The following is a 144,179-nucleotide window of genomic DNA, read 5'->3' as shown; positions in this document are numbered from 1 at the left end:
GGGTAATCTTTACATCTGCTGGTCGGTTGTCTTGGAGGGCTGCAAACACCCGGACGAAACCTCTTCTGGGGAAGGTGGTGTGCGCCGGCAACTTTGCTCCAGAGGCTGCGATGCAGAGGGTGACGGTGCATCCCAACTTAGTATTGGACCTGGATGATCAGACGTCTATGGCCTTCTCCCCCGTGGTGTTGTCCGTGTACATGGTTCTCATATCAAACAGGACAAGGTTTGGTCCATGTTAAAGAAGAACCGCATCTGTATATCAAGACGATCGATGCTCCCAGTAACCGCATCTCGGAAGGTCTGGATCCTTGCAGCAGCATCAGCGGGGACGGTCGTTGTATTCTTGGTCACCTTCCGTAGGGACACGTGGCGTCTCTTCATCAAGCACTCCACCCAGCCTATGGATGCGTTGAAATCCCATAGCTGAGGGCGACAATGCTGAATCCCTTCTCTGACATCTTGGGCTAACTCATTCCACCAGCTTTGCCACACTACCAACGCCTTATCTTGAATGTCGAGAACGGAGACTGCGAGGCGATGCTCTCTCATCTGCTGCAGCCATTGGTAAAGCTGGTCCTCAACCTGTGGCCATAACGGATCACGGGGCTCCATCACCGTCTTCTTCCGGCCATGCCCTTCTTCTTGCTTCTGCTCGAGGTCCTCGAGATTCCACCTTCTAAACGTCTCAGGGGATGTTATAGTGGGCGGCGAACTCTCTCATACTGCGCACCGTACCGTTCACCAGTGCCTCCTTCTGGTCTCTCAGGCAGGCAAGTTTTTATGTCACGGTGTAGCTTCGGCGTCGTTTTCTCAGCAGCTCTACAGCATCCATTGTCGCACAGGTTGTCTGCAATGTGGGTACCCTCAGTGGGGCTTCATTTATAGGCCTAAGAGGCCCTAGAGTTCCTCAAGAAAACCACAAATCCTAGAAACTTCGATTCTGTTTTCTCCCACGTAGGCCTAGGGAGTCTAAATAAAAAAAAGAGGGTTGTAGAAAAACAGAGGATGAGCTCCTCGTTTTTCTTCGGAATTTCGTGACTACTAACATTGCCTGAATATCACTTTGCTTTACTAATGAAAGTATTTGTAGATTTTTCTTCAGAGTTTCAATAAGGACTTTTTTTGTTTTGGGGGGTGTGTATCAATCTAAAAGGTGCTTCAGTTTTATGAGACAACCTGTATAAACGGTCGGCGAGTGGCCTCACCATTTACGTCATTCCACATGCGCACTCATCGACCAGTAGGCCCACAACACTTCGAATCAATAGGGCTGCGGTAATAAGTGGTTTAGCGTAACCGTGACAGCTCGGCTGAGCCATCACAAGGGCCAGCGAAGTCACTCATTGGTTACCTCTGGTGAATAGACTCGAGAGAAGAGGCCGGGCCTTGAATATCCCGAAGTGGTGTTATTTTCATGAAACTACAGTAGTCTCCCTGGAGTCATAGTCCGGTAGCATTGTATTTGACCAATTAAGCAGCATGATCTATTGTACCGCTAACCCTAACCAAAACATTTAGCAATGCGGGCTATTGTTACACGGACTATCAGCCCTAGGACTACTATCCCTTGCACACCGGGAAACAAAGGATTCTATTATGCGCTTCAATCTCTGAGTTATTGACGTTTAGGGTCTCTATAGAACCATATTGCAGAATACAATAGGGCCGGAAACTTTTTCCAAGGGGGCATTTGTTACCGTTGCACCGGTCTGGCATTATCTCCCGCTACCACTCCAATGTATTGAAAAACATTTGGCAATGATTAAGCATGGTTTTGTTACATTATATCATATTCAATCCATATTCCGTTCATTTAGTCAATTCGCAGTGGTTCTAAATCTCCACTCCAGAAAGGAAAAGAAACAGGGGTCGGGAATTAGTTGGATAAGACCAGAGTTCCGTTCAAGTCAACAGCACGTAAAAATTATATACTTTACGCCCCGATGAGTCGTTCAGTAATCTTTACACGTCATGATGTTGGTAAAGCGAAAATTTTATTTTGAGAGGGAATTAAACTTTAATCTAGTCGTGTTTTGATGACATAATTGACTGTTCGGCAAAAGTAAGTTATATCGACAGTGCCCTTGCGAGCCATATACACTGATTCCGTTTGAAATCCTACAACTAAATCATTCCTTCAACACGCTGATCAACATGACACGATTTTGCCTGCGATGCCTATTGGTATACAAATCATGCGTGGTGAAGAAGGAGTAATTTTTTGGGGGTATGCATCCGTGGTACACTGTAATAACGAACATAAACAACAAGTGCTTATGGGATACTGAAAAGCACCAAGTTTTCGATTATGTGCGTTTTATTTTAGCGTACACCTAGCTAGTTTCAAGAAATAATAATCACGACAAGTTTTGTTTACATTGAAAAAACAAAATCGAAAGGAAATACGGAGGCCCGCCCAAAAATAAAAATCATTAGAAAATATTCTTATCGGTACTTTTAGCGAATTGCAAATATTAATAGGCACGGAAATTTAGCACTTTACGGCATTCGCGTTTGCTAATATACTAATTAAAATCTACTCTCCCTTACACAAGAAAAGTAGTCTCTTGACATCGGCACGATACTTTTTTCCTCCCCCGACGCAGTAAAGGTAAAATGTACTTGAGAAGTTGACATACCAGAGGTTGACAATTGTGAGATATTGAACTTTGTATCGCAAAGACCAATAATCATCGCTGAAGTCATAAAGTTGCTCTAGAGCAGGTGCGGCTAGAACCATTTCGTATAGACGATGCGGAAGTGACGTAACAACATAGGCAACGCAGATGAAAATCAACATTCGGGTCAAGTGATGCGTGTCTTTTTCCAATGTAGAGGCGACGCCCATTTTCTTCCGGTCTTCCGATGCTATTTTGAGGGTTATTATGATCCAAATGTTGCATAATACGATTATGAGGAATGGTATCAAACTACCACAGACAAGCATGTACATGTTACAAAGGATTTCAAGGGCTGGGTGACCAGGAATTATCACCTTCAGGATTCCTGCGAATTCTGAAAGGTACACCGAAAACAACTTTACAGAGAAATTCATATTCGGATTGCTAAACCTAAAGCGCCCGAAAACGAGCATTTCAATCGCTGCCATGTACCGTACTTACGCGTATTTAGGCGCATGCGCATATAAACGAAAACTGCTTGTTTTCATCCGTGTTTTACCTGGTCAAATTTGCCGTTCTCAAGCGCATGCGCCTATAAATTTTGTGGGGTCAATTCTATACTATACTGTTTTTTATACTTCGTGGTGTGCATGTGACTGCGCAGTGTCCCAGAAGTGTGGGATTCGTGTATGGCCGATGCATCTGTGCTTTACCTCGTACACTGTGCGATCCCCGCCAGGTTGTGGGATTATCATTTGATTGTTACACATACATGTGTTCGTTTTAGATTATAGACAGTTGATATTAGATTAAATATAACCAGCATTCGTGTACTTGGAACAATAAACAACACACAGGTTTTGTGAGTTATCTTCGCTTTATTTTTTCTCATTGCTGAGCGCATGCGCTAATATTCGGGATAAGCGCACCCTGAATATAAGCGCAGTGCGCCTAAATACGCATACATGCGGTACGATAGTAATCGCTTAGAGGAATGACAAAAAAATATTTTGTTTGAGAGTGAAACCAGTAATCGCTGAGCATGACCACAGGACGCAAGCGATGAGGCATTCGTGAACGATGGCAACCGCGAACGACTTATTTTTGTCGCACGCGATCATGATCGCATGTCGCAGTATCAAACATGCGAGGATGATATTGCGACGCCAAAATGATGATGATGATGATGATGAATTATAATGATGATGTTGATGATAACGATTATGGGACGATGGAGGTGCTGTTGGCGTAAAGGGGTGGGGATAGAATGGCACTTATCATCGTGTTTCGTCTTTGTTTATTAGATCTTAGTAAACGATCAACCATCCTAATTTTGAGAGTGGTATACAAGTACTCAATCGTTCCACAAGAAAGCAGGACCGAGGACGAACGATGCCTGTCATGTCTATAAATGCTAATTGTATTTCGTCTACTCCTTGGATAGCAAGCCCTAGCTAGAGACCAAGGTTATATGCTGTGATCACGTGATGCCGAAGTGATCATAATAATGGTAGGCATAGCTGATCATCTCATTCGTCCTCTGCACTGCGATCGTGTGGGACAATCAGGTACGATTCTACACAATTATTTTGAACAGACAAACTGGACCCATGTCAGGTGAAAACAAACTGCTTACCCTTATATGCGACGAAAATATGAGTGTTAATGACCATGACGGCAACGGTGCTGACCGCTACTGCTCTCCACGCATTGGATGTGGTGCATCTCTGCTTGGCCAGTAAAGGGACTCTGACGACGATGAGACGATCAATGGACATCATGGCGAGGAAAAAGCCAGACAATATGGACATTGAGTAGCCGAAGTAATAAACCCATCTGTAATAGAGCGAGGAACGATTGCCCACATCTCATTGATTAAAATCATAGCTCATCATACAAGTACCAATCTATAAGATGTGTGGGATGCTCGCAAGAAATGCATCGCAGTCTTGGTTCAATATACTTACTGCCAATGAAATTCCTTGGTTGCAGATTTAATCCAATACATTTTCATGAAACTCACGACTACTATCACCAGACTAATGGTGTCAACAATTGCGATGCCGGCCATGTAAATACAGGTTGAAAACCGCCTATTTTCCTTCTGCAAACTGATCAAAAGGCACAAGATATTGCCAGGAATCCCGAAAATAGCGGTCACCATCCAAACATAGTTTGCCAACACGTCCGAGAAGAAAAGCATCACGGCCATTCCTGGGGACTGCATCGTTTGATCCGCCGTCCTGCTAACGGATGCGATGTAAACGGTAGTAGTGTTGGTGCTTCCATCCATTTTCAAATTTACTCTAAGTCAGCGTGGTCTTTTCTAAAAACGGCTAAATGATAAATGGTTATCAAAGAACTGCACTAGTCGACACTGCATTTGAATGCTTTGGATAACTTTATAAACACCACGAACGACGAGCTTTACAATTTGTTGTGGCCTTCTTACTCGCTAGCCAAGCAACATTCGAAAACCAAAATGTAAATTCATTACCGGTGTTCAAAATTTCAAGTACCAGTTAATGTGGTTCATACCAAAGTCTCCGCTAGTCCGCTTCATGAAGTGAATAACGTCACAGTCCTTTTGTGTTACCTTGGGAAGACTACTGAGCTGATTTCTTTAAAACTGATTTTTTTTTCTTGAATCTGATTTTGAGACCCAAGATTATTTTCATATTTTAGTACCTATAGTAAATATGTTTTGTATTCCCTGGCATTGATGAAGTGCATACTTTTGTCATTTTCTCCCCTACAAGGTATTTGCGGATAAATTTTCATGAAATCTTCAATAAATTTCAATGTGCCCAAAAATGTCTATTTGAAAAAATCTAACCTATCCATACCCCTAAAATCGTCAAATGTTTCGTGTTGGGACCCGAAATAAGGTTGAAGAAAGTTTGAAAAAAATGGCCTACTGGAGTGTTCACACTGCGGCCCAAATGGACAATGATATTTAGTTGAGCAGACGGCTATGTGGCATTGCCTTTTTTAAGATACCACAACTGCTGTAAACCGCAAAAGCTTACTTATTCTCGCTGGCGTTATTACGTGAAATACGGATTTTTATTAATCAATTGGAAAAACCTATGAAGGTTGATTCTCCACCAGTGGAAATAAACACTCAACAATAAATAATCGTATTGTCTTGGAAACAATCACGATAAATTTTGCACTATTCGAACTTCACTTCTCACAACAAATAGCCGACATGCTTTACTAAACAGAATTTCACCAAAATAACACTTACCGCTACTGAAAGTATGACTGCTGCAACATTCCTAGTTGGATTTTATTTCAGCTTTCACGAATTCAAAAATTATTTTAATGAGCATTCAAGTTTTATCAGTCTGTTAGAAATGCCGAATTCGTCATAACCGAGAACACCGATGTATAGGCCTTGACACCCCTTTCCCAGCCACTATGCATTATCCTAGGAACTTGTCCAAATCACTAGGCATTTTCCAGGGCGTAGAACCCATCAAAACCACAAGGCGAAATAGCACAGCCTGATTATATGCTTTCGGTCACAGGTATGAATTAATTCATATGAATGCAGGAAGTCAAACAATCGCAGCAGTCTTAACAGTCTAGAAAAAATATACAAATGCAATTATAACACCAATGATCAAACAAACTTTAGTCGGATTTCATGTGTTGAAATATCAACCAATTTTGTGCAGGCTAAACATACACAATCAAGCTTTGTATCACCCGCAATATCATGAACAATAAGTGTGGTCTCACAATTACGAATATGAAATGTAATATATTCGGCATTCGGAAAGTTTGCAACAAATTACTTAATTCAGCTTACTAGCATATACCCATGGAGCGGGCAAAGTTGAAATGTAATACCTTAGTTAAATGGGCACGATGATTGAACTACATTAAATATCTAACGTTACTGAAGTTTTATTAAAGGTTAAACACGAAATGAACTGCATTTAGGGACTTATTGCTGCTATCTACATGCAACCCCCAATAGATTGATTGGAGTACGCTATTTTGCACAATGCATTGAGACCAGTGACAGCAGGTCCTGTTCCAAATAAGGCCCTCACATATTAGGCATATCACCTACCCACTCCGGTACCCAATGCCACTGTCGGACCAAAGCCTGGTGCATGGAGAGATGCAGAACGCAATTCAAACTGACAACATCAGTCAGTAAAGAATAAATCAAAGAGCAGGCGCTGGTCACTGTACATATTTTGTCCATCCTGTTATAACTGTTTATTGATGCCCACTGCATGTTCCGGCAGGCCACTCTGCAGAATTTGCCTTATCACTCAGGTCAGTGTTTCTCGAATAGAACTAAAATAGAACAGGCTAATTATTAATCTCCCTGCTAATAACCTGCACCATGGACCAGGTCGTATAGCACTACATACGTGCTGGAAGCTAATACTGATGTGGCAGGGAGAATATGCGTGAAGTTTGTGTATGCTTTTGAGAATGAGCGGAGCTCTCCAGTCGACGTGCTCTCTGAAAAGTTGTTATTTATTCCAAAACCATCAAGATATTCGACGTATGACACCCTCAGTGACACTCTTACTTATGACCCACACCTACGAAGCCAAAAGTTGCAAGAATTCGACGCATTTTCGAGGCCCAATTTTGAAACAAAAATCGCCTCCTATTTAGCGGCCACAACGCGCATTATAGTATAGATTGTTCCGATACTTCGTATTCATCAGGTTATTCAGTCAAAACGTTTCGAATTTTAAAATCGAATACCTTTAAGTCTTATTTATACGGGGTGTCTCCAAAAAAGTATACCCACCTTGAATCATTGAATATACTGTCCTCGCGCAGTTACCTCGTCATCGAATGAGTTCCCTAACAGCCCTGATGGGGTGAACTGAAGTCACGACTCATTGGGGCTGAAATCGTGTGGGCATGGCTTAAAACAAAAAGGGCCGATTTAGTGGAATGTCGCTCTCCATTCCTTTTGTGAAATACAAAGTTTCAGTACCATAATAATTTGCATAGACAAGGGTCGTAGGTCTACATGTATGCAATTTTTTGAGTAAATGAACCATTGGAAAAATTTACATTCGTTCGTTTCGAGGAGTGTTCGGGCCTATTTTGACAATATCCAATACAGTTAACTGAAGGTATTGTCGCTCGATCAATAATAGAGAGTTAGAGATAGTCCCGATGACACTAACGTCGACGCTAACGAAATTTTTACAAGCAAGTACCGGTACTGCAAAAGGATAGGCCTAATGTTTTAACGTAAGTGGTAGTGTTTTCGGGATTCTTTCTTGAATATCTAGTACCAGGACAGTCTCTTAACATCTCTATTGCCAGAAGATGTATAGGCCTACACCGAGTCTGATGATCATCAAATAGACATTTAATAGTGTAAAACAAAAGAACGTAAGAAGTCAAATTCGTTTCAATAATAATTCCGTTTATTCACATTTAGATATCAGTTTCATCTAACTCAGGCTCATCCTGGATTCTCTTCGTCACCACGGAGATCATGAACTCAAGAAGAGGTTCTTCACCGGCTTGTACCACCCTAATAAGTCCAGCTGCTCGAAATGCACGGTCAGGAGCTTCAGCCGAAACATCCGCCCATGCTTCGATGACAATAGCAAGTGTCATTTCAGGGGTGACACTGCGCCCAAGGCCTCGTAAACTTGGTAGTTAGCAGAAAGAAACTAACTCCAAGAATAAATTTCAAGCATGTATAGCATGTGCTATATTTTATCAAGAGACTTTTTAACATACTTCACAGTAGTGATTCATACTACAGACAGGTGGCTGCACCGTACCGTCAGGGGAATAAGGGGCCATCTCAGAGGTACAATACATCAACCCCCCCCCCCCCCTCCACCCAAGCGTATCAAAGCTCATGCTATACGCGGAGCATCAAAGGTAAACATAAGATATTACAGAATTGAACCTTACTAGGTCTATATATAAAGAAAAATTAAAAGTATGTACGGTACGGTACATAAAACAGGCAAATATGTCGAAGGGAGTTCAAACACGACGAGTGCGAGCAAGTCGCTCAATCAACTGAGTCGCTTCTATCAATTTCAAAATAATGATAAACAGCATACTTTGGCCTACCTGGATGATGAAGAGCACAGGTGAATACAAATGCAATCGTAAAGAAAACAAAATTATCACGTTACCCGTGTACCCTGGTCCAAAAGCAAAAATAGGCCGATACACTTATATAAAAAATACAGAAGATATAACCGGTAATATAACATACCGTAAATGCAAGTTAAAATGCCAGTTGAAAATACAGTTCAACGTTCAAATTCTACACGGTCGAAAAAACAAAGTCCAATTCACGGCTGGCTGAACAATCCAGTCGAGATTTGCACGCACAGGAAAAGTAGGTCATGGCCGGCAAAGCAATCCGGTCGACCTCGAAATTTCCTTGAATAAAGAGTCATTGCTAGAGAGGTCACGAATGTTCATATGATCCTCGAAATATCCACACTCAGAATTGCACCATGGATAAAAAAGGACACCGAACTGGCATGAAGAGAGGAAATACAGTTGTGGTTAACTACAAAACCAGAGGTACAAATATTAAAAGCCTCCAATGACATAAAGGGATGGCACAAAAAGGTTGTAACATTTGACAGAAATATCAAAAATTCTCCAAAAATATAAACCGAGTTAGGCCTACACCACCCAACCACCAATGCCTTACCATAACACTATCCTGTACTAGTGAATGCACATTGACCTACCACTAATAATATATGGAACAGAAAAGATTCAAAACAGATGAGGCTTCCGGATTACCTCAACCTGATTCACACACCATTCACACTCACATGAAATCAAATGCGCAGTCAGTAAGCAAACACATACACAATGTTAAAAGCCAAACAGAGCACTCATAAATGGTCCATGCCATGGTAGATGACGATCCCCTTTAAATGTCTTTCTGGGATTAAAGTACCAAACGAAGTCACCCGGCGGCTTGATAGACTTATAGATAAAAAAAACAGATGGCTCAAATTGTTTCTTTTGGACTCTTTGAGCTAACGTGAGATGATTGCGAGCAAGAGCATAGGCTTTGTGAAAGCGGTTCTCCAACTGCCTGATGTAAGCTGGCACAGAGGCCTAAGACTCGGATGGTTTGAGGTACAGGAGATCCAGTGGAACTTTCATTTCTCTCGCCGTCAACATATAATGTGGCGTTTCTCCAGTGCTATTATGTACAGAGGATCTATAGGCCATTATAAATAAAGGTAGCATCGCAATTCATATACTATAATGCATACTTGGTCTTTCTCACGCAATGTACATGATGTACTCACAGTCACACACGGGGCCATGGCGATTTAGCGGATTCTGCGGAATCTGGTCTGCAGTGGATTGGTATCCGGTCGTTTCGCTCCATGACGTTTTCGCCCCCAGCATTTTCGCCCCCAAACTTAGCCTAATACCATTAGGCCCCACGTGGTGGCGCTGAAGGTGGCCGCTGCCGTGATGTATATATATATAACGAGTCTTGTATAGCGCAGTATCCGATCCATTAGGATCGCTCAAAGCGCTGCATCACTGCTAATGAAGGCTTCAGAAAAGAGGAAATGTTTCAAGGAACGTTTGAAAGGAACAATGTCTTGGATGTTTCTGATAGTTGCTGGAAGTTTATTCCACATTTTTGGTACACCAATAGAAAAAGCTCTAGTTCCTATTGATTGCACCTTTGCTCTGGGAGGTTGAAGGAGAGTTTCAGCTGAGGAGCGAAGGGGACGGTTAGGTGTGTAGATTGATATAAGCTCGGAGAGATAGGATGGGGCCAGACCATGGAGACATTTGAAACTAAGGAGGAGGACCTTGTAAGCGATACGCTGTTCAACAGGGAGCCAATGTAGAGACTTGAGGACTGGGGTAATATGTGACCTCTTTCGAGACTTGGTAATAAGACGAGCCGCGTTGTTTTGCACTAACTGCAGTGGACGGACAGTAGATTTAGGCAAGCCAAGAAGAAGGGAATTGCAGAAGTCAAGTCTAGAAGTGATGAGGGCTTGAATATAGAGCCTGGTGGTGATGACCGATAGATATCTGCGGATCTTTCCAATATTGCGGATATGAAAGTATGAGGCCCTAACACAAGCACTGATGTGCTGTTTGAAAGTGAAATCACTGTCAAAAACTACACCAAGGTTTCTCGCTGAAAGAGAAGCATACACATCAGCGTCAATGATGCGGACTGATTGCAGCCTAAGCACGTCGATGTGCTTCTTGGGACCAATGAACAATAGATCTGTCTTTTCACCATTACACTTGAGAAAGTTTCTTACCAACCATTTGTTGAGGTCGAAAACACCGGTTGACATCAAGTCACATGTGGGGCCGAGCTCAGGCAGTGTGAAAACCAGGTATAACTGACTGTCATCGGCATAAAAGTGGTAAGAAATGCTATGTGCCATGATGATAGCACCGATAGGTGTAGTATAGATGGAAAATAACAGGGGACCAAGTATGGAACCCTGAGGTACCCCACACTTGATCATACTTGGCTTTGAAAGTTTACCCTCAACGCACACCTCCTGACACCTGCCACTAAGATAGGACGTGAACCATTTCAATGCCACCCCTGAGACTCCCATTGCACCAAGGCGATTTATCAGCTTCACATGATCCACAGTATCGAAAGCAGCGCTCATGTCCAAAAGTACTAAGAGGACACATTTATTTTCATCGAGCGCACGAATGACATCATTATGGACACGAGTAAGCCCAGTTTCAACGCTGTGCATAGGACGATAGGCTGATTGAAAAGGTTCACGCAGATCGTTGCTATCCAAGTGTACTGATAATTGATTGGCAACTACCCTCTCAAGCACCTTTGAGAGAAAGCATAGATTGGACACCGGGCGATAGTTTTTAAGTACATCGGCATCCAATGATGGTTTCTTAATAAGTGGATTAAGAATAGCCCTCTTGAAACTATCAGGGACAACACCACAACTGAGAGAGGAGTTGATGATTGCAATCATAAGCTCAACTATACCCGGTGTACACTTTTTCAGCAAAGGTGTTGGAATGGGGTCAAGTGAACAGCTAGTAGCTCTCATTTGACCGAGGAGTTTAACAAACTCAGTGGAAGTAACAGGCTTAAACTCATCAAGCTTGGAGGAGCACCGATACTGTTCATGCACTTGCTCATCACCGTCCTGGTCAGGGAAAGACTCCCTAATCAGTTGAACCTTATTTGCAAAATATGCACTGAACCTTTCTGCAAGTTCATTGGCGCACTCATGACTCGGCAAAACAGTGTTCTTCTTGCCATAGAGTAAAGAGTTCACTGTTCTGAAAGTGTCAACAGTTGATGATCCCTCAGCCTGCACAGCAAAATGGTCCTCCTTGGCTGTCTCAATAATGTAATGTAATCAAGCCAAATCAAGAGAGTGTCTGAGAGTCACTCTACCCAAAAATTAGTCGTTTCGCCTCCTGGGACTTGGGGTGGTTTAAGGATCGTTGCCAGGATCTCGGGCTTGTCACCTGTCATCGCATGATCTTGCTGGCTGTTTGGTCATCAAGAGTGGGATGATTGACTCGGGTGGACGTTTTAGAAAAATCTTTTATTTGTTATCATGAGAGTGGGAAATTCTCTGTTTAAACTGATTTGTCATCTGGGAGTCCTGGACATCATCAGTCATCATGTGACTTGAATATCTTAATGATGGATCATCAAGGCAATCGTTGCTCGTGCACAATTTTGCGATTGTAAAATAAAGAGAGACGTGTCAACCAGGCCAGTGTAGAAGTTTAAATTGTCCCCTGGAAAAAGTGTCCGTCGCTATTGTATTCTGCACGATATTAACAAATTAACGAATGAGCGAAAATGACGTGTGTTTTTCGGGTGCGTAACGACTCACACGATTACGGGCCAACTCGGCCTGGGTTATAGATCACGGTCAATGGTCTCATTAGGGAGGTTTTATTTATTCATGCGCGCCCCCCCCCCCTCACCGTAGTTCCTAAAATCATTGATTTCTCGGTCCTTACAGTATGTCAGTGTTGATTCAGCAGTTGTTTTGGCAAAGACATGTTTTTTTGGAGTTTCTGAAACCTAGAGCGCTACTCAATAGGCGGCTAACAAGAAACTACGCATTTATACTGTTGTTGCCGACGTATGTGTACACTGAACTTGGGATGTGCGTCGGCCCCGTGTTGAAATACCGTCCAGTGCCAGTTGGTGCGTTTTTCGCTGATTTGTGCAAAATTCAACATATCTCAAAAGTTCAATGGTTGACCCTCGATTTTTTTTTGATTTTTGTGTAGCGTAAGTGTATAGTGCTGCGCACTATACCAGTATTTATGGAACAATCTCTTCACGTTGATCATGAACTGCTGTAAATATATTCCTTTCGTTTAAATATTGTTTCATGTCGCGAACGAGTGAAGGCTCCCAATAAGGACTTCCAGTTAAAAGACCTTCGACCTTAGTTGATGATATGGTGTTTGTACGATATGAAAGTTGTTATTGATGTTTGCTTATAGAGTCCTTCTCAGACCCCTCGCTTGTTTGCATGTCATGAAGCAGTATCATGTTGCAATGCTACCATTTAGGCCTTTCGCTTTTCGGGCTTCATTTCATCCAAGTCAAAACATTACTCACCTTAGCAGGTGCATCATTACATAAGTATAATCAACACTATTTCTATTAAAAGAACAAAATCATCGTCACAGCATATTTCATCATGCTAAGGAATGTATTCCTAGAAACCATGACTAATTCGTTGAGTAATATCTATGCAAGTTTTTAATTGAGCAATATTTAGAAATACTGATATATGTCAAAAGCAAAATAAAGCTTCGAGAAACAGTTTTATTAAGTGAGATACGTTTAGTAGCATCAACTAGTACTGTATCCAATACCACTGTATAACTTGTCATAATTTGCCGTTAAGATCGAAATATTTATCTGTTAAGAAAATACCATAAATTATGTGGTCAAATTATGTACCAATCATTGTGAAAGACAATGAGTCATGTGATGCAATCCCAGGGAGATCACCTCAAAAAGCTAGTTTAAACCAGAAATAGGTATACATCTGATGAGTAAAAGTGACCAAAATTACACATATAAATTCCTGGAAAAACAGGTAAATTCCTGAACAAAAACGGGTATATAAGGGGCAACAAGTGGCTTAAAAAAAGTAGACTACTTTAAGTCAGGAAGAGGCTGACACTTGGACGGATACTCAGAGTTAAACGGACACTGAGATCCGAAACCCCCGATTTCCCGTATTTCTCATATTTCGGATAACTAAAAATCATTCCATTTCACTTGGAGGAAATACACGTAAGTCTGCCGATTTCACCTATTTTTCTACACCATAATTATCATTCTTATGTTGATAGCTACCCAATTAGCCACCATCTTGATTACTATACGCTTTGGCTTTGAAGTGATCTCCCACGGAAAATTACTTATGATAAGAAATAATTACTATTACGTGTACGTATAATTTATACCTGCTGCTTCAACAACTAATAGCGGTATTCAGCCCAGTTGATCTTTAGGCCTTTCTGTTTCATTCCCCACCTACTATTGTAAATTCTCCTCAATAAAATTATAAAACATATTTGAATCTTAGCTTGATAATATCGTGTGCAAAACTAACAACCTTTTACATAAATTGATTCCTAGCGAAGAGGTACGATTCTTGAAGGCGCCCCTTTCTGCTACTGTAGAGCTTGTGCTTTACCTTTGAGTTAAGTCCACCCCCCATTTTGAATACGTTTAGCAGAGCCTCATACCAAGAATTACCTCGTGTTTAGGACTCAGTTTGTCTGTGTCTTCATTAATCTCAAAACAACACCACTGGTACTCTTTGGAAATATTGACTTGTCTCAATACGACCTCCTGCTGTGAATAGATTACTAATCTATCACAGGTACCAATTACACGTGTTGCTGTGTACACAGCTTCCAGTAAGCCACCAGAGCACGCTTACATCTGCTGAACTCAGGACATTGTGTGACTCCTTGAGCAAAACCCTTCTTACCATATCACAAAAGTAAGAATTATTCCCCGATCATTGTCCCTGACTTCTTGCCATTTTACAAGAGTAAGAATATCCCCACGGATCACGGTCCCCACTGCTGGAGCAAATACTTACCATTTCACAAGCGTAAGAATTACACACGCCCCAACCATCCAACTGATAAAAGGGACCAAGACCACCCCCACTTCCACCCTTCTTTTAACCTTTCTTTTAAACCCCTCTACATAAGCAACTCTCTTTCATGGGAGAATGGTCACTGTAAGAATTATTCAGGAAGAAATGTATAATATTTGGGGGTTTTCGTGATTGTCCGGCCCAATTGGCAATATTGCCATTTGGGATGGTGAACAGAGCTAGGAGCAAATGTGACGCTTATGATTTATTTAAAGAAATAAAATGCCCGATTTAACATCCTGCAGAATCAGGGGAATCGGGCGTTTCCAGTGATATACGACACAAATGGGTTGTCCTCATGCATTCACTTTGGAAACGCATTTTAAAATAGATGTTACGTCCTGTTAATGGGGTACGTCATCATCGCGTACATTTGGGAAAAACTCCCTCACGAGACCAATGTGGAAATCGTCCGATAATAGAATGCAGACATTTTTTTCATGCATGTTGGGGTTTTTCCGAAAAGCGTGATAATCTTAGCAGTTTAGACAATTTAACAGTTATGGAATATTACAAATATTTATTATAAGGATAATTTATCATAATATCGATATTCTCGAGCTGTTTTTATGCGGATTCCGCCCAGATTCCGCAGGTTCCGCAGAATCCGCAGGATCCGCTAAATCGCCATGGCCCACACACGGTGCATGCTACTGGCTACTGCCATGCACTCTCGCTGGATTTGCCGGTGCCGATTCCCGAGAAACACCTGATGTCCTCCAAAATCATGAAATAAAGTTGGTTCATGTCCTGCCAGGGTTAGCCAGATGTGTCATTTTAGGGGTGACACTGCGCCCCAGGCCTCGTAAACTTGGTAGTTAGCAGAAAGAAACTAACTCACTAAATGTCAAGCATGTATAGCATGTGCTATATTTTGTCAAGAGACTTTTTAAGCATACTTCAAAGTAGTGATTCATACTACAGACAGGCGGCAGCACCGTACCGTCAGGGAATAGGGGCCATCTCAGAGGTACAATACAACTACATCAGCTAAAGAGATGTTTGGGCACTGTCCGTCTGGTGTTGTATTTTTCCATTCCCAGTCTGCCTACTTGGCCCTTAATTATGATGCATTTGAAACCTCCAATCACTGTCAAGTCAAGTGGTTGTACCTATGACGTACATCCAGCTGGAATAGAGTCCTCCGCCATATGTGGACGAAACCGGTCGAGAATGAATAACGTGTCCCCTGGTTCCGTATCGCGAGCAATTGGCAATGCAATTTCATCCAAATAAAATTGGAGAGTGTCCCCGTTCTTCCAAGCTGTCTTAGATGACGTGACCCTAACACTGTCCGATATATTAACGAGGTCTCTAATCTGACGAATGTATCCTAATGATACTAATGAGGTATGATAACTGCGAATACGACAACCAAAGTTGTTCTCAACGTCCCTAATAATTTGTTCTTGATTGTCGTTTTAGGAAGCTAATATAGCTGTGTCGCCCCTCACCGCGACGGTAGTTCGAGCAACAGCTGTCGACTTCACCATCACCTTCATGTAAGACGGCTTCGGCATCATGACCAAGAAAAAACACACCAAGGATTAATGTTCCGGCTTTTCAGGCCGACTGTTTGGATACTCATTGCAGTGTCTATTGTTATTGTCGGTCAGTGTTTTCCAATGGTTGGTGAACCGGTCAACCCCCTTGGGTGCACAGAGAAGGAGGAGAAGGAGATGAGTTATATGACCCTCACTGAGAACACATGGATGATTTTTTGTAACTTCTTGGGCCAAGGTTAGTGTAACTTCGCGCGTGGGCTCTATTACTGCAGCGCTCTTCAATACTGTAGAACCTCTCTATTAAGAACACCCTCGGGACTGACAAGTGATGTCCTTAATAGAGAGGTGTCCTGATTAGAGAGGTCAAATTGAATGGAAACAACCAATTTGGGGCCAAAACTAGTGTCCTTAATAGAGAGGATGTCCTTACTAGAGAGGTGTCCGCTGAGGGAAGTTCCACTGTACTTTCTTCTACAGAGGTGATCAACAAAATTGACAACAATTGTTTATTTAGGGATGTTTTCCAAGATGAGACATCTTTGGTCAGTGACCGTATAGGCGATGAGCCGTGGTTTACAAGATATGAAAAGTGACTGGCACAAGATTTCGGGTACAATTACCATTTAAACTATTTAATAGGCATGCATAGTTCATTTTTTGATTAAAGATTGTTTGTCACAGACAATTGCTGATATTAACTATCTTTTGATACACTTAAAGAATTATTAGCAGTTAAGTTTTTGATTTTCTTACTTGTTTGGTTAGGATTTGATAGGCAAAATGTACTTCATCTAACGCGAACATATTCCATTACCCATTTCTATTTCAGCGTCTGTTACCTGGTAGCCTGTATCAAGTTCGGGGAGAACCCTCCTCAACCTCGCCTCCTTCTTTAGTATCATGGTGATGTCCTTCTACACGTCAGACCTCATCGCCTACCTCGCCGTACCCTCGAAACTTGACTATATCAGAAATTTAAGCGACCTCACATCCAAGACAGAAAATCGTCCGTTTGTTACGTATGGTACCAGTTATACTATGATCTTTTTTAATTTCTGATTATTCTCTCCTCTTTTTAGAAATTAAATGGGGACTAGAGAGCTTTGGGTCCTAGATATTGCTTTACGGGTGACTAGAAAAAACTGCCTAGAAAAAAACTGGGTCTGTTGGTTTGACTTTTCAGAGATCAAATTATTCGTAGTACATGTACATACGTGAATACATACATACAGTGCCGATGTATCTCTGCTATGACAGCGACGTCAATCGGTGACCAAGCGAGTCAAATACCCCCTCCTTATAGTTTCCCTTTAAAGGATGTTCTCCTATCCCGATATATGAGGTCGTGTTATTGGTAATGGCGAAATAATGTTTCGAGAAAGTGTTGTCATACAATGGGTGATTTAAAGTCAGTTTTTAGATTTAGTTATAAAGTTATATGGAGCACTAAAACCCTTGATCAAGCCAGCATTGAAATGAAGCGGGTTTTAGTTTCATCCTATTTCAAAGTCGGTGTTTGTTGGTTTTAGCATTATGTCCGGTTTTAGCTTAAAACTAAGGGATGGTTTTAGTGTCGAAAAACTAACACCGGGACTAAAACTAAAACTCTCCACAACACCAGAAATGAAATCAGCTCTAGTGTTAGTTTTGACACTCAGATTTAGCATTATCCTATTTCAAATTAGGTTTTAGTTTCACACTGAAACCAATTGGAACACCAAGGTCTGATCTTAATCCCAGCTCGGTGTTATATTTGGAAGATTTGTAGTGCATTTTGTATTACCAATAAAACTAACACCTTAGGCATTAACACCAAGTGGATTTCAAAGTTGGTGTTGGTGTTAAGAAAAAAAATCATGTTGTTCTTACCATTTCAAGAAGTAGTTGCTGGTATTTTGAACGCTGATGGGAATGATGATGGACGCGAAAGAAGACGACCAAATTTATATAGATCGGAAGCGGTTACAATAGGGAAACAACAGTAACAACGACAATAACATGCATGTTTGGTTTTTCCAATGTTTTATCTCTGTCCATCTTGGTGTTAGTTTTACCTGCAGAATAAAACTTCTTCTTAGTTTCAGCCCAGGTTTTAGGTGTTTAGATAAAACCAGGTGTTGGTGTTAAACTAAAACCTCGAATTGGTCTTATCCAGACATAGGTTTTTAGGGGTAGAAATTAAGAATAAAACTGAGACTAACACCCAACACTAAAACCAAAACCAACTTTGAAATCACCCAATGTCGCAGCATTAGATATTAGTGTTGAACCTCACGCATATCTTTCACAAAACCTAAAACCAGATCTTGCCACGTGCCTTCTGATGATCAGGCTGGATTACTGCAACAGCCTATTGTTCAATATATCCAGTGAACTCTCATCAAAACTACAAATGGTGCAAAACAACGCTGCACGTCTGGTGACTCGCACTCGCAAACGGGACCATATCACACCAGCGCTTCGAGACCTGCACTGGTCACCCATACGAGCGCGGATTGAGTTTAAAATCCCAACAGTTGTCTACAAATGTTATCGCCAACTGGCCCCGAAATATCTGGAGGAACTGTTAGTGCCGTACGCACCAAAGCGTGCACTTAGATCTGCGGACAAGAAACTTCTCGTCACCCCACGGTTCCAAAGCTCGAGTTTTGGCAGGATTGGCGGCCGCATTGGCTTGGAACTCTCTCGGCCAAGGCCTACGCCAGGAGGACACTTGGAACAGGTTCAGGAAGGTTCTAAAAACTGAGCTTTTCAGAAAACATTTCTCAAGCAACTAATAACTGTCAACTATAGTGGGGAGCGCTTTTGATCATTTTCAAATGGAAACAGCGCTTTATAAATTTAACATTATTATTATTATTATTATCAATCCTCGGCCAGGATTTGGTGAATTGTGTGTATCATATAGGCCCCATGCAAATGATGACGTCAAAATTAATGAAATCCTTTCTAAGAGGTCATTGACCAGGCCTATGACTATGCAAATCGAAGGCATGATCACTGACCTCTCTTTCATGTTAGCAGTACCGCCCGGGTACCGGTCTGACCGAGGGATGATAGATCGAAGTTTAATCAGGCATATGGCATCGACGTCCTCGGCGGCTTAAACAAGTGTCCTGTATTCCAACATTCCATTATTTGTCATAAAGTGACACCGACTGCTGACCTTCTTGCCGCAAATGCGCATCAAGAACGGACACTATACTGTACTTGACAAAGTTGGGAAAAATTCAAACACGACAAGGGCGGAATTATGCTGTATCGTTTGTTGGATATATCCTCTCCCCGTGTTCTGCCAGTCATCTCATTATAACTCACACAACGTAGTGAGTGTAATGGTTACGTGTGTATAAAGTGTAAACAAAATTCATATATCCATCATGTCCATCGAATCTGAAAAAATTTGTGCAGACCCATGACAGTTCCGGTTCCGGTACAGTTTTTTGCATTCCATAGGTCTCATTAGGGAGTTTTTTTTGTTATTCATGCGCGGCCAAACCCTAACCGTAGTTCCTAAAATCATTGATTTCTCGGTCCTTACAGTATGTCAGCGTTGATTCAGCAGTTGTTTTGGCAAAGACATGTTTTTTTGGAGTTTCTGAAACCTAGAGCGCTATTCAATAGGCGACTAACAAGAAACTACGCATTTATACTGTTGTTGCCGACGTATGTGTACACTGAACTTGGGATGTGCGTCGGCCCCGTGTTGAAATGCCGTCCATTGCCAGTTGGTGCGTTTTTCGCTGATTTGTGCAAAATTCAACATATCTCAAATTTCAATGGTTGACCCTCGATTTTTTTTTGATTTTTGTGTAGCGTAAGCAACTGTCTTTCATGGGAGAATGGTCTCTGTAAGAATTATTCAGGAAGAAATGTATAATATTTGGGGTTTTTCGTGATTGTCCGGCCCAATTGGCAATATTGCCATTTGGGATGGTGAACATAGCTAGGAGCAAATGCGACGCTTATGATTTATTTAAAGAAATAAAATGCCCGATTTAACATCCTGCAGAATCAGGGGAATCGGGCGTTTCCAGTGATATACGACACAAATGGGTTGTCCTCATGCATTCACTTTGGAAACGCATCTTAAAATAGATGTTACGCCCTGTTAATGGGGCACGTCATCATCGCGTACATTTGGGAAAAACTCCCTAACGAGACCATACGGGCCGCGCTTGCCGATCCTGCTTTCACGACGCACCGCAACCACAGTTACCATGATTCCCATTGTTTCCTTCCTCGTGACGCAATTATTTCATGACGTCATGAGCCATTGACCATTCACGCAAGTAGATTTATTCACACCGGCGCCACTTAAGTGCGGGTGTGGGACATCATGATTTTAAAAATCGTCTGCTAGGACATATGTACAGGACAACGTCGGCGGAGACAGATGTGACATTTTATTGCAGACCAAAGCAAACGTCCTCTTCTTCTCGATTTACGTACTTTACTTCAAAAAAGTCAGTTTTAACACTACTGCACAATTATAGAGTGGTCTTAAAGTTCCATTTGGATAGAGATTTGACGGACTGATTTGGAAATTCATTCCAACCATGCAACTGTTTCAGAAATGAGAAAAAGCTCCTGGGTGTCATGACATGCATGATGTGTCTTGCCTCTGCATTTTTGTACTCAGACATGTCAGAGGGTTTTCAACTTTCATATCATTGAAGAAATAATTCATTCCAATGGTATATCAATCACATCATTTATTTAAAAATCGTCTGCTAGGACATACAGGACAACGTCGGTGGAGACAGTTGTGACATTTCAATTTTCATTGCATAGAGATTTGACGGACTGATTTGGCAATTCATTCCAACCATGCAACTGTTTCAGAAATGAGAAAAAGCTCCTGGGTGTCATGACATGCATTCAATTATTATTTCACCACAAAGAGCTGCTTCTTTCAGCAGATATGAGACAGCTACCGGGGCGGGGACTATTTCTTTATGGGGCCTTATTGTTGAGCGTCTCCAAGGAATTCTATTTTTAGAGTCCAATGGGGGGGGGTTGGGGGGGGCCTTCCCCCCAATGTACTGACTAAAACCTGTCACTTTCAGAGAACGGGGAGGGGGTTTGGAGGTTATCCCCCAATGTACTGGCTATATATGTCAGAAGGACGGGGGTTTGGGGGCTCCCCCATGTCAAACAGTTGTGTGAGTTCACTAGAGATTGCTCTTTACATATTATATTAACTCACACAACGTAGTGAGTGTAATGGTTACGTATGTATATAAAGTGTAAACAAAATTCATATATCCATCATGTCCATCGAATCTGAAAAAAATTGTGCAGACCCATGACAATTCTGGTTCCGGTCGCATTCCATACGGGCCGCGCTGGCCGATCCTGCTTTCACGACGCACCGCAACCACAGTTTATACCACGTCGGACGTGATTCCCATTGTTTCCTTCCTCGTGACGCAATTATTTCATGACGTCATGAGCCATTGACCATTCACACAAGTAGATTTATTCACACCGGCGCCACTGAAGTGCGGGTGTGGGACATCATGTATTTAAAAATCGTCTGCTAGGACATACAGGACAACGTCGGCGGAGACAGTTGTGACATTTCATTGCAGACAAAGCAAACGTCCTCTTCTTCTCGATTTACGTACTTTACTTCAAAAACGTCAGTTTTAACACTAATATGTAAAGAGCAATCTCTAGTGAACTCACACAACTGTCCTTCTGACATATATAGCCAGTACATTGGGGGATGAGTCCCCCAAACCCCCTCCCCCGTTCTCTGAAAGTGACAGGTTTTAGTCAGTACATTGGGGGGAAGCCCCCCCCCCCCATTGGACTCTAAAAATAGAATTCCTTGGAGACGCTGAACAATAAGGCCCCATAAAGAAATAGTCCCCGCCCCGGTAGCTGTCTCATATCTGCTGGAAGAAGCAGCTCTTTGTGGTAAATAATAATTGAATGCATGTCATGACACCCAGGAGCTTTTTCTCATTTCTGAAACAGTTGCATGGTTGGAATGAATTTCCAAATCAGTCCGTCAAATCTTTATCCAAATGGAACTTTAAGACCACTCTATATTTGTGCAGTAGTGTTAAAACTGACTTTTTGAAGTAAAGTACGTAAATCGAGAAGAAGAGGACGTTTACTTCGTCTGCAATGAAATGTCACAACTGTCTCCGCCGACGTTGTTGTCCTGTATGTTCTAGCAGACGATTTTAGATACACTTCAAGACAGTGGCGCCGGTGTGAATAAATCTACTTGCGTGATTGGTCAATGGCTCATGACGTCATGAAATAATTGCGTCAACAACGGGAATCATGGTAACTTTGGTTGCGGTGCGTCGTGAAAGCAGGATCGGCAAGCGCGGCCCGTATGGAATGCAACAAACTGTACCGGAACCGGAATTGTCATGGGTCTGCACAAATTTTTTCAGATTCGATGAACATGATGGATATATGAATTTTGTTTACACGTTATACATACACGTAACCATTACACTCACTACGTTGTGTGAGTTACTAAATCCAGATACAGTCACGTGATTTCTAGTTACTGCCAAACTCGACCCAGTGCCGGAACTGTGAAGTAATGATGTAGGTCACGTGGTCAGTGTGCAGGAGTTCCCGTACCGCCTGGCTATCCGGTTCCGGAACGACATCAGCGCCTCTAGTGTCAAGATTGTAAATTTGCCATTCTTGATTTTGGGGCCAAACGAATATAAAAAAACGCGATAAACAATAAAGAATATATCAGCTACAAAAATTCGTTATTAACTAACTGGTGAAGAAACATACACAAATATCTGGGCTAGCAGGTGGAAAATGCTATTATTATTTCACCACAAAGAGCTGCTTCTGTCCGCAGATATGAGACAGCTACCGGGGCGGGGACTATTTCTTTATGGGGCCTTATTGTTCAGCGTCTCCAAGGAATTCTATTTTTAGAGTCCAATGGGGGGGGGGTTGGGGGCCTTCCCCCAATGTACTGACTAAAACCTGTCACTTTCAGAGAACGGGGGAGGGGGTTTGGGGGACTCATCCCCCAATGTACTGGCTCAATATGTCAGAAGACAGACGGGGGTTTGGGGGGCTCCCCCATGTCAAACAGTTGTGTGAGTTCACTAGAGCTTGCTCTTTACATATTACCGTTGGGCTTTTGAAATGAAAATTCAACAAACATAAAAACGAAACAAGGCAATATTTTAGAACACTAGGCCTACATTTACAATCAGAGACAGAAATCCAACATGAAATCCACAGTTGGCACCGATATACACTGTACGTACATGTACAAATGCTAATATATACTTTGATTATCTGAAGCCTCGGTTCGCTCTTTTCATTATCAATACAACGGAACTAAAACTAGCGGCGGGATTCCCCCGCTCTATTTATATGTGCCTCATCGCGGACATACTCGACAACGGTACATAGTTCAGTTTCGGTGAATACCGATTCGATATTGTGTGAATTTTGCAGCTACACGTACGCCTATCATTTAATAGATTGCTAACGCTCGTTTTGTACGTGTCAACTTCAATTCAAAATGAACTCCGAGAAGGAGAGATATTTCGAGAATCTCCTACAGATTTACCGTCACAAGATCGAGGAGTTATTGAACCCAAGAGATATTGTCCCTTACTTGCCGGATTGGAACCCAGGTAGGTCATGTGTAGGTCCAGCAGAGGGAGGGATTACAGTCCATATCATTATTGCATGTTATAGTTCTCTGCAATTACGCGGGGAATTCTGTTAAAATCGCCACATTTTCTTCAGCGTGCACTGGATTGTGACTCGTAAATCACGAATCGTCCGGAAAATGTGATATAATATGCATGTGAATATAGATTGGTTCCTCATCCCTACTGCGCGGCCGAGCGGAGGGAAGAGTGCAATATAGGCCTATGTATCGACACCGTATGCAAAGCCACAGCTGCTGTGGATGACACAGCATACTGCGGCCTATCGGCAGGTCTACCGTGCATGTCATGCTGTCATTATGACCACTAGCACAACGAATGCCCCGACTCAAGTGTATAATCATTCACACATTGTGTGCGTGACAGCATTCAAGAGAAAAGAAAAAGACAGAATATCTCTTTGTAAATATTATTGAATGGGAATATAAATGTGTATACATGGTGGACAAAGTGAAACAAAACATGGCGGACGACAGGGGGGACACATCGGCGAACCAGTTGAGGCAGAACGTTACTTGGAACAGGCGGGGTTCCCCGACTGCTCCTCGGGAAATACCCTACCTATATGACGTGATTATAGAGGTTGGTTTTCCCAGTTAAAGTAATGTTTTGCGGCTTGGTTACAAAAACTGCAATAACTTTGGCAATATAAGTCTTCTCTCAACGCGACAAAAAGCATTCTTTTCTGCGAGATCTATTCTACCCGAAATATATCAAGAGGTACTGTGTAGGATATTGAATAAGTTTTTACAATATCAGATTTTAAAAACTCTGCCGACTTTACCCCTATTTTGGTGTTCATAAATGCCAATATAAGTCTAGAAAACAAAATTGGAACAACATTATTCGAATGGAGGCAACTGGATATTTTTAAAGCCCCAAATTAACTGTTTTTGTTGTATAATACCGTTTATTGGTTTCTATGGTAACCGGCCATTAAATAACATTAAAGACATTTTACAAAAAAACCTATCAACTCGAAGAGGAGATAGTACCCTTCATCACAAAAGTAGAATTACATCAATTGGTCATGTTTTAAGAAATCTACATGACTTTCAATACTTTGTATCAATCTCATAAGTTTCATTAAAATTGATGTATAAAAAAGTCGTTGTTGACTGTTCGCGATGGAAACAAAAGATAAGTCGGGTTTTTTGGCCTAGTCATAATGGACCACCGTTTTGGTTTTTGCATTTTACCGCTTTCAATGAATGAAGAAAAATTCTTCAAAAAAACAGATTTTCGTCATTTTTAGACCTATGTGAATAACCCCTAAATGATAACGAATAACTTTCCTAATTACGAGGCTATGAATCCAATATTTTAATGGGTAATGGAAGAGTGCTGACCAGTGCTTTACAGGGAAGAAATAAGGATTACTAAGCATTTTCTAAAGAAAAACACAAATGAGTACTGATGTAAAATAAAGTACTTAAGTTGCTGTTTTGATGAATTATTCACTTAAAACAAATGGTAAACAATTACACATTTTCGAATTTTAAACTTGTTGTCGGAGCGCTCATAATCAGACAGAGTATCAGTCTCGAGATCGGGCACCAGCCAACATGGAGGCTACCATACTGGCTTTAAGTTTGTCGGACCCTTAGTCGCATCCTGGTAGGCTTATATAGTAAAATGTGTCCCCCCCCGCCAAAGGAAGGGCGGTGACACTGATAAGACTTTTTAAACCATCAAGCAATGATGACAAGAGTTTGCGACCAATTGCTGAAGGAATAGAAGGGATTTGTAGAAATCGATTTGGAAGCAAACTAGTGTAAAATTGCAACTAAGAAACGTAGAAAAAATACATATTTGAGGAGAAAAATATAGAAACTTATTGATTTAACGGATACCAGATTGCAACTGAAGAGCTGGCGCGCATGCGCGGACAGCCCAAAAATGGTAAAAAATAGTACAAGCCATAAGGAAAGATGGCAGCACTATCCGGTAGAGAGGTTAAGAGGAAAAAAATAGAGGGTTTAAGAAAGTACCACAATGAAATCAGTGTCGCCAACACATTGACTAAGGAAGTTCTTCAGTTACAATACAAACCTTCTTTCAGTTTTGTAGTTGCTTTGTACTCTATGTAGAGTCTGTTCATGTAGGGCCACTGTAGGCCCTATAGCCCGGTCACAATCAGTAAATCCACCAGTCCAATTATCTAGCTTTTTCGAATGCCCGCCAATCTCCTTTCAGAAATTCTTCTTATTTCAAACTCAAAGAAGTTCTTGAAAGAATTACAGGACAAGCTTCGCGAGGATGACGCACATCGTGTCTTCATTGAATTTCTAGACGCTTTGAAAGCTGCGGGTAAGTTATTTATGACACAGTGAATCTAAAATGGCGGACCTTGTGTTTCGCTAGAACCAATTGTACGATCCGAAATAGATACATTACATCTACTCATAACACCAGTTCATTCATGGCCGACTTCGATTGCTTACTCGAGTTCTCCCCGAGTGACTCGGGGAGCAATCGAACATAGCATTTTGCTCGGGTGACTACCCGAGTGACGTCATATTTGACCTACTTAGTTCCTCGAGGACTACCCTGGACCGCACAGGAGTGGGTTTTGAATTACCCGCAGAACACGTGATTAATCATGGCTGCCAGCAACTTGTAAGCACGTTTTCTGATGAAAAAAAACCCCTGTGTTTGGCCGTATTTCTTCTGTTCGTTACCAAATATCCCTAAATGAAGTAGAACTAGAACAATAGTTATCGGATTGCTAGCTGACATCGGTTGTAATGCGTTCTCAGACACTGAAAGGGCCTAAACATGCATGCATAATGTCAGAGCAGCAGCGATCATGAACGATGTTTTGCCAAGGAATTGACCGTCTGGGGGCTGGAGTAACTCGTCAAATTGGAAAAAACTTATCACAAACTCACGATTTAAGTTCGGCGCCGCCATGATTATTCGCTACTCCATTCTCGCGGGCCGTTCGATTTTTCCCCTCACTCGACATGCGCAGAGCACGCATTACCTCATCGGTGACGTCACGCTCGGGCACTCGCACTCTACCCTGAGTAAGCAATCGAAGTCGGCCCATGTTGTAGACACGGAAGTAGTTATCCTGAGACCTATCTCTACTCGTCAGATTACCAATTCACAGTTCACTTTGTTTGGGGTTGGGCCCTATTTTCGGCTAGATTGACTTGACAATCAGAGTTCAGTATTCTCAAGGGGTCAGCGTTATTGGACGGACAAATGATTATAATCAGATAATTTCAGGCTGCACGCCCCTCTTCAAACTTCTGTCTGGAGATAGCTGTCACGAATATGATAAGTTCAAGCGCTTGCTGCGAGTGCTACATGCTTATATCAAAGATAGGATAGTCATCGATGTACCACTTTTGCTTGCTCTTCGGGCACGCGATGTCATCAGTGAAGAAGAAAAGAAAGAAATACAGGAACTTGTCGATTCCGGAAGACACGACATTGAGGGTATGTAACATGCAGTAAAATGTCAAAATTACCCTTAAATTTCTAAAGCGTAACCAAGTTTCGTGCGGTGAAGGTTTGTGAATTAATTTCTAGCGTAAGGCATTGGTGATCTGCACCCTTTATCAATAGGCCCAGCATTTGTGCTTTTTATCTCCAATTACTGCGTCTTTTTCAGCAACATATGCTCTGATCAGGGCTTTACCAAGGCGAAATGAGAAATGGCCCGCCTTGGTCATCGAAGCACTCGGCGAAACAGGCAATGATAGTGTAATTGAAGTGTTGTTAACTGGTGGTGAACTCAATGAGGAAGAAGGGATCGAAATTGCAGGTAGGCAATTTGTTATTTTTTGTCTTCTACTTTAAGTGGTATGATGAGGGTCATAGCTGTCATGTGGCGGTGATGGCACTGGATTCCTTTGGTTTTCATCCAGAATGATGTCCCATTGGTGCTATGATGCCTGACAAAGCATGTATTCACTGGATGTGGTGTACTTCCCTGACAGTACCATTTACGGTATCGACAGCAGGGCAACGTGACTTTTTTACTCCCTGATTAAAAATTATTTTCCACAAAATCGGTGGAAACAGGAAACGTCGCGGCTTTCACAGGGGTTGGAATTGTTTTGATAAGTTATTGGCTCCGCAATGGTAACTAAATATGACCACAGAGCCTGTAAAATAGGCAAAACTGCGACAGTAAACCGATGTATAGTGTAAGCAGACCATTAGTATGAAAATATTCATCAATCCACTGACCTGGTATAAAAATGGAAGGATACATGACCCTCGTGGAGAAGATGAATATTTCATGAACAGGAATCGAGAGTTTCACTGATTTTCATCTCGGAAACCTTTTACAGATCAAGATAATTTGCTGAGAAAACTGGGAGATATGGCTCCGGAAGTTGAAAGAAGTAAGTGCAGCTCCATCAAATAGTTCTAGCGTTATCAAGGAAGGGCCAGCCCGTCGCATCATCGTCCCTGTGCTGGGCTGCGGGTGGGACAGGAATGTTGTACCTCTCCGATGTAAAACTGCAGACTTGACACGATGCGATATAATTTGGAGGGCTACACTACTCTATAGTCATAAATCCCAAACACAATCAGTGGACAATAGAAATTTACTATCAAAATTGGGTCTTACTTAAACTACATTATAGTGCAGATCTTTATAGTATCTGAGAAAGATACTCATGACTGAGAGTGTAAAAAATAATATTTCATTTATATTTTAACATTTGCCCCATTTCAAGCGAACCAGGGGAATCATCAAGTCGACAACCTCCATCGACGGGGATCCAAGGATACCGAGATGGCCATTAAGATGCCTGTCAATGACCTCAATTCTGGAACGGCCAATAAGATCAACAATACCATGCCTGACAATGGCCTCAATAATTCTCCCTGCGAAGGAGCTGTTGGGGGTGTCTCAGCATCACCTACGCCCCCCTTAAATATTGGCTTTCAATCATACCCTTACCATGAAGAGGAAAATCTTGGGGCAGCTGCTTCGGGAACAGGAAGAGCAGCAGGTAAATATGGTGTTTGATTGCTGTCATTCAAGTTCGCATATTACACATTGTAGCTGTTTCACCGAGACACTGATTAACAGCAGAGTTTCGGCAAATCAACAATGAAATTCCTTTTGATACACATGTATCCTGGCAAGATGCATCTGTATTGATTTAACTTATTTGAATTCCCTTTACGGCCACTGGTCATTACAGACATAAAAAAGATACATTAGGACTGGATCCAGCCCAGAATAGCATTCATTAGGCCTACTTGATATCAAATTCTGAAACACCTTCGTTACAATATTTCAAGCAACCAATACAGACAGTGAGGATCAATCCTTAAAGGCCATGCTTTTATGAATGCAAGACATGTACAAATCCTCAAAGACTGGACTTAAAGCTCCGCATTAAATCAAGTTTGATCAAAATTGAAGCATTGTATTGTATAAATTGATGCATTTGATGCAATTTTCTGTAAAAAGAATCGAATTTGAAAAATTAATTAAGTTCTATAAAATTGCCTAAATTGTCTATAAAACCTAAATTGGACCATATTTGTGGGGGTCTATGTTGTTTTTGGCATTGATTTTGTTTTCCCACTTCATGAATTAGCTCAAATAACACTTTCTAGATGCGAGATTTGGCTTCTAAAATAAATATGACCGGTTTTCCCAAAATATTTAAAAATTAGATTAGTTTATTTTTTGGAATACAATAAACTCATTTATCATGGGCAAAAGTATGCTTTCATACTTGAACATTGAAAATGTCAATGAAAAACAGACTTCATTTATCAGTTTCAAGAGCATTAATTGATATTTGTCCTCCCAAGTAGAGCAATAGCCTGATCCACATCGCAACTTTTGGTGAGCCCGCCGCCTGGCTCTAACAAGCCAGTTGCTAGCCTGATTAGGTGATCTAGTTGTTAAACACATAAATGGCTATATCTTCAAAATGGATGGTGCAGATTGCATGGGGTTTTCTGTATTGTATAAACTGTAAGGTGCACTTTTGAAATTGTCTTGCAGCAGTAAATGGCAAAATACCTGGAGTCATGGCCTTAGATAAACATTCGTTTTAATAGGTTATCTGTGATGAGTGATTTTTGTGGAGGAGTGTTCCCTAAGGCTGCGCATCCATTGGCTGTTTACCTGTGAAGTTTGTATTGGCTCCATTGCGTGTTCCCTGGTACAAGGGATGGGAACGTTCAATAAGCTAAACAGAGGTTCATTTCGTATCCTGTGCGCCACAAGGTCACAAGCGAACACGAAACAGGAATAAACTTCACAAGGGAAGAGTGAATGAACAGCAGTCTAAGTTCCCCACTAAATTACTTTGAAGCCGTTCTCAATACAATCAGCAGGTTTAGAGGAGAAAGCTGTTGAAGAACTAGGAGACAAGCTAAGATCGTACCAAACTGAACTTGCAAGGCCAGGGTTGGAGGGGAAGAATGCAATAGTCTGCGCACCGACTGGAAGTGGCAAGACCTATGTTGCCCTCGCTATTGCAAAGGTATGTCGAACAAAGGGACATCTGTTATTTGCATTAGTTGAAGAATATACTTATTTTGTGGTGCATATTATGCTTTCAAATGGTAGCCAAGTACCAACCCTTAGTTTTCCAGACCTTTGTTGGACCAATGAAAACAATAAAACATAAGTCCTGTAACAGAAACCGGATAGGCTGGAATAGCTTTACATGTGATACCATCCTGACTCTCATGCATTGGCGTCATCGCTAGTGATTTAGCGATCTCAAAACATTGCGGGTCAGGATGATGTGATACAGACCTCGGAAATGACAACTGCAGACATATTCTACTTGAATAATAGGCATCACAACCTTAATATGTCCTCAACTAGACCTCTTGCCATTGGTTGCCATTATAAAGTAGTTCATTATTTCCATTTGTTTACAGAATCATCTGGAACAAGCTAGGGAGAAGGACAGACCATGTGTCATCTATGCAGTGGATAAAGTCAACCTTATCCAACAGCAACTCGACGGGTTCAAGCCATATCTTCCTGAATGTTACAACCCTCACGGCATGAGTGGAAAACAATCTGAGAGTCTTAGTTACATAATGTCAATCAGCAAAGTCATTGTTCTGACCGCACAGGTCCTGCTGAATGCATTGGAGACCGAATCAATTCACAATGCAGACGTTTTGAAGATCTCTGACGTGTCTCTCTTGATCTTCGATGAGTGTCAGAATACTACAAAGAAACATCCTTACAATGCGATCATGAAACATTACCTCGAGGCAAAGTTGGGAGATGGTCCAAAAGTCCGGCTGCCCCAGGTAAGCAGAAAATTGACTGGAGGATTCATCCCTTTTAGTTCTACTTACTCTCTTCTTTCTCTTTTTTCAGTAATCATTGTTACATTGTTTGGTTTTGTCAATCTTGTCTATAACTTTCAGATAATTGGCCTAACTGCGTCTCTGGGCGTGGGGGGTGCCGGCTCAACAGATGGTGCTATAGATCATGTCGAGAAAATGTGCGCAAACCTCGATGCAACGGAGCTGTGTTTGGTGAAAGAAAATATAAAAGAGCTGATAAAACATGTTGCTGCGCCTGGAGTAGGTAAGGCCCCGAAAATGTGTTGATATCATTGTGCAGGCATTACTCGCAAAGAAATATCAAACACTCATAATTCATCTGCTGTACCGGTAGTGAGCCAAGACTGGCATATAGATTCGGGTCGAGCCAGCTATATTTGGCTTATATTTACCCCTTCATGGTCTGTAAGAAGTCTGTAATTGTAATATTTTTCTCATAACGAACCTTGCTTCCTCTTTTTTTATTCTGTTGAGGTATCATTGTCTGCATTTTAATAAAAATTGAAAAAAATGCTATCTTGCAGAATTGAAGTCAGTTCCAATAAGGGGAAACGATCCATGCAAAACTATGGTCTGTCAGCACATGGAAGAAATTCATCGTCGTATTAAGGAACAGCCAGGTAATATCATACCCTTAGCCTGTAGTCCCTGATCTAAGCTACATATCCAAATGGGCACCACATTCGTTTTCAAAACAGCAATACCATATCGGCTTGAAAGAATAAGGTGTTTCTCCAGACAGCCTGTGATTCTAATTTCAAGACCAACCATGTGAGATCATCACATGACTAGATTCAAGACGATCTGAACCTACCAGGTCATAAAATACATGCAAGCTTGCGGAGTTTGGGTGCTCCTTTATTCATTGAAAAGCTTTCAGATGACCCCCCCCCCCCCCGCCCCCATCCTGGGGCTACCAATTTCCAGTTACCCGGTTACCTGAACTCCCTCCAACGCCATAAAAAACAGTTGGGTTTCAGATTGGTACCCGGAACACGTACATGAAGTTTCTTGTACCTTTTCAGAACTCAATGTGTCAAGCATTGAAGTTAATGCGGCAATTCTTGCGGCACACTTCAAAGAGTTGCCCAGTGACTTCGGTAGCTTAGTTTACACAGGCTGGGTTTCGAGGCTTTTAAAAATTGTACCAAGCATAAATGATAACTGTCTACGAATGAGATCCATCACCTATGCAAGTTACCTTAAGGTAGGCAAGAGAAGCAGCATTGCACATCTTAACTGCTTTTAATACAGCTTAATTAGGTTCGATTACGGAAAAAAAAACCGGGCTGGATACAGGCCGAATATGCTCTTGCTATTGGCTGTCATGGATGGTAAAGACTTTAGATTTGTAGTTTCGATCCTTACCATACCAAGGAGGATGCAACTGTTCACTCGACGTCTTCATATTTCTTTATCTATAAAAATAGATGTACCATGAGGCTCTTAACAGAAATGCACAGGCACGAATCAAGGACGCGTTGGTGTACTTGGCTGAGGAGATGGAGGAATCGAAAAGACCGAATGGAGATGAGGTTTCGGGTTGGCTTAAAAAGAGATACGAAGGTGAGTAATACGAGTGCGTGTTGTATTCAATTAACCTTCACATCCTTTTGTTCTTGGCGTTAGATTTCTGAATAACCCTACAAAACCATGTGTGCTGTATTTGTTTAAGGACAATTACTTCTTACAGTGGTCTTACGTTGAATGCCACCTTCGCAACAAATATCCTTGCATCAAGTCCAGATTGGAATCGGGGCCTGATCGAGCGCCGAGTACATGAATCACCAATATCTCTTCTTTTTCACTCCCTCTGCACCATACACGTTACCTTATTTTTACTCCTGTGCCAATGATTACATTTCGGCAGACCCGGGTAAATTTCTTGTGGATATTGTTTTAAAAACATTTGTATGTCTGAGAGTAATCTCAGAGAGCAAGCATGACTTGGAGCATGTAGGCTACTGTGCGGTAAACTTTCTATATATGCGTTCAGTATACCAGCAACCTGAACTCTGGTATACTATAGTAACTAACACTTTTTCAGAGATAGACATGCAGCTTCGTCCGATCATGGATGCCCCAGAATATGAAAACCCATTGCTACAGCTTCTTCAAGACAAAATTTTAAGCTATTCAGCTAACAGTGCAGAGTCACTTGGGATCATATTTGTTCAGACGAGAGCAGCTACAGGAATGCTTCATGCTTGGATGGTGGAGAACCAGCAGCTGAGCTCATTTAAACCCGCCATTATCATGGGTACCCATGGTACGTTAGATTCTACTCCGTGATATTTACATGTAGGTTGATTAATTCCAACATGCAATAGTAGTCTGATGTGGGCTCTGGGCCCACTTTTGACTGGCTTCCTGTACTTTTTTTACACTTTTAGGGTGGCTTGGGATCAAAAATCAGTTGGGGAATTTGATATTAGGCAGCTATTTAAAGCAGAAACTAATGACACTGTAGAAGCACTTTAAAAAGAGTTTTTATTGATGAGAGACAGAAGAGACTACAGCATAAATGACAGAAATTAATTAATAGAGTTAATTACCTGGCTGACCGGTTCATAAACAAACTACTGTGTTAAATTGGACCTTTACTATACCCGACATAGCACCAACGTGTTGGCGCTGCACGAAAAATCGTTGTTGATTAATTACAAAAAATATTTTCAAAAGCAATTATCTATATTAGAAGTAGAATAGGTAATGCTTTATCTCAGATCTGACCCAATGCACCAATCTCTGGCTAAAGATATTTCCATTAGGAACACTGTTTTACCTTCGACGTTTCTATTGCTAAGGCGGGATGATTATACTATATAAAAAGTACTAAATTTATTTCAGAAATGACACAGGCGAAACAAGTCGATATTTTAGAGAAGTTCCGCAAGGGAGAACACAGATGTCTTATCGCAACGTCCGTGGCAGAGGCTGGCTTGGACATACAGATGTGTAACTGGGTGATAAAATACAACCACACCACAAACGAAATTGCACTGGTGCAAGCAAAAGGTGGGTCTGGATTTTATGCGCCACTGTTCAAATGTCGTTTTTTAATCGAATCAGCAGGCTGTCTCTAGAAGTGATGAAGAATTTGCTCTGGGGGGGGGGGGGTTTCTACAGAAACTTTATCGTTATCATGTCCAACAAGTACACATACTTGTTGGGCAACTTGAATCCATACGTCCAAATCTCATTGCAGGACGGGCCAGACAATTAGACAGTCGATATGCTGTGGTTGCAACGGAAGGGTCGGGTAAGGTTCGTAAAGAACAGATTAATCAGGTCCGCGAAATCATGATGAACAGCGCCGCTCTCGAAGTCTCCCAGATGCCGAGGGATGTCCTGAAGGAGCGAATCCTGAAGATTCAAGAGGCCGAACTCGCCAAACACAGGAGAGAAGCAGAGGACCTTCGCAAACGTCCATTCGTGACGGATGAGTACGATCTGCTCTGCAAGGCGTGTCGTGTATTCGTTACGAACTCCGCAGACTTGCGAGTTCGTAACAAAACGCAGCATACTACCATCCAGGACGGTTTTAAAGATCTTTATGTGAAAGAGCCTGCCAAAAAATTAATAACAGTCGCCGACTTTATAAGCAAATATGACATATTTTGTTCTGCAGAAAAATGCAAGAAGAAATGGGGTAAACTTGCGACAGTGTTGGGCATTGAAATACCAGTGTTGTCACCAGAGAACTTCGCCTTCATGTTAAAAACCTCTGGTCAATGTTGTACGGACATTACAAGATGGAAGAATTTTCCATACACTATACCAGAATATTGATGATTGCAGTGATTTTAAAATTCTGCACATGGCTGTGTTATACTTCAGGGAGTATATCTCCTCCAAGGCACGAGCATTTTGCGGGCCACTATCCCGTATATGCCAATGGTTTATTTGGCGGGATTTGACAAGACTCCCTGGACAGCCCATCGCGGCATCCTAATTTTGTCTCCTTAGGGTGAGGAAAGAGGCCGGTCCACTGCGTCCGGTTCGTAGATTTGACTATGACTCCCCCGGCGGAAACACTCAAAAACGTTACTCCGGCACTCTGACTCTGACATGCTAAAATGAAAGAGGCTCTTCCTTACTTTAAAGACGCATCTGCATAAAACGGACGATGTACTTTCAGATTGGTCGAGTTACTCCTCCCTCAAAATAAAAATGTGATGTTGCTGTGCAGTTCATTTCGTCATCCTGATGCTTTTCCCTCTGACGACATACAGGGCCAGTCCACTGCGTCAGGAGTGGAGGCCTATGCGTCGATCTAAGCGCGTTCAGTTTAGCTTTCCGTTTTGTTATAGGCCTACAACACACTTGTAACAGAACCCACGTGTAACTATTATTCACATATACGTGTACATGTTAGGTTGAATAAATAGAATGTGATATATGATTTTTTGTACTCGCCTCATATACGTATACCTCTCTCCGATTTATTTATAAAAGCTGCCGGATACTCGCCATTGATCCACCTAACAATTCCCAAGTAACCAGATGAGCTCTGTCTGAAATTCAAATGCCATCCCCAAAACTGCTTCGCAGCATTATTAGAGACCAGCATTAGTGCGATACTACCAGTGGTGGCGCATGGTGACGAGCAGGGGTATTATCCTCCTGGCCAGGTAAATACCACACCCAAGTTGTCCCTCACACGTTCTTCCTTTGACCAACCCACGCCTTGCCAGTTGGCAATCATTCCCGCTTCTACATTTATGCCTTTGACCCTTTCGCTACTGCAGATATGACAATTTATAGTATATATATAATATAGGAAGTGACTACTTGGCAAGCCCAGCTTACCAAACAGCGACTTTTTCTTGTCCTGAATGGAGAGCCGAACTCATTAATATTAAAGTAAAGTCTCCAGCACGCCAAACAGGGTAGATTTTTTACCTGTTTGGCAAGCCCGGCTAGCCGAACAGGGTGGCTTTTTAGTGCTGTTTGGCAAGCGGCTCTCCAAACAGGACAAAAAAAGATGCCTGTTCGGCGAGCAGCTTGCCAAATAGACCCGGTGTGACAGCGGATATAGTCCCCCTGGAGTCATAGTCCGGTAGCATTGTATTTGACCAATTAAGCAGCATGATCTATTGTACCGCTAACCCTAACCAAAACATTTAGCAATGCGGGCTATTGTTACACGGACTATCAGTCCTAGGACTACTATCCCTTGCACACCGGCCATATACTGTCTTCTCCCACTTAACCGAGCGCGGCTGAATCGTAAAATGACTAAGTCCAAATGAATAGGCCGATTTTACTGGTGGCAGGCAAACATTAGAAAGAACAGCCACAGCTGATAATTGACTCCCTTTTCGTGGGCAATGCCATTGCCTTCCACGTAAGTGGATAAAAGACATGAACATTGACATGGGGTAGTCCTGTACTGAATGAATGAATACAATACAACTAGCGTCCTTGTTGTATGCCTATAGTGTTGGTTGACCAAAAATTTCTAATCTAGTGTCTATGATAAAGCCAGCTTCATGGGTCTGCAGAATGTCCCAATAAAGAAGTCTTGCTGTCAACGAATGAATTAAAGAACAGATTTACTTATTAATTTACCAATCAATTTTATTATCCAAACGGGATTTACAGGTCATAATGAATAACATCATCATCCTCTTCTCCTTCCGAAAACTCAATCCCCTCAACAAACTGCTCAAGCTCATCATTTACCATCTCTACCCCCTCCCCAACTTCGTCATCGTCCTCAGGAACTAGGCCACTGGCTCTTCAACCCTTCATAATCGTCTGTTGTGTGACCCTTTCCCAGCCGAGGCTGATCATCCTGACCACATCCCGCCTGGTGATCCGCTCACAATGTCCTTGATCATCGGTGTGGCCGATTTTCCACACTTTCCAAATGGTCCTCAGGTGACACTTGAAGCTCCTGTTTACGGTTAAGTCCAAGGGCTGCAACAGCGAAGTACATCGTCCTGGGATAAAAGTGTCTGTCCCATTCTCTGCGGTGATTGCATCACGAAATTGCTGATTTCGATGCGCCGGATACCTGTCTAAAAGTAACAGGAACGTGGCCCCCGCTACAAATGGCACAATCAGGGCCTGCAACCACTCGATTAGCGATTGGTGTCGTGCCCAACCCTGTGGACTACCAGTTACCTGGAAAAGCAAACAACAAGTATGAACATTTACATTACTTTTCTGAACAGTCAGACACGCACAATGTTTTGGTTGCATCCATGAAAAACCTACAACAATCTTAGTCAAAGAAGTTCTGATTTTCCTAAAAAATACTACCATTAACTAGAATGTCTGAACGTCAATGACATCACTGATGACGTCAGGTACATGTCCTGTACTACAACCACGGACTTGTATTCTATGCCAATACTCACTCGCACATTGTCTGGAGCATCAGCCTGAAGCTGCCGAATGACGTCACCATCTGGTGTCAAGCCACTGAAGTTGAGCTCGGCTCGTCCTTTTCGTCCGTCTGTCGTAACTACTAGAGTTACCGTGCATCCAAGTTTCGGGTTGCCTTGGGATGATCTAATGTCAACTTTCTGGGATCCAGTCGCTTCCATTGTTGATCTTGGCACCATATCAAACAACACGAACGTCTCATTCATGTTCATGATGACATCAAAATCAGCGTCTCTGATGAGGTCGGCAAAATCTCCCCGGTAGTCGGCAACTAAAGCCTGGGCGTTGTCAGGTAACCCCCTTGAATCGTTGGTCTTCCTTCGATAGCTGATTTGTTTCCTGAAATGGAATTTGCATATTGTTAAAATTCACCGAATACAATCCATACGTTAAGGCCGATCCATGCAACAGCGGAATAAAGCTCACCTTTCCATAAAGATGCTAAGCCAATGTGCAGATGCATGGAAAAGGTATAGCAGGGGTCTCTGTTCTTGTCTTTCGGCCTTCGTTTCGTTCGGAAGCTCTGCCCACCATTGCCGAAATTCTCTTCCAGCTTGCCCTTTAATATCCTCACCGGAAACAGGGAAACCAAGTCTTCGGCGCTCAAGGAACCAGGTGTTCAAATTGTTTTCCATTTCGGGCCACTGTGTTGAAATAAAAAAGCTAACACGTTTAAAATGTTTGGAAATATTGATTGGTGATGACCACTGGTATGAACGAAATGTTAGTCCTAAGAATAAAGGTCCCTGGAACAATAATACTGATTGTTAAAGGCATGGTCAGGGTCAGTCGCTTTGATGTATCATGCGACTTATTCTTCCGTCCATGACACAGAAGCGGACTTATTCCAGTCAGTATAGGCCAACAAAGAAGGAAATTCATTTAGCGAGGAATAGAATGCTTGAAAAAAACTACCTTGTGGATCAGTTCCGTGTTGCCGTTGTCTCCCCCGTCTTCTATGGTCTTGAGTTGATTTATCTCTGAGGGCAAACAAGTCATCCTGTGTGCTTATCGAACGTCTAAATGTATGCGGTGCTATGCGGTGGTGTCTAGCACAGGATGTCGCAGTTTCAGCATGACGTAATCCTATAGCATGCTCCAATTGGTATGTCTCGATAAGGTCAATCTTCTGATTGAGACTGTAGCTTTTCTGGTGCCTACGTGCACCCGGTACAGCTTGGTTAGCATCATCTACATCATCATCATCAGTAGTGGTATCAGGGTCAGGGCTGTCAACATCATCTCCATACTCCATTCCATACGTTAAGATCATCATGGTGCCTGCTAGGCCTACCCACAAACTCCATCGGATTGCGTGCATCTTACCAGAAGAACGTGGTCAAAGCAAGATGGCAGAAAACAATAGTGACATTTGACACGAAAGTTCCCTTTATTGGATTTTCCCCTCAAGAAAACGATTCCATAATCGTTTAGATAAAATAAATTTATTTAAAAGACTCTGGGTCGGTCAACCATTTACATGGACTTGTAATAGACTTACGTAACTTCAATAATCATCACCCTGACTACAGGGATTACTGGCCCTGGCCGCGACCAGGCGTTATTGAATTGACAACATTTACAAGGTTGTCTTCCTATATCCATTGATCACTATAATTGGCTGTCATATTGAATGTTTGCAGCCCACCCGTAAAATACTACAGACTGCCATGTTTCTGGACTTAGTCATTTTCGAGCCATTTTCCTGGCGCTCGGTTAAGTGGGAGAAGACAGTATACTGTGCTCGCGCAGTTACCTCGTCGTCGAAGGCGTTTCCAAACAACATTGATGGTGTAAACCGAAGTCACCACTAATAGGGGCTAAACTGATGATGGCATGGCTTACCACAAAGAGGTCTATTTAGGGGAATGTCTCTGTCCATTGCTTTTGTGGAATTCAACGTTTCAGGGCCTTGATAATTTGCATAGGCAAGGGTCGTAAGCCTGTGTCATTTTGTTGGAGTATAAACCATTGGGAAATGGAGATTTGCTCATTTCGGGCAGTGTTCGGGACTGTTTTCATAATACCCAAATACAATTTACTGAAGGTATTGTCGCTCAATTAATAAGAGAGTTTAGGAGACAGTCCAGATGACACGTCCCTGCTTACGCAGTTTTTTTACAAGCAAGTACTGTAAAAAGATGTTTACATTAGCGGTAGTGTTTTCGGGAGTGTGCTAGAAGACGTAAAGACCGAGTCAGAATTACTGTAGTTTCATGAAAATAACACCACCTCGGGATATTCAAGGCCCGGCCTCTTCTCTCGAGTCTATTCACCAGAGGTAACCAATGAGTGACTTCGCTGGCCCTTGTGAAGGCTCAGCCGAGCTGTCACGGTTACGCTAAACCACTTATTACTGCAGCCCTATTGATTCGAAGTGTTGTGGGCCTACTGGTCGATGAGTGCGCATGTGGAATGACGTAAATGGTAAGGCCACTCGCCGACCGTTTATACAGGTTGTCTCATAAAACTGAAGTACCTTTTAGATTGATCCAAACCCCCCAAAACAAAAAAAGTCCTTATTGAAACTCTGAAGAAAAATCTACAAATGCTTGCATTAGTAAAGCAAAGTGATATTCAGGCAATGATAGTAGTCACGAAATTCCGAAGAAAAACGAGGAGCTCATCCTCTGTTTTTCTACAACCCTCTTTTTTTGATTTAGACTCCCTAGGCCTACGTGGGAGAAAACAGAATCGAAGTTTCTAGGATTTGTGGTTTTCTTGAGGAATTCTAGGGCCTCTTAGGCCTATAAATGAAGCCCCACTGAGGGTACCCACATTGCAGACAACCTGTGCGACAATGGATGCTGTAGAGCTGCTGAGAAAACGACGCCGGCGCTACACCGTGACAGAAAAACTTGCCTACCTGAGAGACCAGAAGGAGGCACTGGTGAACGGTACGGTGCGCAGTATGAGAGAGTTCGTCGCCCACTATAACATCCCCTGGGAGACGTTTAGAAGATGGAATCTCGAGGACCTCGTGCAGAAGCAAGAAGAAGGGCATGGCCGGAAGAAGACGGTGATGGAGCCCCGTGATCCGTTATGGCAACAGGTTGAGGACCAGCTTTACCAATGGCTGCAGCAGATGAGAGAGCGTCGCCTCGCAGTCTCCGTTCTCGGCATTCAAGATAAGGCGTTGGTAGTGTGGCAAAGCTGGTGGAATTAGTTAGCCCAAGATGTCAGAGAAGGGATTCAGCATTGTCGCCCTCAGCTATGGGATTTCAACGCATCCATATTCTGGGTGGAGTGCTTGATGAAGAGACGCCACGTGTCCCTACGGAAGGTGACCAAGAATACAACGACCGTCCCCACTGATGCTGCTGCAAGGATCCAGACCTTCCGAGATGCGGTTACTGGGAGCATCGATCGTCTTGATATACAGATGCGGTTCTTCTTTAACATGGACCAAACCTTTGTCCTGTTTGATATGAGAACCATGTACACGGCCAACACCACGGGGGAGAAGGCCATAGACGTCTGATCATCCAGGTCCAATACTAAGCTGGGATGCACCGTCACCCTCTCCATCGCAGCCTCTGGAGCAAAGTTGCCGGCGCACATCACCTTCCCCAGAAGAGGTTTCGTCCGGGTGTTTGCAGCCCTCCAAGACAACCCACCAGCAGATGTAAAGATTACCCTATCGGAAACTGGTTGGATGAGGGAGGAAACGGCGCACAACTGGTTAGATGAAGTCCTATCACCCCACGTCACCGACAACGAGACCGACCAGTTCCTGTTAATCGTCGATCATTATCAGGTCCACCGGACAGAGAACTTCCGGACGAGAGTCCGCGACATGAGAGGCAGCCTGGATTACGTACCTCCTGGTTGCACATCCCTCGTACAACCGTTAGAGGTTGCAGCCATGAAGTCCTTCAAATGTCACGTACGGCGACAATGGAAATCGTGGAAGAAGGACCACACGGACGAACGAGGAGACTGCCCTCACATCGGTCTGAGAGACGTGACCAACATCATCAGAGATGCCTGGGATGGTGTTGATGAGGACGTTATCGTCAACTGATTTGAAGCATCGTTTCGACCAAGGCCAATCGAAGCTGGACCACATGCTATCTTGGAGGAAGAAGAGGAGACTGCCGTGGATGGACCAGAGTTCGTGAATGTAGTCGAGGAGGACATTGTGATGGACTTGAATTGACTGTGGGTGTTGTGAATGGTTGTGGGTACGATTCTGAAAGCTGGACAATCTAATAATGTGTATCTTTAGCTTTGAAAAAAAATTGAATCGGGATTTGCATCGTTCTTTTTTATTCCTTCACTGATCACTTCGGACAAGACTGTACATTCAGAGGGATGTTCGGTTTTGTCTCCAGATATGTGACGGACAACTTCTCATTCTTACCAATTTCGCACTGCAAAGTATCTTTGAAAGCCCGAAGCTGGTAAGGGATGATAAGACCCGAAGACATGCTCCATTACCTCCCTGAGCAGTGCCTCACTTTGAAAGGGCAGGTCAGTCCCTAAAACCAGCAGAAGCCAATATATCAGTTGGACTTTTTTCATGGACACCCTGTACACTATCAGCCATTAGCACTGGGACACCCTTTACACTACCAATGACGATTAGTTGAAAATGTTCTGGGACACTCAGTACAATGGCCGAAGGCCCGATCCCATTATCCCATTCATAGGAGACCTACGAATCGGTTTCAACAACCCAAACAATAAGGATTGGACTCGAAACTGAAGTATATGAGGCCTGGACAACCCTCTCTGGAATCCCAGCCAATGATCGGCCTTCTCAACACCGGCTGTTAATGAAGTGGTGTTATTTTCATGAAACTACAGTATGATTATCAGATGGACAACCGATGTATAACTAAAGAACGTAATTAGCGAAATTCGTTTCAATAATATCCGTTTATTTACATTGAGATATCAGGCGGGTGAATTTAACTCAGGTTAATCTAACTCAGGTTCATCCTGGAACTGAACATCATTATTCTCTTCGTCACTATTCAGTTCATCAGCTCCAAGTAGAAGCTCTGCACCTGCTTGTACCTCCCCAATAAGTCCGGCTGCTCGAAATGCACGGTCTGGAGCTTCGGCTGAAACATCTGCCCATGCTTCGCTGACTATAGTAACCGCATCCGCTAAAGTGATTTTTGGGCACTGTCCATCTGGTGTTGTGTTTCTCCATTTCCAGTTACTCCACTCAGCCCTTAGGATGCATTTGAATCCTCTAATCACTGTCAAGTCCAGTGGTTGTACCAGTGACGTACATCCAGCTGGAATGAAGTCCAATAACATCCCGGCTTCAATGAGAGGAACCGTGAACTCCTCTGTCATATGTGGACGAAACCTGTCAAGAATAAGTAACATGTCTCCTGGTTCCGTATCCCGAGCAAGTGGCAGTACAATTTCATCCAAATAAAATTGGAGAGTGTCCCCGTTTTGCCAACCTGTCCTAGATGACGTAACCCTTATATTATCAGGGATGTTACCGAGGCTTACTGGACTTTGCGCAACGAAACGAAACGAGCGAAATGGGGGAGCGACCATAATGTTTTACCCCGGTACGTCAAGTTCGATCATGGTGTCAGTCACCAGTATGGATGTGCTTTCCATTATGAATACGTGTTTTTTAAAATCAAAATCATGAATTTCCTTTCCATTAGAAGAAAACGATGACGACGTTTCAGTTTAGGAGCCTAAGTTTTGTGGTCCCAATGGCCAAATTAACCCCTCGTTGGCTGAAAAGTCGATTCACCGGTCACAAATGGTCGAAAATGACCCCCAAAATTTCAGACCCCCAACCTGGTAATTATCACTGTCAGCCCACAACAAAATTGCTATGGTTTGAAAATCTAACCCCGGGCTGTATTATCTGCCGGAAATTGATTTTCATCGGCAGGCCTGGGAAAAATCTATGGGGCGCTAAAGTTGACCAATTCAACTTTTTAATGCATTAGCAATTTGATAATAAATGTAGTGTGTACCCGTAACCGCTTGAGGTCTGGACTTAAAACTTTGTTTACAAATTCACACCAAATTTCGTTTCAAAATTATTCTTTGTTTGGCACCAGGGGGCGTAATGCAAAAAAACATGAAACAGACGATACGGCCCGTAGTTTTGTTGATACGAATCGTTTCCTGTATGGCCGTTACAAGCCGTTGTCTGAATATGATGTGAACCTGTTTACCGTTCAATGCTGCTCCCTGTGACGCTGTACCCGCAAATGTTGAATGAAAAAAATGCTGATAATGACTTACACGGCTTGTTCGCATCGTTAACATAGTGATACCCGGGTTAACTGTCTTTGTGTTTGGCCTAATTTTACAACGTTTACTCCCCATGTAACCACGATCTAGGATGGACAGGCTGTGTATTATGAATAGGAAAAGTCACCTAGGGACCGTTGCGTAGAATACTTTTTTGGCGAAATATTGCGCAAAGTCCAGTAAGCCAATATATACTGGGCAGCTCACGGAGCACGAGAGGTCATAACACTTCAGAATTTGCTTTTACACTAAACTACTTCTAACTAAGATTTCATCATTTATGCTAAGCGTGGGTGTGAGTAGGAAGCGCTCGGAGAGACCAGGCCCTGTTAGGACCACCAAGAGTTTACAATGGTACAAATATTTCTTAAGATAAAGCAGGTTCTTATTTCTGAGAACGGAAGTCATCCGCCCATGGGAATCATCATTTCGTCTCGCATGTCTCAGTGAGTGCAGCGCTGAGAGGCAACAGGCGAACGAGGTTGACAGAGATAATCAACACTAGGTACCTTGTCTCCAGGTACTTTAGCCAGAGTTCACACTGGATGACCTACCTGCAGAGCTGTTCTTTTGTTCCAGGGCGCGATTTTTACTTGACTCGGTAGTTTGTCAGTTTCTTGTTTTTAGCCACTGGAAGGCATCGCTTGCTAATTTTTGCACACGCACGCACACTCCATACAATTACCATTACCATGGTTAACGACCTATAGTGATGACTATTTTCGTAAGATGCAGAGTAAATCAAATGGATTATCTCGGGGGGGACGACTTATTATCTCGGGGGGGGGGGGGGCGACTTATTAAGTCGGGGGGGACGACTTAATAATTATTATGTCGGGGGGGGGACGACTTCTTAGAGACCTTTCGCTACGCCGTTCCGAGAACCGCTACACCGAGAACGTTTCTCGTTCCCGATCCCGTTCCCGGAAACACTGAAACGCGTTCCGCATGGCCGTCACCGAGAAACAGTTTGGTTTCTATGGAGATCGGCAAAATGGCGGCAAACTTGAGACGCCTTGCAAATTTCGCAATTGAAGATGATGAATTTATGGCATTTTATATCGAAAATGAAGTCTTAGGAGGCAAGGAAAGTACGTTTGCGCCAGCCTGTGCATCCAATGCATGCTGCTATAAATGACTGATTTACGACTGCTTAACATGCTTAATAAGGCGATTCGGGGCAGTATGAACTTGTTTTCCCCTTCTAAAACACAGTCTCTCCACTTAACATACTACTTCAGGTGCCTTACCGCAATAGAATCCTACAAATTCGTCATTTTTCTTCTTGAACCACTGTGAACAGACGCCGAGAAAAACAGGCCTCATTCACGGAATCCAGAACGGGAACGGGCAAAGCTACTCATCAATCGATGACGTCATACGCAAAACGCGATCGTTCTCGATCGATTTCTCGGCGGAACGGCGTAGCGAAAGGTCCCTAGTATCTCGGGGGACGACTTAGTAAGTCGGGGGGGGACGACTTAGTAAGTCGGGGGGACGACTTATTATCTCGGGGGGACGACTTATTAAGTCGGGGGGACGACTTATTAAGTCGGGGGGACGACTTATGAAAGCGAGGGCGAGGCCTGGCTGTGACTTCCTCATCGCTCTCACCATGTTGACAACTTCATAATAATATTGCCCTACTGCCTTTTTCATGAATCAATTTTGAGCATTATGTTTACAACGTTGTTGACAATAATTATAGTGAGAGAGATGAGACAGTCACAGCCATGCCAAATCAGTCTTGGCTGCTCTGCCAAGTTGTCAACATGGTGAGAGAGATGAGGAAGTCACAGCCAGGCCGAATCAGTCCTGGCTGCTCCACCGTGTTGACAACATGGTGAGAGAGATGAGACAGTCACAGCCAGGCCTCGCCCTCGCTTTCATAAGTCGTCCCCCCGACTTAATAAGTCGTCCCCCCGAGATAATAAGTCGTCCCCCCGAGATAATAAGTCGTCCCCCCGAGATAATAAGTCGTCCCCCCGAGATAATAAGTCGTCCCCCCCGACCTACTAAGTCGTCCCCCCGACATAATAAGTCGTCCCCCGACTTACTAAGTTGTCCCCCCCCCCGACTTACTAAGTCGTCCCCCCGAGATAATGGCTGGTATTTATAAAAACCAAGCATATGCTTATCCTTGGATTTTCAAGTGTTAAGTACGCTGCATATTCATAAAACCTAAGGTAATGCTTGTACCTGTAACCTTATGCTTCAAGTATAAGTGTCTGCTTTTCAGGCATCTTGCCAAAACTTAAAGTCTAAGCTTCTGCTTCATTCCATATTTATAAACACGAGTATTAAGCATATGCTTATAAGGATATCCTTAGATTTTTCAAGGTAGCTTCAGACCAGGCTTGAACTTCGAAGTAGGAAGACGTGTTTGACATGGCAACTTTTCTTGCACTTGCGGGGCGACATCCAAAGGAGTACACCCCAAGAAAATCATGTTGCCCAGCATTTCATCGACGATTTTATCGATTTGATGAGCAAAATGTTGAATGGTTAGCTGATCATTTTTTAGAAGATAGTGGAGAAACTCGTGGCGGGGCACTGACAGTAAAGACACAAATGGAGACTTTCCTTCGATATATATCGGACCCAGGGTTTCAGATGGGTGTGCTGAGGATGTTGGAATTTTCCAACCCACCGTGTCAAGAACATTCCACGCAGTACTCGACAAGATTGTTGAAAATGCAGGACTGTGGATACATTTCCCAAGCACGGTGCATGAGATGCAGTCAGCAATGGACAACTGGCAAACGACCTATGAGATGCCTTGTGCGATAGGTGCTGTCGACTGTACCCACGTCCGAGTTCTGAAGACACAAGGGAGGCATGCACATGGCGACGAATACGTAGGCCGGAGTGGAAAGGCTACGTTAAACGTTCAGAGAATTTGTGATGCAAAGGAAACGTTCACAAGTATTGTAGCCGAGTGGCCAGGGTCTGTACACGACAGTAGAATATGGAGAAATTCGGTAGTTTGTCATCGTTTGTCCACTATGAGGACGGATGCATTACTGCTAGGGGATAGTGGATACGGCATTGACCCCTGGCTCTTTACACCTTATGGGAATCCTCAGCAACCGGAAGAGGTAACGTTTAATAGCATTCTAACAGTTGGTGTACAAACCAGAAGGTTTACATGCACTAAGGACAGGCATGACTATCCGTGACCTCAATAACAAAGGATTTCCCCATTCCCAGGGCAGCAATGATTGCCATAATCACGAAACCGACCAGCCTTACACCACAAATACCACATGAGAAATCTAATTTCACCCTGTTATGCAGTATGAGCAATTAAGCATAAGCTTAAAAATTACAAGCCAAGCATCATCCACAAATGCTTGTTTTATAAATATGAAATCAAGTATAGATCTAAGGCTATGCTTCTACTTAATTCTTTAAGTGTTAAGTACATGCTTAAAGAACATGCTTATAAGCATATACTTGTTTTTATAAATACCAGCCAATAAGTCGTCCCGCCGAGAATTTTCTTTTCGATGTCCTTTCCCAGCCACCGTAAATTTCGTCACTGCGCGAGTTTTGGCTTTACCAAAACAGTGCTGCCATCTCGTTTATTCAGGCGTAACCAATCTGGAACTTTTAAAGGGACTATGGTAATTGATAAAACGAGTGAATTTTCAGCAGTCCGGATCAATGCACTGCTGGAAATGAAACGGCCAAAGGACATTGTGCTCACCGTATAGATATTTGGTGGTTAGGAATTCATCCTGGTTAAGAAACATGCTACATAGTAGACCTTTATAGGTCAAACCAAAGTCGGTGGCCTATATAGGCCTAGGACATGTGAGGTATCGTTGCTTGGAGTACCTACCATAAAAAATATCATCGGAAACAAGCAACTAAATATCACTCGTGTTGCATTCACGATCTAAGGGACTACGGGGTTTCTGAATGAGGAGACTGGTTTGTTGTTGTTCAAGGGGCAGGTAAGGCCAATACTTGAGTATGGAGGGGTGGCGTGGAGGCCGTACCTGAAGAAGGACATTGTTGCTCTTGAGAAGGTGCATAGGAGATTTACGAAATGGATTCCCTCAATCAAGCACTTATGTTACATGGAAAGACTGAAAAAACTAAATTCCATCTCCCTGGAACACCGGAGGAGGGGCCTTGATTGAGGTTATCAGAATGTTTAAGGCAGAGGATCCCCTACTTGCAAGACACAGAGGAGGGGGAGCTCCGCACAATATTAGGGGACACAATTTGAGGCTTATAAAGTTGAGGGCGAGAACAGGGCAAAGAGCAAATTTCCTCATAAGCAGCATAACAAATGACTGGAACAGCCTGCCACAGGAATTAGTATAGTGTCGGCTCCATGAACAGTTTCAAGGTGGGGCTGGATCAGTGGTGGGGTGATAGCCCCACCATCTTTGAGCACTATGCGTGATGGTCTTCACCTGTACTTGTAAATGCGTATAGCACTATGCGTGATGGTCTTCACCTGTACTTGTAAATGCGTATATATATATATATATATATCTATCAAAAACTGACTTTGAAGTATGTACAGAGAGGAACGTACCAGGCCAAGTACCCTAGCTAACGCACTGAACTTTGCGAGCACTATTTTTTTGTGCTTTCAGTAGAACGGTGAAAGCAGGAAAATGGTCATAAACCAGCAATGATCAAGGTGAAGATAATGATGATAAGCGTGATATTGCACTTTGTACCTTATTTAGTTTTGGCCCCCTGGTGGCCAAGTCGAGAATCGTACCATGGCCAATTTACGCCATTTGACTTCTGCAACCTTGAAAATTAGGTCAAATCAAAAACCCGTATGATATGTCATGTATCCTTGCTAATGCTAGGAGTACCTGCCATGAAAGATTTAAGAGTTGCTTATAAGCGAGATATCGGACTTTTTGGTTTTAACTTTTGGCCTTCTGGTGGGCAAGTCGAGATTCAGATCGGACCGAAAGTCAGTGTCGGAAATCACCTAATCTGGGGATTTATGTGTACAATTAAGTTTCAAGTTCATAGTACTAGCGGTTAAGAAACTTGTCACTGTTTTTGAAACAGGATACAGACGATGACGACGGACGCTGCGGTGTTGTATAGACTCCTCTTACGGTGAGCCAATAAAATGGTCTGGGGTGGTGTGACGCCACCTATGTTTTTGTCGGGGAGGGGGGGGGGCAAAAAAGAGACCTAATAACTTATTTTTATTCAGCATCAATGTATTTTGAGATCTGAAAGAAATAACCAGACTGATCACAGATTAATTCTTTTTCATTTAGGCCAAAAGCTGGATAAGGACCACTTCTGCAATATAACCGACTAACAAACTGGTTCTATACTAGGACATATTTTTATCATCAAATTTTCAGCAGTATCAATACTTATTGTCCAACCCGTACTTCTTACAATAGCAAACACACAGGAGGCACAGAGAGTTCAGCCATTACTGAGGTCTCAAACCTTTTTGACATGATGCAACATGATAAGATTTAGTCATATTCTGGATTTGAAAATTTGGCAGAGAATACTGAATTCTATTGACACAGTCATCAATGTCCTGGATCGTGCTCTCTGTGAAGACAGTGCAGACATTTAAGAGCCAGAGGTAAGAAATATGGCGGTTAGCAGTTGTTATTTTCCCTGGCTCGTACAACACATATCTCTTGTGGGCTGGACTTAGATTTACTACGAGATCTTCCAAAGCATTCTCTGCCTCAATGTTTTCTTCTGGCTTATCAGCATCCGAGGACAAGCATCGCCTTTTTTTCCAAAGCAACAAATCCTTGTCCTCAATATTAGATTCTTCATGACCACCTTGGATATCCACCAAGAATGTCCTTGGATTTGTGATGTGATGAATAGTGCAATCAAAAAACAACTGAGTAGTTTTGGGCTGTGACGCATCATATGTAGTTTTCCATGTGTCGGCTTTCTCTGGGGTTCCCAACAGTAAATCCATGGGGTCCATCCCTGTGCTTGATTCAGACTGTCTGGCAGAGATCCTCATCTCGTTGAGGTTATCCACAAGAGTCAAGAGTGGTTTTTTCAATGCTTCTGCGGCCTCTGGGTCTTCTGAAGTAAGAAGGTGAAGATCAAGGTCAATGAGTTATAATTTGGCTGCATCAGTTATGGTCATGCAACAAGAACAGCTTGGGTTGGTGCACAATATTTAAGCAGTTAAAATCTCATTTCAGTGTTTAGTTGGCTGGAGCTCTTATTTTGCCCAAAACCTTTTATTTGCCGTCTCAGTTTTGGCCTACATGTCAGCCCAAACCTGATCTCTTTCAGTGTTTGGGGAAGGCAACTTATACTTGTACCAGTTTGGTATAATTTCCTTAAACCTCAATCCCTGTTGGAGGAAAGGTTATGAATTGGTTGTTTTATATGATTTAAAGATATTGTGCTTACTTGGAGTTAGTTTATTGTGAAACTTTCCCAATTTGGCTGGGTTATTGAGATTGAAGTGATCAAGGCAGGCATCTAGGTCCCGTATTCCCTTTAGGTCCCTGAAAAGAAGAACCAAATCTAACCACTGTGAGTGCTAAAGAAAGGAGCATATACAAGTTTGGGAAATGGACTTGACACTTTCAAATGTTACTCCTCTGTTACAGAAGCACGATACTGGCCAGCACTAGGCCTACTAAGGTAGAATTTGATATGCCCAAAACTTCTCCATTCATATCCTGCTACTGATGGAGAAATCACATACCCAAAGTTGGTCGGCATCTCGCGACTTCTGTGAGAGCTCATCTTCTCCTCCATGTTCATTACCCAGTCTTCCCAGACGAATACATTAGGACAGTCAGGTGCTAGAGAAGAAACAAAATATTATGTGGCGAATTTTAAAGACCAGCTATAGGTTCGATCAAGTACTTTATTAGTGTAGGCATGGCCCCAAGAAATAAACATTGCAGTTCTCTCATAATGCATTAGCTCTCTCACAGCACTGGCAGCCCCTTCACGAGATTGCCATAAGTCAGGTAACTGTTTTCTCTTGCCCAAGTCTTTCATAGACAGGCTAGGCCCTCTTCAAGACACATCATGATTCGGTGGTGAAGCTAATAAGGCACAATGACATGACCAGTGTGTACATTAGTATATTATGCAGGTCTAGGTACTTGCCCATTCTCGAGGTTCACAAGTCAGCATGTACAGATTTAAACTCGCCTTTAGTCCCCAACAGATTTAAGCTCACCTTTTCTCCCCAACAAGTCTTTTATCTTCTTACTGTAGGAAGACATCACCCTGTTACATTACAAACATATTTTAGTGACAATTCAAGGCTATCAATGACAATTGTTACAGTGACATGCTCATGATCACGAAGTCGTAAGTTCAACTCTCAGAAGGACATGAAGGATCACCACTGTTTCATCCCCCTCATTCCCCGATGAAGGAGACATAAAACCTTGGTTCCTTGTACCTAGTGTCAGTGCAGGGTGAGCAAACGACCCTATCCAAGTACACAGACAAAACCTTTGCATCACAGAATCAGATTGAACCCTCAGGACAGAACCTATGAATGTGATTTCTGATCATGTCTTCGATCATCTACAATGAGACATCCAGTGTAAAACATGGTTGCTGATAGTCATCATAGATGCAGATTCTACTAGTCAACATCATAGATTCTATGACAGGAAATTTTGCATGTGAGTTCATATGTTAAACAAACCTGAGCCAACTGACTTTGCCTATATAAGTGGGGCATGGTGTATTCTTGATCTATATGATTTTTACCTCTCAGTCTTATCATCAAGACCAATCACCATCTTGAGAGTGATCACTATGTAAGCCATTGCCATCGCCTCGTAGGGAAATATGCCATGGACGCCAACGACGTGGGCCTCGTCTGGTACTGGAGAATTCTTCAACAACTGCATGGCAAGTGCATTCAGCTGGCCTGCAAAAATTCAATTTGAGATATATTGTGCTCTCAATTACTGAAACACATGATATTAAACAAGGTGTTTTTATATTTCTTGTTGCTAATACCAGGTACGATAGAGCCTTAGTGGCAAGTTGGGAACACGGCTCATCAACCAGGTTCAAGTTCCGAAGGAGTTTTCTCTAGACAGACCGACATGGGTTTCATGGAAAAAGTAATCCTTGTTCTTCAAGGCCTCTCATCTGAGACTTTAAAACAGAGAATCTCTGTACCCGAGTAGGGCAGGGACCTACCTGGTAAATCCATATCAATGATATAACGTCCAATAAGCCTCTCTAAACTCAGACGGGGTAGAGTGATTCCAAGCATTCGGCAAAGATCTCCAACAGCTCGACTGAGTCTCTGGTGAGGAGGTACAACTGCACCTTGCACCTGAAAGAATGGAATGAACTATAGAAGGTGCTGAATGAACTAGAGGCCATTGTCCTCACCTGTTGCCAGGAATGTTAATGTAATACATACTTTGAGCTTTGCAAGTTTCTGATTTCAACAAATTGACGGATTTCCTGACAATAAGCCATTATTATGATGCTTTTTACAAGTTTTATTTTTGATCCAGGATTCTGTAGTTTACAGTATCAATGGTTTACTTGCCATGCCACAGAATGTAAAAGTATCCCTGGAGCTGAGCTTCATATCATCGGGGAATATATCCATGATGTTGTGATAAGGTAGAGCTCCATTCCTCACCCATCTTAAGTGAAAGAAAGCCATGAAACAAGTACAATGTAGCAATGCTCAATATACAAAACCCTAACCATACTAGATCTCTGATCACAACGGTTGGTAACTGTCAGATTATGGTAGTTGTCTACCGGGCCCTTGAGCTGTACAATGCTGGTCCCATTTTGATACACCTCCTCTGACACTTTTCCCAATGACTTTAAAAATCACAAGAGTTCGAATTAATCCTTTTAGAATAAGGTCACAAACGCAATGCAGGGATAAGGTCCTTTAACTTACCGCATAATATCAGAGATGACCACATTGCCATTGGTGAAGGTCAGGCCAATATAGCAGAAGGCAAGAGTTGAAGCCATATGGAGCCTCCAAGGAGTTCTTGCTATTGTTCCACCTATTTTCTTTTTGCTGGGGGCAAGCTGAAGAAAATAAACATGTCATTATAATTTTGAATATCGCAAACTTAAAAGAAGCATTTTACTTTCAGTGCACAATGTTTTAAGAACTGAACATTTTGCCAAAAAAAACAATTTCCTGCAACTAAGTTGTTGTGTGAGGCAAGTGCCATGTGAGCTTCGTACTTCCTCCTCATTGCTTCCTGCTCTGTATGCTTTGTACTCCTGAAGATTTTAGACTACTCTGACGAAAAGGCCTAGCAACACTCCAGAAATTGACAAATGACAAAGCACCACTCCAACACACCATTCTTGCTAAATCGTATATGGCTGGCGCGAGTGGACAGAATTCATAATTATGCCACGGCATAAATCGGAATTGTTCTGCACCATAAATTAACCAATCAAAACCTCATGCATGCAATCAGAAGGAATAGAGAGAACCTAAGTTAAGCAATCCACGTGCATTTGTTGACATTTGAGCTTCGCACGTGAGTTTTTATACAATTTCTTTCCCACGAAATCTCAAAGATCACCCGACCTGCAATCGTGTATTGAGAATAACATCAACCCACAAATCGTGTCCACAATTCTCACTTCCGTCCTCCATAAATGACACTTCAGTCCACCATTCCCGGCTTTCTGATTGGTTGGCTGCTTTTTCCGAATAGACCCACACCACAATTCAGCATTATGCCACGAGATCCGAGGTTTTGATTGGTCAATTTATGGTGCACCATAATTGCGAATTATACCACACCACAATTCCGATTTATGCCGTGGCATAATTCTGAATTCTGTCCACTTACGCCAGCCATAATCGAAGACCTACATAATTTAATCATGTACCAACCAATTTCATTCTCCTCTTCACTTTCCTTTTTCCTCTTCTCAACTTGTTTTCATCATGATCATTATCTGACAGTCCATTATCATCTTCAGGGTCACACTTTCCAGTAATTTTGTCCCAGTCCTCTGTTTCTACAATGTTTTCTTCACTGTGAGCAGCATCAGTACCTTCGAAGACTTCATTTTCTTTCCTTTCCCTTTCTGCACCACTTGTGCTTTTAGTACTGACAGTACCTTTGCTAACTCGACCACTGGTTCTTTTAGTAACTGGCACACTTTCGCTGCTAGCTGCTACAAAGCTTTTACTTGCTTGATTTCGAGTCCTTATAGAGACTGCAACATTTTTACTAGTTCCCCTTGCAGTCGACCCTCTTTTACCATCACCACCACCAACATTTCCAATTTCACCTTCGTCCGACGCATCAAGTGATATTTCACTCTGTTCACTTCGAGAACTGCTTGAAAAAGAACATTTCTCATCAGCACCTCCACCAATGTTTCCAACTTTACCTCCATCAGAATCGTCCAGTAAGATTTCACACCGAACACCTACATCAGAATTGGAACTACTTTCTGATGCCGTATCCAAAAGACTGCACGAATCCTCAAACTCCGATATCCGTTCTGAGGATATTAGATATCCCTCCTCATAGTTCTCTTCGCAGATTCCAATGAACCTGTCGGCATCCTCATCTTCCCCTTTGTCTAAAGGGTTGTCACCCTCGTAAAATTCTTCTGAACCTAACAGCGCCTCCATCACCATTTTGTCCTGAAGGAAATGTGAAATGAAAAGGAAATTTTTTACTATGATGGCAGCTGCTGATTGGCAGGACTACAGAACCATTTCAAAGGAAACAGTCATTTCATGCCAGTGCACTTTAAATAGAAGGTCTTAGATGGCAAGTTAGTCTGGCAAGTGCAACTCAAAATATCTTGAGTAATGTCCCTTCCACTGGAAAGGATATGGTGCCAAAATGATTTTCTTACCACGTGTTTATCTTTCTTCTGAATTGATCCTCTCTTCAAACTGGTCTTAAGCCAGCGAACCTCGGGTACAGTTGGGTTTTCAGCAGTCGGAACGTAGATATCTCTGTAAATACAATTTCACTGTGACAAAAGAGACTTTAACCAAGATTTAAGCCAATAGCATTCCGCGAAGTTACTACTTATAGCTCACAAGGTCAGTTGCATAAGATATTGATGACGTTTTAGTCAAGTGACAGTCGGACATCGACACTTATTTCTACGCATTTGAGCTTATTTCAAAGTCAATTATCTTTGACCCTGCATTGTTTTTAGCATGAATGATACCATAGAGTCAGAGAGAGAAATATTCAGAACAATTATGTAGTATTTCCAACACTCGGACATGTGCCAGATTGAATCTAACTGCCCTAGTTAGAAAGCCTGAATCCATTACGAACCGCATGTTTGCCCGACATTGCCTGTAATTCAGCGATGGGGAAATAGAGGGCAGCAGCTGCAGTGACGTCATCTTCGCGGAATGCTATTCAACAAGTTAGGCAATATCATGTAGTATAATAAAAGTTTTCAGTGTTTGTCACTGGAGCCTGTGACAAGTGTTGGTAGCAATGTTAGACCTGATGTACATGGTTATCACATTTTTGGATTGTAAAATCTGTTTTGAGAAAGGTTCTGTGCTGTATTGGACTGGTTTCTATTACTGGCACCTTTTGGTAATGAAGTCATTCACTTCCCAAGGGCACCAGAGGATAGGAGGTCATTCTCTTGGGGAGCACGAGGAGACTGACCTGGTCAAGGGATATGTCTTTGTGAACAAAGCTCGAGAGCGTTCCTGATCTGAGAAAGCCATACCAAGCCGAGAAAGGTAAAGTGTCCAAAACTTGAAAACAACATCCTGAAAAGAAAAATCTCCGGTATGAGCCATTGATAAACCCTTGTATTCTAAAGGACTCTATTTGCACTGACAATTCTGACTTTGGTCGAAAGGTATTCTGGTTACCGAGGTCACATGAAAATGAAACGGTCAATCCCATACCAAAACAGGTCTTCAAAAGAGAGTACCTTACCTATGCCCCGCTAACAGAGGCGCCGGCTAAGAGAGGTTCCACAGACCGCTCAACCTGACAAAGTCTTTGCATAACTGCATGTAGTTCAAAGTTCTATAATGAGCAATTACCGTTGCCTTCATCTGCAATACACAAGTTTACTATACCTTCAAAACAGGATCTGCTCCCATCTTTATGAGGCTTTTAACCTGCTCTCTCAATATCAGCTGAAAGCCTTCATCACTTGTCCATGGTCTACCTCCATCTGAAAGTATTGTACATCCAATGATTAGATATAAACACTAAGCTGGCAAAGACCCCATCACAGGCAAAACAAATCAAGATATGCTCCTTTAGTCTTATGAAGTAGCCATTAATTCACAATTTGCCAGTCGCCTGAAATCCCTGTACTCTTTCCTGGTGAAGGCTAGGTCATGTGTGTCCCCCTGAACGCTGATGGAGGTCACACATTTTCTTACCAACTTGCTTTCTCTTTTTCTTCAAGTTCAATTCGCTATCCTCCGTTGTTTTCTTTGGCATCCTTATACTCAAGCCCTGACTAAATGCCCCTTCAAGAAAGTCTTCTTCTTGATCCAATTCATGGATTTTCTGAAATTCAAGATAAATTTCTCAACTTGTTCAGTGGCTTTTTAATAGATGGATGAGTTAGCATGAAAAACCTGTTTTTGGGCACTTGTCTTGTCAGGAGGGAGGGAGGGAATTTTGCCCCCTGATGGCCTGTGCCTGTGGAATAAATAACAGGCCCCATCATTAGGCGTAGGATATGGTGTCAAGTAATCTACTTGTAGTCATCACAGTATGCCTTAGACTAGAGGTAATAGTAATGAGGGGCAGCAGGCAGGCATGGGAATGGGCCTGCACATGGCCCTGGCCCTGGGCAACGTGACGTGGAAGGCGCAGCATCAAGGGGCTGGGGCAGGGGATGCACTTTGCCACTTGCACAGATTGCCCACAAGCTAATTGCTGACAGCGGCAGTTTTAAGATTTATAAGATAATTGAATATTGAAATTTCATGATTTTGTTGGTATTTTCACTTGTCAAATTTGACAATTTTTCTTCTGTTTTTGGACTAGTATTACTAACTTGACTTTGTGTGTGACAGTGCACACAATAGTAGCAGCCATCGTAGCATTCGTAATCTTCTTCTCCACACACTTCACAAGCTGGCATTTTCAGATTTAGATTTGGAGAAGTAAAAACATGAAAAATATAATAAATCCTGTGAAATCATGAAATATGGGAAATGTCAACAAGAAAAAGCACGTGGCTTTGTTATTTTCATAGATAATAGAGGACAGCACCTGCAAATTGCAATTTAGTGAAGGGCAACTGCAGCCATGATATTCGACGTTTCCCTACATAGAAAAGGAAAGAATTTTTCGATTTTCAAGGAGGCTATCGCATCACCACTATAAAAACTTTTTACATATAACTCACGGATAATGCTCCGTGCATACAACAGTGGCTGGTGGACTTATCATGTTTTTCACGCTTAGACAGTGGCGCCTCTATCGGGAAAATCGTGAAAGTGGGTGTTCAAAAGTCATAACCCTCTGTAAGGGGGGGTGTAGGATCTTGTCGTTCCGGCACTGTGCGAATTTTGTTCAAAAGGCAGTTTTTCAAAATATCCATTATAAAGATAATTTATTGACAAAATTGTTTATTAATGTGCAATTGTCTCAAGGAAACCACCAGTAGTAGTGTTTACCACCTCTTGGCAGTCTTGCGAATATCTATTTATCATGCCAGTGAAAAGGAATTGTGCCAGGCGGCTCTACCAACAACTTTGTTGTAATAAATTAATATGGTATTAAACAACCACTCAGCCCTGGCTTATTTGGAATCCTTTAATTAAGTACCAACACGACTAGCGTATCCTGAAGGCCATGGCACTTTCTCTTTGGGACTCCTCGTCCTGTTACACTAAATATATTTGTTATTCAAATGACGTGAAGATGGCAGCACTGAAAAACATGGTGGTTCAAGACCACGCCGTCGCACGTTGCAACGAAAATCTTTGAATAAAAACATCAGTTTCTTGGAACAATCCACTTTAGTAACTCAACTTGTATTGTGCAATGATAATTGAAATATCACACAACTGTATAACCAAATATAGCGTTTTATTAGCCTCTTTAGCCCGAATAGTGACCCATTTATCTATAGTCGCATAACTTATTTAAGTTAGTTAGGTTGGCCTACAACGGTCATGACGGTAAAACATGAATAGCGAGGTTGCGCAACGTCCCGACCCCCGTACCTCTAGTCGTTGCGGGATAGTAAAGGGCGCTGGTTCAAATGTAGTTGAATTTGATGTAAACTGGAACCTCCCTTAGTCCGTACAGTGGACACCTCTCTACTTCGGACGTCTTTTGGTCGGCCCATTGGCTTGCCATTGTTCGGGCCTACTTTTAGACTAACCTGTCAGTCCTGTGCATTTGCTAGCCAAAAGAGCCTAGATGGATAGTTTTGTTTACAAAGTGACGTCATTACCGTTGGCTGTGCGCGCTTACTTGTATCGCAACAGAGAGGATGGTGTGATGTTATATTATAATATCAACGTCCATGATCGTTGGTGGTTTCACTTGGATACGAGGAGTTTTTCTCGTCTATTTTGTGTCTTGCATGATATTTTTGAGAATAAAAATTGGCTGCGATTTTGTCACAATAACAGCTGTACATACATCATCGATTCGGCATCATTATGTTATCAACTTATCGACAGAAATCTGAAGAGGACGATGGTGTGTTGCAACTTTTCTTCATGAAAACCATGTTGAAGAGATATGAGAGAGCGCGCGCATGATGTTTAAAAATTAACCGTGACGTCGGCAGATGTCGATCTGTTGTAAACTAAACGTTGACCTTATTTTTCCAGCTCTAAGATGATGCCAGTTAGTATAGCTGGCCTTGCCGTCTTAGCCGTCTTCTATTTGATCGTGTTAATCATTGGTATCGTCGCAGCAAAAAAATTCAAAACTGATGGCACTGAGACAAAGGAGGAGAGGTTTATTGTTGCTGGGCGGAATATTAGTACTGTGGTGGGGGTCTTTACAATGACAGGTAGGTAGGGGGATGAAGAGAGTGAACCCTTCCCTCAGGAAAAATGAGTCTACTCTTTTAACCATGGTAAACCCAGAATTCACCATGGTGAACTGTCCACACTTCTCCATGATGAATTGGGATGGTGGAATATTTCACCATGGTGAGCATCTGAATTGACCACCATGGTTGTCATGCTCAGCGCTGAATTCAAATTCATCATGCTGAATCCGAGATCTTTTTCATGAGGGGAGTGTGACCCATCTCATCAATATCTGTATCTGAGTCGTAAAGAACATTAAGTTTGTTCATAATATCACCCCTACTGTGTTGGCCAGATTTGGCCGGATTTGATTCAGCGGACACTCTTTACATCCAAACTCCTATCTTTAGTGTAAAACATCTTGGGAGAAGGCAGTTTGTACTGTTCATTTAACTAGCTGGCGGCTTATCAATTGGCTGCATCTGGTCTGAACAAGTTACCCGCCATCTGAAATAGAAAGAATAACAGTTGAACATGATATTTTCAAAACAATAAATGATGAGAGGTCAAAATTCCTTAAAAATTGGGATATCCTGGCAATTGTCACAAAACACTTTAAAAGAACTGGGCATCCAAAGGGTTGAGACAACACATTAAGACATTTTCTCTAAGGAGCCCAGGAGGGCTTTACAGAGTTGATATTTTGGGAGTATTTGGTATACCATATGCCTTCTGCATGCCATTCATTCGTCAAATTTTGTTCAATTGTTTTATATTCATTTGAAACTGAATGTTTGGTCTGTGATTTCAGCCACAACAGTAGGAGGAGGATTCATTAATGGAACAGCTGAGTCTGTAGCAACGTTTGGTCTTGCTTGGACACTTGCTCCCCCTGGTATTTTTATAGGATTAGTAATAGGTAAGGATTTGGTGGATTCAAATCTGATTTCTCTTGGTCCTTTCTAAGGCTACTTTAGCGTGTGGTTTGGAAAGTACTTCCAATTTGCATTTTCATAGTAATACGGCTTGTGAGCAACGAGGTCAGTAACTATGGACTGGTTCGGGAGTTTTGACATGCAATCAAAGGACCAACAAGATGATTTCTAGCTGCCTATTTCTTCAGACTACACTTTGCTGCCTCATGCAGGATGAATTTTTGGGAGGTCTTGTGGAATGGATTAGTAGCAATAATTCCCACTTGGAAGTTTGTTTGACAAATGAAAACTAGTAACTCACAAATATATTGGTCAATTTCGGTAGGAATTAAAGGAATCTCCTTCCTCAGCCTTGTTTTGTAATCTACTTTGTTCGTTTTTTTCCAGGAGGTGCAGTTTTCGCCAAGACTATGAGGGAGAGGAAGTACTTAACCATGTTGGACCCTTTCCAGGAGCGTTATGGAGACGTTGTTGTCACCCTTCTTTATTTGGCAGCAATTTGCGGCGATATCTTCTGGTCGGCTTCAATATTGGCAGCCTTAGGTAAGTTCATCATTAAAGGAATTACATGTAGAATTATTTCTCGCTTTTCCCTTGTACATGAATCTTGAACCTTGAAATGTGAACTTGAAATTTACAATTTTTTGCCACTAAATCATAAAAATTGCTTTAGGGCGGTGTTTCGAAACATGGCCTGAACAGGTGGATTTAAGCCTGTGGCATGTGGCGACAGTCTTAGCCTTTTACTTGTCAACACCAAGTTCATTCCAAAGTGTGGCTGCTTGGACAAGGACAAGGAAGCTGCTGTCACCGTACCTGTCCAGGCGATACCTGGAGATCCTCGGGGAAACATTTGGCCTTTGACTTCGGAGATTTACCGGGGACGACGGATGGGAGGAGCTTGGGTATTTAAGAAGGGGCAAGTCCGTTTATTTCTTTGAAAATCAGCAGCATTGTCTTGTTACCAATGTTTTTTATACAATTGCTCCATTTCAGGTACCAGCCTGAGCGTGATTACAGACATAGACGTCACAATAGCCATAGTGGTTTCGGCAGCGGTGGGTGTGATCTACACCTTATTTGGACAAATGGTAGCTGTGGCTTACACTGATATTGTTCAATTGACTTTCATTATCGTAGGATTGGTGAGTTTCAAGATTTTTCCTTTTTGGCTCACCATAAGGGGAGTTTATACAACACAGCAGCGTCTGTCGTCGTCATCTGTATCTTGTATCAAAAAAAGTCGCGCATTTCTTAATCGCTAGGGCTATGAACTTGAAACTTTGTACACATAAACCCCCAGGTCAAGTGACCTCCAACAGTGAATTTCGATCGGATTTGATTCTTAACTTGGCCACCAGGGGGCCAGAAGTGGAAACCTAAAAAGTGTGATATCGCTCTTATGAGTGACTCGTTTTCGATAGAATTTTTAGCTCAGCTGAAAAGCTGAGCTATTCATATGAGTAAATGGTAGAATGAGTGTCCGTCTGTCTGTCTGTCTGTCTGTCTGTCTGTCTGTCTGTCTGTCTGTCTGTCTGTCTGTCTGTCTGTCCGTTAAACAGGCACGTTTCAAAACTATGGCGGATAGGCGATAGATTTTCCCTCTGAGGCGTTGAGACCCTTCAGGACTCCTGAATAGACCAAATGTGGGTCCGGCAGGATGAGCGGTTTGGCCACTAGGTGGCACCGAGCGAAATTTTCCAAAAACTTTTCCAGCAGCTGATTTCTCAGTTGGGGATCATGAATCAAATCTAATTTTATAGAGCAAAGCTTTCTCTTTCATTATCAATAGGCGTAGTTCATGAATTTCTCACCAGGTGGTGTTACTGGCGCAATTTAGTGAGCACCCCCCAAGAAGAGCATTTTAAATTTCGCGCGAGTTATCCCACGTCCAATCACACATGCAGCGAACGTCACGTCTCGAGTCTGCGCAGTTCAGACGTAAGGAGACCATGCTATGGAATAGATCGCGTTCTGTCAATTCAGAGGTAAGTTCTCATTAAATTCACAATTTCATAGGCGATAATATTTGGCTGCTTGTGTTATTGCATGTTGATGATATTAGGGAAGGCTTGGATTGTTTAATTGGATGTGATTAATTTGAAATAGTTCGTCGACGATCGTTGAAAAACGATCTGCGAAATGCAGCTTGGTTGGTCTGAGAAACGATGTCAAAGTCCGGCTTTAAATCATGGATTTCTCAACAAATAACTCTTGTCACATAGCAGAACTAATGTGAATAAACAAGACAATAATAAACATCGTTCTGATATCATCGGGTAAGGTTGCCAATGTACATAAACAGTGTAATTGAGGATCGACGCCAGCGATTTGAAATGTCAACAAACAATAAATGCGATATGATACACACTGACACTTGCACACTGTACATAGCACAATGCTTCAAACGGGGCCGATTCATCACTCTTATCACAATGTATTCCCAATCATATTAATGAACTTCCTTGATCATTCGGCCCTAGCGCCTTATCAGTTGTTGTTGGCCTTGTATTTGATATAAAACTTGGCTAGCTTACCTATTCTATCAAAATTAAAATGTTATCTCCTCATCATGTTTTGCAGGACAGGAATGATCTGCAGCTGCATTTGAACATATTTGGTGACCACATCTCAAAGATGACCAAGAGAGAGGATCGAGCTATGACTTTGCACATCCCATCGACTTCGGTGTTCACCAGTGCAATCATCAGAAGAGCCAGGCAATTCTAGTATTCAAGTATTTCATTCTGTAATACTTACCTCAAAATTTACTAAATAAAGAAAACCGCATGTGGCAGTTGGTTAAAAAAATCAAGTCTATCTGTTTAAAGTTTTTACTTGCTATCATTATTATCAACATTTCAATGGTGGCATTCTGCTAAGGTTTGTTAAGAGTTTCACTTGACTTAAGCAGGGTGTACACTAGTAAAATATTAGCAACATTTTACCAACATTTTACCAACATTTTACCAACATTTTACCAACATTTTTACAACAATTTTGCAACAAGCCCTTCAAGGCCCTGTGTTCACTAGCAACAAAATTGCAACAAATTAGCAACATTTTTACAACATGTTGGTAAATTGTTGCAAACTTTTTAGTGGGAACAAAGGGAAATAGGTATTTTGGAGGGAAAATGGATGATTCCGAGGAGAGAAGATGTGTTTTGAGTGCTTCTGCAGCAATTTTAGCTGTCATTGTTAAGAGACGGAAGAGGCGGCGAAATAACCAAAGAGAATATGGACCAGGCCCTGGATCAAAATGAGGGTGGATGATGGGGCATACCACTGCCTGTTAAGGCCGCGTATCCATAGGGTATGCCCTTGTGTAGTGTGGCGTTATGGCGTAACAGCCTTGTGACCTGGCACTATGCCCTGAGTCTCCATTGGATATTCCTTTTTGGTCATGGTAGGCCTTTGTAGTCCTCATTTCGCAGCGGTCAATCGCGTTTATCCGCACGCTGTCATTATTTCAGAAGACAATTTCTTATGAATATTGAAAATGAAAATACAAGTAACTTGTATTTTCACTTGCAACATCAAATTGACATGTACATGTATATAAAAACCTGACTTAAGCAACAAATTACAGGTTCGTGCTTGTTATGATAATCATCAGTTTCGGGGTCCCAGAGTAGTTCCCGTTGATGAACCTCTTGAATTAATTTCGCCTCAGACATTGCTTCCGTGTTGTTCACTCGCAAAAGAATGGACATGTTCAATCCCAATATGGGCCTATATTCCCAATCCACAGTGCATATATGCCCGCAATGTGACACGGCATAACCTATGGGAACGATCAATAACACCAACGAAGGTTCATTGTCCGTGTGGCGCGCCAGGCGGTAAAAAGGGAATGTTGTGCAGGGCACGGAACAGCCTATGGATACGCAGCCTAAAGGAGTTGCGGCTGACTGACAAGCCGTCACACAAAAACTTCTAGAAAAGGTTTCATCACCCTACGAAGCAAGACACTCACTTGAGAGTTGCTATACCTGCTTCTTGTTCAAGTCACATGAACTCCGGTAGATCACATGACGCAAATCCTATTTCTGATTGGCTGAAGAGTTTGCAACATTTTTACAACATGCAACAAAGAATTGCATTGCATTTAATTTGCAACAATTTTACAACATGTTGCAAGACGCGTTTTGCTCTGTACACACTACGCAACATTTTTGCAACATTTGTTGCAACTGGAAATGTAAAAATGTTGCTAATATTTTACTAGTGTACACAGGCCTTTAGGCAATAATAGAGTTGGGTAGAGCATTTTGTTAATGTTACCCTTTTAGTTAGGGAAACTGGTGCCTTCTGCATTAGGTGGACCCCACTTACTCATCTGTCAGACCGGCCTCACACGTCGGCATTAGAGTTTAAGGTCCAGTCTGCGAGATTTACCCATTTCTACCCAGCCAAAAGCGGGTGATTGGGCTAGTCTCTCCATGTGATTCAATTCGCATGGATTCTTGTGTCCCGGTGCTGAAAGGATCCCTCCACAAGGGCAGACTACATCCGGTGGCACTGAAGTATGGAAGAAAGACAGAAGACGACCAATTTGCGAAAAGGATCATCATCATCATCATCATGGTAACAGCTGAGGATGAATCATGTTGCTGTGTGTAGAATTGATGGTCCAATATAGGTTAGGTTATCTGTTTGCGCACACATTGCAAGGGTGGAGCTTGCTTGAAGTAGATTGCGCCAGTCTACCGTAATTCACTGTTATACATCCAGAAGCTAATATCCTTAGGCTTTGAGTCCTTAGTTTAGTAGAGTTTGACGAGTAATGTAATATATACGAACAACGCAGCAACAACTCAGCTGAGCGCCAGGCCCTTGGGCCTCTTGTTATGGTAGGTTGTCCTAGCAAGGATACATCACATATCGTATGGGTTTTTGATTTGACCTAATTTTCATGGTCACAGAGGTCAAATAGCATAAATTGGCCGTTTGAGTGTAACTATGGTACGTTTCTTAACCGCTTAAGCTATGCACTTGAAAATTGGTTCACATGACTCCCTACTTCATATAACCGCTGACACCGAATTTCGGTCTGGTCTGATTCTGAACTTGGCCACCAGGAGGCCAAAACAAAAAAAGGTAAAAAGTGCAATATCTCGCTTATTCGTGACTTGTTTTTTGGATGATTTTTTTATCGTAGGTACTCCAAGCAAGGATACATCACATGTCATACCGACTTTGATTTGACCTATATGCTATACATGTAGCATGTTTCTTAACCAGGATGAATTCCTAACCACCAAGTATCTATACGGTGAGCACAATGGCCCCTGGCCGTTTCATCTTCATCAGCATTCGTCCTGCCTTCACATTAAGTAGATAGTTTGTGCCCTGGGTATCACAGACCTTGTGCATGGTAATGCAGCAGTCAATCAGAACCCTGTGCCCCCTCTGGTCAAGCATTCGACACCAATTCGACGCTCGATTCGACATTTTTTCACCCCAGGATTAAGTAATTCGAGAGAAATTCACTTCTGCTGCAAGGGCTACATGGTCAGAATTCGACCCTTATTCACCTGCATGAAAGGGCCTTTTCGACAGAAATTCACCATGTGTATAAAAGCTAATTAAAAAAACGACAAGATTCCACCGTAAATATGTTCACTGTTCGCCTGGACTTCACCAGATGAACACTGCCACGTAACACAGGCATTCCACACGAATTCGTCATGTTATTCGACAGGAATTAGACGTAGCAAAAACAAATTCCAACTCAGGATTCGACACGAATTCGACGTCGATTTGGCAATTTTGCTTTTGGTGGTTTTGTCCACCGGGTCAATCACCGTCAATGCACTTGGGGTATATGACAAAAAAACTGATAGGGGCCACGTTGGCCCAGTGCTGATGAATTTTATCAGTACGTGATGTTACATTCTTTTATTAGGTATTGAGTGTTCCCTTTGCCATGACTGATGACCGAGTGCAGCCTATCAGCGGGACAGTCGACAAGTGGGTGGGAACCCTTGATATCTCGCACGCAGCTGTTTGGGCAGATCTGCTGATTGCAATGGTAAGCACTGTTGGGGTGGTGAGAACCAGAGTCTTATTATAAACCGCGACATGAGAAATCGCGAGATGAGTAATCAATATTTTCTGCCACAAGATTTTCTACTTCCCTGGACAATGACAATCAATCACCATTTCTGGTGCTGCTGTCCACTTCTCCATGCAATGATATTGATAGTAGGGCCGAAGACAATGCATAGGCTACATGAAACTGCATGTTTATTTTGACCACAAAGGTTTTTGCAATTTATCAAGATACACTATGAGTATAATACCACGAGGTTCAGGATGCTGCATGTATCAAGATTATTTTCCCATTACGCCTGGCGGCACAGTTACCATACACATGATTGACCGATAACGCATGCACTTGGTGAATGTCTGGTCATCCCTAAAAATAGCACGGGATGGTCTGACCATCAAAACTAGGCTATAAATTAGATTGAATTCCACACATCGCACAGCGGAGTCTATTTCAATCGGCCAATCAAAACAAGGATAGTTCCCTACTACAGCCTCGGTCTCATGAATGTTCGCCTTTTCAGGTTCCATAGTCCCCTTAAAAATGATGTCACATTTTTAAGTTTTGCAATTATGCTAACTTTGTAAAACAATTCATTTCTGCAGTCAAATACATCTTCGAATCAATGTTCCCACTGGCGTCTTAGCAGTGAGCTATTGATACACATAATTGTCATTGTTTGCTATCCTAGAAAATCTTCTTTGTTGGACTGTTGGTTGTCTATACTGATCAGTCGTTGAATCTCCTTTAGTTTATATTGTATTTCTGATATTTCATCATTTTGCAGACACTTGGCAGTATTCCGTGGCAGGCCTACTTTCAGCGTGTGCTGTCTATGAAGAGTGCCCGTAATGCTCAGCTGCTGTCCGTGTTGGGTGGTCTTGGAGCGTTTATATTGGCTATCCCTCCAGTTCTCATCGGGGTAATTGGTGTCTCTGCAGGTTCGTATGAATGGCAGTTTGTTTTTGGGTCAGCATGGTTGGTGCAAAATGTGGAAGCAGTCAAAAGGATTTAAGCCTACATCACTCTTAATTTGATTTGAGATGTTTTGGAATACAAATAGATACCTCACTGTTGGTATTGATTGTCTCACCAAAACCGCTCAAGTGGAGCTAAAATGTTGGCAAAACCCTCCGCTCTGCCTGAGTTAAGGGTTACCTTTTAGCTCCACCCTCGCGGATTTGGTGAGGCAACCAGTATTTCTTGTACATGTACGGTATCAATTCCTTCAGCAACTAATTCAAGTGTGTTGTTAAAGGCGCTGAAGTTACTTGGCCTCAGTTACCATTATGTTTTAGTTTTGAATCCTGTCACGGCAGATCAAACCCAGATCCATTTTTTTGCAACCTTGAGGAAGGGCAAAAGGATGGGAGAGAAAGGGAGAGAGAGCAAGATCAGAAACCACTATTAACCTCTTGAATCCCAAAACTTGAAAATCCCGGGATCCCAGGGTGGTCACGATGTTGCAAAATTGGGTCTGACTTTCACTATGTACAGCGCCCGCATACAACCGCCAAAGTCCGGTACCGAGGCGCCATCTACCCAGGCATGCTCTAACTGACCCTACTGTACAATCAAACACGCTAAAACAAGCAATAAACTAGCGTCCCAGCTCAAGGGAATAAAAATATCACTGAGACTGACCTGTCGGTCATTGGGAAAGAACGTTATTTCTAAATGACTGACTGGTCGGTCACTGGGATTCAAGAGGTTAAATGCTGCAAAGCAATTTCACGCTAATGAGTAAAATTATACATGTGTCGTCAACGTTTTCATGATGTTCTCCTGTTTCAGACTGGAACAAGACTGATCTTGGTGCATCACCTATTGACCTTGGACAATCGAACATGATTCTACCTCACGTCATCCATAACCTTACTCCGAAACCAGTCGCCATCATAGGTAGGTCAAATAAACAGAGTACTGTGAACTGTAAATTTTCTCGAGCATTATCTTTTTGTGGTTTATAACCAACAAACCGGAACTTAAAAAGCGCAAATATTTCAGCTCTAATGCTTTAACCATTAAATCTCGGCTGCAGTTGTGATGTTTAGTCCATCGCCTAGCAAATAAAAGAGCAAAATGGCCAAGCTCTGCATCACGAAAAGTTCACAATGGATCCCTATATAATGGGTGATTTCAAAGTTGGTTTTGGTTTTAGTGTTGGGTGTTAGTGTCAGTTTTATTCTTAATTTCTACCCCTAAAAACCTATGTCTGGATAAGACTAATTCGAGGTTTTAGTTTAACACCAACACCTGGTTTTATCTAAACACCTAAAACCTGGGCTGAAACTAGGAAGATGTTTTATTCTGTAGGTAAAACTAACACCAAGATGGACAGAGATAAAACCTTGGAAAAACCAAACATGCATGTTGTTATCGTTGTTACTGTTGTTTCACTATTGTAACCGCTTCCATTGCTGGTCGTCGAACGAAATTTGGTCGTCTTCTTTCACGTCCATCATCATTCCCGTCAGCGTTCAAAATACCAGCAACTACTCCTTGAAATGGTATGAACAACATGATTTTTTTCCCTTCTTTACACCAACACCAACTTTGAAATCCACTCGGTGTTTTAAATGCCTAAGGTGTTAGTTTTATTGGTAATACAAAATGCACTACAAAACTTCCAAATATAACACCGAGCTGGGATTAAGATCAGACCTTGGTGTTCCGATTCGTTTCAGTGTGAAACTAAAACCTAATTTTAAATAGGATAATGCTAAATCTGAGTGTCAAAACTAACACCAGAACTGATTTCATTTCTGGTGTTTTGGAGAGTTTTAGTTTAAGTCTCGGTGTTAGTTTTTGACTCTAAAACCATCCCTTAGTTTTAAGCTAAAACTGGACATAAAGCTAAAACCAACAAACACCGACTTTGAAATAGGATGAAACTAAAACCCACTTCATTTCAATGCTGGTTTAATCAAGGGTTTTAGTGTCCCATTTAGTTTTAAAACTAAATCTAAAAACTGACTTTGAAATCACCCAATGTAAGTTCGTGGTATAGTTCTATATCATACAGTGGAACCTCTCTTGGCGGACACCTCTCTATCAAGGACACCCTCTCTATTAAAGGGGTATGCCGTTCTTAATTACTTGTGGTTCAGTTAAATAGACATCAACCAATACTCAATGTTATTGTGAATACAAATTTGTTTAAAATTGGTATTCATAGCATTTGTATATCAGTCTACACAACGGCAATGTTGAAATTTATATTTTGTATGTATTTCCGCAATTGGACATTTTAAAATTCAATTACAGATTCAAAATTTTTAACGAACGGTGTAGGCCTCTAAGGACACTAGTTTTGGTCCCAAATTGGTTGTTTCCATTCAATTTGACCTCTCTAATCAGAACACCTCTCTACTAAGGGCAGCACTTGTCAGTCCCGCAGGTGTCCGTAGTAGAGAGGTGCCAATGTATATGGGATTGCATTTTAGTTGGCTGCACGCAAAAGATGGTCATCAAACACATGATGAATGTCCTGTTCACAGGCGCAGGACCCCGTGACCTAATTTGGATCACCCTGTAGAGGTATCTTGCCTTGGAGGCTTATAGACAGTCATATTATATCCTGTCCTTGAGAGAGGACATGAACTGTTGAGGGAACAAACATTATCGTTCTAACACAACATTGGGGTACTGTAATGCATCAAAAGCAGCGGTTGTTTAACTTGACTACTGTACAACTCTTCCTACAGATAGTCTCTTTCACTGTTCACCGCCGATCACTAAACTGATCACCTTTATGATCATAGTTTTGTTTATTTCTTTAGGTTTGTGTGCCATAGCCGCTGCTGTCATGTCCTCCATGGACAGCGCTGTCCTGGGGTCCAGCTCAATGTTCACTCATAATATATACAAACCTCTAATGAGGAAAAAGGTGAGAAAAGTTTCGTTAATTCATTTCTTTCACCTTGGTTTGTCATTGGAGGAACAGGAAATAGGGGCACAGTCAATTAGAATGACTTATTTCAAATATTCCTCTATTTCCTTGCACTTTGGTTATCTTGTTCACATACTGTATATAAAAATGATTGTAACTTTACTTTGTGTGTGGACTGCCATAATGGGTTACCATCCCCTAGCGTCCACGTAAAAGAATAAAAAAAGTGAATAGCGATTTCTGTAAAAATTAAGGATCTGACAGTTGTGAATTCCTATAATGCAAATGCAAGTGTCATTTTCTCACTAAAACAGTATTTTAAAAACCTTCTTCAGGCGACGCAGACAGAGCTTTCTTGGGTACAGCGCATCGCAGTATTTAGTGTGGCCGCCATAGCAACCGTGATGTCCCTCTTCGTTACAACAATCTACGGCCTTTTCATACTGGCAGCAGACTTTGTTTACGTCATTCTCTTCCCTCAGTTAGTGTGTGTGCTCTTTGTTCCACGGACGAACACAATCGGGGCTGTGGCCGGATATCTCTTGGCAGTCATATTACGCATCGGGGCTGGTGAGCCGTTCATCGCATTGCCTGCTCTGATAAAGTATCCATTCTACAACGATGCGGATCAACAGCTTTTTCCGTTCCGGACATTCGCCATGGTGCTCTCGCTTCTTACAATCGTCTTCGTGTCCCATATCATAAACTTTCTGTCCAAGTGGCAGTTTTGGCAAAGTCTAACATTGCCTTGCCTCAAGAAACAATCTCAGGACGTGCAGTTACAGGGTCATATCGAACGGTCGAGTTTTACTTACGAGCCAGCTCAGGAATATTGTAGCGGCCAATTCGTCACTGCCGAAGTGAACAGTTCATTGGAGGATTCTGTCCTGGAAGCATCGTCTCAACTTAAGCTCATAAACAATTGTACTAGCCATGAACAATCTGAGATCTCTTTATGATGGAACAACAATCATTTTGCATTTAAAGTTTCTCTTACGTCATGATAGAAAGTGGCTTGAAATTATTCGCCTAAACTGATCAAAAGAAACACTTTTGCGATTCATATTTTCACAAATCTCTGTTCGTTGGAAACTTTTTACGGAAGTTAAATGCCTGCAAAAATTTGACAGTACATTACACAGATGCAACTGTATGTGTGTAATTATAGTTTGAGGTTGGTTCAAGATGTTCAGAAATCTTGAAAATCGTTCCATTTTCACAATTGCTCTTGGATTTTCATGAAACCTAACCTCAAATTGATTGTCCCTGCGTTTTATCCCTTCAAAAGTTCATTCCGACCACAACCGCTTAGGAATTTAAGATTAAGAAACCTCTTATCTTACGTTTCTTCTGAAAAATAAGAACAGAAAGGTACATCAAAATTAATGAATTTGTCAATTCATATTTCCCTGATCACATCCAACGTATATGCGTATACATATATATATATGGAAGAGGATATGTACACAGCATGCTGTGTATGCAACAGACAGTAGTTTTATGTTCTCAGCGTTTTATATTAATATTCATTAGGCTCATTATGAAGCCCCGCCTCTAATTTTATGCTACCTGCTGTGACTCCTAGCAACATTTTCTCTTGAATACACAACATGCTGTGTATACAGGCATGCGCATTGTCTAGAGTACACAGCAGGCTTCATATGCCACACATGCCATCCAAAAACCGGGGCTCCATACACCTTAGATTTACTTGGGGGTCAAAGCCATTTTTTTCTCCAGTTGACGTCATTGATGACGCGGTTATGTTAATTCGCCTCTGCTGTGCATGCAACCAAATTGTTCCTGCGTATTAATATTCATTAGGCTCATTATAAAGCCCCGCCTCCGATTTTATACTTCAAGTGTGGAATTTTCCCATCATTTTTAGCTCACCTCTTAGCAGAGGTGAGCTTATCCCATACCGTGGCGTCCGTCGTCGTCGTCGTCGTCGTCGTCGTCGTCGTCGTCGTCGTCGTCGTCGTCGTCGTCCGTCGTCGTCCGTCGTCCGTTAGCAGGGCACGTTTCGTAACTGTTAGAGCTATTGAGTTGAAACTTGGTACACATGTACCCTTATGTAATGACACCTTGGAGACCAAGTTTCGGTCCGATTCGTTTCATGGTTTGGCCACCAGGGGGCCAAACGTTAAAAGTGAAAATATGCAATATCTCCCTTAATAGTAGTCGGGAAATTTTGAAAAAAATATGGTAGGTACTTCTAGCAAAGGTGCATCATATAGCCTCCGGGTTTTTGATTTGACCTCCTTTTCAAGGTCACAGAGGTCAAATGGTGTAAATTGGCCGTTAGGATGTAACGATGGCACGTTTCTAAACTGCAATGGCTATTGATACCAAATTTGGTACACATTTACCCCTTAGTCAGGTGATCTTAGGGACCGAAGTTTGGTCCAATATGATTCACCACTTGACCACCAGGGGGCAAAATCCAAAAACCTTAAAAATGTGATTATTCCTTAACTTCTTGCCCGATTGCCACCAATTTGATATCATGGTTACATCTAACCACCATACAGTATATGTCACACAGGTTTTTAATTTGACCTTCGTGTCAAGGTCACAGAGGTCAAATGGCGTAAATTCGCCGTCAGGCCGTGACTATGGCACGTTTCTTAACTGCAATGACTATTGATCACAAATTAAGTACACATGTACCCCTTGGTCAGGTGATCTCAGGTACCGAAGTTTGGTGCGATCTGATTTGCCGTTTGGCCTCCAGGGAGGGGGCCAAATCCTAAATTCTTCAAAATGCCATTATTCCTAGTAATGACTTGCCCAATTGGCACCAATTTTATATCATAGGTACATCTAATTCTAACAACCATTCAATGTGTCACCCGGGTCTTCTTTGATTTGACCTACTTTTCAAGGTCACAGAGGTCGAATGTATTGTAAATTGGCCATTTTGGGGAAATTGTAATTGCTTGGACCTACATCAAACCTAACACTACATGACACAATACCATGCTCTTTATCCATCTTTCCTCCACATGAGGTGAGCACAATGGCCCTGGCCATTTCATTTAAGACTCTTTCTTGTTTGTCGATAGTTCTACATGTAGAGTGCCGTATTACAAAGGCAACGTTGTGTTGCTCCTGATACCGAAAGAGAGCTGTTAGGAAGGCGGGAAAGGATGAGAATTTGGCCCCAATTTGAAGGGAAGTGGGAGTTCTTCCACGGTAGAGGCTAATTCCCCAAAGTGCCAGGGACCTTCATTGATATTCATGAATTAATCATAGATCATGTGATTCTACGTCACTGGCGGGAATTTCAATGTGGCTGACACTTCCAGTTCGACAGCTCCTAAGGACAGCGACAAAGGCGTTAGAGCGTGTGACAGATGTGATTCTCTGTATCATCAATATTGTGCAAATATTCCAATCCAAGCAATGATTAATGGATTCTTCTGGATCTGTCTATCTGTTGAATCCTACATGCATATGCAAGTATCAACGTGTATCTTCACACTCCCCATGATTGGTTGGTGGGTGACTCTGACAATCGTTCCAATACTTGTGGTGATAGTATTTCGAAATATCTTGTGTATTGGTTACTTTGTACAATGTTGTATGGTTTTCAGGTGTCGCAGCTCTGACGAACTGTTTTGGCATTTTAGTGATGAGGTATGGATTTCGGACCCTTTAAAGTGTGGAAATTCTATGCAGGAAGCAAGAATTGATAGTCATGTAGAATTTGCATTGCTGGTCAATTTCACCAACACCCTTGCCTGCTTTCTGTTGATGCCGTTGCAAATGCTTGCCACATTCATTTGGCACTGATGAAACAGAAGAAACAAACTTATGTTGATTTAAATAAATATTTTTTTAATAAGATACTTATCTTCTTCTATTTGATTTGACCATCCACTACTGGGTATGAGCGATTGCTTGCCCGCGTATAGACATCCGACACAAAGAAAATCATTTTTGTGTCTTGTTCAAATTCAGTTTCTGTCTTGCTGAAGGACAATGTTTATAGAGTAACAGCGAGGACCCTTGCGAGAGGAACCCATGACCTCCTGATTACGAACATGGGACACCTGCATGCCACTACACCACTGATCTCCTGACCTTGCATCTCTACTCTGACCCGTCATCTCTTGAGCAGATACGAGAGCTGGTTCTTCTCAATGACTGACTTGATCTTGCGCATGCCTCCTCACTTCCCTCAAATGGGTCACTCATCCTGAGATGACACATCCACTAAATTCATTGTGGCAATGCTAAAAGGTTTCACCAGATTTTGCCTTCGAGTTTGCATAACTCCCAACATTGCTTTGAACCGTACCTTACCTTGTTGACAACACCATGCTATTTTTTGTCACAGCCTTTAAAGGGTGTCCCGAGGACAATGTCACAACTACGGCCTTAAGTCTTAGGTATAGCTTTCGAGACGACCAATAACGAAGACCAACTGACATTGAGTGGAGTTTTGATATTTGTGTATCTATGATATAACGGCCATTAAGAGAGACATTTCAGCAGACCTCGCAACTTGTTGACCAGATCTGTCATTTGACAGCAACATACGAGGCAGAGATGCAAACCAAAATAGCCTGTCCTGATATTTGGAGATCAATGGATCGATGAATTTCTCTGGTATTACCAGCTGAAGACAGAATTGATCACTGTTTGGAAAATATGACTTAACATCATCATTTCATGTATGGATCTGTAGAGTGTATAATACATTATCTACAGCCGACTTGGTCATTGTCAGGCGGGCATCAATTAATCTGCAGTTGGGTTTCATGTGGAAAAGACACAGAGATCTGAAGAGTGTATATTAGTGCATTATCTACAGCCAACTTGGTCATTGTCAAGCTGGCATCAATCTGCAGTTGGTTTCATTGGTTAGGGTTGGCATTGTCAAGTCACACATTGTCAAATGTCTGTTTTCCATCTCTAACAACTGATGACATGCTCATCTTTCAAGAAAACTATCCTTTTATAAAGAATCAATTCAACAAAATCGGATGAAAAATATAGAAGTTTTATTGCCTTATTTTGCATGACCTTTCAACCAACAGTTAGCTTCCCACCTTCCTACTCTGAGGTAGCAGCCACACTGTCCAAGTGGTCCACCATCAACACATAAGAGCATAAAATGGCAGGTGATGAGCACCTGTGTTTGGATGAAGCCGACCTTGCGAGTCCTGAAAATATACACGAGGGATGGCACCCTCTAGCAGATTCGATAAGCCACTAGCTTATTGGTTCTCAATCATGACACTGGAGGCAGTGATTTCGTTCTTTGCAACGCCTCTGGTACAAGTAAGTTGTCACCATCTTGAAAAGTAGCACCACGGAAATAGAAAAGGAAAGAATTTTTCGATTTGCGAAGAGGCTGTAACATCACCCCTAAGCCCGCGGATATGATTGCTGCCCTACACTGCATTTATAGTTGACCATAAAATCACCTTAAAACCCGCCAGAAAGTGTCAGGTTTGATTTATAAAGATCGTATTTTGTTCTTTTTAATACAATGGAACGTTTTATGAGAGGAAGTGGCTCTAATTTGGCCTGAATAAGACTTGCTATCTTAACTGGTGACGCAGTATATGACTCGAGCAGATCATCACAACCTATACAGACACAAACCCACATATACCCTAAAGTCCTGCGAGAGAGAACAAGTATTGCTGACATTTCCCTATTTAACAACTGGGGCTCTTTGTCATTCTTGAATGGATCATCCCTGCATCATGCCTCCCAAGTTCGATAAGCAAGCTAAATTGGGCTGGGTATAACTATAGGGGCTTTGATTTGGATTTGGCAACCTCTGAAAAGGAATAGCACCATGTTCTCCCTCGTGGGATATTAGGGTATAATCTATAAGTATAACAACGACATCAGCACATGCAACACACCTACATGACCAATAACTTTAGTTTCAACTTTCCAAGGACCAATGCTTGTGAAATCTGTTTATACCAAGGGAAAGAAAAATCTTTTTTTGACAAAACAAGAATAACTGCCAAAACTAAACATTTAGGTAAACAATATTCTTGTATTAGTGTTGTTGAACTGGACCAGTTAAAGCCTAAAAGAGTATATGCATGTTGATTGTATTGCGAGACCCGAGCAAGACAAATCACAGCAGACCTTTCTTTGCAAAAATATTGTCCCATAAATTGGCCCATAGCAATATGCGCCCTGAAATTCACTCAGAAAATTCTGGACTGTAAAAAAACCCAGGACAGTTCCAATCTACTTACTCTTCAAGGAAAAAAAACAGTTTTGCACGAATGCAATTTGTTTTACTTCATAAATCAGCAAACCCGTGTCTTCGCCGTGTGTCAAAAAACTTGGGGCGCACTTACACCTATCAGTGGTGTTAGATAATGGTTAATAGCCCCGGCGACAGGTGCGCTGTAGGTAGGGAGCTCTCCTGTGTTTCTTCCCGTTGGAGGAGAATTTCGCATGCGCAATACCGAGGCAACTACACCGCGCCATCTGTCGCCGGATCTTAGAACTTGCAATTGCCGTGTCTATTCAGATTCCACCTATCAAAAAACCTGTGTTGAACACGGGTCTAAATTAGCCCCCGGTTAGCCCCATCGAGCTCGATGGGGCTAATAGACAAGGGGATTTGACACACGGGTCTATTTAGACACGGCAATTCATAGGTGTAAGCGCAAAAGACACAGGGATTTGATAGGTGGAAGTACGACTTTAATCATTGGCCCTGGAGTGGTTGAAACTAGACTATAGCAGGCAAAGCCATTCAGAGAGAAACCACTACACATCCAAAGTGTTAAGAATATTTCTCATGTTCAAACTCCTATCTAAACTCCTGAGTGGACATCCACTACAGTCTTTCTCCACTATTTCATATTTTAAGGAAACTGCAGTTGAAATTTCAGAGTCAAATTGCAGGTTTATGATTTGATTTTTCAAAGAGCAACATGACTCTGTCAATATGCAATTAATGATGGCTTTTGACCGAAACAATCACAAATATCAGCCTTGTTGGAATCTCTGGTGTATACAGAAATAGGTAAAGTTCACCGGAGGGCCACATGAAGCGGTCTCTGAGGCCATTCTAGTTATTGCTCAAACAAAAATATGGGTAGTATTTCATGGTCCTCCCTGTGTAACAACCAATATAAGAATCATTTATACCTGGCTATGTGGATGTTTGAACTTCATGACTGATTCAATATCACAAAGGCCAATCTGCACTGCCATGGATTTCATTATGTGTCTTGTTTTGTGTCCAGCTTGGCTCGCATGGAGATAGACCCTTCGTTATTTTGATCAGAAAACTCAAATATTTGGAGAGACCTTTGTTGAATTGGCTTTGAGCCAATATGATGCCATTTCATGTGGATTTTCAATGCTCGAATTGTTGGTAAGATCAACTCAAATTTGATTAAAAGTGGAAATAGACCCTTGTGGTTCACAGCTCACAAACTGTATATGCATTTTGCCAAATTTACATAATAGACTTGTGAATTAACTCCGACATTACAAAACTTAGATATCTAAGAACATTGATATACATCTCTAAGCTTCCTTCGCAAATGCTACATGTACATGATACGGTAGTAGACACAATGTGTAACCTTGATGTGTAAACTGTAATATCTACATAATAAACGACATCTGTCAATCCATACAATAAATAATTCGCACATCCTTTACTCTTGGACAATTTACAATTGTACTCAGATATGCCTTTATCTTAAAGCTGACATGCATGCATAAGAACCCTTGCAGCCAAGTTGGATAACGCCAATCGGCCATGTTTTGAACGACCGGATAGCCATGTTTCAAATGCCCTCAGACGTGATAGACTACCAGTAGGCCACAGTGACGCTCCCGTATTCACCAACAGAGCACTCGACGCAAGAACACAACGTGCCGCGTAGCGGCAATAGCGAAGCTGGCAAAAATTTTATAACAGGTCACCGTGATCTCATTACGGACTTATAGCGCGTTTATAGGGTTGTAACTATTTTGCTGTATATTGTCATGAGGAAAGAAAAGCACGCCACCTATCGCCAACCTATTTATGTAAAGTGATAATTAGAAGGTATATAGTTGAGGAAATGTTAATAAATAATCATCCCATATCGTCTTTTGAGAGCATTTTTAATTGCCAAAAAAATATATGCCTATGCCACAGAGTCTCTGCAATGGTAATTTTTATCACAGTAGTCTCGCGCAGCCAGAAGTTCTTTACTTATTAGTCTGGCGCATGCCAGACTTTCTTTGTACGAGAGGTTTCCAGCACAATGTATGTGGGCAGAAGCAGCACTGCGCAAGATTACCTCGAGCAGGGGCTAATAATAGACTATGCTAATGAGCATACCTTCCTCATTGAGTTTTCCCAGAATGGTCCATAAGACACAAAGCTTGGGATGGCATGGTTGTCTGTTGACTATGCTTTAAGGGAGACTGGCACATGCCTAGTCTCTCTTAAAGCACAGTCAACAGACACCCCTATACCCCCTCGCACTCGGAAACCACAAATGCCTACCCCTTCCTGCTACCTTAATACTTCTGGATGTGGAGCTTATATATGAACATCAGTTCATATTTATTACTTAAGTGGGCATGGTGACCTCACACGATCATTGTTTGAAATTGAATGCCACCTCATCAGATAGTTCCTCAATACGCGCTGTAGCCTCTGCTACGAGATACTTTGCACCCCCTTGGGTGATATATCCAAGTGACACTATTGGTAGGAAAGAAGAGAACATCACTGGTGGGAAACATGATCGTGAGGGGCCAATTGTGCACTGGCCAATATCACAGCACAACATCTTCACAAGTTATTTCAGAGACAAGAGATCGCTCAGTTCAATGAAGATCACTATTGGCAAAGAGATATTGAAAATGATTCAAGACTACTATTAGCCACCTACATGTAAAATAAAGAATCAGACCACATAAACATTGTCAATGATCTCAACAATCTCGTGTTAGGCCACCCAATTCTACTGGTGTTATGCTCCCTTTAAATGGACACTAGAAAGCCATGACTTTTATATTTGCAGGTTACACAGTCTATTTGGAGGAAACTTCAGACTTAGTGTGGCAGTGAGATGGTGGTCATGATGGCTGTTAAGGAAGTTGATCTCACATACACACTGTGACTCAACATGGTGTGTGAGAGCCTGAAATGTCTAAAACACTGTATAAAAATCACTGTTGACAAACAGTACAGTGACTCACAAGGGTGCAGATTAACAGTGCCATGTAAAAATACACTTTGTTTCTTATCAGCAGTTTGTAAAATTCCACACCACCTTTCATACTACTTTATACTACTAACAGTTCCACAGAAAGGTTCAAATACCAAAACACCATGAATGAGTGGGACTATTTCACTGCGATTCTTCTGTGCAACCACCTTTTGAGCAATTCGTCAATTATAGTGTGTTTTTTTAGTCCACCGACATCTTATACACTCCTGTCAGACACTCAACTGTTCCGTCCTCGCGCCGCTGGAACTTGGACATGCTGCATTCCTCAAGGAAATAGTTTGAATATTCTAGGAATTCCTCATCGCAGGTCAGCAGCATGTTGTGGAAATCCTGAAAGCAAGGACAATGTTCAAGTCTCCATTGCTCTAGAGTTAGTTGGGGGAGGGGGGAGGCAACCTTGGCCCCAGACCACCGCACAGCCTACATGGACACACTGTCATGCGTATCCTTGACCCCAGACCATCAGGCAGTCTACATGGACACGTGTACTTACTTTAGTGGGTAACCTTGGCCCCAGACCACCAAACTCCAAATCTCTTGGAAGTATATCTTGATGTATGAAGTCAAATAAACCTGCATGGTTCCCTCCATGGAAATGAAGCTGAAATAGGATGTTAAATGCGATTAAGATTGCTTCACCAAAATCACTGATCTCCTAGTCATGAGCATCTTTAGAATGTAATCAAATGTTCACGACTGTTTTTCAAGTGGAGAAAAATGCCACAACTTTCATGAACATGGAAGAGACATGGAAAAATATAGAATTACCAAAATGTCTTACAATTTAGCTTTTACATCAACAGAGGTTGCCAAGTTAGGAGGAATGTGCTTAATCTTGAGTTGAAAAGAAATATCCAGCAAAAGGAGAGCCATCTTGGATGTATAAGACACTGTCCAACGCAACAACCAAGGTCTGAAGACCATCCAAACTCCATGCTTTGATGACAGTTCTCCTTGAATTCTTATTCCAAATGAGTAAAAGTGAACAAAGTCACATGGAGAACCCAACAGTGAGAAAAACATGTATTAGGGATGTTCTGATCGGTAGAGTCCAGGGTCCGGTTGTTAGAAAGCATGTTAGCTCATGACATCTTGTTGACATGTTGTTTCATGTACATCAATGCAAATGTAACAATATGTCAGCATGATGTTATGAGCTAACATGCTTTCTAACAAACCGGACCCAGAGGGTTTATTCTTACTCTTGTTCCCAGCTTTTCCTTGACAAATGGTTTGAATAAAGGTGAAATATAACCAAATACGGACGGTTCATTGATGTAGTGAATGCCTTTGAGCCGCAATGGGAACGCATCCTGGAAACAAAGTAGAAATGCCTCATCCACAACAAGTGATCGAATGAAGTGCAAGTCGCACCGAATCTTGGTTTTACATTTGACACCAGGTAAAATATAGAATATTACATGATGAGGCTCACTTCAATCTTATGTACAGCAGTCCACATACAGCACCAATGATATACCTGCACTGTAAATTTGAATTGGTGGCCTGAGGGGAAATACATCCAGCGACCAGATATGATAAGATATGACCAGATATGATAAGTAGCTGAACTGATGCACTTGATGTTCTGGCATATTCCATGTCACCTCGTACAGGGTGTTGATGAGGACGACACCATGGATACAAACCTGAACTGTAGATAACATGGACTTGATGTAGCCGGAGCGTATCACTTCCTTCACATGTTTCCATGTCACCCCGGACAGGTCGTTGATGAGGACGACACCATTGACTTGCGTCGCTTCTTCCTGCATGTGAAGAGATTTGAAATTACAGTAGAACCTCCACTTGCGGACAGCTCTGCCAGGCGGACACCATCGCATTACGGACATGTTCGTTCAGTCCCGATTTTTTTTCTAAGTCATTTGCTTTAACCAAAACCTCTGTAGGGCGGACACCCCTCTACTCCGAATTGCGCACACGGCCATGGTGACTTTTTGGTCCAATTACCTCGCAATTACGGACAGTAAACGCAAACAATGGCTTCCCGTGTTCACTTAGGTAGTCGATTAGACCTAACAGGTGTGAAGTTTGTGTAATTGATGAACATAATTAGACACTAAGTTCAGTTAATTACATGGTTGCTCTCCTAATTAAAACCGAATGTATTGTTTGATTATCTTCACTGTGCATCACATTGCCAAGCTACTGTAGTGTAACATTAATTGCAGTCCATTGAGTTGTGCTTGTGCTCTAATTACAAAGAATAAGGCTTGATGTGTGGTAGCTTAATCAAATGCTTCTATACAACTGTAAGGATGTACGCTGCCTATGTAGTATGTAGCGTGCGAACACAACCTGCATATATCAATGTTGGCAAATTAATATTACTTCCACTAGAAATTCCAAAAAAGTAATTTCAAGTTCGCATATATAAATGGCATCAAATTATTTGAAGTACTTAGTTAATATTTACAATTAAATGGAATATGTAATATGTAGGCTTCACGACCCCCCATGTTCACATACATGAATCCACTTGTTGGACAATAATGGCATAACCTCTCTATTAAGGACACCTCTACATTACGGACACCAACGCCCAGTCCCATGGGTGTCCGCAATAGAGAGGTTGTACTGTACTCTGAAGACGTCTCTCTTATAAACATTTATGAACAAACTGCTACAGCTGCACTGGCCTAGGCCCAATGAAAGCCTGATGTGTTAAATATCACTGCAACACCAAACAAGTTTCAGATATCATGTTGTGAAGCAGACTGGCAAGCAGGCAAGGCAAGACCCCTCAGAGACCTTCTCTCTGGGGAATGTATCAGTGGCCTTGTCAAGAGAAACTGGCACGAGTAGGCCCGGGCCACACAAACCAATCACAGATCATTCTTACCTGGACCAGTTTCTCCAGCACCATCAGCATTGCCCTCATGACGTCATACAACGGGTACCGCTTCTCAACCGGATCCCAGCACCCCGGCCGTAAGATGATGACACGGCAGCCATTGCTGTCACGATATGGAAGCACATGGATCAACCCGTCATCCAAAACCTCCCTTATTGCTGACGGAACAAAACGGCAAAAAATCTCCTTAAATTCACAGCGTATTTGGTAGTAGTTGAGCACCAGTTGTAACGCACGGTCGTAATCAAATTTCCGTGCTCGTAAGAAACGCAGGAGAAAAGCATCATCTGTTCGTGCGTGGAGACCTGGTTTAAAGAAAATATGAATTTGTAATTTGCCAGGTGTGTGAGCTGGAGCTGGACATTAGCAATAGCAGGATGCTAAGCTATCACTTCATGCAAGCAAAAAAACAATGTAAGAAGTTCCCATCATCAATCACGGCCCAGGGTTTACATTTCACAGGTAGCATTTTATGAACCATAGTTTGTCTATCGAAAACAACGTACCTGGCACTGCCACGACCATGTCCCTTAGGGCCTGAATATCCCTCTCCCTCCATTGTGGCTTCTCCCTCAGCTCAGCCTCCGCCTTGGCAATCAACCGAGGCGGAAGTTTACACGTGTAGTCTGGTTGTGCAGTGGCCATGGCAGTTGATCTACATCCGTGCCCTAAACTCCTGCAGAAGATGAATCGGAAGATGGTTGACGAGTTACAGGAAGTCAATCTGGGTGCACTTGACGTTCTACAGATCTCCAGCATGTCTAAGCATTACTAGATAAGTCGGGCATTGGGGCACAGCCACAACTTCCAATTCACAAGGAATGCTCTGAAAACTATGACCATATTCAGGTAACAAGAAAACAATGGGATATAACCCTACCAGACATGCCAGAATTTAATAAGACATTGACATTGACCAATGATAATTGGGCACAATCACCATCCTCTTGAATTCACCCAGAAAATCGATGATCCTTTCAAACAATGAACCGGAACTTTTTCAACAAAGGCTTGAATTGCAGGCAAGTTCCAGTATGTCTGATCCCTGGTAATGCTGATCATCAAATTGTCAATGACCGCGGTGAAGCCTAGTGATTCATTTTTCTTGTAAGTCACAGGCTGAACATGGAATGACTGTGACCACACAGTCAACAGTGACGGGCAGAGACTCCAGTGATGCAGTGAATCATTAAGGTTACGATAACTGGTACGAGTAAGGCGAGTGTTGCATCATGACTCATCAGCTCACGAGATTATGGTGACAACTCACTTTACTACAGAATACTAATCTCTACAAATCTACTCTCCACTTGGATTTTAAATTTTGGTAGCCGATTTATAAAATCTATTTAATTGGGACAGTTTGAATTCAATTCTATTTTTTGGTATAGAATTGCGGATTTGTGAACTCCTTGGACTTTTAGGTGGACTAAACAAAGTTGGCAATGTAATTCAAATCAGAAAGTCAAAGAAACCATTTAGATCAGTATTCAAGATAGGGTTCCAGCTGAGTCACCATTGACACCAGCTGGCTCTGCTAGTGTGAGTCATCATCTGTAACCAGTCATGAATGAATAGAGATTTTAAGCCCCTTCACTCACTATCACAGCACAGGGTTTTTAAAACGGGACATCTTTGACAGTTTTTTTTTAATGTCTGGCGACTATGTGGCAATGGTTATAGCATACTTAGCACACTTCTCTAGCTTGCTTGGATGTGATGCAACTAAGAACTGGCTGTTTAGTTGGTTCAGTACACAGTACGTCAGTAGGGGAGTAGTCTGGTAGGCTTAGTGCAGTGAAATGCACGATTAGACTCATTAGAATACTGCCATCAATATTGCAGCAAATTATAAAAGATTTAGAATTTTTAGATAGATTTCAAAGTAATCATTTTAAGCATATTTTAGGTCAGCCAAAGAGGAGCCACCAGGCACCATACCTGTTGGTGGCCCTCGATATCAAACCGGTATCCGCTGTACATAGAAATGAAAAAATTTCCCTTTTTAATCACATTTTTAAACGACAGTCTCCGGCTCATATTTTAAATGCATTTCTTTTTAAGTGAGGTTTTATCCTGATTTGGATGTATTAAAGGCATGCTTTTAAGTACCATTGTGAACAAGGGACTAGCTCCTACTGTTGTAGCTTTTCTAGCAAACCCCGCTCACTACATCACGTCGGTGGTGTGTCTGTCGCTGAGGATGATGTGGTTACTGACTCCTTCCCTCATTTTCACCGACAGGTACAACATTCATGCGGTTTCTGATGAGCACAGGTTGTCTTGGTTGGGCCTTTTGACCTCAGTCATTTTACCGTCACTGCTTTTTGTAACCATTGTATTTTCATTAATCCATTTTCCCAGGTAGGTCTGAACCGGGGTCTGAGAGTGAGACTGAGCACTTCTACACGGCCCAATGTATGATGTAGCAATATAAGGAGGCCAGGACAGGTGCACCTCTTCGCATAACCAATGCAAACTGCAAGAACACGCCGAATAAAGCAATAAAACTTCAGTGAAAACAACGACAGCATAAATACCTATCACGTCTAGTCCCTGGTTCCCGTAAAATATGCACTGTGTCGCAACAAAAGAGCACTTATCAAGAAACAAAGTCACTAAGAAGATAGCGAAAAGTTGTCAACAGACATGACAGAGGGGCCTGGTCAAGGACGTTTTAGTGCTGCCATCTTTGAACGAATTGCGGTTGTTTCGCTCCCTGACCTTTTCGTCCACAGTCGTTTCGTTCCAAATCAAAGTCGTTTCGCTCCCTTGGACTTTTGTTGGGATTGAGAAAGCTGGCTACCCCGGGAAAGTAGATGTGGTTTCTGTGGTTATCAAATCTACAAAGTAGGCATCGTTCGGTCATCTGCTGTGTGATAAGTAATGAGCATCCATCTTTTGAAAAAAATGGAAGAAATCGGCTCAATATTTAAGCACAAATATTTTTTTTTGGCCAAAAAAAACAGTAAGAAATTGGAGAGCTTTTGAAGTATCAGACAAAAGCTATGTAAATTTGCAGACACAGACACCCAAGATGGGGACCAGGGTAATCACCTCAACAATTCTCAAAGGAATCGATTTCCAAAACCGGATGACCAGAACTGACCTTATCGGTGACCCAGACATTTTATGAATGTCTAGGGTGGCCTCGGGATACATGACTGGTGCATTGCTCAGCTAAACTTATCATGAGTTTAACAGTTCAACGGAAGCCCGAAAGATTGGCTGTGATAGTGTACTACGCCTTCAAACTGAGAGGGACAATAATATGCAGAGGGGTCAAATTGGTCATCTTCGTCATTTAGTCTATGTGGCCCTGCCTAAAAGGATGAGATACAGCAACCTAAGTCAACTTCCATTGATCCAGGATCGATCACGACATGCAATTAAATAAGGTCTTTACCAACAGCAAACAAGCTGTATCAACGGCCGGTAATCGAAATATGTCAATACGTTGCCCAATGTCATGTTGGTTACGCTGGTTATTATGACCTACATTTTCACCTTTATAGGTCCCTGTGACAATTAAGTTATCAGCAATAGCGCAAGACATACTTCACGGGGTGTTTAGGTAAGCTATGAAGCCATGATAGTACATTCAATAAAAAGAAAATAAAACAGTTTTCCTGTGTCAAGTATCAATATTGCCTGAGACCTGTGCTTTTATTCTAGCATAAGTTATTTGATGAATTGACACTGAAAGGTAAAAATACCCCAGGGAACAAACTTGAAACTTCCGCGCTCGTCACGTCATGAGCACATTGAACTGTTGAACCGTGCTGAATATGTACTGGCTACCGCTCTCTAATCAAATTGTACTTCGTTAGCTCAGTGGTCTGAGGCGCCGACCTGATAGGTTTTCTTTTGGCGCTGGTTCGAATCCCACCAGGGAATCTTTGAGAAATAAAATGTATCACGCTGTGATACATATAGTTCTTTCCGCATCCGCTAAATGGCTGAGTTGCTTTCATGGAAGAAATATGATAAAATGCTCAAAGAGCCCTGTCATGCCTTTAAGGTGATACTGCCTGGAATGGCCTGACTTGAGGATTCAGCACGGATATATATTCATCCGCATCACGTTCGGGAATAAAAGTTGAAAAAAGTTAAAGTAAGCTGGGCCATATAGCACGAACCAAGAACGGTTCATCCAGCCGGAGATTATTCCGGTTTCCGTTAAATGCCGAATTAAATTATTCTGGTGTGCATGCCCGTGATGCCGTGTTTCGTGCCGTCATCCCCAATGGGAATCGGAGATTTCCCGAACGCTTCCGTTAAATGTCGAATGAAATCATTTTGGTGTCGATGCCGATGATGCCGATGCTGTCCATGCTGTCATCCACCTTGCAAAAGAGACAACCTCACATGCACTGGGGACAACACCAGCGCCTGCAATGTATAGCGATGGTGTCTCAACGCACTCTTGAAGACAGTCACCCCCTGGTTCTTGCTGTCTGGGATGAACCATTAAAGACAGGCCCAAATATCCTGCTTGGCATCTCAAGGAGCCTACTAGTATACTAAAAGGTAGCGGGAAGGGGTGGGCGTTTGTGGTTTCTGAGTGTGAGGGAGTATTGTGGTGTCTGTTGACTGGTTTTAGTATTAGGTCTTTCATTGCAGCAATGCGAAAATGTAAGCAATTTTGGTTAGATCCGTCATAACATAGAGGGCCGAACTTATAAAGCGTGTTTTTCTTTTGTTTAACTTGGACCTGTTTAAGCCTAAACATTTGTAAGACTAGAGGTAGACATGTCCTACAAAACACTGGTGTTCATCAAAAATTTGAACCACAGAAGGACGTCTGTCCAGCTAGACTAGTCCAGCTGGTGATGCAATGTGAAGCACAGATCGCATTTCCTTTGTTCAGACGATCATGTAATACTTGGTGAATGGGGTTGACCTTAACTGAACGCCTTTGCACAGCATTCAGCCCATAGGCCGTAAAGTGACGTACATCGCTCGGCAATGTCGGGAAGAAAGAGAAGTGAGAATTTCACTCCGGACCAGCGGAGAGCTCTAATTGAGCTGCTGAGAGCTCATGAAGATATCGTTGAAGACAAGCGAACGGATGTCCAGGCAAACAAGAGAAAACAGGCAGCATGGGAGAAGATAGCAGGGGAAATGAATGCCTTATTTCCCGAACGTCCACCGTGCGCATCGAAGGACCTGAAAGACCTTTGGAGACGAATGAAGATCAAGGCCAAGGCCGTAGCCCGTGAGAAAAAGATCGACCTTGGTAAAACTGGAGGGGGGACGGCCACTGTAGGGGAGGTAGATGACGAAATCCTTGCCATTCTGAATATCATACCTGGGGATCTGCAACAACTACATAATCCTGTGGATGACGATGCCCCTTCCGTTCCTGTAGTTGCTGATGACCTCATTGATGAACCCTTACCATCAACAAGCGCTGACGATCTGGGAAGGTAAATATTGGACATCTGTTTGAATTAACTTTCATAAAAAACAGGCAAAGGTATATGCAGCAAAAACGAAGTGAGATTTACTTATACTGAAATACTATCCAAATGACATCAACTCATCCCTTGAAAAATAAACTACTTTCCGAAATAGAAAAGAAATAAAATAACAATGCGAAAAGTGATTAGTTATCATGATACTTTATTATGACATTCTATTGGGTTGTTATTAGGCCCGCCATTCTCCACAGTCGTTATAAAAATAAAAGATATCCTTCATTATTTTTCAGCTGCACTCCAGCCGCGGAAACATTCCTGAAAGATGTGGATGGGGAAGTTGAATATACTGGAGGTAACTACGATCTTCACAACAGCTCTGCCGCAACCCCCAGGAAACCACGTTCTAGTAAAAGGTAAGCAGTGAATGGAATACAACGATGTATCAGTCAAATCTAATCACTTTACACTATGGACCTCCAACACTTTGGAGTTCCTGACCACACGCGTATCTAAATGACTTTGCATTCTTCTTTCCAGCCTTGAGAAGAGGGCTACCATGTCCGATGAATCCCCTGTCTTAAAGAAGACCGACCAAGCACTTGCCTACCTGAAAGATGAACATGAACAAAAAATGAGTTTGCTTAATTTGCAGCAGGCAGCAAAATTTAAGAAGCGTGCCTACGAGGCGAAGATGGACTACTACAAGGAAAAAATTCGAAAACACCGCATTGACCTGTAGCCTATGGATGTATCCTATGACATGATGAATGAAATAAAGGTTATAAAAACTTACTGGAAGTGCTGTCTTATGAATCTTTGGCGAAATAAGTTGCCTCGTAGGTTAGCTTCATGATGATGCGCTTCCTCTGCTGGCTATCGGCGCATATTGGCATCATCATGATAATCATCTGGAAGTGGATCGTTTCTGCGAATGGCCAAGTTGTGGAGACATGCTGTAGCCATGATTATGGCCATATTGTGCTGCAACTAAAAAACTCATGCCAGTTAGTATAACCGATCGCGAACTGGTATCCAAGCAGATAAAAATTCAGGGTTCACCATTCTGTTGGAAGCCATTACACTGTAAAAAAACGGTATTAGCCCGGCACCGAAAAATTGTATTGACCAGGTCTGAATATCGTAATTTGGTATTCCAAAATGGTACCGGAAATTCTGAATACAATTTAGTGGTATTCACTCAAATGTCAATACCAGTTTTTGGTACTGACAGATTCAATACCATTTAATGGTACCAGCTCAGTACCAAATTATAGTATCGCCCCAGTACCAAATTATGGTGTTGAGGAAGTCATCACCAAAAATCGGTATAGGTCCTTAATGAATACAAAATTTTGGTGTTGAACCCAGCACCATTTTTTAGTATTCAGACGGTACCGTTTTTTCAACAATGTAGGCCAATCGGAGTCCTATGGTATGGTTCAGGTTAGGTGAGGCTTGTAAGCATGAGGTCGATGTCAAATATAGGTGAGTGGTGGGGTGAAATTTGTTAAATCTCCTGGATTTACTTACTGAACATCGAAGGGTATTTCCCCTACCAACAGCGTGGAATCGTCATTTCCAAACCCCAAACGCTCTCTCGACGACCCCTCTTGTCCTCCTTTGGGCTTGATTGTAATTCCGCTCTGCAACGTTTCTTGGTTCACGAACCGGAGTCAACATATATCTGGTGCACGTGTATGCTGGGTCACCCAGCAAAATACCCTGGAGCTCTCCTGCTCTGAATCTTTGGCAAAGTCGTGATTCCTCAAAGATTCTGGAATCGTGCGCAGAGCCGTACCATCTGGAGACGACATTGGTGAAGCATAACTCATGGTCACAAACAAGTTGGCAGTTCAGGCTATAGTAACCCTTTCGATTCATGAAACGCTGGGCATTAATTCCTCCTGGGTTTGCGATGGGAACGTGCGAACCATCGATAGCACCAATTACACCTGGGAATTGCGCAATATCGCGGAATCCTTGCTGCACCCTTAGTCGTTCCGCCTGGGTTTCGGGAAAAGTTATGAAATTTCCCTTTCTATCCCATATTTCCCTTGTGACTCGATGGATAGCTTCGCCGCAGGCCCATTGTGACACACCACAGGTATCTCCAGTGACATGTTGAAATGCACCATTTGCATAAAAACGAAGAGCAATCGCCAGTTGCAAAAGTGGTGCAAGTGCTTGGTTTCGCCGAGTTGGCCGACGTAGGTCTTCACTGATGAGATCGAGTAGCCATCGAAATGTTTCTTTAGAAATTCGAAAGCGCCTCAAGAACTTCGGGTCTGACAGTTCCTCTAAAGGATTTTCTCTGTCCCTGAACACCCTCATGCGTCTTCTCTGAATTTCATTTTCATGCTCCTCTCGTTCGTCTTGTGCAAATTCAAGTATAGCAAGAGCATCCATTCTGCCGACCACACGCCGTAACCTCCTCTACATGTATGAATCATAAGCTTAAACAGCTGCAAAACAAGCCCCCAGGTATGTTTTTCAATTCCTTTGTTATTTAGACACCCTAGTCTATCTTGGATGACAGTTTTAGACACGTCCAAACTAAACATCCTTCTGTAGTAGCTGTTTATGCTAAACGATAGATTTAGACTTGTCAAGGCGATTTAGACTTGTCTAAGAGAAAAATACCTTTTATAAGTTCGGGCCAGAGTGTCTCAACCACACAGCGCCACCACGCGGGGCTTAATGGTATTAGGCTAAGTAGCTTCGCGCGATATGCACCATTCTGGGAAAACTCAATGTGGAAGTATGCTCATTAGCATAATCTGTTCTTAGCTCCAGCTGGAGGTAATCTTGCGCAGTGTTTCTTCGGCCCAGATACATTGTGGTGGAAAACGTCTAGGTCTAGTACAATGAACGCCTGGCTTAAGCCAGACTAATAAGTGAAGAAGGTCTGGCTACGCGAGGCTACTGTGATAAAAATGATCATTGCAGAGACTCTGTGACGTAGGCATATACTTTTTTCAAAAGACGATTAGGAATGATTATATATACCTTCTAATTATCACTTTACATAAATAGGTTGGCGTTAGACCGCGTGCTTTTCTTTCCTCATGACAATATACAGCAAAATAGTTACAATGTTTTGCCAGCTTTGTAATTTTGCCGCTACGCGGCGCGTTGGCCGGGTCCTTGCGTCTAGCTCTGAGCTGAACTGAACTGAAAATTGTAGTTGAACAGATAATGAGAGACCTACGGCAGCAGATTAGTGCCATAAAAAATAAAATATTACCTCGTTATTACGAGATCTTTTCTCGTTATTACGAGATCTTTTCTCGTTATTACGCAATGTTATCTCGTTATTACGAGATCTTTTCTCGTTATTACGCGATCTTTTCTCGTTATTACGAGATGTTATCTCGTTATTACGAGATCTTTTCTCGTTATTACGCAATGTTATCTCGTTATTACGAGATCTTTTCTCGTTATAACGAGATAACATCGCGTAATAACGAGAAAAGATCTCGTAATAACGAGAAAAGATCGCGTAATAACGAGATAACATCTCGTAATAACGAGAAAAGATCGCGTAATAACGATAAAAGATCTCGTAATAACGAGATAACATCGCGTAATAACGAGAAAAGATCACGTAATAACGAGATAATATTTTATTTTTTATATTTTTTATGGCACTAATCTGCTGCCGTAAGAAACAGTAACCAGATTGTATAGAAATGAAACTGCAGAAAATATTTGTGGTCTTTGTGACCAGGTTTGTGTAAGAGACGAACTTCATTATTTTATTACGTGTCCGTATTTCCGCCACATGCGAGTAAGGTTGTTTCCAAACTTAAAAGAATTACCTCAGGTTTTTTATCATGAATTTTTCCATCGCATTATGACTAAATGTTCCCGGGTAAACTTAGACAATATTCATAGTTTTTGTAAAGAATTCATCAGCTTGGTCCACCATATGTAAATGTTAAATCATGTAACCTCTTATACCCGAAAGGGTTTTTTGGAGAGAAATAAATTATGTTATGTTATGTTATGTTATGTTATGTTATGTTAGCTCATGAGGTACCTATTGCGAAAATGATTGGTTGACGAAACAATGGCCTGATTGGTTGGTTAGCCTTGTGATGTCAAACTATTTTTGCACCGAGGGGTTTCCTGTTTTTTTTATCATTGGGCTGGAATTCCTGGCTTTTTTTCGAGGTAGCACGTAGGCTCGATGTACAGCTTAGCGGATCGAGGCTATATAATGGGCTAATGAATATGTATATCGGTGCTGAATCCTCAAGTCAGGCCATTCTAGGCAGTATCTTGTGCTTATTGGCAACTCTGTCGCCCACCTTCCCGACATTATTTTGTTATAGCCTGACTATCATTGTGACCTGAGGGTGAGACACCTTGACGTGACCGTAGAGAAGACAATTCACAGCCTTGGTGCCACAGAGATAATGTTGACACCTGGCCTGTCTGAAAGTAGACATTCTGACCCACCCCCACTGCCTCAGACTGAGCTATCATTTCACCACGCTTGTGAAGACAGGAACAACCGGCCGTCTCTTCTGTACCGCTTAAACCAAAGCAACCATTGAAACCAAAGTAACCATTGAAACCAAAGTAACCGTTGAAACCATAGTAGCCAAAGTTACCGTTGAAACCAAAGCAACCGTTGAAACCAAAGTAACCTGTGAAACCAAAGTAACTCAGTTGAAACCAAAGTACATTTAACATGTGACGAAGGAGTAAAAAACCAAACCGAATCTCATGATCATGCGGAAGAAATCACGTTTTGAACTTCGAAATCTTCGATTTATCGCTAAATTGTCAGCTGAATTTCATAAAACAAACAGTGAGATGTAGCTGTTACTGTAGACCAACACTGTAATTCTACTGTGTAAAAGAGGCCAAGAAATGACAATATTCAGGTAGATAGTACAAACAAAACCGTAATCATCAGATAATAATGTATATTTAAAATATCAGCCAGTGTTCAGTTCAGTCTATTTTCGCTATTACCATATTTTGCAATACCATATTTAGCTATAACCATTATAGCTATTGTTTCATACATAGATCGACATCGACGCCACATTCGACCTCTTTCCTTCAACCATCGTGGTATCAACAAAGAGATCGAGGAAGACTCGATGCCGGAGTCACCGAACATTAGTTGCAGCGTCATTCGCATGGACGGTAAAGCAGCCTTCCTACAACCGCCAGAATCATCCGAGGACGCGGCCCATCACCTGTTTCTATAAAGATTTTGACCTTTTTTGAGCAAAACAGTATATTAGTCGATCTCCCTCCTATTGTGTGAAAACGTTCTCGACCAGATGTTTCAACTCCTGATCCACGGTCAGATTTCTATAACGGCACGGCGGCTGACGGTCTTGGGCGAATGGGTTCGAACAAAACAACCACAGAACATCGAAACAATAAATAACGGATTAAACGGACCCAGCGTGTTATCACCCACAACTTCAACTACATGAAGTTGAATGCCAGGTTTACTCATGGTTTTCTCCACATGGTCTATATTAGTCTTGAGTAGCAGCAATACAAGACACGTGACAAGCTCACAACCGGCGAGTGAAGTCTATCGCTTCTCTCAAATGCGCTAATGCGTTTTCTTCACTTGTTTAGCTTGATCATTAAACCGTCCACGTCACCAATGAGGAAATCGGTTAGGATGTTTTATACTTGAACTACCGGCACGTTTTTAGTAATGGCATTAACATTAGAAAGCGCCTCCGAAGGCCTGCAACTGAAGAAGACGGAGAAGATCTCTTTCCTAATCGACCTTTGGATATTGCCAATCATCCTTGGTGTTCCCGGTAACATTCTTACCGTGATAGTGGCCACTCGCCACCAGAGCAAGCGTCTCTCGCCGTCTGTCTACATGGCGGCGATGGGTGTGGTAGACACAATCTTCCTGCTTGATCGCACGGTGGCGCTCGTGACTAACAAACTTCTCCTTGCCGACCAAATTGATACAGATCCCCTATGGTTGTTCCGGTAAGTAGAGAAATAAATAAACCAATAATACATATACTTGGAATATACGAGTACCATCCTTTCAGAGCAGTTCGTGGCCGTCTGGCATATTGGGAGGGGGGGGGGTCATGCTCTGCTTGTTTCCTTGCAGTATAGCCAGGTGTCTATCTTCCACACGAGTACCATCTGTTCATAGCTGTTCCTGGCCGTCTGGCATATTGGGAGGGGGGGGGGGGGTTAACACATGCTCTGCTTGTTTCCTTGCAGGAGCCAGGTGTTTATCTTCCACACGAGTACCATCCTTTCAGGGCTGTTCCTGGCCGTCTGGAATATTGGGAGGGGGGAGGGGTTAACACATGCTCTGCTTGTTTCCTTGCAGGAGCCAGGTGTTTATCTTCCACACGAGTACCATCCTTTCAGGGCTGTTCCTGGCCGGCATGTCAATAGATCGTCTAATTGCCGTCAAGTTCCCAATGGATGCTCCGCGGCTTTGCACCACCAAGAGAGCCAAGACTGTTGTCATCACACTATCTTTCCTGATAGTTGCTTTCAATATCCATATATTCTACATGATTCGTTACTTTAGGGATGACCAGTTAGGTACGAGTAGATAGCACCTTACTAAGGTATAAAGTAAAACGTTATATGGGGGATGCTCTGTCGCTAAGTTTCGTCCTCCAGGTACCTCGGTCGATTGGTCATTGAGTTGACGACCAGTTTTAGCAGGAATCATTCTCGCCTGAAGACGGATAACTGTTGGATCTGCAACCAGTTAACTAAGTCTAATATCTCTGCAATCAAATGCATAGTCCCACGGATTCTTTTCGCGGCGTACTCCTTTAAACATCTTCGTTCCAGGTATATATGCGACGGTGATGACATTGCCCGAGCTGCCACAGCTGGAAGTTGTAGCGACAGGTTACTATGTGGTGATAGGGACTGTCCTGCCATTCACTATCATCTTCACCACTAACGTCCTAATCATAACATCACTAAGGAAGGCATCCAAGGAACGGAAGAAACTAGAATCGGCACAGAATGTTCGCTTGGAGAAAGATACGCAGTATATGACCAGAATGTTAATCTTTGTGAGTTTGGCTTATATTATCCTATCACTGCCGTTCAGGTTGTTCCATCTTCTGATGCGTATTCCGCCCCTATCTTATGATCTGTCTGTGTTTGACTCGAAGAAATATTACGTAGTTCAGTCTTGGTGTCTTGGTATAGTCTGGATGCTCAACTACGCCACTAACTTCTACTTGTACTGTATCGGGGGCGGACGGAAGTATAGACAGGAGGCGAAGACCGTCTTGAAAAAGATGTTCCCATGCTAAATGTAGGTGGAGCAAGGGTCACTAATAAAGAACCCGATGCGAAGACAAAGAAATGATTTGTCGTGGTGTTTTCAATCTTCTCCCATCGATCGACCACACTTTGTTATAGTACTTAGCAATTAGTAGGCCTATGATGTAAACTCGTTGTTGTAACCATCACAGTTGGATGTTTTTCGACGCATTTACCTCCTCCATGCCAATGTTTAGTCGCTCCTGCGCGCCCCGGTGACCGCCAATAGACTCAAGCATCTCAGCTGAGGACCCCAGGACGATACATCCTGAATAACAGATGTCATGCTCATCACTCATCCCTCCGCTGCAGACACAGACACAAGAGAAGATGGCAGTGACACGGTGGCAACATTTGTTTTGAATTTTATCATTAGAATAATTGTTATTATTCGTCCGACGTGGTCGGTCTTACCAGTCAGGTTGGCGAACACCGTACTGCGATGATGGCATTCATCTGGTATGACGCCCTCGTTTGATTAAAAAGTAGAGTTGGGATAGATCGATTACTGGCTATGGAGTCGGCCATGTTGACGATCTCAACCATAAGGAACGTGCCTCAGAAGGTATGTTGCACATTCTTCTGTCACTTTTTTGAGTCGAGGCCAATGTTGATCCAATGGAAGATGAAAGCTGTCTTTGCTCCGGTTATTTTGTCACGTCCAAATAACATCTTTCCCAGGTAGCATGCAACTTCGGCCCGATATCGGCTGAATTATGGCATAGCGTGGCCAAGACGGCCGATGTTGGGCCGATATCGGGCCAATTTGGGCACTTTCCCTCCTGATTTCACTCAAAGGTCCCGGCGTTTGGCCAGTATCGGCAGGAATATGTTTCTTTGCCAGACTCCAGCCAAGGTTCAGCCGATATTCTGGGCCAACGTTGGGCCAAGATCGGGCCGTTTGGCTGCCCTAAACAGAAAATTTTAGAAGCATTAAATATTAATTAATATTTCTAAAAATTCAGAAAAGTACACTGGTCGTTCTTGCCTCCGAATTATGATTTATGTTGTTATTTGTATAATATAATTATCAATAAATATTATGCGCGTATTTACTGGCGGCTTTGTGATTTTTCCGAGGATTTCCGCGGAAATCTATAACTGCCGGGCAAAATATTGTGAGCTAGAAAGTCAAAAATCTGTTTGAAATGAGGTGAAGCCTGTTGTTCACTCCTAAACTGTTGGCCTCGGAAGGAAGATTATAATCTCTGATTATCTTGCGTTTTATTATCTTTAGGACCCTGTTCAACTCGGCTTGGTTTGGAATGTGCTTTGCTGTTACTTCATCAATAGATGTCACCAGTGCGCAAAAACATGGGACATTCGTCATTTGTCACTTCATCCCTAACCTCTGTTGGACTCCCTAGCACTCTATCTCCTGATCGAGGTTCCAACTGTGCAGCAGGTGGTGCTTTAGGCTTTGGTCTAGGCGGTTGAAATCCTCCTATCCTGCGTTCTCGTACCCCTGGGAGAGCTATCGTAGGTCTACTTGGTCGTGGGATGGGCAGTATCTCAAACCACATACCACATACCACATACCCACATACCCACATGCCAATTTTTTCGAGGTGGAGCAATCCAATGACGGTTGAAGCTTTTTCTTCACAACTATTGTTAAAGGAAAATCTGTCGATCTTTCGACCTTAGAGGGCGCCACCGCCAGTAACTTATGTTAAAGAGGAAGTCTGTTGTTAAAGGGGAAATTTTTCGATTTTTCCCCCGGATATGGTACTCTGCAAAATGGGAATATCTGTCGATATAGTTGGGGATATGGTGATATTTGAATCCTAGAGGGCGCCACCGTCACTTTCTAGTGTTAAAGGGAAATATCGTGGAAATATCGAATTATCTAATATCGAAATATCAAATTTCCCCTTTAACAACAGACATCCCCATCGACATAAATTACTGGCAGTGGCGCCATGACTGGATTGCCCCACCTGGAAAAAATTGGCATGTGGGTATGTGGGTATGTGGGTGTGTGGTATGTGGTATGTGGTTTTAGATACTGCCCGTGGTATGGGACGGTTACGTACCGGTTGCACGTGGCCGGCGTAAATCCTGTGGCATTTTATTCTGGGCTGATGGTCATCTTGGTCACTATCCAATATCTGTCGATGCTCTGGTTCCTCGGCAGACTCGCCCTAGTGCCGAATTTAAACGCCCCAGTGCCGAAATTAAAGAAATTCAGACACTGGAATCGATCAATTGCCGCCATCATGGATGGCAGCATCCTGAGATTCAGGGTTTTGACAATCCTACGTCATAAACTTTGTCGCCAGTTCAGACTTAAAATCTTATTCAGGCCGAATTAGTGCCACTTTCTCTCATAAACGTTTTATTTTATTAACAAGAGGCCCAAGGGCCTGGCGCTCAGCTGAGTAAGCAGATACAATTCATAGTTTAGCAGTTTTACTGATACTTTTAGATAGATTTGGCAAGGACTATATAGTTACAATAACCATGTATGCTTCATTTCGATGTAAGTGACATCACATGAAGTAATGCAGTGCGAGTGCGACATTTCCAATAGAGCCAGGATCTATGTCACAGTGACACACAGACAAGATTGGTTTTCCTTCTGGTATCAAAATTGATGTCCTCATACCAGTATGTCCTGAAAAGGTATTTGGACACTTACATGATCAGTGTACCGTTGAGCTTGGGTTTGGTGCAATACCAACTTGAAATGGGGGGTCAGTGGATCTAGCAAAGTGAAGTGTTTGGGATGGACCTGTATGTGAAGAAGTAAGATAAAGAGGCGCTTAAGAAAATTAACTTTATTGGTAAAAGATTGACCTGACCTGCAGATGATTGGAATTTAACAAAGGCTGATTGCAATCATGGAGTAAATTATATAAGAATCACTGATTTGGCAAAGATTATTACAAGACGTCAAGATGGAAAGTGATTGTACAGTGTTGGCTGTAGCACCTGGTGACTCCAGGAGGAACATGTGAGACAACTGGCATGTTGCCAAATCCGGACCTACTTTCCGTCAATGCTGAATACGTCGATGAGAGCTCTCGAACTATCATTCCATGCAAAAAATGGCAATGACAACACCACTAATAACTTCAAATTATTTTCCGGTTATGATAACACAACACGCATCTTCATGATCATGATCTTTCTCAAACTAACTGAATGACCTAATCGCCTTGGACGCACAACCACATATCAATCCGCCCCGACAATCGACACATCCATTCGATTCGATAACACTCGATACAGTTTGATAATAAACAAAGTTTTCGTGCTTTTAGCTGTCAACATCAATGGCTATAATATACTCCTGCAGAATAGTAGAACTAATAGAACTAAGTTTCCAATAGTTTGAACACAAATCAGAACATCACCCATCAGCTGGACTCAGATCTGCATAAATTACGATAAATAATGAGGTCGTCGCTTCAATTTCGCAAAGAAAGTTGACTCCATTCGAAGGTTGTTTTGACCAAATTCCGTTGAACTCATCGTTATGAGGGCATTTGAACACATTCTTGTTGATCTTTTCTATAAACGTGTGAAGTTTCGTACCAAAATACATTTCCGTAAAGGCTTAAATAACAAAATCATCGCTCCGGTAGAAATAAAAAGGTCACCGCCATTTTCTTGATGATAGTACTCCAGGTAACCTCGACCGCGCAGTGGAGGGTCGAGCCGCCTCGTCAATTTACCCCAGACGAGCCGTTCATACAGTGGATGCACTGGCAATACCAGCAGTCCGGTATTCCCTGGTTCGAGGTTTTCATGTCAGTTCGCGGCGGGAAATTTAAAGCGGAATCATCCGGGGTCAAACAACAGTTTTGCTCACTACCGCCAACTGGTGATATAAATCGACACTAATCTATTTTATATCTATCTTACTTCTGTATCATGAAGACCTTTTCAACTTTATTTCAAGCTTTTATCTGCTGGAATAGAGCGTCAAAAAATTGTTTTTTCATTTACGCTTTTTGCCCTCTGGGGAGCTGAATTTGAGTCGAATCGCCCAAATTTTTTTCCGTAAGCAACATTTTCTGCGGTGTTTATAAGCAAGACTAGATTTGAAGTGCCATGTAGAGGCGTTGTAAGGAACGAAATCAGCGCCTATAGTGTCAAGATAGGTTCTTCGGGTCTCTATTGAGCGACGTTTTCATTTCTGGCATTGACGTTTTCATTTCATTTCTGGACATCCGGTTTCTCCGGATATGAAGATTTTCATGTGATATAAAGAATGTTCATGCGCCTAGCACTGAGCTTTTGTTATAGGTCGTTCAACAGCTGCTGCAGTCGGATAGGCCTGGTTGTGATAGAGCTTTACAGGAAAAGTGATCGGCATTATCCTGTCAAATGTATCATCATCATCACTTGACGCCCTACTTAGAAAATCGGCAAGAACCATGTCCGAACCTTTACGATAGGATAAATCAAAGCAATAATATACTGAATGATCAACATAGCAGTGAAAAACCTTGGATTGTAGGATGTGCTTGAAAGCTAAAATATTACTGTAAAGGCCAGTAGGTTCAAGCTCTGACACAGAAAACCTAGCAGCAGATGCAGGTAACCTTTTTGAGTAATACGCTATGACACGTTCTTCTCCTTGGATTTCTTGCATAAGAACACCCCCTGCGAAATTCAATTGGAAATGGTCAGCAAAAGCCAGGATTTTCCAGCTAATTCTAAACGATATTTCCTTCCCAGAAGGCTGGAAATAGCTGGAAATTCCAGAAATGTCAGAAATGTCAGGGCTGGAGTTTGGCGATACCGTATTTTGGTAAATGCGAAAAAGCTGGGAAAAGCTGGCATAACCTGGCATTAGCTGGAGCCAAAATTCCAGAGCTGGAATAAGGTGGAAAAATCTGGACCCAAACCAAAACCTTCCAGCTGATTTACCAATGTCAGGGCTGTCATTTATTGGAAATAGCTGACGTTTGTTGACATTAGCTGAGGAGTCCAGGATGTGGACACTGCTCTTGTTGAATTGTCATTGATGGACCCACCATCAAGCCGTTTTACTTCCTGCACTGCGCATGTTAGACGCGATCATGCAAGACATCTATAGAACATGGAAAAAACATCAATTTTGAATAAAATAATTACAAAAACTAACCAGATGCAGGAATTTCAAATCACGGAAAAACATTTTTAAAAAGAACTTACAGGCCATTTCACTATTAAGAAAACAATGCTGCAAGTGCAATTCACCATTAACAATTCATTAAAAATCATCAACAATCCTGGCTTAAACGCACCACATACTGAACTTCCAGCAGTTTTTTGCCTCCGTTATTATCTCCATCCATACCGCTGAAGAAATACGTGTAATTTTTCTGTATATCGTGCGCCTCACTTTACGGTGCACCTCACCCAAAAATGAGCTGATTCTGCCGTATGCAATGTACACTATCTCTGTGAAGGAAAAAAAGCAGCAAATCGTGAACCCATTTTACGGACTTCACTTTTCATGGCCACTGCGCTGTTAAAAGGAGTTGAATTTCAATATTACTCAACAGCGTTTACCCTTTCAATCATTTCTATACACTTCGAAAGTTTCGACGCAAAGCATACTGTGGTTTTTGATTGACCACAAAGACGCTACACTTGCTGAGATACCAGACCGCTGATAGAGCAATAGCGATGGCCAGTGGCCTCAAGCTAACTCATAAGCAGTACCGCTTGCTGCCCCCATTGGAGTGAGGTGCATTCGTGTACATTCCAAGAGTAACTACACAAGTTCCAGTGTAATAATTGGCACTTAAGGACCAGTTTGTCTATTCGACAAAAAGAAGGATGTCACCGGCTACAATCCAGGATAAGCTGGCTGTCTTTCGGTGCTAGATCATCATGTTACTTATAAGCTCACCAACCTCGGTCTATATAATGTTTGCGGTCACATATTCGTGAATAAACATCGGCACTGGTACAGAAGGTAGAAATAATAAGGCAAGAGGAAATGACCCAGTAGGCCTGGTTGTGATTAACAAAAACTCAAGTAAAAGTTCAAATTTGTTTGTACAGACCTGGGGTAGATTATGGCCGAGGCAACATGGTTATGTTGGAGACCATGACTTTTTCCTGCTCTTTATTCCACGTTTTTCAGAAAAGAAAAAAGTTTTAAAAAAACGTTCGCACATCGTCCCCAACAGATATTTGTCAGCACATGCTACAGTGATATTGCCTATATAAAGAAATCGAAATCTAATGACAATTACCTTATTAGCCAAAAGGGACGTCAGGCTGTTAAGTGTTATGAGCAAAGATTTTACGGGAGTCGATCGCTTTTCTGCTGTACTTCCACAAGTTGTTTCTTACTCAGTACTAACATTGAAACGTGTGAAACACGTTTTATTCTAAACAAAGGGGATATTACTTACTTGTGCATCTTCTTTGCTACTTTCAGTCGGCTCCTCATCTTGTCATTGATCTCCTTGATGGACAGGTGGTATTTCTCAGACATAATTATTGAAGGGATAAAACAGCCTGTACTTGCCAGACACAACAATTACTGAAGAGAAATGCAAGGCCAGGGCCATTGTGCTCACTTCCCTCAGAGATTATGTTCTTAGCCTCCTGGTGGCCAAACGAGGATTTGAACTGGACCGAAATTTAGTATGAAGTGTTTCATAACATCATCATCGAAGCGTCGTAACCCTTTTAGATCTTTGCCTTAAGGATGGCTACATCATGCATTAACTATCCCAAGGCCATTTCTTGAGACTACGAAAGTGCCACCATTTGCAAAGTCACGCTATTTGACCTCTGTGACCTTGAACAGTGGGTCAAACTAAAAACCAGTGTGATTTGTCATAATGTATCATCATTACATGTACCCATGATAAAAATTAAGTGATGAACGAACCCTTAGTCAGGGGACATATGGCACTTTATAATCAGGAATCAAACAAGAGGATTATTATTAGGCTGATTGCTCCAATTAGTTATAAAACATGCCTTGCCAACATAGGAGGAATAAATAGATATATATCCACCCGAGTATTAAAGATATCCTATCCATTGTTTAAAATTCAGGGGATGGTCAAAGAGATCAGCAACATTAGTTTAAAAGTGTACTTGATGAATTTATTCCACCAACATTTTTTTTCTCGTGACATCATTTCTTTCCACATCGGTTATGTTCAGAAAGTTATATGTTTTTAGAATTCAAATACATGTATTCTATTGGTTGACATTAGCGTCAAGCTTGTTTGTTTCTTGCATATATTTGCGTAACATAGAGCAGTTTAGAATTACCTTTGTGTCAAAAATTGTCTGTCTATGCCTAGAAGTATTATGCAGTATAATATGTGTGTAAATGAAATAGAATGAACGCTTGAATAAGAATGTGCTTGTTCATAAACTGTAAACTAACATATTTTTGCGGACGATTTAATTGTGCGAATATCGCAAATAACCTCTATTCGCGAAAATAAGAAAGGGGAAAAACATTTGATATGAAAAACGTTAAGAACTTTCGTAATCTGCAAAAAGGAATGCTGAGAAAATTTAAGTTTTTAAAAAATATCTCTCGATTCCCAAAATAAAGTGGCTTGAAATATTTCAATCCGAATAAGATGTTAAACAATGATCTTAGAAGAGTATATGAAGGCAGAGTGGAACGGCGTGATTTTGAGAAATTAAGAATTCTAAGAACAAAAAAAAGGTGATCGAAAATATTATCAAAAAGGGCCTCACTGAAGAATTCACTGCCGTTTTTTGCTCTTATGAGAAATGCCCTTTATTTCATCACTCAAACCGAGGCTAATGAGGCTTTTTGGGAGAAAATGGCAGTGAATTGTCAAGTTGCTCGCTTAAAAGTGATTCACTCAGTTGTGCATTTAATAGCAAGATACAGTACAACCTCCCTTAGCTGGCACCTCTCTATGAAGGACACATTTTGGTCCCAAATTGATCTTTCCATTGACCTCTCTTATCAGCACACCTCTCTATTAAGGACAGCACTTTTCAGTCCCGAGGGTGTCCTTAAAAGAGAGGTTCTCCTGTAGTAACGATGTTGTAAGTTCAAAACACGGCGTGGAATAATAATCTTCATCGAAATTATGGGCGTCGTGTACCACAGGTAAATCCATTTGCTTACAAATACTAGTAAAACAGTCATCCCCATACGGACTTTCGAGGTGACTGCAGTGTGAACGCCAATAGCCACTGGATATAAGGTGGGTGGGGGGGGTTGCGATCTAGTTCAAGAGCATAACTCACCAATGGTCGGCGATGGGCTATTAATCGAATGCCTATGGATGTTTGTCGGGATGCGAAGCCACCACGGGTTACACTTAATTCCCTTTGGTTGGGTCTTTCACATGCCCTGGGATAAACACACACGTACATGGGGCGACTTTCAGTCAATCCAACGGACTCTCGAATACTATTTTGGCTGTGAAGAACAAGGACTTCTGGTTCCATAAAAAATCCCTGCCGGTACATCTGAAAATATGTACGGTATATCTTCCGGGTTATCACGGCAGGCAGCAGTCTTTATCACTGAACTAAGCGGCCCCGAAAGTAGAATTTCTCGCTGGCAGAATTCATCCATTGCAGCTTGAATGTCGGTAACCGCTACGGTAGAGGCTAATTCTCAAAAGCGCCAGGGACCTTCATTGATATTCATCTATTATCATAGAAATGTGATTCTACGTCAACGGTGGGAATTTCAACATGGCTGACACTACCAGTTCGACAGCTCCTAAGGACAGCGACAAAGGCGTTAGAGCGTGTGACAGATGTGATTCTCTGTATCGTCAATATTGTGCAAATATTCCAATCCAAGCAATGATTAATGGATTCTTCTGGATCTGTCTATCTGTTGAATCCTACATGCATATGCAAGTATCAACGTGTATCTTTACACTCCCCATGATTGGTTCGTGACTCTGACAATCTTTCCAATACTTGTGGTGATAGTATTTCGAAATCTTGTGTATTGGTTACTTTGTACATGTTGCATGGTTTTCAGTTGTCGCAGCTCTGACGAACTGTTTTAGCATTTTAGTGACGAGGTGTGGATTTCGGACCCTTGATAATTGTGGGTGGGGGGGGGGGGGGGGGGGAGAGTTGATACTTGCACTGGGGGCAGCTTGCTGAAGTCCAATCCTGTACTGTAGGGTCTAGGTCTGCTTTTCGGAGGGGTTTGCATGGTTTTTAAAAGTCATGAAAACTTTGTGGACCGTATTTGCTGGTAATCAGATTTATATGATATATTTATATTTGCATCTCAGAATACTGCCGACATGATCAAACTATAAAAAGTGACCACAGTAATGAATGTTGAACTGTTGGAATAAATTGCATTCAAGAATATAATTTACTGTTTTTTTTTTCAGGTTACAACAAGTCTTGTACCCCAACTGGCCTTCAGTAACCCTGATGTGAAAATGGGTATCAAACTTAAGGTCCCTAACACCTTTCACCTCCCAGTTACAAGGCCTTAAGTTCTGGATACCTTATCACTGGGCCACACCCAGATCAGGAGTCGAAGATTATTCCCTGTGGTTGGGCAGACCCCAAACTATTCCATGATATAAGAACTAAACCCATATTTTACCTTGCGAACAAAGTACTATAAGATGACCTGTCAATCTTTTCACAAGAAAATTTCAAAAACATTGGCTACCCCCCAAACTTTTAAACACAGATAACTACTTGAGTATACTATAGTATTCATCCATATGGATTTCTAAAAATAGCTGTAACAGGAACCATGTGACACTGTGGGTGTAAACAAATGGCACGTGATCTCATTGACAGCGTAAAAGTTAATATGACGTCATACATGAATGTTAATGATGGTCCCTGGCGCTTTGGGGAATAGCCCCCACTTAACGGCTACCCGTTATGGTCACGCTCAACAGTTTTCCCGAAAGTGTGTTACGTCAGGATGTTCTCTCAATTGCAAATGACACCTTCAAATGCGTTTTGAAGGCGCTTTTCAAATAATGAGCAATTGGCGCTGTACACCACTGGAAAGGACGCTATAATAGCAAAATTTGTCATTTTCGGTTTGGTACACACATCGAGCAGTTGAAAACTGAGTGGATTATTCACGTTAGGAAAGAACTTCAGTAAATAAAAATACTGAAATTTAAAAGGGTTGAAAATACTGAAATTTTAAGTCTGTGTTTGAGAAAAATTATGTAAAAGTTTTGTGAAGGGAAAAATGGAGAAATTTAAAGCGTCTCATTCTTCAGATTTGCTATCAAAACAGATGTATTTATATACTCAGGAGTTCTTTCTTAACATGAAAAATACATGCTTTTGATAAAAAAATTGAATTTCATCAAAGAGTTGAAACAAAATTGTACAAATATACAGCGCTATTGTTGGTTATTTTCAAAAATAAAAATTGATTATGGCATACAAAATACTTATTGTAGTGATGTATTTTAATTTGTTGACAATTGTCATCATATGAAGATGTTATGCTAAAGAAAATTCAGATTTAAATGGGACATTTTTTGTATTGGATTTTTTTTCAAAACGGTATGAAATCAAAAGAAATTTTCAACTGGTAACTGAAAATCTTTCGACTTTGTGGAAACACTTGAGACCCTGTTGAAGCGAGTTTCTATTGGAAGAGAACAACAAATGCACAAAATAGCTTAGGGCATGACACAATTATGGCGTGTTTGGTAAAGCTGCTTGTAATTATTTGTGGGGGGGGGGGGGGTGGGGGTGGGGGGGGGGGGGGCGTGCCGAATTTGGTGGAATGAATAACCAACAGAAATAAACTTTGTATTTCATATATTGATTATAATTTGGCCGTTATTTGCCGCTTCAAAAAAACAGCACAGTATATTCTTGTTATTTACTGATATCCTGATTAGATACTTTTAACTGAAACAACTTCCTCCCTGAAACTAAACCTGAAAGTTAAATACTAGGTTCCGTAGAGCCTTTTGGGATGTCAAGGTTCGGAGAAGCATGACCATTGCACACTATTTCAAGAGGAGACGAATGATTGGCTTGCTGTCGGAGTCATTTAATTACATGTAACAAATTCAATGGGATAGTTGTCCTGTTGTGGCCTGTCTCTGCACTCAAATACGTTTTTGAGGAGCCCTGTAACTTGCTTATGAGCATGTCTTTGATTTTGAGGATCAAGTCGTGTGTTGGCTATTATTTTGGGGTAGGCTTATGTCCGATCAAATGAAGCGACAAATCTGTAATGACTGCATCGACAATCTTGGCATTTTCTAGTATGATTCGACATTCCGATGGGACTTGAATAGAATATTTGAACATGGTAGGACTTTGTAGTTGCCGTATTGTATATGCACTTAAGTTGTCCGTTTCGGAGTTGTAGTAACCACTTGGCGTTATATTATATTGGTGTTGGTCGAGGCTCGGAATAGTTTGTAAAACTAACAACAGGCGGCGCGCGCGTGTCATATCGGCCTGACTTCTGACTGTCGTTTTTTTCGTATTAAAAGTATGATGTATCTGGTTTGATGGTTGCTTTCGCACTTTAAACGTGGTCAAATTCCATCCTCAATATTCAATGTATCATTACATATAAAGTAAAAAATCTGCACGATCAGAACAGCCTCATTTAGCAAATTTTTGCTTATCACAGAAAGTGCGATCCACTAATATATATAGAAATGATAAAAATTACGGAAATAAATGAGAATAAAAAAATTGACCGTTGCGTGTTTCGAACCCGATACTCTGGTGTGTGTATGAGGCCAGTGTCTTTACTATTAGAAAACCAGGATTCATGTATGTTGGGGCAATCTTGCATCTAGACCCCAATACCGGTGTAACATCTGTGGTTGTTCCCCATGTGTCAGTGTTTCCAAACAATAGGCAGCTAGAGAGACCACGACTTTTCAATGGGGGGGATACACAGAAAAACTTGTCAATCTATTTTTGAGCGTTCCCAAACAATGAGGGGAAACACTCAAAAACAGAAACACTCAAAAACATTACACCGGGGTTAGATGGTAGCACCGTCTATTACCTTTGGCAAAAAAACACATTTTGCGCTCATAATAAGGATTGGAGACATAGCTTAAATTTTTCGCATGGTCAATCTACTTCAGACCTCCAAAAAAAAATTCTACCCATCGGTTAATGAGGAGAAAGAGCAAATTACGCAAAATGCGGGTCGAGGAATGATATATATATATATATTTTTTTTATATATATGTAAATTTATCAATCAATCTTATGATTAAGAGGAGGCATAAAAAAAGCAATATGCTTAACGCTTATGCCCCCTCATTACACTCTTTACAAATTACATAAAACACAAGATGGACAACTGTAATTGACCGAGGTCAGATATCACAAGATATAATGTGCAAAGATATCAGCGAGTAAATCTGCGTGTTCTTTCAATGTAAGTTTGAACTACTGAAAATACAGATATATTTGTATCATGGGAGTAAGCCTCGTTACCAAAAAGAAAATCCTGTACAGTATACGGTAAAATTCTAGGTGGAGGAAATCTATCCTCGAGTTCAAGTACCAACTGATGTCTCTGCGCAGTATACCGAGTGCAGTGAAAAAAGTAATGATATGGATTCTCAACTGGCTTGTCGAAACAATAATTACAAGACGGGTCAGCAATGATATGATTTATAAATAAATGATAATTCAACCCGCTGCAACCAGTCCTTAATCTAGTGATATATATTCCTCTCTCTCGTTGTACCAAAGAAGTACCAGGCTGGGGGTTTAGGTTGACAAAACATATGACACAACATTTTTTTGAATATTCCAATTGAGGGCGCATTTCTAACTTCGCTTGGTAGACTATTCCAATCCCTGATTGTAGCGGGAAAAAATGATCGATAATAATACTCAGTCCGGCACAGAAATGGTATAAAGTCATCTTGATTACGAAGATTGTATACACGATTATCACCCACCCTGGGAGGTAATAACTGTCTCAAATAGGTTGGTGTTTCGCCATGAATGATTTTGTAAAACATAACTAATCTATGAATCTTTCGACGATGAATAAGCATGGTGTAACCCGATTCTAAATAAAGATCTTCACTGGAGCAACTCACGGTAGCTCCAGTGATGATACGTAAGGCACTGACCTACACCTTTTCCAAATTAGTAGCTGGGTAATCAGGAAGACCATCCCATACGACGTCGGCGTATTCTAAAATTGGTCTAATATAAGAGTTATACATTTTTTCTAATTTTTTTCTCTGTACTTTATATTTCAAATTCCTCAGTATTCCAGTACGGGTCAATGCCTTTGTTATAATTTGTTCAACATGATCATGATAAGTACACGAATCATTAAAAATCAAACCTAGATGCTTGTGACTTGTTACAAAATTTAAATTCTCACCATTCAGAGACAAAGGAACCTGCGAATCTACATTCCTTCTACTCATGATCATACATTCAGTTTTATTTGCATTAAAAGTAACTTGCTAACGGTCGGCCCATAGTGAAAGCTGATCTATATCCCCTTGCAAGGGATGATATAAATTAGGTAAATCCTCCGATACTAAAAATTGAAATGTATCATCCGCAAACAGGCGTAAGTTGCCAAGAATGTCGTCCATAATATCATTTATAAATACCAAAAACAAGAGAGGTCCAAGGATCGAACCTTGGGGAACACCCGCTGTTACTGCTTTCCAAGTTGAGGCTGCACCTCCCAAGACCACACGCTGCTCTCGACTATTGAGATAATTTGAAATCAAGTTCAAGAAATCTCCAGCTATCCCCAGTTTCCTTATCTTATATAAAAGAGCTTTATGTGACACTTTGTCAAATGCCTTGGATATGTCAAAGAAGGTGCAGAGTACTATTAGGAATAATATATTATAGATTATCATTACCAATATAGCACCAGGTGTGCATTTAAATTAAAGTACATGTAGCCGATCGAAGAATTGCCAATGTGAGATGTGAGACATTTTCACCTATAAGCACAACATGAAATATAGCACCGGCGGTAGATGAATTGAAATATCTCCAAATTCCACATTTAATAAATCCTATTCACTTTGATACAACCAATGCAGTATGCATTCATGGCTGACTTTTTAATAATGCGCCAATCCAAATCAGACGAAGCCCCGGAAAGCTATGGCATGATATATGTTGCAATATTCAATAAAAATATTTTTCATGCAATATTGATTTTTGTTCATTCATCGTTTCATTTTTGATGCAATGTTACACTTTTTTATGCAATGTTAAAATTTCCATTCAATGTGTGTTTATATTTGATGCAATGTTACATTTCTTTTGCAATGTTTACTCGATAATTGTTCATTCAATGTTTCATATTTGATGCAATGTTTCACTTTTTTCATTCAATGTTCAAATATTCATTTGATAATTGCCCGGATAATTGTTCATTCATCGTTTTATTTTTGATGCAATGATACACTTTTTTCATGCAATGTTAAAATTTTCATTCGATAATATGCATTCAAAGTTTCATATTTGATGCAATGTTTTCAATTTTCTCCATGCAATTACGATTAAATTTTCATGTAATATTTGGCAATTATTCATTCAATGTTGGCGCAACCTTTTTCTTTCAATAATATGTGAAAATTTGGCATCACAAAAACGTCATTGCTCTTCAACGAGGGCAGCCACACCGCATCGGTGCCATCAACATTTCGGCTGACCCTTACAAACATCTCTTCCTGTCACAACAATCACAATTGTATGGTTTGGTCTCATTCATACAGCCATTGACAGCATGTACACAACAATGGAGCTTTTGGTACGTCTGTCTTATTTCCCGTCACGAGATTAGCCAATCAGCGTCAGCGTTTCTAATATTACCCACAATGCAGTTTTCGCATAAATATTTTCGCAAAATATTGAATTAAAAAGTTTCCGCCAACATTGAATGAATAATTGCCAAATATTACATGATCATTTTATGAAATTTAGAAATCGTTATTGCATAAAAAAGTGCAACATTGAATCGAATACGAAACATTGAATGATCAATTATCAGGGCAACTCTATCGAATGAAAATTTGAACATTATTGCATGAAAAAAGTGAATTGCTGCATCAAATATGAAATATTGAATGAACAATTATCGAGTAAACATTGCATAAAGAAACGTAACATTGCATCAAATATGAACACACATTGAATGGAAATTTTAACATTGCATAAAATAGTGTAACATTGCATCAAAAATGAAACGATGAATGACCAAAAATCAATATTGCATGAAAAATATTTTTATTGAATATTGCAACATATATCATGCCATAGAAAGCGGAGGCTTTCTTCTACTTGGCACGCACCGCATCTGAGATCATGGTCAATGTGCCAAGGGTGTGCCGTGTCTCGTGGCGAAATTCATATAAAATTGATATTTATACAATAAGAGAGGAAGTCCGATTCTGTGATGAACTCCTTCTAGAGATTGAGCGTGCGTAGGCGGTGACAGTCCATACCAACATAGAGCCTGTGGGTTGCACTAGGTTTTAAGCGAAAAAAATGTGCAGAATCTTGACTTTAAGGGGTCACAATAAGGGTTTTAAGTTCTGATCACCGAATTCTCCCAACAGCGCAGCATGGGATGACACCAATTTGCATGCAGAGGCCAGATGGCAGCACTGTGGAATTTTGAACTAGAGAGTGAAAACAGCGACAGCAATTTGGTAACTATCTGTGAGTGGATAGAACTGCCAGTGAGGTTTTAGGCATGTGAAATTGAAGAAATTTACATGTAAAATGTGCTTTTGACAAGGAACTCCTTTGTTGAGCTGCACATTCTATTTTTAGACATAGGGAAGCCCACTGGATTCTATTTTTAGACATAAGGAAGCCCACTAGATAATCCTGACACCTGGCTGTAGGAGGTTGGAACTAATAGTCTCGCACACAGGTAAGTACCTTTAGAAGTGCACTGTTGTTGCCTTCATATTAATCCAGTGTGCAAGACTTTTTGTTCCTCTGCAAGCACATGGTTGCTTTGTAAAACTCGAACAATAGGTAGGAAAATGACATGAATTAGCACACTGAAGTGCTATTGTGCTGTGCAGGCGTGTGGCAGGCATTGTGCTGCTTTATGCTGCTTTTGCAAGTTAGGAAAAAGGGCTGGATAGATTGTTTTGTGTGGGCCAAAATGAAAATGAAAATGCTGGGGCCTACCATCAATCATGTGATGTCCATGGCCGTAACATCATGGATGATATGCATGTTTGTTAGGGCTAGGCTTATAAATGTGTACTGTGTAGTTGTTATCAGTATAGCGGTGCCGGTGGTCATTAATAGGGCTGCTTCTGTGGATTGGCAAGTTAAGTTAAGCCAGCCAGCCAGAGGCAGAGCTGGATAGGCCCTACTACATGTAGCCTACATCCTAATTTCTGTGCCTGGGATGGGGTAAATGTGGTGTAATCATGATGGGTACATCTTAACTGTGACCTGTGGAAGTTTAGATGTGCTTTTGTGCTGGATGCATCGATGGATGGTTCTTAGTGCTCCATCTTAGGGAGGCTGTTCCATTCTTTTTTTTTAAATTCCACAAATTCCTCATTTGCCATTGTTTCCCTTTTTCAGGCCTGCCATTCATGCCATTGTACCTAGGCCCCCTACAGCGATCAGAATAGAATAGCATAGTGCTGCTCATAGTCACCCAATTGTCACAGCAGTCAAAGTAAGTTACATTTCAATGGTTCTTGCAAAAGATAAAATCAGGACCTGCCTCAATACTAACTCACGCAACCAGGGCGCCACAGCCTGTGCTCACCAAAGTAGAATAAAACAAACCCGATAAAATCAGGGTCATCAGCTGTGGCTCACCCCCACCATGTGCCTTGGACATTCACCCATCATTCAAGTCCATTCCTTTATCATTTTCACCCACTTTCTTCCAGATGTCCTCCAATCAGATGCCACCCCACCGCCGAATAGTTGCCCTCATCAAGCATCTCAGCAGTCTACAAAAAACAGTCAACAACAAACTCATGGATATACAGGTAAAGTCCTGGACTGGCACACCATCAAACCAGCTTGACTTTCACTCTCTTGGAGCACAGTTTAACCTGTCACTAAACGCAGCATTAATCAATGCCAACCTATTAAAAGACAACCTCATAGCTGACAACAAGCGGAAGGCCAATCCAAAATCAACACAAACAGCGAAGAAGGTCTGCCACACTACCAAACCCCAGCCGCCAAAAGCCGCCGCCGCCGCCGCCGCCGCCGCCACCGCCACCACCTCACTCAAGGCGACAACACTGGCCACGCCTCAGCTGACTCAATCTCCCTCATATGCTGTTCCTGATGCCGCTGCCATGAGGCCAACAATACCATCACCATCTTCCACACCCACTGCTTCTCAGGATCTGTGGGATGAGGTTGATGATGACACTTTGAGCCAGAGCTTCGACGACACCCTCAACAGTACAGACTTCTCAATGATCTCCACCCCAATCAAAAACGAAGATGAGGCTGCGAGTGGAAAGGCGACACCAAAAGACTAATTACCACTGATTCATTTATTTTGGAATAATGAATACAAGATATTGATGTTTTTTATTTTGGAATAATAAATACAAGATATTGATGTTTGCAACATGCCGTCCTCACTCCTTTCTTTTTCAACTCCCCTTCAGATCTCTTAATATAAAAACTCAACAATGCCAGCACACGGGAAACGAAAGTCATCCCTGGATCGAAAGAGCCCCGCTGCCAAACGATCACAAACAACTCGAAATACATCAGAAAATGCAAGTCGTCGTACACTGGAACCAGCCCCAACATCTGCTCCACCAGCATATTCGTACAATGAGGACAGCTTCGTTCATGCCACAGTTATAGGTCCCATGAACATTCAGTGCAGACATTGCAAAGCCGTAAAATTCAAAGGAGAGACACCAGGATTCTGTTGCAATAATGGCAAGCTAAAATTGCCGAACATCCAACTCCTCCCCCATACTTGAACTCGCTCATATCCAATGCAAATGCAGATTCAACGCATTTCCTACAAAACATCCGTTCATACAACTCTGCCTTTCAAATGACGTCCTTCGGATGCAACAGATTTCTCCTTCCAGGTTGGAATCCAAGCTATACTATCCAAGGTCAAGTATGCCATCGCATCGGTGATTTGTACCCAGATGCCACTGCACAGCCACAGTTCCTCCAAATATACTTCGTCCAAAACCGATCACACGAACTCAAACACCGTCAGAGCATTACTGGCAATGGAAACTTAAGAACTCACCTCATCAATGCGCTCAATTCACTCCTACATGCACAGAATAAATACATCCGACAGTTGAAAAGTGCAGTTGAATACCTCTCTCTCCAGGAGTCACAAGACCTACGAGTTGTAATTCATGAAGACAAAACACCTCAGAAGGAACATCCACGTCGATACAATGCACCATCCGGGGACGATGTCGGTATCCTAATGCCTAATGAACCTACAGCCACAAGAGACATCATACTGCACCAACGTTCAGGACATTTGCAGCATATCTCAGAACTACACAGAGCGTATGATGCGCTACAATCCCCAATTCTATTCCCTTACGGCACAGACGGCTACAGCATCTATTTAAAATCTGAAACAGACAAGAAAGTGACTCAAATGCAATACTATGCATACCATCTCCAGTGCCGGCCAAATAACTACATCATTCATTGTAGACACCTCTTCCAACAATTCCTGGTAGATGTGTATTGCAAAATTGAAACTGAACGCTTACTATACCTCCGCCGAGAACAACGATCACTTCGAGCTGATTCCTATCACAATCTACGTGACTCCATCTTGAGCAATGATGCTGATCCACGCAACGTTGGTCAGCGTATCATACTACCATATACAGCTGGTCCACGTTACAAGCACGAGAGACAACAGGATGCGATCAGTTACGTCCGCCTTTTCGGCCGACCAAGCTTATTCCTCACCACAACAACCAATCCAAAATGGCCTGAAATATTGAGCAACCTCTTCCCTCATGAAGCCGCAACAGACCGACCAGATGTCGTCGTCAGAGTCTTCAACCAGAAGTTGAAGGTGCTGATGAAGTTGTTGAAACAAGGTGCCTTTGCAGATGTACAAGCATGGCTGTATTCTGTAGAATTTCAGAAACGCGGGCTGCCTCACGCACATCTCCTTATCTGGCTAACCCCTGCCAGTAAAATCACGCCTGACGTCATTGATTCTGTCATATCTGCTGAAATTCCTGATTCCATTCAAGACAAACAGCTGCACGAAATTGTAAAAAGCAAACATGGTGCATGGCCCGTATGGGCCGTTGAACCCAAAAAGCCCATGCATGAAGGAAGGCAAATGTACAAAAGACTTCCCAAAGAGCTTCAGGCAAGCAACAGAACAGGGTCAAGATGGCTACCCAAAATATCGTCGACGAATGCCTGAAGATGGTGGCAACACTCTGACAATTCGACGACAGCAACAAAGTCAAGCGTACGAAATCGAAATTGACAATCGCTGGATTGTACCATTCAACCCCTGGCTGCTGAGGCAAATGAACTGCCACACCAATGTAGAAATTTGCTCCTCTATCAAGAGCATCAAGTATGTTCTGAAGTATGTGAATAAGGGCTCAGACCAGGCCATTTTCAGTATACAGAACAACGACAGGGATGAAATAAAAAAGTACCAAGATGCCAGATATGTCATCAGTATGGAGGCAGCCCACCGCATCTTAGGCTACCCAATGCATGAACACTTCCCGCCAGTCATGCAACTCGCCATACACCTCGAAAATGGACAACGTGCGTACTTCGAAGCCAACAATGCCTTACAACATGCACTAAGTGCACCACCCAAAACCACACTAACTTAGTTCTTCGTCCTTTGCAAAACTGATTCGTTTGCAGCTACACTTCTTTATGTTGAGACTCCACAATACTACACTTGGAACAGCCAAATGAAGCAGTGGAACCGTCGTAAGCGAGGTGCAGTGCATCCACAATACCCTGGTGTTTTCAAAAGCAAATGCATCGGCCGTGTATACAGTATAAATCCTAAGCAAATGGAATGCTTCTACCTCCGCATACTTCTACACCATGCATGTGGACCTACATCATACGCCACCCTTCTCACAGTCAATGGCACAACATATGCTTCATATCGCAACGCCTGCCTAGCCCATGGACTAATAGAGGATGACTTGCATCTCCAGCGAGCATTACAAGAAGCATGTGAAAGCCAAAGCCCGTCACAACTTCGACAGTTATTCACTGTCATCCTGGTAAACTGTGAACCTGGAAACCCTCTATCACTATGGCAGCAATTCCGCGACCAACTAGCTGAAGACTTCATCCATAAAACTGGGGACCAAGAAGACAGCCACAATCAGTGCCTTCAGGAGATAGAGAAACAACTACTCTCAATGCCAGGCAGCACAACCCTGGAGAAGTATGGATTACCCATCCCAAGCGTCCAACGAAGTACTACAAAGCACATCGAACACATAAACAACAACCCGGACTTGCCACCCTCCACAGACCCACCCATCGGGTGGGTATTTTGCTAGTCTTTAGCTCACCTCTTAGCAGAGGTGAGCTTATCCCATACCGTGGCGTCCGTCGTCCGTCGTCGTCGTCGTCGTCGTCGTCGTCGTCCGTCGTCCGTTAGCAGGGCACGTTTCGTAACTGTTAGAGCTATTGAGTTGAAACTTGGTACACATGTACCCTTATGTAATGACACCTGGGAGACTAAGTGTCGGTCCGATTCGTTTCATGGTTTGGCCACCAGGGGGCCAAACGTTAAAAGTGAAAATATGCAATATCTCCCTTAATAGTAGTCGGGAAATTTTGAAAAAAATATGGTAGGTACTTCTAGCAAAGGTGCATCATATATCCTCCGGGTTTTTGATTTGACCTCCTTTTCAAGGTCACAGAGGTCAAATGGTGTAAATTAGCCGTTAGGATGTAACGATGGCACGTTTCTAAACTGCAATGACTATTGATACCAAATTTGGTACACATTTACCCCTTAGTCAGGTGATCTCAGGGACCAAAGTTTGGTCCAATATGATTCACCACTTGACCACCAGGGGGCAAAATCCAAAAACCTTAAAAATGTGATTATTCCTTAACTTCTTGCCCGATTGCCACCAATTTGATATCATGGGTACATCTAACCACCATACAGTATATGTCACACAGGTTTTTAATTTGACCTTCTTGTCAAGGTCACAGAGGTCAAATGGCGTAAATTCGCCGTCAGGCCGTAACTATGGCACGTTTCTTAACTGCAATGACTATTGATCACAAATTAAGTACACATGTACCCCTTGGTCAGGTGATCTCAGGTCCCGAAGTTTGGTGCGATCTGATTTGCCGTTTGGCCTCCAGGGAGGGGGCCAAATCCTAAATTCTTCAAAATGCCATTATTCCTAGTAATGACTTGCCCGATTGGCACCAATTTTATATCATAGGTACATCTAATTCTAACAACCATTCAATGTGTCACCCGGGTCTTCTTTGATTTGACCTACTTTTCAAGGTCACAGAGGTCGAATGTACTGTCAATTGGCCATTTTGGGGAAATTGTAATTGCTTGGACCTACATCAAACCTAACACTACATGACACAAGACCATGCTCTTTATCCATCTTTCCTCCACATGAGGTGAGCACAATGGCCCTGGCCATTTCATTTATATTTGTATTGGATTTCTGATATGGCTGCGACCAGTGTTTTCTCGGACGTCGGCATCTCCGCAGAAAAGGCCGATTCTATTTTCGTGACATCATTAATGAGTGCGGTATCTTCCGCGGCACAATCACCTATTACGCGGATTCCGGTGTAACAGTTTTAAATGACTTATATAGACTGCTCCAAGATGTTTAGAAATGTTGCATATTAGATGATGAGTGCCGAGGATGAGGGCGCAGGACGCGGGGACAAATTGCACGAAAGAGCTGGAAATTTTCCTGAGATTTAGAATCCTTTTCTGACCATAATAATCTGATCTGGCTAATGACATGCCCGTGACACACTGCGCCGGTTCTGCCTATTCCCTACGGAAGAATTACAAATTATCAAAATTGGACACAGCGAGAGCAATGATTCGTTTAGGCTGGGACTAGTTACTGTGTAGACGCTATTTTGCCGGTTTTGGTGCGTCTGTTTCACCTAGGCCTATTGCACAGACGCCTTTCAACCGGTTAAATGGGGTCCACAAGGTTTGCTTTTATATCAATGATGACTCGTTCTTAACAGTTGTCGTAGATCTAGTTGCATGAACTGAGATGCACTGCATTTGAAGACTATTGTTTCTTCACTTCTAATCTCCTCATAGAAAATTCCTCAAACGCGACGAACACTATATTGTCACATGGTGCAACTGTTTAAGCACTCTAAAGATTGAGCAAAAGCGTAAAGGAAATGTCGTTGGTATATTGGATACATTCATGAAATAAGCTTCATAAATCTATGTCCGGAATAACCGAATTTGTTTACGACCTTCTACGGCAGATATGCTCACTTGTAAACAACTCTCTAAGATCTCTTCTGTATTTCTCTCCGCCGCCGAGACAGTACATGTAGAAATTCAAACAAAAATTAAGAGTCCACAGCATAAATAAACTGACCACAATAAGATTGTAAAACAGAAAAACGCACGAGTCGGTCAAATCAAACATGGCCTTGACCTGTGGGATTAGAAGAACCGTGAAAAACAACCTGTATGGTATTGACGTCAGCAGATAAGCACAGCTGACCAATATCAACATTCTGGTCAGTGTCGCCCCCTTCTGGTCAGACTCGGAGCTTGATTTCGTCATGGCAGCCCGTGTCCTTGTAGCTTCCTTGACTCTAAGGATAATGATGATGTTGCACGTGATGATGATGGCGAAGGGCACGATAGACCCGGTCACCATCTGGAACGCTGAGGCAACCTCGCTTCCAACCGGGTCGCCTGGGACGTTTAGGATAACGTTCTCATGGCCTGCAAATATATTAATATCGTTCTAACAAAAGCCTTGACAATTGGCCGGGGTCCGGGAGGACCTGTATCGATCCAACAGAAAAACTCCTAAATATTGAAATGGACGCTTTGGTGTGAGTAATGATTCACTTTAGTTAGACTGGATGGGATTTCCTATCAATGATAGACACTTTGGACTCCTTAGCGCGGATTTAGGTTTATACTTTTTCATCGCCTACTAGTTGATTAAGTTCCAATGGATCACCAGGAGTTTGCAGCATCGCGCTTACTGCTGCATTTCGCTGAGGAACACCCGTGGTTATAACATGAACCATTCTAGCGTCATCGAATAATAAAATCCTGTCTAAAACAAAGAGTAAATGAGACTGGTCTTTTTTCAGTCTTGGTAAAATCTATGACATGAACAAGATATGCGTTCGGAAGGCAACTAAATAGGGTATATTCATATGTTAAGCGCTTTGAGCAATTGACACCAGTTGGATTTAGTGCTATATAAGTCTCACGATTATTATCATTATCTTACCGGTTATTGGATCTTTGACATACTCGTAAGTATAAAACAGGTTGCTATTTGCCGCAGTCATGATGAACGATCCGATGAGAACGACTTTCTTCGCTTTGCTGGTTGTGCACAGTCTTGGCGCCGCCATCGGGAAGCGGACGGCCACGGCGCGGTCAATAGACATGGCGGCCAAAAAGAATCCGGATAGCGAGGCGCAGATCACCATCGAAACGTACATTAGACTGTAATAAAAAAAATATTACTTATTGTGTAAAATTCTAAGCAACGTCACGACCGGGTCTATGCTGCCTCCTTTGACTCTACATCGTACGTTGGTAATAAAGCGAAGAATATTGAACTAATAAGTGAACCTGATTGTAGCCCTTGGGTACATTAGTATCTTTTTTACACTTTGTTCATTTTTTATTTTGCTGAGAAGATGAAGGCAAAACAAAGTAATTAGTGTTACCTCGACATTCGGATATCGCAGTCTATAATGGACGAGGTTTACTGTCGAGATAACTTGGTCCATATGACTGCAATATATTGCCCAAAAAATCCCTATACACCTGCGCGTACTTTGAATCTGATGACAACGCCGTAGCGATATATCAAAAAGATCATTCAAAGAGCGTAATACATGTAAATGGTTATTTCGAGAGAAAAAATAGGTGAACCTGGCCTGAGTTCTGAACGCAAATTTATAGTGCGCTGACTGACAAGACATTGGACCGGAACCGTTGACACAACCTTCATGTACGTACATGAATTGCAGTCCTCTCATCTCTTTTACTACTTCACCGTAAAGGAATGGGCTGAAGGTCAGTGCGATGATGTCGACGAAGGTGTCCACGACAGCCATGGCTATCATGTAAATGGAAGGTGACAAATGGCGGTTGTCTTTTTTCCGAGCAATCAGTATGATGAGGATGTTTCCTGGAACACCTAAATGGTAGATCATGCATGGCAATAACACCATCCACACTGATATTCTTGCTGTTCAATGATCAACATTTGTTAAATAAGATTGTTATAAGATCCTTATAGTTAAGATCTGAGTCGTTTTATTGTACATGATAATATTCACTGATCACATTGTGGTTCAATACAAGATTCAAAACTATAAACTGGTGTCAGGATTATCGACTTCGAAATCTAACATGACCAGGTCGAAAATCGAAATGATATTCAAAGTAAAGCTCTCAAATAAGAAAATTGCAAGAATCTTGTAAGGGATGTAAATGCGCATATACATGAAACTAAATGATAAAATACAAGATCTTGAATATGTTGAATATATCATGTTGAAAGATAATCTCACAGGAATCTCATCTACACTAATGAAGAAAAGACAGATATGATATTGATATGACCCTTGCTAATCTAACGTATGATAAACCGAGCTGAAAGTAAAACATAGGCCGAATCAATGTTTACAAAGATATGTATTTTATTTATTTATGTATATGTATTTCAGTTCGAATTCTTCGTGTTCAGAGTCCGCTTCCATCAAGGTCGTCCCCAAATAGGCCCCCTGATATGCATGGCTAGATAACAACCTTATTTACAAACTGAACAAATGAGTGCGACTTGGTATTATCCTCGACTGGTGACCTTGATCTGAAACCAGTGATCCGCCTGACCAGGGCCACCAATATCAACGGACACTAACCTTGTCGTGTCCGAAGGAAACCATGGGACTTTCTCATAGACCGTATCATTGTGACTTGTCAAGAATACATGTAGTTTGTTGTTGTTATTATTGGCCAACCCGAATGACGATGTTTGATAACATGTCTTGAAAACGAATATCGATACTTACCTAGCAGAAACGTTGGAACACCGGCGAAAAAGGCTAACATACGATGAATGTAGACAAGGTTATCAGGGTCACCGAACCTGCACAGAGCGCTCGTCGCTTCCTCTGTCATGGCGTCCATGCTAAAATATCATGATGGATGTTAGTGATGGAATACTGCATATAGACGCTATAAGCAGGTTCAGGCGCGTTTGTTACTCGTGTTGTCTGCGTATGAGGCCAGTAGTGGACTTCTGCAAATACTGAAATAGTGTGTCGACGATAGCGCCGGTTTTGACGTTTCTGTTTTTTAGACTCTTTATTGAAAGACTTTTAAGTCGACTCAGTACGTTTGGCACGATCACGGCAACTTTGATTCCATGCATAGCTCTCTCGGGCATTCACTGAAAGCCATGATTCCGCTACAAACTGAGCTAAGGTGCAATGCAATACAAGGAACGACGATTTTTGTTACAATATAGCCACATGTGTATTCCAGATGCGTTCTTAAAATTAAATAGTAAAAATAACTATTTAATAGTTATCTTTTACTACTCTAGTTGCTGTTGCACCGACTGTGATTTTAGTTGTTTTAACTATCAAAATAGTAATTCTTAACCATTTTAATGGTAGCTTTTATAGTTGGAATAACTAATTAATGGTTAGTTTTTTACTAATTTCACAGTTGGTGCAATAGCAACTAGCAAATTAGTTTTTTGCTAATGAATTTAAGAGTTTGCTAAAGATAGCTTTTTGTAAATGCTTAGGGGGGGGGGATAGGTAATATTCAGAAAATTGTCAATCAATCAAGGTATAAATCAATGAGTTTAATAAAATTAAATAGAATGTATTTTTGGGAAAAGAAACGGATCGTTCTGTGGCACCTGCACGCCCAATGGCTGCTCGATGTAAGAGTCCAAATGTTACACGGATTTGTTACATCCTAAAGTCTGCATGATTATTGTTCATAACTCAAATTATGACCTCTTGTTGGGTATTATTTACTTTATTCTTATAGGTCAAATTATCTCTGCTGAGTCGAAAGACAAAAGTTGGAACTAAATCATACATCAAAATAGGTAGGTAACATTTTGTCATCAATATGTTAAAGATATTTTTTATTGTAAGCGCAAAATGCATGTTTGTGAACCCCAGCCTAAAAGGACCATTGGTATTATTAAGGGTAGTATTACCAAGCTGGCAGCTTCCCAGTCACCTCCTATTCTACATTTTTTCAGCAACAAATTGCACAAAAAAAGAAAAAATTCAAAATCTGACTAAATTATTTACTTTTCTTACTATTCCGATGTTGGCTCCGATTTGACCCAAACCTGGAGCCATGGATCAACCCGGTGGCGTCTTGGTGTAGTTATCGAATGATACCATGCCCCAAATTTATTCAGCATCGAAGAGAAATCGATTATTCGACCAGGCCCATCTCAGGGATGAGGAAAACGAGGGCAACTTTCAAGAAGTCTCCCGCACCGAAAAGGGTTGAGACATTTTATCATCGGCCAATCATCATCCATGCACTATTGCGTCCACTGTCTTGGTCTAATAATTATTTATCGTGTTGATAGTCAATCTGATACAATGGGAACGTGTTTTGCCCTTTTGATACACTTTGACCAGAAAGGTTGTGAAATGACATCTGACATTAAACACATCTGCATCATGATTAATATTTGACGGATCGCTTCAAATTCCATGCAACATATCCCGGACTTGATGCATGCAGGTTTAGGCCATAATTACTCAGCTCATGTCTTTGTGTGAAAGAGTTCGATCAGCGTCAAAACTCCATATGGCATTTTAACTATAATATTGAGTAAATCAGCTTTTTCGAAACATTCAAATAACATGTAATGACACAAAAAATTGAAAGATTGTACAGAACGGCATGCAAACATTGGGCAAAAATATACATTCATTTGAAAAATAAATGCAGTGAAATGCATTAAAGATATTGAGCGTTTTGTCCACAAACCTGGTTTATTCAGTGAAATAACGCAAACTACGTGGCATGTGTAGCGTTTTGCACATAACACGCAAATGGATGTATGGTACAAGCAGTGGCCCATTGACGGCTATGAAGCCTGCAGCTCAGTTCAATATTTGCAGAAATAGCACATGAAGCGTTTTGCATCTCGGTTATTCGTGCGAAGGAGTAGAGCCTAGTTGATTGTGAGTCTACTATATGACAATTGGTCAAAAATTGTTTTAGTGCATGGTGCAATCACTGACACTGATTATTCCTTTACTTTCTGACCTCATTGATGCAGCTTTATCCATAAACTCACAGATGACAGCACTCCAAGACCGCGGTTAGAGATGAAGCCCACCAAATATTGAATAGATTGCTAAAAAGGCGTGGTGCTGGCTCTCCAAGCTGTGAAGAAATATTTTATCCGAATCCAGTCCTTTATGTATCGATGCGTCGATCATATAAATGCCCCAACGTTAGGTTGTTCTAGTAACCGTTTCTGCGTCGGCACCAAATGCAATTACAAATCTGATTTGAAAGACTCTTTGTAACAAAAACCGATCTGTGTTAACTTGCTGCCATGTGAGCGTGTGTTGACTTCTGCAAGAAAAAATATATCACTGCAATTCTTGTGAAACCATGTATATACGTACAAATACAGGCATTACGAAAAAAGCTGTGGTAGTTTCAGGTGAACGCAGCAATATCGTATTGCAAAGAATTGATAAAGGTTAGGAATTTGGAGGCAATAATTCAGCACACTTGGTACGATGGGGGGGGGGGGGGGCTATTGGCTGGCTGGTGATTGGTTTGTGTCACAAAATGCTCGACTCAGATAGTCTAGTTTAATGATGATTGTTAGTCTAATGTATACGGGAATTGTAATTTCAACGACGTTTTGAAACCCCACTTAGAGAAAGAATACCAACCAGGCCTAAGTACGGAAACTTAGATAATCAATTGTCTCTTCGACGAAATGGTATTTTGTCCTTTATCTTTTGAAGCTATATCATTTTGTTCGTCTCGGTGACGTCTTAACCAAAAATGTTTGAAATCAGAATTCGAGTTTAGGAAAAGATTGTACGCTCTCAATCTTTTGAAAAAAACATGATTTTTATTATTTAATTTCTGAAGTTCCAAATTCTTAGTCTTTATCTATTCTTGGTATTACAGTAAGAATAATGGTTTAAACTTCGCCATAAATTTACATGTTGGTCCGTGCATGCATGAACGTTGTGATTTATTCTAAGCTGCAGCGCTGATCACAGATTATCATTGTGTTTACTAGAAAACAGGTTACACCTCGCTTTGGCCGCACCGGTCGTTGGTATCACAAGCAAGGGCCCGCGTAGGTATAAACTTCTTCGCAGACGAAGTATCCACTGTCGAATCAGCATTTTAACGTCAGGTTACTCATCTAAACCAGCGAACACTGGACCAGTGTGTACAAGGTATATATGCGATTTTACGAGACATACTACGGTTCCGGTTTAGCATAAAAGTCGGTGAGATGGACATAATCAAGGATTCCCGTAAATCCGTAAATCCGCTCGTCATCCTCCCACCATTCCTACCCAACCTTCTATGGGTATATATTCAAGATCATCCATGCCTAGCATTATGAAGATTGACTCAATATTAGCTAAAAAAATACAACAAAATTTCATGGTATGCAGTTTGTTTACCATCTCAACAACCTGTACACACAATTTCGTCACCCAAACTTGTTGATATCGACTGCTATATATCTGGTCGCAAATGTTTATTTTTGTACACATAAATATATGAATGCTATGTTTAGGCTATAACGTTGGGGCCGCTGTTTTTGTACGCGGCTATATTTGTTGTATTGCCATGTACTTCTTTCATGTTGTCAGCAAATAATTAGTCCTCCTGGTTCAGTATATATATTAGATCATACTTTATCGATACATTTTAATTTCATATCAACACTTTTGTAAACACTTAATCTAGTAACTAGAATTTTTACCTTCAATCACTGATTGTTATGTTTTGAATGCCCCAGCATAAAATTATTAAAGTTTTCGAATGTCCTAGTGAATTACAAAAGATACAGTTGGTAATGAAATTTGTAGGACGCCTCAAAAATAACTGTATCAGTGATTTACGATAATTTTGTTTGAAAATGTCCCAGTAATAAATTTTGACCAAGAACAAAACAAAACAAAACAACATCTGCAGTTCGATCGGAAGCCAATCGTCGACGATCGATGAGTTTTGCTTTTGAACACCTCCGCACCACGCCTTTGGTGGCAATGGATTTGGACGTTCACACTGTGCAGTCACCTGGAAAGTCCGTATAGGGATCCATGTTTTACGAGTTGTAAGCAAATGGATTGACCTGTGGCAAACGCCTACAATCACGATGAAGGATTTTTGTTCCACGCCGTGTTTTGAACTTACAACATCGTTACTACAGTAGAACCCATCTTTTTAGAACACCCTTGGGACTAAAACTGATGTTCTTTGGGCCTTGGAATTCATTGTTTCGCAAAATCTCGCCGTTCCACGTTGTCTGAGAAGTGAGTCATATATACGAGTACATTGTACTCTTGGATGGAAATGGTTGCGTTCGATGTCTGTTCATGCAGTCGTTGGTTCATGTATGGCAAGCCAAAGCGGAATTTATTCAAGACTTTAGAATTACCATTCAAGAAGTTAAATATGAGTTCAAGAAGGAAATATATGTTCAAGACTAAAATATGTTCAACCTTGAACAAAATATATTCAAGACTCACGTGACCATATTCAAGACGCACGTGACCACAACATTGATGACGTAGTTGCTCATGTTTTGATGCTTTACGGACTTTCCCGAACCCGCGTCCGGACTTTCCCGAACCCATGGTACTTGTGTTGCGTTTCGGAGCTCGAATTGTTCGCACGAGGTTTTGACACATGGTTGTACACGTACCTAGCCGCCTACACCTGACATGAACTGTAATCCTACACATCATGACATGGATGCCGAGTGAATGTCAGAGTCGATACATGTTTCACAGACATATCAGGCAAATTATAGGTTCAAAATGCGCAATGCATCTCACCTTTCATTCTTAAGGCCGACACCACTGTATCGGATTCTCGTTGTCTTTTGACATGTTTGAGTGTTTAAGCTATACAGGCAATCAATCATGTCGTGAAACAGAACGCATCAGAAGTACCACAGATTCCACGCTCTACGTCATCAATTTTGTGGTCACGTGCGTCTTGAATATGGTCACGTGAGTCTTGAATATATTTTGTTCAAGGTTGAATATATTTTGTTCAAGGTTGGACATATTTTATTCAAGGTTGAACATATTTTATTCAAGGTTGAACATATTTTATTCAAGGTTGAAAACATTTGATTCAAGGTTGAACATATTTTAGTCTTGAACATATATTTCCTTCTTGAACTTATATTTAACTTCTTGAATGGTAATTCTAAAGTCTTGAATAAATTCCGCTTTGATTTGCCATATTCATGACGTATGGTTGCTGTTCACGAATTGTAGAGGGGTTTAAAAGAAAGGTTAAAAGAAGGGTGGAAGTGGGGGTGGTCTTGGTCCCTTTTATCAGTTGGATGGTTGGGGCGTGTGTAATTCTTACGCTTGTGAAATGGTAAGTATTTGCTCCAGCAGTGGGGACCGTGATCCGTGGGGATATTCTTACTCTTGTGAAATGGCAAGAAGTCAGGGACAATGATCGGGGAATAATTCTTACTTTTGTGATATGGTAAGAAGGGTTTTGCTCAAGGAGTCACACAATGTCCTGAGTTCAGCAGATGTAAGCGTGCTCTGGTGGCTTACTGGAAGCTGTGTAAACAGCAACACGTGTAATTGGTACCTGTGATAGATTAGTAATCTAAACGTATTCAAAATGGGGGGTGGACTTAACTCAAAAGTCAAGCACAAGCTCTACAGTAGCAGAAAGGGGCGCCTTCAAGAATCGTACCTCTTCACTAGGAATCAATTTATGTAAAAGGTTGTTAGTATAGCACACGATATAATCAAGCTAAGATTCAAATATGTTTTATAATTTTATTGAGGAGAATTTACAATAGTAGGTGGGGAATGAAACAGAAAGGCCTAAAGATCAACTGGGCTGAATACCGCTATTAGTTGTTGAAGCAGCAGGTATAAATTATACGTACACGTAATAGTAATTATTTCTTATCATAAGTAATTTTCCGTGGGAGATCACTTCAAAGCCAAAGCGTAATAGTAATCAAGATGGTGGCTAATTGAGTAGGTATCAACATAAGAATGATAATTATGGTGTAGAAAAATGGGTGAAATCGGCAGACTTACGTGTATTTCCTCCAAGTGAAATGGAATGATTTTTAGTTATCCGAAATATGAGAAATACGGGAAATCGGGGGTTTCGGATCTCAGTGTCCGTTTAACTCTGAGTATCCGTCCAAGTGTCAGCCTCTTCCTGACTTAAAGTAGTCTCCCTACTAGCTTAACTTCCTTTGTAAGCCACTTGTTGCCCCTTATATACCCGTTTTTGTTCAGGAATTTACCTGTTTTTCCAGGAATTTATATGTGTAATTTTAGTCACTTTTACTCATCAGATGTATACCTATTTCTGGTTTAAACTGGCTTTTTGAGGTGATCTCCCTGGGATTGCATCACATGACTCATTGTCTTTCACAATGATTGGTACATAATTTGACCACATAATTTATGGTATTTCTTAACAGATAAATATTTCGATCTTAACGGCAAATTATGACAAGTTATACAGTGGTATTGGATACAGTACTAGTTGATGCTACTAAACGTATCTCACTTAATAAAACTGTTTCTCGAAGCTTTATTTTGCTTTTGACATATATCAGTATTTCTAGATATTGCTCAACGAAAACTAAAAACTTGCATAGATATTACTCAACGAATTAGTCATGGTTTCTAGGAATACATTCCTTAGCATGAAATATGCTGTGACGATGATTTTGTTCTTTTAATAGAAATGTGTTGATTATACTTATGTAATGATGCACCTGCTAAGGTGAGTAATGTTTTGACTTGGATGAAATGAAGCCCGAAAAGCGAAAGGCCTAAATGGTAGCATTGCAACATGATACTGCTTCATGACACGCAAACAAGCGAGAAGGACTCTAAGCAAACATCAATAACAACTTTCATATCGTACAAACACCATATCATCAACTAAGGTCGAAGGTCTTTTAACTGGAAGTCCTTATTGGGAGCCCTCACTCGTTCGCGACATGAAACAATATTTAAACGAAAGGAATATATTTACAGCAGTTCATGATCAACGTGAAGAGATTGTTCCATAAATACTGGTATAGTGCGCAGCACTATACAGAATTTGCCCGGACTCTTGATCTCTCTGGTCCCAATAGTCGTCACAGTATGGCGAGATCTTACGATACTTCAAATTCCATGACTGGAAAATGGCCACACGCGAGTGGTCGATAGGGCCTTCTTTAAGTCCAAGGTAACTCCATATGCTGTGTTAAGACGAAAGCTCTCAAGGCATTATCATTCAATAATGCTGATTGATTTGCTTTTATTCCATTTTTATAGTTATATATAATGAGTACAACCAAAAGAAACACAGTCAATTTGATTACAGAATTACAGAAACTATACTGGGTGCAATAAGATATTCTTTTTGTACGTTAATTTCAATGAGGAATATTTTTCTTCTTTGAGTATTTAGAGTATTCACATCCCAAGACAAATACTCAAGTAACATCATTATCAGATCAATGTTAACATCTTACTTGGATTGAAATACAGTGGGACTTCCCTTAGCGGACACCTCTCTATTGAGGACAACCTCTCTATTAAGGACACTAGTTTTGGTCCCAAAGTGGTTATTTCCATTCAATTAGACCTCTCTTATCAGGACACCTCTCTATTAAGAACAGCACTTGTCAGTCCCGAGGGTGTCCTAATAGAGAAGTTGGTGAGAAGTCCCTCGTGTGTAACGGGCTTAATGGGTTTTCTAAAGCCCGTTAGACACGAGGGACTTCTCACCAACTTAGTTGGAATTTTAATTCATAACAGGAATCCAGACCAGGTAACTAATACTTTGCCCGACTGGTTGGAGTTGCTGGCTGCACTACCGACTTGTTCTATTTCTCAACGACATCTTTTGTTTATATAAGGATTTTTTTGTTTATATAAGGAGTGTGGGGGAGAAATTTCCCCGTGTGATTCAGTCAACAACATAGTTGGGCCATATTTTGACTCTATCTTTATAGGAGCCAAGGCTGTACCTTCTCATAATCCACGATTTTGCCCAAAACCTCCTTTTATCCCATCGATTTCTACTTTTCCTCTTTTCACTGATACCTTTTACAATAATAATAGATAAAATCTTCTTTGTCTTCCTCTCATTGTACACAAGAAAATCATTGGCAACCATGTTTCTAGATCTAAGATTTCCCTGCCAGAAATAATATATATTTGCACTCAGCCTTGAACAAGGTTTTGGCCTAAATATAGTGCAGGACCTAAATATTGCTGGGATTATGTCTTTCGTGTGAGTGGGTGAACGACTCTCAACTTCCAGTCACCTGTGCACCTGTTCTTAATTTTAAAGCCAACTAAGTTGGTGAGAAATCCCTCGTGTGTAGCGGGCTTAAGGGTTTTGTATACGAGGTAGGTGTATGGCAAAAACCTGATCTCAGGATGGTTTTATGCCGGAGCGATCGACCAACCAAATATCATGAGATCTCGTAGGGAGGCGCGTGGCTTTACCAAGGTGACTATTAGTGAACCGAAACTCATTCTCTCTCTTTAATTGCGTAATAAGTATCACGGCCACATGTCAGACTGCTTGATACCGTATTACCGCTCTTTGTCTTCATAGCCGCGTGATAGCACTCTTCAGCATATCTGATATCTCCCTGTGTCCCTGTTCTTCAGCCACAGTCAAGGCATTCCTTCCCAACTGTAAAGAAGAGACACGAAAGAGATCAATGTCACTATCATACTGCGATCTTTAACTTCTTATTGCTAGCATCTGCGTTATTTCAAGAAAGAAGATGAACCTATCCTTTGGAATAGTACAGTACGTTCTAACCACTTGTACATAGCATACGATTCTGAGTCTGTCTCAAAGTGCTTTACAACAACAAACGTTATTTTTCCACTCCATGCATAATACATGCGTCAGAAACCGTAAGGTGCTCTGAGAAAACTCGTCCTAAAACTGGTATATGTGGCCAACTTATGTAATGGGTCAAAAGGGCGTAAATCACATTGCGTCGCAAGTCGTCACTCAAAGCTGTAACTAGACGCATGGATTGTTCGCGGTCAGAATTCTTGGCAATTTTACACAATCTCCACTCAGTTGCATTGTGTCTCAGAGGTGATTGATTGCAAATATTCTTTGGCGATTTTTATGAATAAGACGATTTAAAACATTTAATAATTAAAACCGAAAAAGTTATTTGAAGAATCTATTAAGTTCAAAAGTAGGCAAAGGTGTACCAGAGTTAAGGCGGCCAAAATATAGCAGTCCTGTAAACCAACAAACATAAATGAACCTCGTCTACAGGTTGCGTGTATGCAATGCGTAAGATCACTGTTGGCGCTAAAATAAATGGTGCCACATGATTAAAAGAAAAAGAGAACCTCGATAGCTCAATTAATGGAGCAGTGGACCTACAGGTTTTGAAGATCTGTGATTTAAATCCAAGTCAAGGAAACTCGATTTCTGCCTTTGTATTGCATTGTTTCCACAGATGAACATGTTGGTATCAGGAGCTATATACATGTTTAACTCTTGAACACTACATCTTAGATGACAACAAGAACAAAACAGGGGGTTGAACACATGACCCTAGCTGGGATTTTCAATGAAGACAAAAGACAGAGCATGTCTCGCATATCGTCCAGCGTGCAAGTTTACGCCCTCCGCACAGTTATTGATCGGCACTCGCCTATGTATTTCTACCTCTTGTTGGGCTCATTCAAATGTTCGAAAAAAAGAAACTTCAAATCATCGGCCTATGCGTAGATTAGTGGTGGAACCAGTAAAAGTTGTCAATGCAGCATCAAGCAAAAAAGGAGAAATTTCAAGCGTCTCATTCTTTAAATTTGCTATCAAAACAGATGTGTTTTATATACTCTGGAGTTCTTCCTATCATGAACAATGATAGTTGTTTTTGATCAATAATTGAATTTCATCATAGAGTTGAAACAAAATTGTACAAATATACAGCACTATTGTTGATTCTTTTCAAAAATAAAAATTGATATTTGCATGCAAAATACTTTTTGTTGTGATGTATTTTAATTTGTTGATAATTGTCATCATTTGAAGATGTTAGGCTAAAGAAAATTTAAATGGAACATTTTTTGTATTGGATGTATTTTGAAAACGGTATGAAACCAAAAGAAATTCCCAACTGATAACTGAAAATCCCACTTCTTACTTTGCAGAACTTGAGACCCTGTTGAAACGAGTTTCAATGGGAAGAGGAGATCACGGCCTTTCTAGTGATTACAGCACTAAATAGTCATTCCTGTAAAGCGCATTTTAAAATGGGTGTCATTTGCTCTTGAGAGAGCATGCTGACGTCACGCACTTTCGGGAAAACTGTTGAGTGTAACCACTGGCAGCGGGCGATTATCCGAAACAAGAATGGAGACGAGGAGGACATCCAGCCACCGGGCCGGTTTGGTGATCCATCAGCCAGCGGCAGAGGGCGCAACAACGATGACGGTTAATACCGTCGGCCCTGGCCACGTCGTTGTGGCCGCGACGGTGGTGTGAGAGGTGGTGGACATGGCTAGGATAGAACCCAGTCCTCTTTGAGTCTGACAGTATCGAGCTAGAATATAAACGGTTGGACTTCAGATAACAAAGGTTTGCGGTGCGAAATAATAAACAACATAAGTAGTGACATATTTTGTGTGAACGAAACTCACCTCACTGGTGATAATACGGTTGAGTTGGATGGTTACAAGTGGTTTGACCACAGACGGATATGTATTCACAAGGATGCCCCGCATGGATAAGGGGGTGCAGGGATTTTAGTAAAAAAAAAACTGTGTAGTGGATACTTTCGATATAAGCATATAGGTGATAAATCAGTGGATGGTATTTTGGTCTTAGAACTAAAACATAAAAAGTCGGACTTCACGTTTGCTGTTTTCGCGTGTTACTTACCCCCATCTAACTCAAGTAGAAATGATGCAACGGAATTTTTGCGCATCTCATTGCGGAAATCTACTCTAATAGCTATGCTGACTGTATTGTGCTCGGAGGTGGTTCTAACGCAAGAATTGGCAACCTCAGTGGCGTTATTGATAGCGAGGACAGTTTCCCCCCCCCCCCCCCTCCCGCATAAGTTTCGACACTGCTCGAAACGAGCAGGGAAGCCTTTTTATTGATTTCCTCAAAGATATTCGTTTTTGTGTGGCGAACGGTAGAGTTACCCCAGAATTTGATAACTTCACATTTGTGTCTACTCGTGGTAAGTCAGTCGTTGACTACTTAATAGTGCCACAAGATCTAATTGGAAAGTGTACTAATTGCATAGTAGAGCTCATAACTGATCTTGTGGAAGTCTTAGACTTGGGTCGGCTGTTAGAGGAGCGTAGTAATTGCCCGGATCACTCAGTGGTTACCATGTTACTTGACTGTGGTGTAGACCTAGATCTACCTATAGGGAAGTCAACACGGATGGCGAGGTTAGGGGTGTAAATGAAGGACCAGGTAGAAGGTATTTTTTCGACGGGCTATCCAATCTTTTTATGCGTAATGATATTTGGTCCAATGTCATTCATCAAATCATTGATAATGTCTTGAATGCGCGCAAAGATCAGGAACTTGTTGATGATGTTTATGGTAAATTCTGTAAAGCAATTCTCTTGGAGATGGACTCGCACTTGCGCTTCGTTGAAGTTGGCCGCAAAACAAAAAAAAGATATAAACATTGTAAACCTCACTGGAACAATGAACTGTCGGCTTTATGGTATGATGTAACGCATAAGGAAAAAGGCTTTTGTTAAAAGTACAAGGCATGGCCAGGCGCTAACAAAAGGAATTCAAAGATGCTAGGTCACTGTTTGATAGACGATTACGATTCTATGAGGGTAATTATAGCAGAAAGAAGGTTTTAGACTTTGACAATCTGCAAACCAGTGACCCTAGGTCATTCTGGGATGCGGTTAACAAACCAGGTCCCCGAAAAGCCAATGTGATACCTTGCCGAGTTTACACCGATGATGGTAATCCAACGGAGGATACGGCTACAGTAGCAAGTAAATGGCAGTCAGCATACCACAAATTGTACAACAGGCCAGTTGACCAAAACGTTGAGTTTGATAACGTGTTCTATAAGGAGGTGAAAAAAAGGTGTCCGAAAGAGAGGATAGGATATCAGAGCCGGGTTACACTGAAAACGAGTTTGTTAATGGAAGGATAACGTACGCTGAGGTTAGAAATGCAATAATGCGTTCCAAGAAAGGAAAAAGTCATGGTTTAGATAATATACCAAATGTAACATTAAGAAATGACCAGGTAATGCTAACCTTAAGGCATTTTTCAACGTGGTATTGGATACAGGCTGTTTCCCGACGTCTTGGTTAAAGGCGGTTATTATTCCAATTCCAAAAAGTGCATCATTGAACCCGTGCGTTCCTCTGAACTACAGGGGGATAAGCTTGTTATCTTCGGTCTATAAAGTGTTCACATCCATTCTCAATCTACGCATCGTAGATTATATGGAATTCCTAAATCTATACAATGATGAGCAAAATGGATTCCGAAGGAAAAGATCCTGTGTGGAACACATGTTCATGTTAACTTCAATAGTCCGGAACAGGATGGCTGATGGCCTCTCCACCTTTGCCTGCTTTGTGGATATGCAAAAGGCATTCGACTGGGTGGCTAGAGACATGCTCCTATATAAAACTCTGAGCTATAACATTGACGGTAAAATATTTCGTGTCATAAAAAACTTATTCAAGGGCACACAATCGCTGGTCAAGATAAACAACACGTTCACGGACAGGTGTCCGTCAAGGAGACGTGCTGTCCCCAACCTTATTCAACATTTTCCTTAATGACTTGGTGGATGAACTAAATGCCTTAGGCAAGGGAGTTGAGGTCAATGGTCGACATATATGCTGTCTCTTATGCGCTGACGATATTGTTCTGGTACGTGGTAATGAGGAAAATCTGCAATTCAATTTAAATCATCTCAGAAATTGGTGTCAAAAATGGAGGCTTAAGATAAACTACGACAAATCGCAGGTGATTCACTTCAGGAGGAAAAGGCAGAAACAAACTAACTTCGTATTTGAGATAAATAAATCTCCCTTGAAGCTGGTAAACAAATATAAATATATCGGGGTTTGGATGGACGAGTTCCTCGCTACTTGTGTGTGGGGGGGGGGGGGGGGGGGGGGTGCAGGATTTGGTGCAAAGAATAACCAACAGAGAGAAACATTTGTATTTCATATATTGATTATAATTTGGCCATTATTTGCCGCTTCAAAGAACCATGTACACTAGTTATTTACTAATATGCTGATTAGATACTTTTACCTGAAACAACTTCCACCCTGCAACTTGCTTATGAGCATGTCGTTGATTTTGAGGATCAAGTCGAGTTTTGGCGATTGTTTTGGGGTAGGCTTATGTCCGATCAAATCCAAGCGACAAATCTGTAACGTCTGCATCGACAATCTTGGCATTTTCTAGTAGATGGGTTTTTTAGTCACCCATGCACTTTAAACGTAGTCGAACTCCATCCTCGATATTTGATGTATCAGAACGTATAAAGTAAAAAGTCTGCATGATCAAAAGAGCCACATTTTGCTTATCACAGAAAGTGCGATTATACAGTAAGGATAAGAATCACGGAAAAAAATAAGTTGAACAAAATTTAGCGTTGCGGATTTCGAATTCGAACACGGGAATCTGGTGTGTTAGGCCGATGCCTTTACCACACGACAACCAAGATTCCGATACGTGTGGGGCGATCTTGCAGCTAGACTCCAGGTGCCGGGCTCAGATGGTTGCACCGTCTATCATCGTCGGCCGAAAAACTCATTTTGCGCTGCAAAATAGCAGAAATTCTTCCCATGGCCAATCTACTTCAGACTTCAAAAAATGAGTAAATTTCACCCAGCAAATTACGCCAAATGCGGGTTAAGTAATGATAGGCCTCTATAGATTTATCATTACCAATATAGCACCAGGTGTGCATTTAAATTGATATAGCTGGTCGAAGAATTGTCAATATGAGATATGAGACATTTTCACCTAAGCACTGATCATGAATTATCCCCAAACCCCACATTTAATAAATCATGATCATTTTAATATTGCTGTTTTAAATCCAATCGATGCAGTATGCATTCATGGCTGACTTTCTAATAATGCAACAATCCAAATCAGATGAAGCCCCGGAAAGCGGAGCCTTTCTTTCTTTGGCTCGCACCGCATCTGAGATCATTATCAATATGCCAAGGGTGTGTGCCGTTTCTCGTGGCGAAATTGACAATGTCGACTTCTTATCGCATATACATGTAATATCAATATATTTTATACTTGTTTTGGATTTCTGAGATGGCCGCGGCAAGTGTTTTCTCGGACGTCGGCATCTCTGCGCAAAGTGCCGATTCTATGACATCATTAATGAGTGCGTTATCTTCCGCGGCACAATCACCTATTATGCGGAGCCCGGGGTAACAGCTTTAAATGACTTATATAGACTGCTCCAAAATGTTTACAAATGTTGCATATTAGATGATGAGTGCCGAGGATGAGGGCGCAGGACGCGGGGACAAATTGCACGAAAGAGCTGGAAATTTTCCTGAGATTTAGAATCATTTTTTGACTATAATAATCTGATCTGGCTAATGACATGTCCGTGACACACTGCGCCGGTTCTGCCTATTCCCTACGGAAGAACTACAAATTATCGAAATTGGACACAGCGAGAGCAATGATTCGTTTAGGCTGGGACTAGTTACTGGGTAGACGCCATTTTGCCGGTTTTGGTGCGTCTGTTTCACCTTGGCCTATTGCACAGACGCCTTTCAACCGGTTAAATGGCGTCCACAAGGTATGCTTTTATATCAATGATGACTCGTTCTTAACAGTTGTCGTAGATCTAGTTGCATGAACTGAGATGCACTGCATTTGAAGACTATTGTTTCTTCACTTCTAATCACCTCATAGAAAATTCCTCAAACGCAACGAATACTATATTGTCACATGGTGAGCGCAAAAGCGTAAAGGAAATGTCGTTGGTATATTGGATTAATTCATGAAATAAGCTTCATAAATCTGTGTCCGGAATAACCGAATCTGTTTACGACCTTCTACGGCAGATATGCTCACTTGTAAACAACTCTTTAAGATCTCTTCTGTATTTCTCTCCGCCGCCGAGACAGTACATGTAGAAATTCAAACAAAAATTAAGAGTCAACAGCATAAATAAACTGACCACAATAAGATTGTAAAACAGAAAAACGCACGAGTCTGTCAAATCAAACATGGCCTTGACTTGTGGGATAAGAAGAACCGTGAAAAACAACCTGTATGTTATTGACGTCAACAGGTAAGCACAGCTGACCAATATCAACATTCTGGTCAGTGTCGCCCCCTTTTGGTCAGACTCGGAGCTTGATTTCGTCATGGCAGCCCGTGTCCTTGTAGCTTCCTTGACTGTAAGGATAATGTTGATGTTGCACGTGATGATGATGACGAAGGGCACGATAGACCCGGTCACCATTTGGAACGCTGAGGCAACCTCGCTTCCAACCGGGTCGCCTGGGACGTTTAGGATAACGTTCTCATGGCCTGCAAATATATTAATATCGTTCTAACAAAAGCCTTGACAATTGGCCGGGGTCCGGGAGGACCTGTATCGATCCAACAGAAAAACTCCTAAATATTGAAATGGACGCTTTGGTGTGAGTAATGATTCACTTTAGTTAGACTAGATGGGATTTCCTATCAATGATAGACACTTTGAACTCCTTAGCGCGGATTTAGGTTTATACTTTTTCATCGACTACTAGTTGATTAAGTTCCAATGGATCACCAGGAGTTTGCAGCATCGCGCTTACTGCTGCATTTCGTTGAGGAACACCCGTGGTTATAACAGGAATCATTCTAGCGTCATCGAATAATAAAATCCTATCTTAAACAAAGAGTAAATGAGACTGGTCTTTATTCGGTCTTGGTAAAATCTATGACAAGAACAATATATGCGTTCGAAAGGCAACTAAATAGGGTATTTGAGCGACTGACACCAGTTGGATTTAGTGCTATATAAGTCTCACGACTATTATTATTATATTACGGCTTATTGGATCTTTGACATACTCGTAGGTATAAAACAGGTTGCTATTTGCCGCAGTCATGATGAACGTTCCGATGAGAACGACTTTCTTCGCTTTGCTGGTTGTGCACAGTCTTGGCGCCGCCATCGGGAAGCGGACGGCCACGGCGCGGTCAATAGACATGGCGACCAAAAAGAATCCGGATAGCGAAGCGCAGATCACCATCGAAACGTACATTAGACTGTAATGAATATATATTACTTATTGCGTAATATTCCAAGCAACGTCACGACCGGGTCTATGCTGCATCATTTGACTCGACATCGTACCTTGGTAATAAAGCGAAGAATATTGAACTTACAAGTGAACCTGGGTGTAGCCCGTGGGTACAATAGTATCTTTTTACACTTTGTTATTTTTTTATTTTGCTGAGAAGATGAAGGCAAAACAAAGTTCTTAGTATTACCTGGACATTCCGATATCGCAGTCTATACTGGACGAGGTTTACTATGGAGATGACTTGGTCCATAGGACTGCGAAATGTTGCCCAAATAACCCGTATACACCTGCGCGTACTTTGAACCTGATGACAACGCCGTAGCGATATATCAAAAAGATCATTCAAAGAGCGTAATGAATGGTTATTTCGAGAGAAAAAATAGGCGAACCTGGCCTGAGTTCTGAACGCAAATTTATAGTGCGCTGACTGACAAGACATTGGACCGGAACCGTTGACACAACCTTCATGTACGTACATGAATTGCAGTCCTCTCATCTCTTTTACTACTTCACCGTAAAGGAATGGGCTGAAGGTCAGTGCGATGATATCGACGAAGGTGTCCACGACAGCCATGGCTATCATGTAAATGGAAGGTGACAAATGGCGATTGTCTTTTTTTCGAGCAATCAGTATGATGAGGAGGTTTCCTGGAACACCTAAATGGTAGATCATGCATAGCAATAACACCATCCACACTGATATTCTTGCTGTTCAATGATCAACATTTGTTAGATAAGATTCTTATAAGATGCTTATAGTTAAGATCTGAGTCGTTTTATTGTACATGATAATATTAACTTATGACATTGTGGTTCAATACAAGATTCAAAACTATAAACTGGTGTCAGAATTATCGACTTCGAAATCTAACATGACCAGGTCGAAAATCGAAATGATATTCAAAGTAAAGCTCTCAAATAAGAAAATTGCAAGAATCTTGTAACGAATGTAAATGCGCATATACATGAAACTAAATGATAAAATATAAGATCTTGAATATGTTGAATATGTTATGCGCTATCAGTGGACCATGCCTATGTCTAAATAATGTCAAAACATGTCAAAATAAGGACACCAACACGACACGAAGACATCAACACAACACGAAGACGTCGACACGACGCGGAGCATCATACAACTCGAACACAACAGATGGCGCTCGCGTACCGTATTTTTGTTATTGCTGTAAGCGACGAAGCATAAAATGGCGACTGAACATGCAGAATTAGGCAGAGCGAGTAAAAGACCTGGCGCAAGATAAACCGAGTACTTTGCTCCAGCAGGCCGACTACAGCTCCTATATTCCGTTTCTGATCTGCGTCGTCCATGTCTTGACTGTTCGCGCTCATCCATACACGAGCTGCGTCGCTTACAGCAATAACAAAAATACGGTACGCGAGCGCCATCTGTTGTCTTCGTGTTGTATGATGTCTCCGCGTCGTGTCGACGTCTTCGTGTTGTGTTGATGTCTTCGTGTCGTGTTGATGTCCTTATTTTGACATGTTTGAAAGATACGTTGTCATGTAGGTCTCAAGCATGGTGTATGGATGCCCTTGTTTTAAATAATACAATGTCTTCCTTTCACTTTTCAACGTCTTTGTTTTTTGGTACATAATGTCTTCGTTTTCTACATAACGTCTTCGTTATGGTCTGTCCTTGTTTTCGTCTGCTCGTCCTTTTTTTGTGGTAATAACCGCCCATACGCAAGCATCGATCGATGGCGCTGCGCGAACGACGAATGGTCCTCCTGACGAGTATTGGCAGTGCATGAGTATTTTGGCCCCAACTTTACCCCCTACGGCCATGGACGAAGGTATAGATCTGGCCTACCTTCCCCGATGCAAATGAGAACTGCATTGCATGCTTCCTATTCTACATTGTATGTGAGGCTTTTTAAGTCAAGATTCTGATTGTGTGCACGTGGCAACTCTAATGAAATGAACATAAATTGCTGCATTTTAAAAATTTAAGAAAGTAATTTCAAGAATAAAGAAGAAAATATGCCAAGAGTGTGTGCCGTTTCGCGTGGCGAAATTGATAATGTCGACTTCTTATCGCATATAATATCAATATATTTTATACTTGTTTTGGATTTCTGAGATGGCCGTGGCAAGTGTTTTCTCGGACGTCGGCATCACTGCGCAAAGTGCCGATTCTATGACATCACTAATGAGTGCGGTATCTTCCGCGGCACCTATTATGCGGATCCCGGAGTAACAGTTTTAAATGTCTCATATAGACTGCTCCAAGATGTTGAGAAATGTTGCATATTAGATGATAAATTCCGAGGACGAGGGCGCAGGGCGCGGGACAAATTCCACTAAAGAGCTGGGAATTTTCTTGAGATTTAGAATCCTTTTCTGACTATGATAATCTTATCTGGCTTTTTGACCTGCTAATGACATGTCCCTGACACACTGCGCCGATTTTGCGTATTCCCTAATCACAAAAAGAATTACAAATTATCAAAATTGGACACTGCAGTGAGAGTAATGATTCGTTTAGGCTGTCACTAGATACTGTGTAGACGCTATTTTGCCGGTTTAGGTGCGTCTGTTTCACATCGGCCTATTGCACAGACGCCCTTGAACCGGCTAAATGGCGTCTTCACGATATGCTTTTATGATATGTAAAGTGCAAGCTCTAGTGAGCTCACACAACTATCTGACATTGGGGAGGCCCCCAAACCCCGTCATTCTGACATGTTTGAGCCAGTGCATCGAGGGAGTCCCCCGAATCCCCCCCCCGTCCATCTGTCATGTTTAAGCCAGTGGATTGAGGGAGTCCGGCAAACCCCCCCCCCGTCCTTCTATCATGTTTTAGCCCCCCCCCCCCCCCCCCAAACTCCCCATTGGACTCTCAATAACTCCTTCTGAGACGCTTATCCCGAGGCGATGGAGTGGAACCCTCAAGCCTTCTTGAGTCCTTTTGAGACTTTATAGTGGTGCGCTAACCTCAACCATCATTGCCCTTCCTTTTCATGCTATTGCTAATCCCAACCATAACGCTTCCTTTTCATCATGCTTTTGATAACCTCAACCATGACACTTCCTTCTAGTACTTGCTAGAACTGTCTCCAACCATGACCTTTGATTTTGATGCTATTGCTAACCCCAACCATGACCCTTTCTTTTCTTGCTATAGCTAACCCCAACCATAACCCTTCCTTCTCATATGCTATAGCTACCACAACCATGACTTTTGATTTTGATGCTGGTGCTAACTCCAACCATTAACCATCCGTTTCATGCTGAAGCTAAACCTAACCATGACCCTTCCTTCTAATAATGCTATAGCTCCCAACCATGACCTTTGCTTTCGATGCTTTTGCTGACCCCAACAATTACCCCAGCCTTTTCACTATGCTGTAGCTAACCCCAATCATGAACCTGCCTTCTCATATTGTATAGCTAACCCCAACCATGACCTTTGATTTTGATGCTATTGCTAACCCCAACCATTATCTATACTTTTTATGCTACAGCTAACCAAACAAATCAAGTGACCCTTAATTTTGATGCTATCGCTAACCGAAACCGTGACACTTGGTCTTCATGAAATAGATATTGTTACGGATTACCCGTGAAAATAAATGAGGTTGGTATACTTTTTTTAGACACTCTGTAGTACACAATTATCAAATACGTCAGAAACCGAACATTCACCGACACCATAATGATCAATTTGCAGAACAAATATAATGATTTAAGTGCACTGAGGGTAGTTTACAGATAAATTGACAAATGCAGGAAGTTATCCACTCGCTGGTCAATGTTGTTTCCATCTTTGTGAAGAGAGAAAATTTGCATGTTTGTTGAACAAGTTGTTGTTTTTTTGTTTTTTTGGCCGAGATGGAATTTAAAATAAACCATGAATATTGTCACTAAAAGAGATTATCATTTCAATAGTTTAACTTTTGATTAGTTTATTTTCTATTACGATCAATTCAACAATAAAACAGATGTACAAAAACTTCGGGGTGAAAAGACCAACATTGACCTTTTCCGTCACGTCTTTTCGAAGTTTTTTCCCCCTTTCATTTTGAATTTCCCTTTCCGTCGCCGCTGCCACCTGCTACAGACGCTGCCGGTACTTCGGTACATTCCTTCGTTGAGTCTTTAGGGGCGGTAGGGGACGGAAGCAGTGCACGAAATGACCGGAACTAGAATTTGATGGTTCAACCGCAAACATTTTCTGATTCATGGACAAACATGTATGGACAGAGATAAATTTTGTTACATTTATATAGATACACGCAGCTATTAGTCTCACACCTGTCGTGTGAGTTATCAATGATGACTCATTCTTAACAGTTGTCGTAGATCTAGTTGCATTGAACTGAGATGCACTGCATTTGAAGTCAATTGTTAATTCACTTCTAATCTTCTCATAGAAAGCTCCTCAAACGCGACGAACACTATATTGTCACATGGTGCAACTGTTTAAGCACTCTAAAGATTGAGCGCAAAAGCGTAAAGGAAATGTCGTTGGTATATTGGATACATTCATGAAATAAGCTTCATGAATCTGTCTGGAATAACCGAATCTGTTTACGACCTTCTACGGCAGATATGCTCACTTGTAAACAACTCTTTAAGATCTCTTCTGTATTTCTCTCCGCCGCCGAGACAGTACATGTAGAAATTCAAACAAAAATTAAGAGTCCACAGCATAAATAAACTGACCACAATAAGATTGTAAAACAGAAAAACGCACGAGTCGGTCAAATCAAACATGGCCTTGACCTGTGGGATAAGAAGAACCGTGAAAAACAACCTGTATGGTATTGACGTCAACAGATAAGCACAGCTGACCAATATCAACATTCTGGTCAGTGTCGCCCCCTTTTGGTCAGACTCGGAACTAGATTTCATCATGGCTGCCCGTGTCCTTGTAGCTTCCTTGACTGTAAGGATGATGATGATGTTGCACGTGATGATGATGGCGAAGGGCACGATAGACCCGGTCACCATCTGGAACGCTGACGCAACCTCGCTTCCTACCGGGTCGCCTGGGACGTTTAGGATAACATTCTCATGGCCTGCAAATATGTTAATATCGTACTAACAAAAGCCTTGGCAATTGATCGGGGTCCGGGCGGACCTGTATCGATCAAAAAGAAAAACTCCAAAATATTGAAATGGACGCTTTGGTGTGAGTAATAATTCACTTTAGCTTGAAGCGCTCTGAGCGACTGAAACAAGTTGGATTTAGTGCAATATAAGTCTCATTATTATTATTGTTATTATTATTATCATCTTACCACTTATTGGATCTTTGACATACTCGTAGGTATAAAACAGGTTGCTATTTGCCGCAGTCATGATGAACGTTCCGATGAGGACGACTTTCTTCGCTTTGCTGGTTGTGCACAGTCTTGGCGCCGCCATCGGGAAGCGGACGGCCACGGCGCGGTCAATAGACATGGCGGCCAAAAAGAATCCGGATAGCGAGGCGCAGATCACCATCGAAACGTACATTAGACTGTAATGAAAATATATTACTTATTGCGTAAAATACCAAGCAACCTTTATACCACCATCATTGATTACGTCACGACCGGAACTATGCTACATCATTTGACTCGACATCGTACGTTGGTAATAAAGAGAAGAATATTGAACTTACAAGTGAACCTGGGTGTAGCTCCTGGGCACAATAGTATCTTTTTTACACTTTGTTTATTTTTTATTTCACTGAAAAAATGAAGGCAAAACAAAGTACTTAGTGTTACCTGGACATTCGGATATCGCAGTCTATAATGGACGAGGTTTACTATGGAGATAACTTGGTCCAAAGGACTGCGATATGGTGCCCAAATAATCCGAATATACATGTACACGCGCGCACTTCGAACCTGATGACAACGGCGTAGCGATATATAAAATAGATCATTCAAAGAGCGTAATAAATGGTTATTTCGAATTCGAGAGAAAAAATAGGCGAACCTGGCCTGAGTTCTGAACGCAAATTTATAGTGCGCTGACTGACAAGACATTGGACCGGAACCGTTGACACAACCTTCATGTACGTACATGAATTGCAGTCCTCTCATCTCTTTTACTACTTCACCGTAAAGGAATGGGCTGATGGTCAGTGCGATGATATCGACGAAGGTGTCCACGACAGCCATGGCTATCATGTAAATGGAAGGTGACAAATGGCGATTGTCTTTTTTCCGAGCAATCAGTATGATGAGGAGGTTTCCTGGAACACCTAAATGGTAGATCATGCATAGTAATAACACCATCCACACTGATATTCTTGCTGTTCAATGATCAACATTTGTTAGATAAGATTCTTATAAGCTCCTTATAGTTAAGATCTGAGTCGTTTTATTGTACATAATAATATTCACTTATCACATGGTGGTTCAATGCAAGATTCAAAATTATAAACTGGTGTCAGAATTATCGTCTTCGGCTGGATATTTGGTCAGCGTACAAATCTAACATGACCAGGTCGAATATCCAAATAATATTCAAGAGTTAAGCTCTCAAATAAGAAAATTGCAAGAATCTTGTAAGGGATGTAAATGCACATATACATGAAACTAAATGATAAAATATAAGATCTTGAATGTGTTGAATACATCATGTTGAAAGATAATATCATCGGAATCTCATCTACACTAATGAAGAAACGACAGATATATGATATGAATATGACCCTTGCTAATCTAACGTATGATAAACCGTGCTGAAAGTAAAACATAGGCCGAATCAATGTTTACAAAGATATGTTTAAATATTTATTTGTGAAAACATTTCAAAATTTCAAGAGCGCCCTATCTCTCCTCCCCCACCTAGATGTTTTCTAGAAATTATGAATAATCGGTTAGCTATACACGATCCCTTAGCAATAATTATTTGCAACAGCAGTGACTCACAATGGAAATACCCCAGTAGGTTTGATGATGTTTTATTGTTAGTGCTGTCGCTATGGTAAAGATTGCGGCAAATAGCGATAGCCATACGATTTCTGTGTGCCGACTCGAAACATCCTACGGAGTGGCCCAACTCGAACTCCAGTGTATTTCAGTTCGAATTGTTCGGGTTCAGAGTCCGCTTTCATCACGGTGGTCCCCAAATAGACCCCCTGATATTTAAGTGTAGGTAACAAACCAATATACTCACTGAACAAACGAGTGAGACTTGGTATTATCCTCAACTGGTGACCTCGATCTGAAACCAGTGATCCGCCTGGCTAGGGCTACCAATATCGACGGACACTAACCCTGTCGTGTCCAGGGGAAACCATGTGACTTTCTCATAGACCATATCACTGTGACATGTCAAGAATAGTTTGTTGTTAATGTTACCATTTGCCATCCCGAATGACGATGTTTGATAACATGTCTTGAAAACGAATATCGATACTTACCTAGCAGAAACGTTGGAACACCGGCGAAAAAGGCTAACATACGATGAATGTAGACAAGGTTATCAGGGTCACCGAACCTGCACATAGCGCTCGTCGCTTCCTCTGTCATGGCGTCCATGCTAAAATATCATGATGGATGAATGTTAGTGATGGAATACTGCATGTAAACGCTATAGAGCCGGTTCAGGCGCGTTCGCTACGCGTGCTGTCTGCGTATGAGGCCAATAGTGGACTTCTGCAAATACTGAAATAGTGTGTCGACGCTATAGCCGATTTGGACGTTTCTGTTTTAAGTCTTTCAATTAAGAGTCTCGGCTCGGTACGTTTGGCACGATCACGGATAACTTTGATTCCATGCACAGCTCTCTCGGGCAATTAACTGAAAGCCATGATTCCGCTACAAACTGAGCCAAGTTGCAATACATAGAACGAAGATTTTCTTTTACAATATAGCC

General features: G+C 41.7%; 8 protein-coding genes and 1 long non-coding RNA gene across 13 annotated transcripts; 4 read left to right on the top strand and 5 right to left on the bottom strand.

Moving 5' to 3' along the window:
• Positions 1 to 1,879: 1,879 nt before the first annotated feature.
• Positions 1,880 to 6,009, bottom strand: LOC135489771 (cysteinyl leukotriene receptor 1-like). The gene is made up of 4 exons (XM_064775290.1): positions 5,875 to 6,009; positions 4,592 to 4,960; positions 4,261 to 4,460; positions 1,880 to 3,018 (listed from the first exon to the last, which is right to left on the bottom strand). The coding sequence occupies exons 2-4, from the start codon at positions 4,915 to 4,917 to the stop codon at positions 2,540 to 2,542; spliced, it is 1,005 nt and encodes a 334-aa protein (XP_064631360.1). The 5' UTR covers positions 4,918 to 4,960; positions 5,875 to 6,009; the 3' UTR covers positions 1,880 to 2,539.
• Positions 6,010 to 23,789: 17,780 nt separating this feature from the next.
• Positions 23,790 to 35,685, top strand: LOC135489054 (antiviral innate immune response receptor RIG-I-like). Of its 2 annotated transcripts, none has more exons than XM_064774150.1 (15): positions 23,790 to 23,954; positions 26,190 to 26,303; positions 27,228 to 27,440; positions 27,616 to 27,768; positions 28,301 to 28,354; positions 28,694 to 28,972; positions 30,321 to 30,469; positions 30,876 to 31,259; positions 31,380 to 31,542; positions 31,823 to 31,918; positions 32,324 to 32,505; positions 32,729 to 32,864; positions 33,346 to 33,567; positions 34,149 to 34,316; positions 34,507 to 35,685. In XM_064774150.1, exons 1-15 carry the CDS (start codon positions 23,840 to 23,842, stop codon positions 35,088 to 35,090), a joined length of 3,012 nt encoding a protein of 1,003 aa, XP_064630220.1. In that variant the 5' UTR covers positions 23,790 to 23,839; the 3' UTR covers positions 35,091 to 35,685. The 2 variants fall into 2 exon arrangements, with proteins under 2 accessions (XP_064630220.1, XP_064630219.1); XM_064774149.1 differs by having other exon boundaries at positions 30,318 to 30,469.
• A 13,458-nt stretch (positions 35,686 to 49,143) lies between these two features.
• Positions 49,144 to 57,115, bottom strand: LOC135489255 (uncharacterized). Of its 2 annotated transcripts, XM_064774517.1 has the most exons (14): positions 56,934 to 57,115; positions 56,308 to 56,437; positions 55,996 to 56,093; positions 55,571 to 55,677; positions 54,786 to 54,888; positions 53,803 to 54,567; positions 52,837 to 52,973; positions 52,468 to 52,567; positions 52,107 to 52,245; positions 51,666 to 51,828; positions 51,121 to 51,170; positions 50,635 to 50,734; positions 50,334 to 50,431; positions 49,144 to 49,997 (listed from the first exon to the last, which is right to left on the bottom strand). In XM_064774517.1, the coding sequence occupies exons 1-14, from the start codon at positions 57,018 to 57,020 to the stop codon at positions 49,369 to 49,371; spliced, it is 2,706 nt and encodes a 901-aa protein (XP_064630587.1). In that variant the 5' UTR covers positions 57,021 to 57,115; the 3' UTR covers positions 49,144 to 49,368. The 2 variants fall into 2 exon arrangements, with proteins under 2 accessions (XP_064630587.1, XP_064630588.1); XM_064774518.1 differs by lacking the exon at positions 50,334 to 50,431 and having other exon boundaries at positions 49,809 to 49,997.
• A 701-nt stretch (positions 57,116 to 57,816) lies between these two features.
• Positions 57,817 to 73,594, top strand: LOC135489237 (high affinity choline transporter 1-like). The gene is made up of 10 exons (XM_064774499.1): positions 57,817 to 57,906; positions 58,729 to 58,913; positions 59,687 to 59,794; positions 60,198 to 60,353; positions 60,807 to 60,955; positions 65,721 to 65,846; positions 66,652 to 66,805; positions 67,659 to 67,766; positions 69,647 to 69,753; positions 70,092 to 73,594. Exons 2-10 carry the CDS (start codon positions 58,736 to 58,738, stop codon positions 70,713 to 70,715), a joined length of 1,710 nt encoding a protein of 569 aa, XP_064630569.1. The 5' UTR covers positions 57,817 to 57,906; positions 58,729 to 58,735; the 3' UTR covers positions 70,716 to 73,594.
• Positions 73,595 to 74,748: 1,154 nt separating this feature from the next.
• Positions 74,749 to 84,539, bottom strand: LOC135489172 (alpha-tocopherol transfer protein-like). 2 transcript variants are annotated; one of them, XM_064774389.1, is made up of 7 exons: positions 84,405 to 84,539; positions 82,371 to 82,540; positions 81,853 to 82,169; positions 80,639 to 80,758; positions 80,192 to 80,302; positions 79,483 to 79,590; positions 74,749 to 79,319 (listed from the first exon to the last, which is right to left on the bottom strand). In XM_064774389.1, the coding sequence occupies exons 2-7, from the start codon at positions 82,507 to 82,509 to the stop codon at positions 79,170 to 79,172; spliced, it is 945 nt and encodes a 314-aa protein (XP_064630459.1). In that variant the 5' UTR covers positions 82,510 to 82,540; positions 84,405 to 84,539; the 3' UTR covers positions 74,749 to 79,169. The 2 variants fall into 2 exon arrangements, with proteins under 2 accessions (XP_064630459.1, XP_064630460.1); XM_064774390.1 differs by lacking the exon at positions 80,192 to 80,302.
• Positions 84,540 to 86,708: 2,169 nt separating this feature from the next.
• On the top strand, positions 86,709 to 87,777 carry LOC135489862 (uncharacterized). The gene is made up of 2 exons (XM_064775458.1): positions 86,709 to 87,293; positions 87,578 to 87,777. Exons 1-2 carry the CDS (start codon positions 86,833 to 86,835, stop codon positions 87,702 to 87,704), a joined length of 588 nt encoding a protein of 195 aa, XP_064631528.1. The 5' UTR covers positions 86,709 to 86,832; the 3' UTR covers positions 87,705 to 87,777.
• A 4,598-nt stretch (positions 87,778 to 92,375) lies between these two features.
• LOC135489421 (uncharacterized) lies at positions 92,376 to 96,437 on the top strand. 2 transcript variants are annotated; one of them, XR_010447155.1, is made up of 4 exons: positions 92,376 to 93,269; positions 93,516 to 93,848; positions 94,107 to 95,157; positions 95,830 to 96,437. It is a non-coding gene; the product is annotated as an uncharacterized LOC135489421 (long non-coding RNA). The 2 variants fall into 2 exon arrangements; XR_010447154.1 differs by having other exon boundaries at positions 94,107 to 96,437.
• A 20,447-nt stretch (positions 96,438 to 116,884) lies between these two features.
• On the bottom strand, positions 116,885 to 119,925 carry LOC135489524 (cysteinyl leukotriene receptor 1-like). The gene is made up of 5 exons (XM_064774910.1): positions 119,808 to 119,925; positions 118,750 to 118,981; positions 118,007 to 118,227; positions 117,257 to 117,483; positions 116,885 to 116,893 (listed from the first exon to the last, which is right to left on the bottom strand). The coding sequence occupies exons 1-5, from the start codon at positions 119,923 to 119,925 to the stop codon at positions 116,885 to 116,887; spliced, it is 807 nt and encodes a 268-aa protein (XP_064630980.1).
• Positions 119,926 to 128,613: 8,688 nt separating this feature from the next.
• Positions 128,614 to 143,842, bottom strand: LOC135489522 (cysteinyl leukotriene receptor 1-like). The gene is made up of 5 exons (XM_064774909.1): positions 143,725 to 143,842; positions 142,377 to 142,557; positions 141,605 to 141,825; positions 141,156 to 141,382; positions 128,614 to 128,700 (listed from the first exon to the last, which is right to left on the bottom strand). The coding sequence occupies exons 1-5, from the start codon at positions 143,840 to 143,842 to the stop codon at positions 128,614 to 128,616; spliced, it is 834 nt and encodes a 277-aa protein (XP_064630979.1).
• Between the last annotated feature and the right edge of the window lie 337 nt (positions 143,843 to 144,179).

The sequence above is a fragment of the Lineus longissimus genome, chromosome 6 (assembly GCF_910592395.1).
Source record: "Lineus longissimus chromosome 6, tnLinLong1.2, whole genome shotgun sequence".
NCBI lineage: Eukaryota > Metazoa > Nemertea > Pilidiophora > Heteronemertea > Lineidae > Lineus > Lineus longissimus.
The sequence above is the reverse complement of the archived record's forward strand: the minus strand, read 5'-3'. Positions and strand labels throughout refer to the sequence as shown.

What these genes read in the sequence shown, in the direction of transcription:
- LOC135489255 (XM_064774517.1), bottom strand. Translation starts at nt 57,020, where the DNA reads ATGCCAGCTTGTGAAGTGTGTGGAGAAGAAGATTACGAATGCTACGAT. An exon ending in GAGCAGATCCTGTTTTGAAG is followed by an intron (nt 55,678 to 55,995) that starts GTATAGTAAACT and finishes TTTTCTTTTCAG; the next exon opens with GATGTTGTTTTCAAGTTTTG. An exon ending in TCACAATAAACTAACTCCAA is followed by an intron (nt 49,998 to 50,333) that starts GTAAGCACAATA and finishes TTCTTACTTCAG; the next exon opens with AAGACCCAGAGGCCGCAGAA.
- LOC135489524 (XM_064774910.1), bottom strand. Translation starts at nt 119,925, where the DNA reads ATGGACGCCATGACAGAGGAAGCGACGAGCGCTCTGTGCAGGTTCGGT. An exon ending in ATGAGAGGACTGCAATTCAT is followed by an intron (nt 118,228 to 118,749) that starts GTACGTACATGA and finishes TTTTTATTACAG; the next exon opens with TCTAATGTACGTTTCGATGG. An exon ending in TGTCAAAGATCCAATAACCG is followed by an intron (nt 117,484 to 118,006) that starts GTAAGATAATGA and finishes ATATATTTGCAG; the next exon opens with GCCATGAGAACGTTATCCTA.
- LOC135489771 (XM_064775290.1), bottom strand. Translation starts at nt 4,917, where the DNA reads ATGGATGGAAGCACCAACACTACTACCGTTTACATCGCATCCGTTAGC. An exon ending in ACCAAGGAATTTCATTGGCA is followed by an intron (nt 4,461 to 4,591) that starts GTAAGTATATTG and finishes GCTCTATTACAG; the next exon opens with ATGGGTTTATTACTTCGGCT. An exon ending in TATTTTCGTCGCATATAAGG is followed by an intron (nt 3,019 to 4,260) that starts GTAAGCAGTTTG and finishes TGTACCTTTCAG; the next exon opens with AATTCGCAGGAATCCTGAAG.
- LOC135489054 (XM_064774149.1), top strand. Translation starts at nt 23,840, where the DNA reads ATGAACTCCGAGAAGGAGAGATATTTCGAGAATCTCCTACAGATTTAC. An exon ending in AGAAGGGATCGAAATTGCAG is followed by an intron (nt 27,769 to 28,300) that starts GTAGGCAATTTG and finishes AACCTTTTACAG; the next exon opens with ATCAAGATAATTTGCTGAGA. An exon ending in TGCACTGGTGCAAGCAAAAG is followed by an intron (nt 34,317 to 34,506) that starts GTGGGTCTGGAT and finishes ATCTCATTGCAG; the next exon opens with GACGGGCCAGACAATTAGAC.
- LOC135489522 (XM_064774909.1), bottom strand. Translation starts at nt 143,842, where the DNA reads ATGGACGCCATGACAGAGGAAGCGACGAGCGCTATGTGCAGGTTCGGT. An exon ending in TGTTCCAACGTTTCTGCTAG is followed by an intron (nt 142,558 to 143,724) that starts GTAAGTATCGAT and finishes TCTACCATTTAG; the next exon opens with GTGTTCCAGGAAACCTCCTC. An exon ending in ATGAGAGGACTGCAATTCAT is followed by an intron (nt 141,826 to 142,376) that starts GTACGTACATGA and finishes TTTTCATTACAG; the next exon opens with TCTAATGTACGTTTCGATGG.
- LOC135489862 (XM_064775458.1), top strand. Translation starts at nt 86,833, where the DNA reads ATGTCGGGAAGAAAGAGAAGTGAGAATTTCACTCCGGACCAGCGGAGA. An exon ending in AGCGCTGACGATCTGGGAAG is followed by an intron (nt 87,294 to 87,577) that starts GTAAATATTGGA and finishes ATTATTTTTCAG; the next exon opens with CTGCACTCCAGCCGCGGAAA.
- LOC135489172 (XM_064774389.1), bottom strand. Translation starts at nt 82,509, where the DNA reads ATGGCCACTGCACAACCAGACTACACGTGTAAACTTCCGCCTCGGTTG. An exon ending in TGCTGGAGAAACTGGTCCAG is followed by an intron (nt 80,759 to 81,852) that starts GTAAGAATGATC and finishes CTTCACATGCAG; the next exon opens with GAAGAAGCGACGCAAGTCAA. An exon ending in AGGAAAAGCTGGGAACAAGA is followed by an intron (nt 79,591 to 80,191) that starts GTAAGAATAAAC and finishes ATCCTATTTCAG; the next exon opens with CTTCATTTCCATGGAGGGAA.
- LOC135489237 (XM_064774499.1), top strand. Translation starts at nt 58,736, where the DNA reads ATGATGCCAGTTAGTATAGCTGGCCTTGCCGTCTTAGCCGTCTTCTAT. An exon ending in GGGGGTCTTTACAATGACAG is followed by an intron (nt 58,914 to 59,686) that starts GTAGGTAGGGGG and finishes CTGTGATTTCAG; the next exon opens with CCACAACAGTAGGAGGAGGA. An exon ending in CAGATCTGCTGATTGCAATG is followed by an intron (nt 65,847 to 66,651) that starts GTAAGCACTGTT and finishes ATCATTTTGCAG; the next exon opens with ACACTTGGCAGTATTCCGTG.